The 132,741-nt window shown below is 45.4% G+C and overlaps 1 protein-coding gene across 8 annotated transcripts; it reads left to right on the forward strand.

The window, feature by feature from the left end:
• Positions 1–20,790: 20,790 nt before the first annotated feature.
• SCML4 (Scm polycomb group protein like 4) lies at positions 20,791–117,577 on the forward strand. 8 transcript variants are annotated; one of them, XM_046004938.1, is made up of 10 exons: positions 20,791–21,099; positions 68,303–68,517; positions 69,459–69,557; positions 84,074–84,203; positions 86,377–86,577; positions 90,839–91,033; positions 106,544–106,834; positions 114,660–114,805; positions 115,489–115,560; positions 117,269–117,577. In XM_046004938.1, the coding sequence occupies exons 1-10, from the start codon at positions 21,042–21,044 to the stop codon at positions 117,392–117,394; spliced, it is 1,533 nt and encodes a 510-aa protein (XP_045860894.1). In that variant the 5' UTR covers positions 20,791–21,041; the 3' UTR covers positions 117,395–117,577. The 8 variants fall into 8 exon arrangements, with proteins under 8 accessions (XP_045860894.1, XP_045860897.1, XP_045860895.1 ...); XM_046004941.1 differs by having other exon boundaries at positions 20,791–20,941; XM_046004939.1 differs by lacking the exon at positions 115,489–115,560.
• Positions 117,578–132,741: the final 15,164 nt, after the last annotated feature.

The raw sequence follows: 132,741 nt of genomic DNA on the forward strand, positions 1-132,741 counted from the left end.
ATTATCCAATCACCGAGACCAATCACCGAAGACGTTTTTCATCATCCCATTTTTTAAAGCTCAGGAAACGGGTAAAACTAAAGTACAGTATTCAGGGATGCATGCTGACGTGGTAAAACAATCAAGTCAATCAGGAAAGTGGTTTTCCTAAAAGGATGATGGTTACCTTTGGGGGCAGAGCAGGGTCAGAAGTGAGAGGGGGCTCGAGGAAGGCTTCCGTCCTCTGGCTAATGTGCTGTTTCTTGACCTGGATGGTGATAGCAAGGGAATTTGTTGTGGATAAATCATTAAGTTGTATGCTTTAGTTTTTACCCTGCACTCCACATTTTTGTCTGTGTGTCAGTTTCACAATGAATGGGCGAGCAAAAAGGACAGGATGAGAGAAATTAGGGACAGAGAGCACAGATAACTCGTTAGAGGATTGTTGCAAAAACGATCAAAGAAATGGGATAGTAGCAAAAAGAGAACTTCTAAGATTTCCAAAACAAGACTTTTTAAAAGTCTTGCATACTGCAACAACAGTATGTTTTATGCAGAAGGAAATCATCTACTGGAGAGGAAAAACTGGTAAGGCAGAAGGAGGATATTGCTGGAGCCAACCTGTGAAGTGGGTGAGCAACGGGTCTGGCCTGAGTTGGGGACACTGCGATAGTCCGAGTTCTCTAGAGATACAACCAAGAGAATGTGTCCACTCACATCTATGTCTATTAATAAACCTGTATCTCTATCTATCTTTAGATTTATTTTAAGGAGTTTATTGATAATGTATATTTTTTTAAGATTTTATTTATTTATTTGACAGACAGAGATCACAAGCAGGCAGAGAGAGAGAGAGAGAGAGAGGAGGAAGCAGGCTCCCTGCTGAGCAGGGAGCCCATGCAAGGCTCAATCCCAGGACCCTGGGATCATGACCTGAGCCAAAGGCAGAGGCTTTAACCCACTGAGCCACCCAGGCGCCCCATATCGATAGTGTATTTTAAGACTCACATGATGAAGGCTGGCGAGTCCCAAATCTCCAGGGTGGGCTGGCAGGCTTGGCAAGTCTTACACTTGAAAAGATGGGATTCCCCTAACACACACACACGCTCAAGGTGATCCCCCCCCGCCCCCCCCCCCCCACGGCTGGGGCCGGCAAAGCATTAAGCTACCGAATCCCTGCAGAGGAGACAGGCAAAGATACCCTCGGGGGGAATGAGGATCTTCCCTGGGGGACATGCAAGGGAGAGCTTAGTTCCGCCAGCAGATGTGGGTGACAAGGTAGGTCCTTTGGAGGAGTCTCAGCTGTTCCTAATCCGCGAAGACCCTGATAGAGGTGACTTTGGTGGAAATGGTCCCTTTCTTCTTCCCTGTCACGGAGGGGCAGGAGCTGCCCCAGGATTCTGCCTACCTGACCCGTCTCTCGCCACCCGCCCCATCCCGTCCTCGCCAACTCCCCAGTGCAGGTGCTCATTCCGGGCGGGCAGGACTGCGGCGGGAGCGGGCGAGCCACCTGTGGCCGCCAGGGGGCGCGAGGCGGCCGAGGAGGGCCGGGCCGGCGGGCTGGGCCGGGGATATGCGGGGCCTCTCCCTGGAGCCTTCGGGCCCCAGCGGTGTGGCTGGAGCTGTGCTGCAGGGCCCCCGCCCCCCCAGCTGCGCCGGGTCCCCTCGGCCGCGCGCCAGGCTCCAGGCCCTCCCGAACCCAGGGTGGTCCCGGGCCTCCCCTGGTTCACCGACCACGGCCCCTGTGCCCGCTGCCAGCCCTGAGCTGCTCTCGCCCTGGAGTGCCGGGCCCTCCGCCTGTCCCCAGGCCACCCTGGGGGAAGGGGACAGCTACCCACCTTCAGGCCTCAGAGATGCCCAGTGAGCTTTCGGGGCCTGTCGCTAGAGCAGGGAGGGTACAGCTTCCCTCACCCAACAGACCCCCCTCTCTTCCTTAGGACCCGCACGCCCTGCCGAGCTGCCTCCCACTTGCTGGGCGACTGGAGCAGGGGTGCCGGTGCTCCGCTCCCACGGGAAGGACCCCGGGGTCCATTTGAATTTCGGATGAACAGCAAGCTTTTTTAGCATAAGTATGTCCTCGGCAATATTTGACACGTACTTACGTATTTGAGACAATACTTACCATATATATGTATATACAGGTATCTCTCTCTATATAATAGATATATCTTATACATTAAATTATATTTAATTATATCTAATTATATATTGTATATTATTAATACAGTCAATTACTTAATGTTATATCTATAATTGTGTTATATTTATTAATATATTATATATAATTATATGATTTATAATTATATATACTTATATATTATATATAATTATAATAAAATCTATAATATAGATATCTATATTAAGGATATATATCTAGTTTAAAAAATCCGACTTCTCTATTTCAGTTAAACACAAGTACATTTCCCCCCCAGGGCATCCGCTTTCTTAACAGATTTTTAAAAGAAGCAATTTATCCTTATAATCATGGGATTCATTCAGCTAAAGCTGCTGCCCTTTCTGTCTGTGGAATCTTGGCCTTCAAGGATCTTAACGTTTTAGTGTTAATTTATTTTTATGGGCAACTCTGTATTTTGCTGTTTTGGCATGGGTTTGCTTTCTGACTGGAGTCCCCTCTGAATAGGAACTGTTGGGTGGGACAGATTATGGAAATCGTGATAACTTCTGTACACCACCCTGGACAAGGCTGGGTGGGAGCCTCCTGGGGACCTTACTTCTGGGTAACAATTACTGGGGACCTTACTTCTGGGTAACCATTTCACACGTACTCTTCTACGGGAATGGGACACACACACACACACACACACACACACACACACAGTCTATGTGTCCATTACGTTCAGATTTTGGGCCAAGAGACCATTGTCCTGTAAGGAACCAAAGCCCTTACAATATTCCTAGTAACACTGCTTGGCCCTTGCTGAGCTCATTTCCCTCATTCCACCGTGGAATGCCATCCCAAATCCAGCTGGCTCAGATGTAGATATGCTCCCCCTTGGTCCTGACCTGCTTGTCTGGGTGGACAGGAAGCCGAGGACATCAGTTTCCTGGGACCACTGTGACAAAGTACCACAAAACTGGATGGCATGAGCAACAGAAGTTTAGTGTCTCCCAGTTCTGGAGGCTAGATTTCCAGAATCAAGGTGTCAGCAGGTGATTTCCTTCTGAGGGCTGCAAAGGAGAGCCAGGACCTCTCCTTGGTTTGTAGATGTGTCTCTGCACATTTTGTTTTCCTCTAGGTATGTATGTCTCTCTAAATTTTTCCTTTTAATAAGGATACCAGTCATATTGGATTAGGGACCATCCAAATGGACCCTATCTCAAATAAGGTCATGTTCTGAAGTCCTGGGGGTTCGGATTTCAACATGTCTTTTTGGTGGAGGGACACAATTCAACCCATACACCAAGAAAATCCTGATTGAGAGAAGGTGCAATTCATTGGTATCTGAGTATGACTCTTTGAGGGATCCTATCAACATCTCAGTAGACAAGAGTTTGGCCATCGAGCTGGAGTTTTGTTCAGAGAGCTTCTAGAAACAGGAAGTGCTGACTTCATGGGAGAGCCCACTGTTCTCATTGGACAACTAAGCTTGGTCTGAGAGGCCGGCTGAGCTCCCAATAGGAGAGATGCTTTCCTCTCTGCAGGAGCCTCAGGGAGGGGTCCTTGCCTTCACCAGCGCAGAGGCCCACTTTCCTTCTCTCACTGCAGGTGGGAACAGGACTGTGAGCAGAGCATTCTCTACAGACGTGTCCAATCCATGTGGCACCCGAGTTCAATGGGGAGCTGGGAATTGGTCCAGGAAAGAAAAACAAGGGCAGGCATTTGGAGGATTTGAGGTAAAAATTTAATAACATGTGTGGTAAATGTTCATAGCAATTTGGGTCTCATAAAACCCTGCCTTCCCACACTGTATCCCCTTACTCGGACAATAAAACTCTCATGTTTTCACACACAATTAAAAGCTGAAGATTCAAAATAATACCTTGCCTAGTTCTTTCTAAGGCAGCACAGTCACTGAAGAGTTTCAAACTCAGATTTTGGTCACCTTGTCATTCTCATAAGTTTTTTGTTTTTTTTTTTTAAGAGAGAGAGCGAGTGCGTGTGCACACAAGCAGGGGCCGGGAGGTGGAGCAGGAGAGGAAGAGAGAGAATCTTAAGCAGGTTCCACATCCAGTGGGCAGCCCAATGGGGGATTCGGATCTCACAAGCCTGAGATCATGACTGAAGCCTAAATTAAGAGTTGGATGTTTAACCAAATGAGCCACCCAGGTGCCTCTCTCATAAGATTTTATTTCTTTATTTTTAAAAGATTTTATTTATTCACTTGACAGAGAGAGAGAGAGAGCAGGCAGGGTGGTAGGCAGAGGGAGAGGGAGAAGCAAGCTCCCCTCTGAGCAGAGAGCCTAATGTAGGACTTGACCTCAGGACCCTAGGATCATGACCTAAGCTGAAGGCAGACGCTTAACGCACTGAGCCAGCCAGGTGCCCCTCTCATAAGATTTTAATATTCTTTTTTTTTTTTTTAAAGATTTTTATTTATTTATTTTACAGAGAGATAGAAAGAGCACAAGTAGGCAGAGAGGCAGGCAGAGAGGGAGAGGGAGAAGCAGACTCTCCACTGAGCAGGGAGCCCCAGGCCGGTCTCCATCCCAGGACCCTGGGATCATGACGGGAGCTGAAGGCAGCCGCTTAACCGACTGAGCCACCCAGGCGCCCCTAATATTCTATTTAGTAATAGGAAATCATGCAAGCAAGTGAGAAAATCCCAGCCCCCCTACTGATTCATGGAGAAGAAAGACTGAATCATTCTGTCATTTCCAGAGAACCATCACCTTTCCAACAGCTGCTAAGTTCAGTGTGAAAAGAGGCTAATAGCCCCTGTGATCTTTCAGCATTTCTGGCCCCATGGGAGAGAATATCCAGGCTGTGACAACACTAACCTGGCAGTCAGGGTCATCACGTCCTGCTGTGTTAGGACAGATTTTTTTGACAACCTTCACCGCCCCCCCCACCCCGGCCCCGCTGGCCCGTCCCAAGCCTAATTTCAGACGGTCTTTTTTGCCAAAGGGAGATCCCTTGAATCCCTATGTTGGGGATATGATTTCTTAACCTCTCCAAAATATATGGTGTGTTGGAGGTGCGAAGTTTGGCACGTGAGCATATGGGATGGAGAATTGAGTGCAGGGAGGGAGTCCCCCCGCTGTGACTGCCCGTGCCATTTGGGGCTTCCGAGTTAGGTGCTTGGAAAATGAATTAGATTCTGTCCTTAAAAAATAAAGTTATGTAGCAAAGTGAGGAAGCCTTGATCCAGCTGAGAGCCACGGGAGCAGCTGGGGGCTTAACACCCTTCCGCACACCTTGGAAGACATTTGAGGCTTGTGGCTGCTAGTCCGGACCTGCAAATCATTTTAATCATCAGCTTCTGGATACAGGGTGGGCCCATGAATAATTTTTTCTCAATGCCTTTAAGGGAAAAAGAGATTGCCAGGAGAAGCCTGTTTAATCGGACCACCTGCGTCCCTGGGCAACAGCGCCCTTTCCTCTGCCTTCCCTCCCTGGCAGCCTCTGGCTATGACCGATATCCATCACGCACATGTAAGCCAACCTTGGGCCACAAGGCCCGCTCGCCCTCCCGTAGCCAAGTGGTGCTTTCTTTCTGCTCTTCATTTCCTCTTCTCCTTGCACATGCTCACATCTGTTTCCCATCATTTAATTATCCTGTGTCATGGTTTACATTTTATTTTTTCAATTTTCCTCCACCATCCCACCTCCAGTTTTCCTTCAGCAAACACATACTTATTTCATTCTGACACTGTGTCCTGGTACTTTTCCCTACTTAGTTCGCTTTTGTTGTTTCTTTTCTATTTTTTTTTAATGTTTTTTATGTTTTGTTCTCTTTTCTTTTGTTTTTTCTGTTGCTTTGGGGTTTTTCTCTTTCTCAGGGCCAGGGAATCCAGGGTACAGATGCTGAAGCTGGACAAGAGGGCATCGCCAGCAGCCCAGGGTTATACCTGCCCATCTCTGTATTGGTGGTCTCTCTACTGCTTGTGAAAGCGGGGTGTCATAAAGTCCCCTTCCCCCCACTTCCAGGCTGGTTCAGGAAGTTTGGGTGGGTTTTCCCCACTCGGCAATATGTTCAGTCTCCTTCTTCCCCAAGGTTGAGTGTGCCTGTGAGTACACTGTTTTCTACAATCTCCCTCTGCAATGTCTCCTGTGCTGGGGACAACATCCCCAATGTCACTAGCAGGGTCTGCAGGCTGAGGAGGCAGGTGGATGAAGAAGTCAGTGAGTGACAGAAGGGTACTTGTGTGGAGGGAGTTGTTTTCCCATGTTTACTTTGAATAAGGTGCTTCTCTGTACTTTGAAATATCTGGTGGTCAAAGGGCCTGTTACCGAAAGTTTAAAGATTTCAGCAGAATAGGTTGTTATAAGTTTGGTGAAGTCAATTTTGGATTTCTTTTTTCTTTTGTTTTTAATTTTTGGATTGATGATCTTCTGAAAGGGCAGGAGAATGAGGTTTCTCGCGACTCTGTGAGAGTCTCTTGACTTCCTTAGGGAATGTAATATGCCTTTTCTCTTTGGCTGCCTTCAAGATTTCCTTTTAATATTTTATTTTCAGCAGTGTAAAAATGATATACCTTGGTGTGATTTTTTTTTAAAAGATTTTACTTATTCATTCATCAGAGAGAGAGCGAGAGCGAGCACAAGCAGGAGGAATGGCAAGTTGAGGGAGAAGCAGACTCCCCACTGAGCAGAGAGCCCAATGTGGGACTCAATTCCAGGACCCTGGGATCATGACCTGAGTCAAAGGCAGGTGCTTCACTGACTGAGCCACCCAGGCATCCCACATTTGTGATATTTCTATTTGTTTTCTGCTTCATGTTTTTGTGCTTCTTGGATTTGTAGTTTGGTGTCTGTCATGAACTTTGGGAAATTCTCAGCCATTAGTTCTTCCACTATTTCTTCTGCCTCATTCTCTCTTTTCTCCTTCTGGTATTCTGATTTCATGTATATTAGACCATTTGACATTGTCTTACTTAAAATATAAGAACATAGATTCATTATGGCTAAAAGGATGAAAAATAAATACCATGCAAACACCAAAGAAAGCTGGAGTAGCTGTATTATGTTAATATTTGAAAAAGTAGACTTCAGAATAAGGAGTATTTTCAAGGATAAATAGTGACATTGTGTAACGATAAAGAGTTTAATCCTCCAGAAAGACCTAACGATCCTAAATGTGTACATACCTAACAACAGTGCTTAAAAAAACACAAAGCAAAAACTGCTAGAACTGAAAGGAGAAAGAAACACATCTAATTAAAGATAGAGACGTCAATGATTCATAGAAAAAGGAGGGAAAATCAGTAGACATATAAGATCTGAATAATATCATTAACCAACTTGACCTAAGTGACATTTACAGAATACTGTACTCAACAATAGCAGAATACACATTCTTTTCAATTGCACACAGGAGAGTCACCAAGACAGACCATACCCTGGCCCATAAGAGAAACTGTGACAAGCATTTGAAACTGGACATCTCTTCTTGACTCCTGGAGGTGCAGCCTGTGGGTAGGTGGTGGGGCCTCCCAGAGAGCGTGTAGGGTGCTCCTCCTGGGTTCAAGGGCAGAGGGCAGAAAGAAAGTTTGAAAAAAAAAAAAGGAAAAAAAACTCTCAACAAAGCATGTTCTTAGAGCACAATGGAATTAAACTTGAAATCAATAACTGTGAGATATCTGGAAAATCCCCAAACAATCAGAAATTAAACAATACACTTTTATATAATCCATCAACAAAAAAAGAAGCCTCAAGACAAATTTAAAAATAGTTTGAACAATATAAATATGAAAATTTATTATAGCTAATTTGCGGGTTGCAGCTAAAGAGGAAAATGCATGGCACTAAAATATTTATATTAGAAAAGAAAGCAATGTCTCCAATCAATAGTCAAAGCTTCTACCCTAAGAAACTAGAAAAAGAAGAGCAATTAAACCCAAAACAAGCAGAAGGAAGGAAATAATTAAGAACCTAAATTAATGAAATCGAAAAAAATGGAAAATCTTCCTCCCACCCACCCACCCCCTAGAAGAGTCCTATGTCCCTATGTACATTACTGGGTGCAAACAGAGACACATGGAGGAAGAAGAATATACTCAGATCGAATTACTCAGATCAGACTATGAGTGTTAGCCCTGTCCTACCTAGGACCTCTGTGAAAACTACATATTATGAATGTCTTTTAAAAATATTATAAGTGGGGCTCCTGGGTGGCTCAGTCAGTTAAGCATCTGCCTTGGGCTCAGGTCGAGATCTCACAGGCCCTGGGATCAAGGCAAGCCCCGAGTTGGGCTCCCTGCTCAGCGGGAAGCCTGCTTCTTCCTCTCCCTCTGCCCCTACCCCTATTTGTGCTCTCTCCCTCTGTCTCAAATAAATAAATAAAATCTTTTAAAAATATTATAAGCTAGGGCACCTGAGTGGCTCAGTGGGTTAAACCTCTGTCTTCGGCTCAGGTCATGATCTCAGGGTCCTGGGATCGAGCCCCACATTAGGCTCTTTGCTCAGTGGGGAGCCTGCTTCCCCCCCTCTCTCTGCCTGCCTCTCTGCCTACTTGTGATCTCTCTCTCTCTGTCAAACAAATAAATAGAATCTTTAAAAAAATAAAAAATAGAAAAATATTATAAGCTATCTATGTTATTTTAAAAGCTAGCACCTACTGGGAACTTATGACATCCCAGGTACTCTTGTAGGCACTTGAAATGTTAGTTTACATCATCCTTACAAGTTTCCTATTTTTACTTCCATTTTACAGACGTGGAAACTGAAGGTCACAGAAGTTAAGTAATCTGGCAAAGGTTACTCACCTAATGAATGACAGAGTCAAGATCTGAATCCAAGCAGTGGGGCCGCAGAACTCAGATGTCAAGGAGTGTTTTTGCTGGTATCTGGGACTGTGAGGTCCATGATCCAAAAGGCCATCTTTGTTTCTCCCCTGTGCCTGGCATACAACAGCTCTGGGTAAGCGTCAGTTGGCTGATTTCCAGCGTGAGACCACTGTAGAATAAAAGGGAAACAGTAGTGACTTTTTAGAAAGGTAACTTCAAAATTGCTAAGAGACTAGGTCTTCAATGTTCTCACCTCAAAAAAAAAAAAAAAGGATCAGCAGCAGAAGAAGTAACTATGTGACATGACAGAGGAGGTGTTAGCTAAAGCTCTCGTGGCAATCATTTTGCAATATATAAATGTATCAGATCAAGATGTCGTATACCTTAAACTTTCCCTATGTTATAACTCAACTGTATCTCAAAAAACAAAAAAGGCAATGACTACAACTCAACGTTTTAAACTATATGTACTGATATTGATCAATACAGATGACTCTTTATTGTTTGATGCTATATAGTGGGGGACAGAAGAGAGATGGTGTGTTTGTGGATTGAGTAGATTGGTGGGGAGTTCAGTTTCTCTGATAACGTCACAAAAGTCCAGAAGAGAGCAGATAAGTTCAGTCTCGAAAATCTTCATATCCCTTCTTCAGGGTAACTTCCATTATGGCTACTCTGAGGCGCCCAGACAGAGATCAGGTAACTTACCCGGGGTTCCTCTGCCAACATGCAGTGGGCGAGGATCCCCTAGAGCGGATCCCCCTGCTCATCTTCTTTCCACTATGCATTGCGGGAGAGTTCTTTTTTTTTTTTTAATTTATTTTAAAGATTTTTATGTTTATTTATTTGTCAGAGAGAGAGAGAGAGAGAGAGAGTGAGCACAGGCAGACAGAGTGGCAGAGGGAGAAGCAGGCTCCCTGCGGAGCAAGGAGCCCGATGTGGGATTCGATCCCAGGACGCTGGGATCATGACCTGAGCTGAAGGCAGATGCTTAACCAACTGAGCCACCCAGGCGTTGCGGGAGAGTTCTTAAATCTTACTGGGCTCTGCCCCACTCCCTGCATTCAGGTTCATTACATATTTGTGGAATGAATGAATGAGTGAAGATTCCCTTTTCATTTCACCTGTAAGTTAGGAGAAGGACATTCTGAAGTCAAGACACTGTGGGCATCTGATAGGTAGGTCAAAAAGTGCCATGTTGATGAGAAAATCCCTGCTTATGACAAGGCGTGTGGTGGCACATAGTGGCTCATGTTACTTCTCTCAAATCAGGACCCACAAATAAATCTGAAGCAGCCTCTGCCTTCAAGGAACTCTCTCCCACTCATTCAGAGTTCAAGGCAGGATATTAGATGTTCACAAGTATGAAACAAATTAATATTTCTCATTCATTCATGATCATTTAACAAACATTTATTGGATGCCCTATGGCAGGCCCTGTACTAGGCACCCCGTTGTTCATTGGATATCTCCAAGAAAAAAAGTCCAACTATCGACTAGATAGCAAGTATCTTCATAAAGACTCTGTAATAACAAGGCATTTTATTATGAGTAAGAAAGCCATAAAATTAGGTTTACATTTTTAAAAATTTTGTTTACAATTTTTATTTTAATTTAGGATCAAATTTTATTAAATGTTTTTAAAAATCACAGCTCTCCTTAGGTGAAAAAAACTTCATACTCATACTTTTTGTGAACTCTTCCACTCTTGGGGTAGAGAATCCATGATTTTTTTTATGTTAATGAGCATGCTTAAAATGTTTTATTTAAAGCTTTTTACAACCAAAATTATGTGTGCATATATGTACATGTGTAACTATTGAGAAGGATTTAAAAGGGAAATATTTCTATAAGATTTATATCAAAAATAGCTGTTTCCTGTTCCCCCATCTCTTCTCTCTAATGACAACCATGGTTTTAGCTGTTGCTTCTGATATTTGCCTCTCAATTTCTAATTACCCTGCATATATTGCGATTTCTTGATTATTTTTTGGTTTAGATATAGTCTATTGATTTCTTACTTTGGAAGGGGTGGGTTTAGTTGAAAACCTCATCTCACCTTCTCCTCCCTCCATCCTCCCAAAAAAGTTATAGCATAATTTTTAGTGAAATCAATACTTAGTGATAATACTGTTCTGAAAAATGCATATTATTTAGACTTGAGCTCGTGTACTTCTGTATTGTTTTCTCCTCCTCTGAGTTCATAAGTCTCATTCTCTTTTTTATTTGTTCACTTGTTTTCCAAGTAACTTCCATAAATTTATCCCCAAATTATCCACCAGCACTACAGCACTTTCATTATGTTCAAACATTACTCTATCTCCTATTTTTACTTTTTCGCTTTGGAGACATTCCTCTAGGATGGACAATTCACGAGGTCCATTGATAACTTTCATTCTGGAATTTCTCCTCACCCTTATTCTGGAATGAAGCACTACTACCAACTGCCCTCTGATGATTTCTCCATCTTCAAATACTCTTGAACCAAGCCTTAGAGGACCCTGGGGAAGAATTAAGGATGACCCAGACCTGACATCATGTTTCTCTTACCACCCCTGGTATATGAGTTCCTTGACCACAGTCGCAGACATGGTTGAGTCAGAATGCCTGTTCTGAGCCACTGGCTTCACCTAAAACTTGTACATTCCTTGTTAAATTTTCTTTTCATTTTAGTTTTTGCTATTTCTAGCCCCTTTAGTGTTCCTATATGGATTGTACTCCTTCCTACAATCTGGGAAAATAGGGTCTCTCTTTCTGGAGAGTCCCCCAAACTCTCTGGGTTTTGTTCTTAGTCCAGAGAGGTCATTCCTGGTCTCCATTACTGGAAGGTCAGTAAAGGGCCCACTTTTAGATGGTGCTGTCTTGTCCTGTTGCTACCGGAGTCCCCTCGGTGTCCCTGGAGCCCCAAGCTGTGTGATGCTTGCCCACTAGCTCCTTCAGTGCCCCCCCAGCCCCCCACCCCCCGCCATTTTCCTAAGGCTTGCCTGTACCCCGGACATGGTCTAAGAGTCCAGAACCGACCCTCCCACAATTCCCTTCACGCAGGGCCTCGCTCTACTCCACACCACACCACACCACACCACACCACACCACACCACACCACACCACACCACACAGGCACACATGCACAGACACGCACACGCGGCCAAGGGGCTGACTGCAAAGCCAGTATTCTCTTAAATAACTCATCTGGAGAGTACCAATTCCAGTCAAGCCTTCCCCTCCAGAAGATCCCTCCCCTTCATTAAAGGACACAATATAGCTACATACACACTCCACTTACGTGGCTCTAGCCCCTTTGTCAGCTGGCTGCATTTCTGCCCTTTAAATTTCCGATTTTCCCATCCTGGAAAAGTCCAGAGTCCTCCTCGTATGGCCATCGACTCCCCCAGGCTTGATAGTTTCTAAATCCCTTTGGTCTTGGTCCCTGGCTTCTCATGAGCTATTTGGTTTCACTTGCACCCACCCAGGATGCAAAACTCAGCCTCTTCCACAGTTTCTACAAAAAATCCAACGACATTAAGCACTTCATGATTCTTGTGTTCTTTCCCGAAGATCTGTGTCTGAGAGTGCTGTAGGTAGGGGTGAGCGTCTCAGGCGCAAAGCACGACATCCTACCATCTCCTCCCCACCCCCACCCTGCGCTCTTCTCTTCTTCTAGATCTCCCCCTCCCCACCTTCTACTAGTCAGTAGCTTCTTGCTGATTTAGGTCTTTTCACATCCATTTCTCTTCCTCTTTACTAAGAGTACTGCATTTATTCAGGCATCTAGCCCTTTCTTAAACAACTCATTTTCCTGGGGGAAAGCAGAACACTTATCCTTCAGCATATCCTGGTGGCACTGGTTGGTTCTAGGATGGGGCGTCGTTCCCAGGAGATGAGAGAGATATTGGTAAGAGACTCTAGGAAGGAAACTTTCTAGCTCCTCTGCAGAAAAGTACCTGGAGAGGCTCTCCCTTGTGTTGGATGTCAGTGGGTAAGGATGCATGCCTGGAAGCAACTGGCAGCCATATTGTGACCATGAGGGAAGCTAGGCATAGGATGAGTCTGACCATTTCTTTGGTGACATCACTGAGTTGTTTGATCAGCCTCACAGTATCAGCTTACTGGATACTCTGCCAATGACTGATTTTTATTCTTAAGCCAGTTAGAGTTGTTTTACTGTTACTTGCAGTCTTCTTCTTCTTCTTTCCTCTTGGCCCAGATCCAGTTTTTTGGGTTTAGTTTCTACCCCAAGTGAGCTTATCAAAGACATGGTCCACACTAAAGTTGGTTGTCCTTAAGAATTCATCAGCCAGGGGTGCCTGGGTGGCTCAGTGGGTTAAGGCCTCTGCCTTCAGCTCAGGTCATGATCTCAGGGTCCTGGAATCGAGCCCCGCATCGGGCTCTCTGCTCAGCATGGAGCCTGCTCCCCTTCCTCTCTCTCTGCCTGCCTCTCTAACTACTTGTGATCTCTGTCTGTCAAGTAAATGAATAAAATCTTAAAAAAAAAATTCATCAGCCAGTTGCTTTTTATTCACCAACCAGCTGCTTTTTTTTATTAAAGAGAGTGAAAAATTTCAGACTGTATATCATCTGCATTCAGACTCAAGTTTTAGTAACTAAGAGGCTTATCTTGGAGATGTTCCCTCAAATAAAGGGAGACAGGGTGCCCGGGTGGCTCAGTCAGTTAAGCATCTGCCTTTGACTCAGGTCATAATCCCAGGGTTCTGGAATCAAGCCCCACATTGGGCTCTCTGCTCAGCAGGGAGCCTGCTTCTCCCTCTCCCTCTGCTTGCCACTCCCCCTGCTTATACTCTCTCTCTCTCTGTCAAATAAATAAATAAAATCTTTTACTAAAGTAAAATAAAGGGAAACTCAGCCTCAGGTGATCCAGGAGACTTTATTCTAGAAACTGGAAGTGTAGGCAACTCTAACAGAAAATATCTAAATGAAAAAGAAAAAAGTAGTCTCTCTTAGCTGTACCCCCTGCTATGTCCTTCCTACTTTCATGTGGGCGCACACACGCGTGCATGTGCGCACACACAGACACACACACACACACACACACACACACGTCTTTCTATAGAAATTTGGCCCAGGGATGCCTGGGTGGCTCAGTCAGTTGAGTGTCAGGCTCCTGATTTTGGCTCAGGTCATGATTAGGTCATGATCTCAGGGCCATGGTTTCAAGCCCCACATCAGGCTCTGCTCCCCTCCCTGACCTCCTGCTCAAGTGCTTGCCCTCATGCTCTCTCTCTCTAAAATAAATAAGTAAATATTAAAAAAAAATAATTAATTAGGGGCACCTGGGTGGTTCAGACAGTTAAGTGTCTGTTTTCGGCTCAGGTCGTGATCCCAGGCTCCTGGGATCAAGTCCCACATCTGGCTCCCTGCTTTGTGGAGAGCCTGCTTCTCCCTCTCCCTCTGCCTGCCGCTTCCCTTGCTTGTGCGTTCTCCTTCTGTCAAATAAATAAAATCTTAAAAAAAATTTTTTTTAATTAAAAAAAAGTTAACTTGTTTCAAACAAACATGGCTCAGAGCAGAAGTGATCTGAAGGAAGTAACATTTTAAAAGTATAAAGGAGGAAGAAGACAGGAACTAGAGATCATCCTTTCAATTTTAACAAATTAAGATTTTTCTCCCTTTGACAGACATCCAAAGCCAATCACTTTTATCAGGGAAAAGGACTAGTGTCTAAAAGCTTATACTAAAATTGATTAAGATTAGGTTACTGTCGGGGCGCCTGGGTGGCTCAGTGGATTAAGCCGCTGCCTTCGGCTCGGGTCATGATCTCAGGGTCCTGGGATCGAGCCCCGCATCGGGCTCTCTGCCCTGCAGGGAGCCTGCTTCCTCCTCTCTCTCTGCCTGCCTCTCTGCCTACTTGTGATCTCTCTCTCTGTCAAATAAATAAATAAAATCTTTAAAAAAAAAAAAAGATTAGGTTACTGTCTTTAACCCCTAGTTTCTTTTATTCATCAGCAGTAATCCTCTGTTGACTTCCTCCTCTAGAACAGACACGTGTTACAAGCTCCAGACATAGTGGAGTGCAGGACTGGTGCCCTGCCATCTTGGAATTTACGGCCTGGTGACCAAAGAAAAAGCCCCTGCTGTCGTCCTCCTCAGATCTCCCAGCTGTCAACACATGCGCTCACCACACCACCCCTGTTAACAGACGCTGCCCCTGGGATGAGGGTCTCTGGGCTTTGCTGCTACCCGCACCGCCAGACCTTGAGACAAATATTTCCACTAAGTCAAGCCCTGAATACCAGCCAGGGCCACAGGCCCAGAGCCACAAAGAGAGGAGGCCCCACCTGAACGGAACCATGTTTTAGGCCGGGGAGAACTTGAATGAGTCACTTTTTCCTTGGGCAGGAGTGATTTTCACTTTATTCCATCACCTTCCCCGCTCCCCGACCTCTGGCGTCTTTAGCACGTGGCTTCACTCTACAAGACTGAGTATTACCAGCCTGGAGAGGACCCCACAGACCGTGGGAGCCCTTGGGTGGGGAAGGGTAGGGATCCCGTCCCTGATTTTGTATAGGCTGTGCTGAGTACCCGGTGTGGCTTAAAGGTGCGAGGAGGTGGTAAGGCCCAGCGTGGAGGATAGCAAGGACAGCTTAGCCAGGTGGGGGGAGGGTCTCCATGATTGAAACACCACCTGAAGGCCATGGCTGAATGTAGCCCACAACCAAGCATGCAACAAAAATTTTATTTTGATTCATCACCTAAAAGAAAAAGAAATTTGAGATTTAAGATTCATGAGAATTATAAGCAAATACGTTTGTAAAGGTGATAGGAAAAATTCCGTTGCTAATCCATTGATTCACATACCTTTTTATTATCACCAAAATGTAGGTCTTCTGTTGTAGAAAATGTAAAAAAGAAAGATTAAGGGCACCTGAGTGGCTTATTTGGTTAAGCAACTGCCTTCGGCTCAGGTCAGGATTCTGGAGTCCCGGGATCGAGTCCCACATCCACTTCCCTGCTCCGCGGGCAGTCTGCTTCTCCCTCTGACCTTTCCACTCTCATGCTCTCTCTCTCTCTAAAATAAAATAAAATAAATCTTAAAAAAGAGGAAAGATTAAGAAGGTACAAAGTACTCATAATCCAATCACCAAGAGAACATGACTGTTAATATATCTCCAACATTTTGCAAATTATTATTTTTTTCTAAGTGAAATTCCATTCTGCATATTACTTTGTAACCTACATTTTTTTTTTAGCGATTGTATATCAAGAACACTTTTTCATTAAATTTCATTAAATTGCCTTCTATGAGGTCTTTGTTGGTAGTTACATTGTATAATCTATGGTGTGGATACAGGATACACTTACTTAAATACTCTCTCTTTTTTAAAGATTTTCTTTTTAAGTAATTGTTATACTCAACGTGGGTTTGAACTCACAACCCTGAGACTGAATCACATGCCCTACCGACTGAGTTAGCCACGTGCTCCATGAAGTAATCTCTTTTCATTGGACATTGAGGTTATTTCCCGTTTACCTTCACTCCGAAGAATAATTCTGTTTTTAATTTTGAAAGATCCCTGCTTGCATTGTTTAGACTAAAATCTGGCCCTGTGGCAGGTGGGGCTTTGGGTTGAAAGAGACTCAGATTGGAGGAGCCAAGGAGTCTGGTGTCCACTTTTTGTTCTGCCTCTCCTGGTCTGACTCATCAAGTTAATCATTTGCTGCCTTGATTTCCCCTTTGGCGAAATGGTCACATAATCCTCGTGACTTCCATAACCCTGAAACTCGTGAACCATGTTGAATGATGGGAAGCCAAGTCTTGAGGCCACTGAATGTGGGAGACTGGTCTCCCTTTGCTGATTCAGGAATGGAATCTCAGCCTTTACAACTCCCCTGTTTTTTCTCCATGCTCTCTCCCTCTCCCTCCATCCCAAACTGGCATTCCAAAGCAACAGTTTGCTGGGTCTTATTCTATTGAGAGATAGGGCGCATTTTGTCCCATACTCCTCATGGCCATAGCCACAAGCACAACTGAGTTCTCCTCCAACCCAAAGCACTGGTCTGTCCCTGCAGATAAAGCAGTTCATCAGACTGTAGAAGGCCAGCACCATCAGGAACCACAAAGATGATAGTCACCTATGTAAGGACCTATTTAGCCAGAGTGACACCATCTTGGTTAAAAGCCATTTTGTTGTTTGGGCAGTAAAACTTAAACTGACCCTGCTGCGCCCCCCCACCCCACCCCACGCTGAGAAACTTACTTAAAAACAAGTCTGGGAAACCAGCAGAATGTGGCCAGCCAGTTCCTAATAACAGAGCCCAGAATACAAGGCCAGGTCGGCCAGTTCCTGATAACAGAGCCCAGAATACAAGGACAAGTCAGGCCACGTGGAGACATCCAATTAGTGAAAAGTACACATATTGTCACCCTAACCACCAAAGAATGTAAACTCCGCCTTTTGGGTGCCAACCTTGAGCGCCAATTCTGACCAGAGTAATAGGTTAGTTCAAACAGTTGTTATAGGGTAAATTGTAATTCAATTGGCCACCTGCATGTGACCTAACATGGCTACAGTCTCATTGGCCGCCTATGTGTGGCCAAACTTCTGCTCTATAAAAGGTAGTCTGTAAGATGGGGAGGGGTCGCCGTCTTCCGAGAGGACCCTGGCCAATCAGTCTGACTTCTAATGCTTAGCATAGAACAGAACTTTGCATAAATTTAACTTTGTTTCAGTCTCTTTCCCCTGGCCAATCAGTCTGACTTCTAATGCTTCGCATAAAATAGAGCTTTGCATAACTTTCACCTTGTCTCAGTCTCGTTCCCCTGGCCGATCAGTCTAACTTCTAATATTTATCATAAAATAAAGCTTTAAATAACTTTCACTTTGTCTCAGTCTCGTTTTGTTTAATAACAGACCTAACAACCTACCCCCATACCCCTGTGCTGTGTAAGGACAGTGATTTGACCAATGTCTTTGGGCTAATGGCAGAGCTGGAACAGGGGCAGTGCCAGGAGACCACGTGGCGAAATGATTCATCATGAGTCTTTGGGGACAGACTGGCTGGGGCAATCCTCTATCCAGCACTTCTGAGCTGTGTGGGCAACTTAGCATCCCTGCCTCAGTTTCCTTATCTGTAAAATGGGGATGGTCCTCATAAGGCTTAGTTCGGAGGGCAGTTACAAAAGAGGCAACATATGAAAAAGATTCCTACACAGTATTTCCCTAGTAAATGTTAGCTATTATTATGCTAATATGGTTGGTTTTCGTGGACTCCCCTGCCCAGGACACAGCTCTCACCACCTGATGCTTGCGTTGGAACCACAGCTTTTTACCAGCAGCTGACAGGGATTACTCTTCAAATGGATACTCCTCTGAGCGGGTTTGCATTTGGGATGCCCCCAAATTCACCTGCTCCCTCTGGCCCCCTCTTGCTAACCGCCAACCCAGAAGCATTTGTGTGGAAAGAGCGGAGTGTGCTGCCTGTGGTTGGAGACAGAAATGTATCCACAGAGCCAAAGAAAATCGACAGCGTGGCACAACGAAGCGTGTTGATTGCAGCATAGGGGGTACAAGACTGGGAGGTGTGTTCGCTGGGAAGGGCCCCATTGCTGCCTAGCACACCCCTTAGCTGGTGTGCAGCCACCCCCCCCCCAAATTTCTTTTCCCTTACACGTTTAACTTAATTTTTTCTTGGAATTAAAAACATTTAGGAATTTTACAAACATGGATGTCATTTCTTAAGGCCCAAGTCCTGGTGCATAAAGAAAGAAATTCCAGGAGATATCTATCTATCAATTATCCATCATCCATCTATCAATCATCTCTATCTATCATTTTTAAGCAAGCCACCTTTGAGTTAACTTCTGTTTTAAGCCTCACTGCACCGCTGACCTGTGATGCCGATGCCTGTATTCCAGACACTCCCGACTTAAGGACAGGCCACAAAACAGCACGTCTGGGAGGAGGTGAGGAAGTGTGAACTTCAAGGATCCCAATCCCAGACTCCCACAGAGCTGGGTTGGAAAACCAGAAACTCCTTTCTTTCAGGCAGATTCTGCCCAGCTCCTCCTTCCCTCCCTTCCCCCCTCCCTTTCTCCCTCCGCCCTCCCTGTTTCCCTTCGTCCCTTCATTTTACAGGATTTGACAAATATTCTGATTATTTAAGAGAGATTTATTTTATTTGAAGAAACATTTTAAAATGAACACTGGTCTAACATCCCAGACCACTTGAGGCATTTTGCCGATCGTGCTGTGGGATCATGCTATAGGATGTGTTGTGAGCATCCCACACAGCTGCTGGGACAGAGATCCTGGCGATAGAAATCGCCCTTTGGGTCCTGTTTTCTTTCCTCCACCTCTTCCTTTTCTTCCTGCTTCCTTTAATGAAATCAACTTATATTAAATGACCAAAGTGAAAAACTACCAAACTTGCCTTCCCTCACACAAAACAAAACAACAAAATGAGAGGATTAAAAGAACTAAAGTAGCTGATTTCTTTCTTTTTGTTAATTTAAGACTTTATTTAATTAGAGAGAGAGAGCGCAAGCAAGAGAAAGAGGGCACAAGTGGGGGAAGGGGCAGAGGGAGAAGGAGAGGGAGAAGGAGAGGGAGAAGAAGAGGGAGATCCAGGACCTGATCCCAGGACTCCAGGGCCACAACCAGAGCTGAAGGCAGACCCTTGACCGACTGAGCCACCCAGGTACCCTATATCTTGATCAATAAGTACAGTGCTTTGTCTTAAAAATTTTTAAATTTTTTCCTATGTTCATAATTCGAGGAGAGAGATTTCTTATTTCTTTCTAAGGTGACTCTGTGTATATATTCAGCAAAACCTCAAACTGTAAGTTCTTTTTTGTCATTCTCACTAACTGTCCAAGTTGTGGCCTAAGCCTTTATTGGCCCAAGGTCATGGTTAGTCCTAATCATTTGCTAACTTTGCTTGTTGCTCGTCCCCAGGAGCAAGCCAGCGGGTGGCCCCATATTTGCTGAATGGATCTCTAATCTTGTAGGAAAGACTTGGGAATAATACCCCAGAACGGGCGGGATGAAATGGGTGATGTGGAGTTTTGCTCCACTTTCCTAAAAAAGAAGGGAGGGGGGAACAAGTCCCTTGGCCAGTATAAATTGGTTTGCCACAAAGAAAACAATGGGGCACAGAGGCTGAACAGTAGCCTTTCTCCTGCATGAGGTCCATTCGAGCCCAGGCACGCTCCGATCACGGTCACAAGTGGACACGGGCTTCTGCGCTTACACATGCATCTAGAGCCCAAGTCCTGGCTGTGTCCTCTGACCACGTGTGCTGCACACAGCTGTCGAGTCCATCCGTGTGACTATGGTGTGTCCACCTGCGCACACAACACTGTCTGTGACAAGCACATTCGCTCCCGCACAGTCATGTTATTAGAATATTTTTGTCGTTGTCGTTTTATTTGTTTAAAGTCAAACACTCACTCGTCCAGATCCCCACTATCTTACAAGCCCAGCGCTGGCCCACACTGCTGCAGGACTGGGACAAAGAGATGATGTTACAGTCTGGTTTCTATGGCAACAGAGGAGGGGCAATGAAAACCGAAATGTTGGAAACACCCATTCTGACAATTGTGACATAATTCAGGTTATTACAAGGACGTAACTACCAAAGAACCAGAAGTGTTATTACCTTGCAGCTCATGTCGGCGAAAAGCTACACCACACATTACTCTGAGTTGGGCTGCTAAGAGGAAGGAAACACGAAACACACACACACACATACACACATACACACGCCTCGTTTTCTGCATGTAAAATGTGTGTGTTCTTTAAAAGCCAGTGGTTGGCTGGTTTTCCGGACATGATGTGGTTGAAGCTGTCATCGTAATGGAAATTCATTGCTGTAGCTATGGTAAATCGAGTTTTCTGCCTGTGCTGAATGCATTAGTCTAATGAGATGTTTGCAGCCGGAGAGCGGGGCTGCTGGAGACTCACTGTGAGCTACTAACACACGGGTGGAAGATTAGCTTTTGTAATACTCGGTTTGCATGTACTGAAAGTCATCTGTCTTCTGAGTCAACATTCCCGGCCTGGTCAAGAATCTGATCAGGGCTCCGGTGAACCAGCCGTAGGTAAGGGAGATGCATAACTGGAGGGCGTGCCATTGACATGGGATCCTTCTCTTTCTACTGTCAGCATGACAGGTGACCTGTTCCAGTGTGTCTGGCTTGCATGCCTCCTTCCATGGCAATGCCCGAGTGTCCTGCACTCAAACAACTGAGGCCAGCAGGTAACTTCAGTTCCTCCTACTCAGAACAAAAATGTTTGATTTCTTAACCAGATTGCAGAGAGGAAGAGGTAGCCTAGAATTATATAGTTTATAAATTTGGGGTACTTACACGTTCATTACTCTTTAACTCTGCATTGAAAGACGTAGAAAGTTGTTTTTGTTTTCCCCAAATATGAATTCAAATAACTGTTCTACTTTTTTGCATGATGATTTTGCTTTGCTTTTGTTTGGTTTGGTTCTAATTCAAAAAGTGTTCTATGTCTTGGGATAAACACATTTACTAAAATTTAATTAGTAAAATTAATGTGTTGTGACTCACAAGAGTACTTTTTAAAATTGAGTTTTACTATTTCTATCCCAGGTGGAATATTTTGCAATGTCTTTGTGCTGTTTTTTCTTAATTTATCAAGATAGATGAAAATACTATTTACTGCTAGTAGCGGGTACTGGTTAGATTTGGAGGGAAAAAAGATCAGGTGTCTATGGAGCGTCAGGATCAGTTTTCCCAAGTTCAAATACAGAGTCACCTTCTTCCCAGGTGGGGTGTGTGTGACTATGACCCGGTGCACAAAGCTTCCTCTCCAGGGTGCTTGCTGAGTAGGACAGGACAGTGGACGAGGGCGGTGTCAGCTGTGTGGAAATCATTTGACCCATAATTGAGGCACTAAGTCCAAGTTCTTTCCACTACCCCTAACAGTAATGGAGAGGCGCCTCATGGTGTTGTCTTGGGATCCCTCTTGAGATGGTCAGACAATCAGTAGCTTTCTGGAAAGTGGCTTTTGGTTGGTCTCAGACGCTGTGGTACTTGAGAAGTGATCCCGGCGACACGTCAGAATCGAGACGTTGTATACGCTCGTGTTTTTCTTTCTTTTCAACCAGAGGAACCATTTTTGAAGAGTGGGAGACATAGTTTAGTTGTTGTTGTTGTTGTTTTTTCTCAAGACTTAAAAAAAACACAGAATATTTGGAGTGAAAGCACAAAAATAACTACGAAAGAATTTACAGTGTGGTAAAGTAAACTACCTAGGGGCACAATATTTATGTGGAGCATTTGTGTGTGTGTGTGTTGCTTGGTAGAACCAGACTGAGGAAATAAGGGGGGCACTTACCAAGCAGTCGCAGTTGGGTGAAGATTACCTAGAAAGACAGTAGTGATCAGCTCAACTCAAACAAAACCTTAACGTGGAAACTTCGGTTTTAGGGAAGTTGTTTGATGGCTTCAGATCTTTACCTTTTAAATCTGTGCGTTTACGCAAAATTTTTTTTTTAAAATGTGTCTATGTTTTCTTCAGCTCTTTAAATTGTGTATGTGGACAGTCTCTGTGATATTTTGGCAAATCTCTCAGTCGGTTCGCTTTGTCGAATCACAAGAGCATTACCCAAAACCCCAGTTCTTCCGTGCTTAACACGTTTACATTTCCTTGTGGCACCAAAATGACTTTTATATTGCCGCAAAGGAAAAAAAAAAAAAAAAGTAAAGGAATGATAATAGAAAGAAAACAATAAGAGAAACAGGAGTAAATCGCTTTCGGTCACTTATTTGCTTTTGGTGGTGTGTTTTCAAGGCAAGTGAAACCAGCAGAAGCAGTTTCGCTTTCTGGTTCTCGGCTCCGGGGGGCTGGGGTCGCGCGGGGTGCTCGCCCGCAGCAGGTAGGACTCGCGGACCAGCTGCTGGGAAGCCAGCCAGCCCCACGTGCTGTCGTCCCGCCGCGGGAACTTTTCTATTGAAAATTCAAGAAAGTCATGACTTTTTCAACGTGGAGTCGTTCGTATTGGCTTATTCTAAAGATCCGAGCGATGCCCCAATGCACAAAGATCGAATTTAAACATTCTTTTTTTTTTTTTTAACTTGCAATGATGTGAAAATCACAAGCAGATGGCATCCAGCCTCTCTTAACTTGGTGGATGTATTGATGTCTCCATCTCAATCGTGGAGCTCACACACTTTCCACCCATTGAAGGCAACATCCCTGAAGTTCCCCGAAATCCGAAGGAGGCACGCTCGGAGAGGAATACCCGTTCGTACGGTTGGGGGAGTTCCGTTTCAGGCAGTTTTGCAGATCGGGGGCGCATCACACGCACACAGACCCCGACACGCTTGGGTCCAGGCAGGGGTGAGGCGGGCGGAAGCCGGGAGCGGGCTCCCGGGGGCTCCCAGGCGGGGCTCGGCGGGGCGTCGTCCCTCCCCGGCCCGGTGCCCGCCGGCAGCCTCGGCCGCGCGCGGACGCCCGGGAGCCCGGGGCGCGCCCGCCGCAGCCCGCGCGTCCTCAGCCGAGCGGGAGGCGACGCTGGCCGGCCCCGGCCTGAGGCTTCCCCTGCCAAGACCCCTCCAGGTTCAGCCTGCGCCGCTCCTCTTCCACCCAGCCACCTGCTTTGACTCGGGGATGGCGAGGGAGAGAAGAGAAACGAGGGGGCATCTCACTCCATCTCACCACCCAAGGGCGTAAAATTCGGTCTCATATTTTGGAGCCGAAGTTTGCGAAGGGACAAGCAGTCCCTTTGGGTACGTGCTTCGTCGTGGGGGTGGGAGCCCTGCACCTATCTAGGACGGAGCTTTGTTTAAGCGCCTCCTTGGACATCTTAATTCAGCCAGCTCCCCAAAGGCTGGTTTGAGATTTACGCGTTTTTAATGTTTTTTGTTGCCTCCGAAGGCAGATAGGTGAGGAGAGATGAGGGGGATTAATAACAGCCCCTGGGAGAACAATCAAATTGGTGTGTGTGTGTGTGTGTGTATGTATATATATATATATATATAGTAAAGAAGCCACCACTGTGTCTGGTAAACGACTCTAAATTTTAATTAATGAGTCACAAAAGCCACACCATAAGCTTTAAAAATTACCCCTTTATCAATAAGGTGATAATTAACTTTCTCTGGAATTAGCAATTCTCTCAGCCCCGGGCAGTATGCAGCCTAGTAAGTTCTCTGGAATGCTGCCAATTTTAAACAATCGGTCTTTTGGCAAATCTACTGGATTTTAATTCAAACATCTATTGTGACATTTTCCAATGAGGTTTGAAGACCATTTGGATCGCCCCAATCACGGTAACATCTCTGAGATTGAAAGGAGTGGCTCAGACTGTTTAGATTGGGTGGGAATTTGTCACTTTCTCTTTTTTCATTGTCCTTTTCTACCTCCACTCCCGGCAACCCTCTGCATTTGCAAGAGTACCACACTCTAGTCTCTGCTATAAATCTCTGTGAGCATCTCTGCTATAAATCGCTGTGGCGAAGCCTGCATTTGTTTGGTAGTCACATGCTAGGTTCCAGGGCTCTGGCTGCAAGCCCAGGAGGTTCCCAGTGCTTTTCATTGTTGATTTCATCTCGGTTTCAGTTCTGGCAAGGGTTCTTCCCTAATATTTCTGCAAACTCTCACCCGCGGCTTGTCAGACGTTGAGATTTAGGTTGAGATTCAGAGAAGAGGAGCTGTGGGCAGAAGGGCCATTTCGGCTATGCTCGAGGCCGATTGAAATTTGGCTTCTTCTGACCTACACATGTTAGTGTCTGAAGAGGTACAGGAGCACTGGGCAGACAGAGCAGCTGGTTCCACAGTGAACACTTCCCCCCAACGCACACAAGTACTCCTCAGTGCTAGTCACTGCTGGGTGACGGTCAGGGGAAGCCCGATGAGGGACGCAGCTATGTGGCCACAGTGGCCAGAAGGCAAGCGGCAATGAGTGCAAATCACTCCTCCGGAAGTCAGACCTCCCTCTCCTCCTTCTGGGTCCTTCAAATGTTAGCATGGGTGGTCTTTTGCTTCTCTCAGCCAAGAGTCCGGTGAGGAAGGCATGCTGGTGATAAAGTTTGCTGCTGGGTTCAGCTAGCAGTGTTGACGCGGTCAAGAACATCCTTCAGGAGGGTGGGATGGAGATGAGCAGCGGGCAGGAATAGTGCATTTTGGGATAAATCAGCACTTTTCAAACAAAAGAGGCTCTTTGCCACCACCGAGGAGATAAAACACCTCTCGCTTCTTGCAATGATGACCTCATGGACTACTATTTTAGGACAGAAAGAAATTTATTACCCGGTGGCAGTTCTCACTCTGTATTAAGCTGAAAAGCATTCCACTGGGTCTATGGGATGCCCTGGACCAAGGGGGATATATTCGGAGATCCACACTGTAGGCTTCCCTGCGATGGCTGTTGTTATCCTTGGACCAGGTGTGTTTTAGAGAGAATCTGGTGGCACAGAACCATGGGAAACCCTCTTGACTCTCCCACCCACGCAGGCAGGTTCCACCTAAATTTTCATTTGTGGGGAAGCACGTGTGCATTTCTTTTTCAGCAGCTGCCTTGATTGTTGGGATAAACGGAACCTGGTCCTGGTGTTGCTAATTTTCAAGAATGATTGTGTACTCCTGCCGGCAGGCTGTGCCAGACCTTTGAGGGAGGGGCTTGGCTGAGGAGTGCTGTCTTTACTTTCTCCAGAAGGCATCCAATACAGAAAGAGTGGAGTTGGCTGTTAGGAGAAAATTGACGTGCCAGGGAAAAATAGTGTCAATGCTGTGTTTTGCAAGGTGGTGACATCTATTTAGCCCATGATAGTGACTCAACTTTTGGGAGCTCAGTATTTGGTAACAAAAGCCTTTGCCCTTTTTCTCTCTGTGTGCTGATCGTGACAGAGCAAAAGCCTCTGAGTTTCAATACAGAAACATACGGCTTGAAATTAATCCTAAAGAAACACGGAAACTTTCATGAGGATGGTACTAAACTTGGGGACAAACACTGGGCAGGCAGAGCAAAGAATTACCCTCACTGGGTCCCAGTCCAGCCATCGGAAAATGACCTTTAACAAAGAAGTAGTGAGATAAAACCCAAAGGAGAGAGCCTGTTCCGTGGCCCTTCCAACGAGTACTTGGCCATTCCTGCCCACCGACCCTCCCATCCCCGGTACCCGCTGGTGCAGTTCAGACCAGACTCAGTAATGGCCAACAGGGAGCACAGGACTATCGGCTTTTATAGGGTTATTTCCTTTCAGATAGAGGGAAAGGATTTTTTCTTTTTCCTTTCACATTTGTCCACAAGTCATCCTGGGACATCATCGTTCTGATGAGAAAACCAGGGTCAAACACCAAGGCGTCTGCTTTTCCCTGGTGTGCGGAGCTGGGCCTGAGCCCTGCCTCTAGACCAAGGTTAAGATCACAGAGGCCATATCTGAGGGTCTGCCCTGGATGCAGACTTCGAGCTGGCTGGGGGGCCTGGTGGCAGGATTCTCATCCTGTCTAATAGGCAACTTAGAACAAGGAAAGGAAGAACTGGAGAGGAAACCACAGGCAAAACATAGCTTTGGCACATTTGTGCTTTTTGCTTTGGAGACAGAATTTGGAGGTCACGTAAGGAACAATTCCTTTGGGCCTAGCCATTTCTACACTATCACAAGCCCACAGGAATTATTCTCTTTCTTTGCGGCCTTTTGAGAAAGAGCCTGACTACTTTTCCTCACAGCCCTTTGGGATTTGGTATCCTCACTTTGGGGGAAATTATGGTGATATCAAGACTTCATCTAACAATTAGCTATTAAGCTATCTGTTCATCCCAAAGGGAATAACTCAAAAATGTTGTGGGAGGCACTGGGCTTATTGATCAGTAAAGAATGCTACTCTGGGAATAGATTTCGGTCATTTTTCAGTCTTGAGAAATGTGCGTCATTGGTTCATGTTGTTGTCATTGTTGCCTATGCTAGGGGAGTTTGCCATGAGATTTGGGGGTCAGTACAGTACATGCCCAGCTGTGCATTTCCCCTTATGTTGGGAATATAATATAATAATATAATATAATCCCATTCAGATGCCGTGAGATGCTCCAGCATATTTGATTGTATCCCTCTTAAGAACTCATTTGTAAAAATGCTTCAAGAGGATAGCTGTAGATAATTGACATTTGGGTGCACAAATTACAAAGCACAGAAAGAGTGGGAGAAAAAAACCCCAACTAGTTCTAGTGTCTGAAATCACTACCCACAGTATGAAAATACAGCGTTTGTTTTGAGTGTTTGTAACATAATTAACATTAAGTACTTGACATAAAGAAGGAGAGCAAATTGCACGGTGTGGTTATGTTGGTGCCTGATAGGGAAATAGTTAATTGGTCCCAGAGTGGGACCTTTACAGTTGTGTGCTGCCTTAATGAGACCAGGTGAATAGAAACTCTCTCCAGGGAACTGAAGTTATAAAGTCAAGTTCGGTGTGATGTATGTGCCAATGTATGGGGCCAGTGATCGGACATAGTATGGAGGACTGGTCTTTTCTTTCTATCGCCCTCCCTTTCAGTTAGAAGTCATTTGTCACAAACCTGGTAACAAATAAAGGGACTGACGTTCTCTGTTAGCAGAGTAAGGGAAAAGGACGTTCAGAAAAGTTTGTCTCACAGATGTTTCCAAATCAGCCCCAGTCTCTGCTAAGGTCAAGTGCTGAGTTTCAACTAATTGGATCGAGACCAGAGCGATATGGAATAAACTGGAAATATAATCACTTAAAAATATATTTCTGGGGACGCCTGAGTGGCTCAGTGGGTTAAAGCCTCTGCCTTCAGCTCAGGTCATGATCTCAGGGTCCTGGGATCGAGCCCCGCATCTGCTCAGCCGGGAACCTGCTTCCCTTCCTCTCTCTCTGCCTGCCTCTCTGCCTACCTGTGATCTCTGTCTTTCAAAAAAATAAATAAAATCTTTAAAAAAATATATTTCTGGGCACAGGTTAGGTCACTGTTTTTATGGACTATATTTCATGTTTTCATGCCTGAAGAAAAAAAAAATTCCATGGGACCAAAGACCTGGCTGGTCCTTATAGATTTCTAACAGTGGATAGAGTGGGTTACACAGCTTCCTGGACAAAATCAAGCAAACCCAAGGCCTCTTTCAGCCAAGGTTTCCTGTATTCTGCTTGTGTACTTGGTAGATGATCAGTTTCCAGGGGGCTTTCTTTCTCTTCCCTGAGAATACAGATTTAGGGCAGGTTAAGAAGAATCTACATTGGGACCATGCAATTACTTAAGTTCCAGATCATGTTCAAGTCCATTCACCCCTCTTTGGAAGTTGGAAGGTTAAAATGTAACCCAACTAATGAAGTCGAGGGAAAAAACATTTATCTGACATTTGGAGGGATAAATTAAAAGCAAAAACCTATACTCTAAGAAGTGGTCTCGAAGTGATTCTTAGATTGAATGGATTATAAAGGCCTCCCCCTCCCCAGGGCAAGCCTCAGACTCTTCCCCAGGGTCTGCAAAGGATGCAGCCGGCACAGACTCCATTCTCAAGAGGCCGCCCCCTCTGCCATTGTTGGAAACTTCGATTTTTCAGCATGGACATTTTCCCCTCCAGAACTTCCCCTAGCTTTCTCATTCAGGAACTTCCTCCTGGGGGTACTTTTGTCCTCAGAGAGGTAGAGAATAAATATCCATGGAGCAGCATGGAGTCTGAGTGGGAAAAGCCAGGTGAATGGTCACCAGTGTGACCCGGGGCCAATATGGTGGCCACCCTGGGCCTCTCTTCCTCCCTGGGGATGGTATTCCCTGTCCGCCCCCACTGCTGAGCCCCAGTGGTTTGAATGTGGCAAGTCCTCAGTAAATACTTCTGGCGTGAGGGATGGCGTGAATGATAACGCCAGCATGGGTGAAGACAGCACGGTGTTGTGGAAAGAACATGCGCCATTTTTGGTGTCACCCCGAGTTGATCAGATCATGGGATACAGTGGTCCGGAAGTTGTTGGGAAGGCCCTTTGGGTTAATGCATATAAAGTATATGGAAAAGGTCTTTGTAAACTGTCAAGTGCTGGAGAAATGGGAATAAATACGTGTTCTGTTTATTGAGCCGCGTATGCTCGGGGATGTCGAGAGAAGCACTTACCACGCTTTATCTCATTTGTCTGACTTAAACCACACAGGAAGTCACTATGAGGCTATTTTTTTTTTTTAAATCTCCATTACACAGGTAGGGAAATTGAGGCTCACATTAAATAATTTTTGGAGGGTCACATGGCCATGTGAGGCCTGCTGAGTCTTTCCTTCAGTGTTGAAAAGCCAGTGGGGCGTCCATGTCTTTTCACCTGTGAGGGCTGAAGAGAAAGAGCTCTTTCATGCCCCAGAGCCAGCTGCTGCTGCTCAGCCTGGCTGGGCTGCTCCCAGGTCCAGCAGGTTCCAGAAAGGAAATGATTCCCTGGTGTTTCCACTTGGAAAGGCATTTTGGATCCACAGCAAACTTCTTTTAAAGCAGTAGGCTCTCAGTCCTGTCAGACTCAACCCTCACTTTCATTACAAATGTTTGTAATGCCCTATTTACAATCCCAGAGTGACGTTCCCAGATAATACAGCCCTCCCGCATCCCTTATCGGAGAAAACCCAGTGTAATGTCATACCTGAACTATAAAGAGGAGTAAAAGCAAAGTAATTTATAATTACTTCCGGTGCAGGCGCCCTGCTCTGGGCGCCATAATGAAGCGGTTCGGTGCTTGACGCCCGCTGTCTACACTGAGGCCTCAAACAGGGCTGTCAGCGACTCGGTTAACACACGCTGGTCCTCCTGCCAGTGACGTGGTTTTCCCAAATTGTAAACAACCCTTGAAATCCTAAACAAAATAGAGAACAGGCTTCCCTTGATCTATGTATTATTTGCATACCTGGAAAATACAGTATATATTAGAGCTAAGTAAAAATATATTTGTATGTAGAATGAGGTGAACTCTAGGCTCACCAAAATGAGGTTTTCTCTCGTGTGACCCTATGGTGAGACAGTGCTCCATTGTGTGGGCGGCTCCATTTGTCCAGCATCCTTGGTCTCTGCCCTTAAAGGTCAGGAGTGCTCACAGCACCCCAACAAGGTACCAGGTAAAACCATATCCAACACATTTCCAAAATGCCCCTCTTCAGGGAGTGTTCCCACCACCACTGAGCACCTGTGGGTCAGAACATGCCAACCTGTCATGAATTTCACTTTCTCCTACCTCCCCAAATGCCTGATTAATGGTAGTTTCAGAAAGATGGTGCTGTTCTGCCAGTTTTGTACGTGATTGCTAAGTAGAGGTGTTTCGAATCATGGCAGAAATTCAGGGGTAACTTGCACATTCCATGAAGATGCTTGTAGTGGATCTCCTCTAAAAACTGTAGCTTTGAGGGGCACCTGGGTGGCTTAGTGGGTTAAAGCCTCTTTCTTCGGCTCAGGTCATGATCCCAGGGTCCTGGGATCGAGCCCCGCATCGGGCTCTCTGCTCAGCAGAGAGCCTGCTTCCCTTCCTCTCTCTGTATTTTCAGGGGGACAAAGGCTGTACCTAAGGGATCTGAAGTTTGATTAAGCACTGCTTTGAGCCCTAGGCTGTCTGGGTCTCCAGTCCAGGGGTTTAGAACTAAAATCCCAGGTGGTATAGCTCCTTCACCCATAGGGACATGGTCCTCTGAGTCCTTCCCATAAAGTCTCTTGAAGTTATCCTTTGGTTTGCAGAGTAGCTTTTAGAGAATGTCCCTGGAGGTGACTCTAATTCTGAGGAAGTTTGAGCTATCCTTTAGATTTCTGGCCGCCCTCTCAGGAGTGGCCGTTTCCCAGCATCCCACAGCTGGCCACCATGTTTACTGTCAGTGCCTCGGGCTGCCCACAGTTCTACAGCTGCAGCTCAGGCTCCCTGCAGGCTCCCACGCAGGATTGTATGTCACAGCAGACTCAGTCCTCTAGTGAGAGAATGTCTGCCCTGAAAGTCCAGGTCACTGATACCCTGTCTCACAACTTAGTGTTAAGTCCGGCTCAGTGGTGACAAGGAGCTCAGATGTGATGTATACAATATGACATCATAGGACCTGTGATAGGTCTATGTCTCATGGCCATGAAGGCAGCTGGATATTTTCATGTCCCCCTCTGGCCCATGCTTGTTTAGATGATGCTATGTAGCACCATCAATTTCACTTACCTTCCGTCCTATCTCTGTGGATCTGTGTCCAAACTGCCCCCAGAACGGGATAAAAATCTTAAGGTCAACAATTTCATCTCTGGCTTCTTTGACGTAAAGTGTTATTGCAGAACAGAAAATCAGTGAGTCCTGCACCGGTAGGTAGTCAAGCTTCATGGCAAGGAGACTGAGGTGCTCTAGTTCAATGTCTTGCTCCAGGATCAATGACAGTAACTGGATTGGGACAAAAATCTTGCATTCTTGAATCGTCCGCCACAGTCATCGCCAACTGGCTCTGACTGTTTTCCTAAAACAGTTATGAGCAACGCATGGTATCTGAGCATGGGGAAGCTTGAAAATATTTGCTTTTAAAATTCCAACACTCTGGGTGCCTGGGTGGCTCAGTGGTTAAAGCCTCTGCCTTTGGCTCAGGTCATGATCCCAGGGTCCCGGGATGGAGCCCCATATCCGGCTCTTCGCCCTCGTCTCTCTCCCTGCCTCTCTGCCTACTTGTGATCTCTGTCTGTCAAATAAACAAGTAAAATCTTAAAAAAAAAAAAAAACTTAAAAAATATAAAAAATAAAATTCCAACACTCTCCTCACTCACATTTGGTGATGATCCAAGTGTTGAGAGAAAGCACAAATGAGAACTGCCTTGCCTAGGGGCCAATGGATTTCCTCGGGGCTTGGTTGGCAACTTTCTTTATCCATATGCCAGTGCTCCCCACCTGAAGATTTCCAGTGGATTCTGGGTCCTGATGTGGCAGGCAGTATGGGGAGGACTGTAGTGAGAGGGTGAGAATGAGTGCCCTTGCCTTTGGGTTCCTCGCCTGATAGAAGTGATGGCATCAAGATCATTGTGTGAGGCTCCAGGACAGAGGCCAATGGCCAAGTAGCTAGTGCCAGGGATCAGCTTTATCAGCCCAGAAATGGCCTCTGCTTGCTAACAGCCCTTGCCTGCTGACATGTGAGAATGGGGCCTCGCACAGAGAGGCACTCCTTGTGTTTTCTAGACGGATTGAAGGACACAGGGGCAGAAAAGGAGATGGGTCCCCACGTAAGGGGGTTATGTACTCAAAGTCTTACTTGGCTAGTTCCTTGGGTTCCAGGCTGGAATTCCAACTGTTTCAACAGCCACCTCGACCCACAAGTTTTATAGGCACCCTAAACTCAACGCTTCCAAAGCTGGACTTCTCATTTGCCCTCTTTCCCACAGCTTCTCCTTTATTCTGTCTTCACAAAAGCTATCACTGCTCCTCTGAAAGTAACAGTTTCAGAATCCCAAACTTTCCTAACCCTGTGCCTTCCAACTGGAAGTCCTACCTGATGCTACTTTTCCAAAAGTTTCCTGTACTTACTCCTTTCCCCCCGCCCCATCCTCTCTGTTGGCCTTGTCCAGGTTCTCACCAGCACCCTCCATCTGGACCATAGCCATGGCCTCCAGCTCCACTTCTCTGCCTGAAGTCACCCTCCCATCCCCCACCTCATGCCTCACACAAGGTTACTTTTATAAGACACCCATATGCTCTAGCCACTCAGTTGCTTAGAAATCTCAGATAGATTCCCTTAGGTCAATGGTTGCCAAATATTTGGCTCGTGTTCCCTATTATCAATAATTCCTCGAGTGTACATCTCCAATATATGTATTGTAGATTATAAACATACTAATACCTTAATGTGTTATACATAGTGTAAAACATGCAAAAATAGAAATGAAAAAGGCCATGTGAGCCTTTTGCCCTTCCCCATTGATTCTCGAAGCCTCTGTGTTTCTCCACTTTCTATTCTCGTCCCTCGCTTCTCCAGGTGATGAAATTCTTTGTGTCTTTCAAGACATTGCTAACACATGACTCCCCTGCCCTTGATTCTCCACACAGACTGCCACCGTGCCCCCTTTTTATATAATATTTACATTCGGCCTCTTCTCCTGCGGCATGACTTGAGAACATTTTTCTAGTGGGCAAGAAGAAAGAAGGAAGGTATCAGGATATATGTCCCTGTTGTTGCCAAGAACAAAACTGTAATGGTACATACCTTTCCTTCCTTGTCAGACATTCCAAAGAGGTGGAATGTCTTCCCCCCTTTTTAACCTTCTTGTTACTCGGGGTAAAATACTTCTCCCCCAGAAGAGCGCAGACGCAGGCAGCCAGACAGACACAGAACGGGAGGGGGAGGAATTGAGGGAGACGTGCAAAAGCAAACTTAATTCTGCATATCAAGCAATTAGGCTAATGCGATTTAGAACAACGTGATGGGTGAAGTTTGTGCTTGTTTTCCCCTCAGTGTGTAATTAATTCATGGTAGTGTTGTAGGTTGGTACATTTTGGTAAACGAATAAAGAACTGTTCTTTGACGTAAAAGCGGTGAACAGCCTAGTCCTTTCACACTAGCGTGAGTGGAAGATAATTACAGTTTGAGGGACCGTCCCCATCCAGCGTGAGAACACTGCCGGCTTGTCCTGGGTGGAGGGGGGTGTTGCTGCGAGCTCGAGTGCAGGGTTGACTCAATTTTTCGGGGGCTTAGCTCAATTTTTCGATATTCCGCCAGGGTCCTACAGGGAACAATGCTAATAAATATGACAATAACGCTGTAATGGGACAAGAAAGGCTGACACAGCATTTTGTTAATTTGTGTTCAGCATTAGCAGGGAGTTTGGCAACCCCTGGGCAATGAAACAGGAACGTTTCTACCGTTTCTACCGGTCGACTGCAGGCATTTTAATTAGAGGTCTTGGGAATATCCGTGCGCTATGCCCGCAGAGTGAGACGTGGCCCGGCAAAGTTTAGCCAAAGCGAGCTTTCCTTCCTTGCCCTCGGCAGCCATTAAAAGGTCTTCAGGTGGCAGGGGCTGGGGAATGGCAAGAAACAGTTTCTGAGAAGGGGAGGACTACTTGGCTGTCAGCGCCCACAGTCCTTGTTTTAACAGAGTGGTGGCAGAGATCGAGAGAAATGGCTTGACCCAGTGATGGATCCCAAAGCGTTTTTAAAAGGCTCTTTTTACTCTTGTTACCTTTTCACAGTTTGGCTTAAATACAATGCAAGGGGGCACCTGGGTGGCTCAGTGGGTTAAAGCCTCTGCTTTCGGCTCAGGTCATGATCCCGGGGTCCAGGGGTCGAGCCCTGCATGGGCTCTCTGCTCAGCAGGGAGCCTGCTTCCACCTCTCTCTCTCTTGCCTGCCTCTCTGCCTACTTGTGATCTCTGCCTGTCAAATAAATAAAATCTTTTAAAAAAAATACAATGCAAGAATAAAAACATTGTAAGTCAAAAGCTGTTACTGTATGTGACTCCTGAAATTTATGGGTATTAAGCAGAAAAAACTTAGGAGCGAATCACCAAATAATTTTTCAATCGCCTAAGACTCCTTTAAACTTACCTCCTCTCCACCCACTGTTGCTGAAGTATATTTACTCCAGGGAAGCCTCTGAGCGCCAGTGGGAGAAGCCCAGAGTGGGAGGAGCCCGGAGTGGGAGGAGCCCGGAGTGGGAGGGACCATCTAACACTGGCACCAGAGGGGCAAAGAGCCAGGAAGCATGAGAAAGAAATGGCAAATGCCCTCGGTCAGTGATGCTGCTCTCCTTCCCATTTCTTTCACCTTCAGTCCTGTCACTGGTGGGCGGGGGAGCTTCGGTGGGAGATGATGGGAATAATTGGAGGTAAAAGGCCCACTGCCAGGCTAGGATGGGGACTTGGACGGAAAGCCGCCACTTCTGTGACCGTTCAAGGGTTGGAGGCCCAGTGCTAAGGTCAGGAAGGCAAGGTGCACAGCCGTGGGCCACCGGACGCCAACACGAAGGGGCAAAACCACCAGGTTACGCCCTGGATGGTGGTTACCGTGTCTCACTGTGTTCGTGGAGAAGTAGACACCCATTGGTGGCGTTACTTAAAATTGTTGGTCAACTTAACAAATAATCCTTGAGCCCCTCTGATGGGCAAGTCACTGCCTCTGGCCAAGCCCACAAAGTCAGGTGAGTAGCCCCTAGGGCCAGAAGTGGATCTCCCGCCCTCCAAGGATCACTTCTTCCAGAAAGTCTCCTAGCCTTCCTCCAGCCCCTGTGTTTACTCTTGGAGGGCCATTCAGGTCTGCACCTCAATCCTGCTTCCTTATGTTGGGGTTTCACTGGGATATGTGTGTGTGTGTGTGCGTGTGTGTGTGTGTGATTGTGTTTTCTTCTCAAGGCAAACTCTGAGGACAGCTGCTGCCTTGCACACGAGGCTCTGTGGTTCACCATTGATGTCAGGGCAGCCGAGGCTCTGTCCCCCAGTCATTGCCTTATGGTCACGTGGCCTCTTTTCACCTCTCTGAGCCTCAACCTTCCCACAGTGAAAATGCAAGACATCAACACCTGAATCACAGGTTGCCATTAGGAGCAAATGAACTGGATCCAACACTTTGTATATTGCCTGGCCCATAGGGAATACACAGTAAATTGAAGCTAATAGCATTATGTCATTGAGTACATGGAGTGTCGACTGCGCCTCTCTGTTCATTGTCTAATAGGAACAAGATCTCATTTGACTGTCCTTCCTTCTCGAGATGAGAAGGGGCCCTCTAAGTTAAAAGCTGTCTAGGAAAAGTAGAGAAGGTGGTGGGCATAAGACTCCGTTGTGTCACTTGGCCCTGTGACAAATCCTATTCTATTCCACAAGGAAAGGAAGAAAAAGGAGCCCATCCTTCGACATTTTTCTGAGGCTGGTGAGAATATACATGGTTATTTACCAAATAACCTTGGCCTTTTCTATGTGAATCCCTGGGCCCTCATGCTCTCCGATCCCCCCATGAGTCCTGGTTCTCCCCGGAGATAACGTCTGTCCATTCCAATACCATTGTTCTTCTTATAATTAGGAATATGGTATTTCAGAACTGGGCTGATTTCTCATAGTTCTCGTGGCCAACATTAGAGCCGCCATGTGCTCTTAGATCAGAGGGCCTATAAAACAGCCCACCATATATGTGAAACTTTATGTCATTCTTCCCTGAGCTGAGTTGGAAAATTTATAGTTAGAAGAACAGAGTCAAGTTGAAAATGTGGCTTTGGCCACATTTCTCTGGGTATAATTGGAGTTTTCAGGTATAGTTAAAATCAGTCTGATTTTAACTGAGTGTATCAAAATGGCAGGATACACTGCTTTTAAAAGGCCACAATCCCCATCTGCCTCATGATGAGTGAGAACAGCATGCTGTTGAAAAAGGTGCTGCCTGATGTTTTCCTATTTATTCACCTTTTCTTGATATCTATTGACCTCCCTGCATTTTAGGCAATTTCCTGTAATAGAAAAAAGAGTAGGAGTTGTCCGAGTCCTCAGGCATCTGAGGGAGTACTAGAGGGGTCAGCAAACATTTTCTGTAAAGGGCCACATAGCATCTATTTTATCTTGGGGGCCATGTGGTTTGGATGGCAATACCCACCCCAGAAACTCCAGGCGTTTCCCACAGCCCTCCGCTCTCCATTCCTCGTGCTCTCCCTCATGCCTGCTGAGCTCTCTCTTCTGTGCTGATACCTGTTGCCTCGACACCTGGAAGAGAGACCCTAAGGCTTACAGCAAAAGCTGATTGTGAGGACAAACTGAGCTGACGTGTGCAAAGCCCTTGCTCAGGCTCTAGCTGTCACTGACAAATGTTAGTCTGCCTCCCTCCTGTCCTTCCAGAAGAATCTGAGAAAACAAAATCCCTCTCGCCTCTTCCAGGTTAAGTCATCTACTCAGGTCCCAACTTGAACCCAGACATCTTCTCCAAGACCTTAATCTACTCTGCTCTTTCTCTCAAACACCCAAGCCACCTCTCTGTCTTGTTCTGCTTTGCCTGCAACACACTTAGTTATCTTCTATATAAAAGCCAGTTTTAAAGGAGAAGGAGAAGGAAGAGGAGGAAGAAGTAGAGGAAGAGGCAGGAGGGAGGAGAAGAAGGTGAGGGGGAAGAGGAAAACTCTCTCTGACCTTATCACCTCCTCCAGCTACCATTCCTTGTCTCTTATCCCAGGGGTCTCCAACTGCCTTCCCTTTCCCATTATTTCTCTTTGTTCATTTCTCATCCTTCCTTATGTTTTTCCTTCCCAGAGGCATACTGGGCTGTGGAAAAGGAGTGCTCTAGGGTCACGCACACATCTCCACGGTTCTGTTTGTGGTGTCACAGACCCCTGGGTAGCTTACACAGCACCAAGGTCCTCGTCTGTGAAATGGGAACAGTGAGGCCACCCCCAGGAGGGGATTATGAGAGATCAGGGAGGTAATCGGTGAAAGGCACCTTGTCAGTGGTTGGCATGTGGCAGGTGCCACTCAATGAATTCTGTTCTCTTTCTCTTCTACAAGCTGTTTAAGGACAGGCAGGGACCTCTATCCTGAGGAGGGAGTAGATTGAGACTATTTTTTTGTTCCAAAAAGTACCCGCTGCAGTCCTTTGAGTTGGGAAAACTTGCCTACACGTCTTCTTTTCCTTTTTCTTCATCTTTGATAAGACTGGCAAAAACGTAATGTGGGATTCTAGTCACGTAAGGGTGGGCAAGTGCCCAGGTTGATTTCATTTGTTAATTAATCACTTTACTCAACATATATTTACTCAGCGTCAGCTGTATGCTCACCCCTATGAGAGGCCTGGTGGTTCCTGCCTCAGAGAAGCTCTAAATCTGACTGGGGTACAGAGAAGTGAGCCAAGCCAGTCACATAGGATTCCCATGCTTTGGGGGGTGAGCTATGGGAGTGCTCACAGGGTGCCATGGGAAGGCAGGCAGGGAGAAGCCCTCTCTGCTGGACGAGGCAGGGAGTCTCATGAGGCAATGAGCCACGTGAAAGGATGTGGCAGGGCAGAGATGACTGATGGCTGATGGATCCTAAGAGGCTGGACAGCTCTATCTGTAGATCAGTGACAGCCGGTCCTCAGGCTGGACCAGAGAGAAGTGAGGTGAGAAAGGCAGGCTGAAGGTGTGAGTCTTGTCTTGATCCTCCTCTAGAAACGTAGAGACTTCTTCCATAGGAAGGGAAGAATGGACTTTCCCATCCAGCGGGTAAGAGGTAAGGCCTGAGGAGAGTAGTTTCTGGGAGGCAGAGTTCAACTCAGGATTAGAAAGAATTTGCGATCAGTCATCTCCAGCAATGGGGCAGGCATGTGCAAGCAGGAACCAAGGCATATGGGGGCAAGAAATGTGGGGAATCTCGTAATGGGACGGTCAGGAAAGATGAACTTGATTCGCAGCTCATGCCTGGGCCATGTCCACCCTACCCCATCCCATGCAGAGAGCTGCTGCTGGCTCTCACCCCACAGGTCTCCTCCCAGGAGAGGGCTCTGGGTCTAGCTCAGCTCGTGGCGGCCTCAAGAACTCCAGCTTTGCCACACGTTTTCCCCTTAAGGGATAAGAAAAAGAAAGGGACAATTGGATAATACCTTCTGGTAGCAGGAGTTTACAGAGCTAGCCAATTTTTAAAATTAAATGGATGTGTATGTGCATATGTGTGTGTACAGACACACACATATACACATTTCCATAGACATTGTGTAAAATATACGATTTGATTCCAAATACTGTTAATCCAATAATACCAATCATTATCATAATAGCATAATTATTTATTTTTACATATTTATTGTTTTTACATTTCATTATATAAGAATAATGATTATTATTGATATTATTCCAAATTTTAAGTCTGTTTAGAATGTTTAAACAAATCACGATTTGCATCTGGCCCATATTGTCTCCTATCTCCTCTGGACTCCCCTTTGTGTACACTGAATCTAAAAGGAAATTAACATGGAGAAATGGAACCCCAGATCCTATCTTGTCTTCCTGTGGGGCCTGGCCTCACGCAACTGTGAGCGTTCTGCCAGGACTTAATTTCGTAGCAGGCTGCTAGGGTTATTTATTTATTTTAAAATGATTTTTTCAAGTTATACAAGTTGTACGCACACATATTCTTGTTTCCAAAGAAAATTAGTAAATTAGGACAGAACCTCCAAAATTGTGCTCTACTCCCTGCCACGAAAGTAAGTTTTAAAAAATGTGAGTCAGATCATTTCTCTGCCAGGCTCGGAGAAAGAAGCAGTGATCCTAAGTGGCCTATAAGGCCCTCCATGCTCTGCCGCCCCCCCCCCCCCCCCGCTTATCTCATTTTTCTCCCTCCCCTGCTCTGTCACGCTCTGTCCTATATCCTTAACTGTCTTGTCACACAGCTGTAGTTAAAATCAGTCACACACCCACCACAGGACTCCTGTAGTTGCTTTCTTCTCTGCCTGGAACATCCTTCTGCTCACCCTCCAAGCTCCTTGACGACTCTGCTCAAATACTCTTTAATGAGAGAGGTCTTCAGACCATCATTATGGAATAAGACCATCACTACCATCACGCTTTAGCTCCCTTAACCTGATTTTGTCTTATAACATTTATCATCACTTGGCATATTATATATTTGATTACTTATATTCTGCCTCTTCCTACTAGAACATAAGTTCTGAGAGAATGTAAGTTCATGATTTTATGTTGTTGTTTCTACTATATTCTTGTGCCTGAAACAGTGGCACGCAGTAGGTGCTCAATAAATATTTATTGACTAAATGAATGAATTCGTGAAGACTATAGTAAAAGGTAAGAATTTCTCTTTCTTATGTGCTCATCCCTTTCCACATTTCTCAGTTCTTAGCACTGTAACAGTGTATCCTTCTAGAAATTGTCTTTGCATGTGAAGCATACCTAGAGGTATCTGCTTCTAGTCAGGATGTGGAAGGATGTGAAAAACTTCTGGTCATGGGAAGAAGCAGTGTTTTTCAGTGGGACTAACAAAAAGTGGTGGGTGCAAGGAAATCCTGATGAATCATATCTAGAGAGAAATGACCCCTTCCCAGGTATAGCAGGAAACTCTAGCTTCCATGTCTGGGGAACGGGCAGATACAGGTAGATGTAGAAGTGGGGAGTTTTCCCAGATGCAAATACCCATCTGGAAGGAGGACTCTGAGTGAGTGAGGGAAGTGGGGAAGGGATTTCAAGAGTTGGGGATAGTGCTGCCTTGGGACCATTGAAGGTGTGACCTGGGTCTGGAGTGGAGGAGTGGACCTGCAAAAGGCAGAGAACCGACAAGGAGAGATCAATTAGGCTTCATATACAGTGTGAGCTGGTAGGAGGGATTAGAATCTGAAAGACCCTTGGGTTCAGTCGGAAGACATTAGACAAGGAAGATTTTTTTTTTTAAGATTTTATTTATTTGACAGACAGAGATCACAGGTAGGCAGAGAGGCAGGCAGAGAGAAAGGAGGAAGCAGGCTCCCTGCTGAGCAGAGAGCTTGATGCAGGACTCGATCCCAGGACCCTAGGATCATGACCTGAGCTGAAGGCAGAGGCTTTAACCCACTGAGCCACCCAGGTGCCCCAAACAAGGAAGATTTAATGTAAAGAATTGCTAACTACATGAAAGGCAGTTAACTACTGAAAGAGATAAAGGAGAACTCTAAAGTAGTAGCTACAGGGGTGCCAGAGTGGCTTAGTGGGCTAAGCCTCTGCCTTTGGCCCAGGTCATGATCCCAGCGTCCTGGGATCAAGCCCCACATGCAGCTCCCTGCTCAGCAGGGATCCTGCTCCCCCCCTCCCCCGCCTGCCTCTGCCTACTTGTGATCTTGAGCTCTCTCTCCCTGTCAAATAAATGGTAAAACCTTTAAAAATATTTTAAAAAATGAAGTAGTAACTACAGAAAGCAGTAACCAGCCCTAAAACTGACAGAAAAGTTAATAATCAAGAAACTTAGACTGGGAACCACTGCCAGGGCCCTGGCACGCCTATCAATTTGCCACCAAGTAGAAAGACAAAACAGTCTTTTTTTTTCATTTTTCTTTCTCTTTCAGATTTGCGATGTCTCGCCAATGCTTTCTGTTGTCGGGGCCTAACATCAACCCAACTGTCAAGGGAGAAATGTAGTCTGCAAAATCACCCCAGGATCCCAGAGTAGGGCAAAGAAAGATGGACAAAGAAAGGGCAAAGAAAGATGTATTGCTGAGAAGCAATACATTAATAAATGGCACAAAAATACATATGTAAAAAAGACATAAAACCACCACAAATTCATCTCCTTTCTGATCTTTGCTGAGACAGTACCAGTGAAGGAAGGGCTGGTGGGCAGAGAAAAATCATGTAGTTTCCAACATTCTCTTGGTTTTTGGATTCTGGGGGCCCTGTAAGAGTTGAATTCAAAGATAAACAAAGAATAGAGGACACTGGCTAGGAGCTGGGCAAATCAGCAGTTATTGGTCTGCATAAAGGTACTGCTCAGCACCAGGCCAATTCAACTCTGGGTACATGGATTCCATTTGCTACTGTTTTTCTATACACAATTCCTGGAGTACGGTTTTATTCTATTTTTTTTTTAAAGATTTATGTATTTGAGAGAGAGAGACTGCACGTGTGCCCGTGTGTGCACAATTGGGGGCAGAGGGAGAGAATATCCAAGCAGAAGACCCATGAGATCACGACCTGAGCTGAAACCAAAAATTGGCTGCTTAACTGACTGAGCCACCCAGGTGCTCCTGGAGTACAATTTTTAAAAAGACCCATATGTAAATAAACAGAGAAATGTTACTCATGATTGAGAAAAAATGCAGACGATAGGAACATATCCACAGGTGGCCCAGGCATTGGAATTATCAGCTAAGTACTTGAAATTAACTATTATAAACATGTTAAATAATTTAAGGAAAATAGATGGATATTAAGGAAGAGAAATGGAAACTCTAAAAATAAAAACAAGTGGAAACTGAAATTCTAGAACTGAAAAATAAAATACAAGACATAAAAAAAAAAAATCCACTGGATAGGCGTAATAACAGAGTAGCCATTGGGGAACAATGGATAAGAGAACTTGAACACAACCAACAGCAAGAAGCCGAGAAGACAAAAGCAGAGATAAAAATGGAATTCTTAAAAAAAAAAAAAAAATCCACTCAGTTAATACAAAAGAAGGCAGGAAAAGAGAAATAAAAGACAAGTAGTGAGCAAATAGCTCAGTGGTAGGCTCAAAGTCAACTCTTTCAATAATTACATTAAATACAAATGGCCCAGGTTGCCTGGGTGGTTCAGTCGGTCAAGCAGCTGGCTTGGGTCCTGGGATGGAGTTTGGAGTCAGGCTGTCTACTCAGCAGGGAGCCTGCTTCTCTCTTTCCCTCTGCTGCTCCCCCTGCTTGTGCGCACGAGCTCTCTCTCTCTCTGTCAAATAAACAAATCAAATCTTAATAAATAAATAAATACAAATGGACCAAATACTTCAACTTACAGGCACAGATTTACAGACTGCATAACAACAACAAAAAACTTCACTCTGCTGGCTACAAGAGACGCATTTTAAGTATAAAAATTAAACATAGGTCACAAGTAACAGATCAATAAAAGAAACCATGCAAGCAGTAATTAAAAGATGGAGTGACTATATTAATGTCATTGAAATAAACTTAAAGACAAGTAGTTTTAACATAAATATAGAGAGTCACTCTTTTTTTTTTTTAAAGATTTTATTTAAATAAAAGAGAGGGAACACAAGCAAGGGGAGTGGGAGAGGAAGAAGCAGGAGCCCCATAGAGCAGGGCTCCATCCGGAGATCATGACCTGAGCTGAAGGCAGATGCTTAAGGACTGAACCATCCAGGCGCCCCAGGAGAGTCATTCTCAATGATAAAAGAGTCAAATCATCAAGAAAGTATTCAAATATTAAATTTATTTGTACCACAATAACAAAGCTCAAAATACATGCAACAACAGCCATTGGAACTAAAGGGACAGATAGACAAATTCACAATTTTATAGTTAGAGTCACAATTAGAGTTGCAGATTTTAATATTACACATTCAGTAATTGATAGAACAACTAGAAAAAAATTTATAAAGATATAGAGAATGTAAACAGCACTATCAACCAACTTAACCTAGCTAGTATTTCTAGAACATTACATCCAACAACTGTGGAATACTCATTCTTTCCAAATATACGTGGAACATTCACTAAGATAGAACAAACCTTGTCCATAAAACAAGTCTCAATAAATTTCAAAGGATTGAGAGCATACAGAATGTTCTAAAAGTCAATAACAAACATATCAGGAAAATGTCAAATATGTGAAAATTAAAAACAAGCCAGCAAATAACCCTTGGATTAAAGAAGAAATTACAAGGGGAATTAGAAAATACTTTAAACTGACGGAAAATGAAAAGAAGAAACCTAACATACTCAAAATTGTTAGATGTGGCTAAAGGAGTGCTTAGACAGGAATTTATGTTTTTTAATATTCATACTTGAAAAAGAAGAAAGGTCTAAAATCATTAATTAAACCTCTACCTTAAGAAGCCAGAATAAGAAAAACAAATTAAACCCATAGTAAGTAGAATGAAGGAAGCAATCAAGTTAAAAGCAAAAATCAGTAGACTAAAAATCAGACAGTGGAGAAATATTAGCAAAACTAAAAGTTGGTCCTTCAAAAAGATTAATGCAGGGGTGCCTGGGTGGCTCAGTGGGTTAAAGCCTCTGCCTTCGGCTCAGGTCATGATCCCAGGGTCCTGGGATCGAGTCCCGCATCGGGCTCTCTGCTCGGCAGGGAGCCTGCCTCCCCCTCTCTCTGTGCCTGCCTCTCTGCCTACTTGTGATCTCTCTCTGTCAAATTAAAAAAAAAAAAGATTAATGCAATTGATGCTCTCTAACAGGATTGATTAAGAAAAAGAAAGAAAAGTGAAAATTATCAGTAGAGGAATGCAGAGAGGACATCTCTACAGATATTAAAAATATTAAAATTATAATACAGAAGTATTATGAATAATTTATGCTAATAGATTCAACAAACTCTTCAAAAAACACAACTAACAAATCTAATGTGAGATGAAATAGAAAACCAAAATAGTTCTCTTTTAAATAAATTGAATTTGTAATTAACAACCTTAGAACTTCCCACTTAGGGGTGCCTGGGTGGTTCAGTGGGTTAAAGCCTCTGCCTTTGGCTCAGCGGCTCAGGTCATGGTCTCAGGGTCCTGGGATCGAGCCCCACATCAGGCTCTCTGCTCAGTGGGGAGCCTGCTTCCTCCTCTCTCTCTGCCTGCCTCTCTGCCTACTGTGATCTGTCAAATAAATAAAATCTTAAAAAAAAAAAAAAGAACTTCCCACTTAGATGACTTTACTGGTGAATTCTATCGAATATTTAATTAAGAAATAACACCAGTCTCACCCAAGTTCTTTGAGAAAAAAGAAGAGGAGAGATGACTTTGCATCTTGTTTTTTGAAGCCATTCACCATACCTGTTTCCAACCTTGACAAAGATATTATAGGAAAAGAACATTATAAATCAATATTCCTCACAAGAACAGAATAAAAGAAATTTTATGATCATCTCAATAGATGGAGACAAAGCATTTTACAAAATTTCATGCCCATTCATGACAACAAAACAAAACAACAACTGCTAGGAAACTAAAAATAGAAGAAACGTTTCCAATCTCGTGTAAATACCTAAAGATAATACCACACTTAAAGATAAAATATTGGGACATTTCCCCCTAGGGAATTATTTTATTTATTTATTTATTTATTTATTTAATATATCATTGTTTATGTTCAGCATTATCCCATAGATTCAAGCCACTGTAGCAAGGCAAGAAGAAGAAATTAAAATAATTAAAAGGCAAAAAGATTGGAAAGAAATATAATTTTTAATTCACAGATCAAATTGTGTATATAGAAAATCTACATGTGTGCACAAAAAGCCTCAAGAGGTCTGGTCGTTTAGAAGTAGTTTCATAGGAGAAGACAAAGTCGATGTACACATGTATTTCTATGTAAAAGCAACAATTGGAAAATAGAGTTAAAGTACCTTTCCAATAGCATCAAAAAACAAAATATACTTATAATAAATTTAATAAGACATGTGCATGATATCTACACCAAAAGCTACAAAATGTTTCTGACAAAAAAAGTCATAAGTAAATAAAGAGATACACTACATCTATGGATTCTAAGACTCAGATTTCAATTCTCCCAAGTTGACTGTCAGCAGGTTCTTGGCACTTATGTGGAAATTCAAATTGTAGATTATGAAGTAATCATGAAAAAGGAAAATAAAGTTGGAGGACTCACATTACCTGATTTTGAGACTTACTCTAAAGTTATAGTAACTACAGGAGTTTGATATTGACATAAAGATAGACAAATACATCAATGAAATAGAATAAATAGTCCAGATATAAACTAAAATTCCTCTGGTTAATTGGTTTTGACAAAGGCACCAAAGTAATTAAATGGAGAGAGAAAAGTCTTTTCAACAAATTGTACTGGGTGACTGGATATCTGTGTGTAGGACTTTCTCACACCAAACACAACAGTTAATTTGAGATAAATCATAGGGTTTTTTTTTTCTGATTTTTACATGGTGGGATTTAATTTAATTTAATTTAATTTTAATTCAAGTTAACAAATAATGTAGTATTGGTTTCAGGAGTAGAATTTAGTGATACATCACTTACATACAATACCCAGTGCTCATTACAAGTGCCCTGCTTAATGCCCATGGCTCATTTTCCCCATCCCCCACCCACCTCCCTCCACCAACCCTCCATTTGTTCTCTATAGTTAAGAGTCTTTTATGGTTTGCCTCCTTCTCAGTTTTTATCTTATTTTTCCTTCTCTAGCCCTATGTTCAACTGGTTCTTTTGTTTGTTTTGTTTTGTTTTTAAAGATTTTATTTATTTATTTGTCAGGGAGAGAGAGAGAGACAGAGAACACAAGCTGGGGGAGTGGCAGAGGGAAAAGCAGGCTCCCACTGGGCAGAGAGCCCAAAGTGGGACTTGATCCCGGGAACCTGGGATCATGACCTGAGCTGAATGGCAGATGTCCAACCAACTGAGCCACGTAGGCATCCCTGTTCATCTGTATTTTTCTTAAATTCCACATATGAGTGAAATTATATGGTATTTATCTTTCTCTGATTGACTTATTTTGCTTAACATAGTACACTCTGGCTCCATCCATGTTGTTGCAAATGGCAGGATTTCATTCTTTTTGATGGTAGAGTAATATTCCATTATATATGTATATCACATCTTCTTTAGCCATTCATCAATCAATGGACAAATATTTGGACTCTTTCCATAATTTGGCTATTGTTGATAGTACTGCCATAAACCTTAGGGTGTATGTGTCCCTTCACATCGACATTTTTGTATCCTTTGGATAAATGCTTAGCAGTACAATTTATGGGTCATAGAGTAGTTCTATTTTTAACTTTTTGAGGAAGCTCCATACTGTTTTCCAGAGAGGTTGCACCAGTTTGCCTTCTCAGCAACAGTGCAAGAGAGTTCCCCTTTCTCCGCATCCTCACCAACACCTGTTGTTTCCTGAGTTGTTGATTTTAGCCATTCTGACTGGTATGAGGTGGTATCTCACTGTGGTTTTGATTTGTATTTCCCTGATGCTGAGTGATATTGTGCATTTTTCATGTGTCTTTTAACCATCTGGATGTCTTCTTTGGAGAAATGTCTGTTCATGTCTTTTTCACATTTCTTAACTGGATCATTTATTTTGGGGTGTTGAGTTTGAGTTCTTTATAGATTCTGGACACCAGCCCTTTATCTGATATGTCATTTGCAAATATCTTCTCCCATTCCTTAGGTTGCCTCTTAGTTTTGTTGATTATTTCCTTTGCTGTGAAGAAACTTTTTATCTTTATGAGGGCCCAATGGTTCATTTTTGCTTTTGTTTCCCTTGCCTCCAGAGATGTGTTAGTAGGAAGTTGCTGCGGCCGGGGTCAAAGAGGTTGCTGCCTATGTTCTCCTCTAGGATTTTGATGGTTTCCTATCTTACATTTATGTCTTTTATCCATTTTCAATTTATTTTTATGTATGGTGTAAGAAAGCAGCCCAGTTTCATTCTTCTGCATGTTGCTGTCCAGTGTTCCCTGCACCATTTGTTGAAGAGACTGTCTTTATTCCATTGGCTATTCTTTCCTGCTTTGTCGAAGATTAGTTGATCATATAGTTTTGTGCCCATTTCTGGGTTCTCTATTCTGTTCCGTTGATCCATGTGTCTGTTTCTGTGCCAGTACCATACTGTCTTGATGACTACAGTAATACAGCTCGAAGTCTGGTATTGAGATGTCTCCTGCTTTGGTTTTCTTTTTCAATATTACTTTAGCTACTCAGTGTCTTCTCTGGTTCCATACCAATTTTTAGGATTATGTGTTCTAGTTCTGTGAAAAATGCTGGTGTTATTTTTATTGGGATTGCATTGAATGTGTGGATTGTTTTGGGTAGGATAGACATTTTCACAATATTTGTTCTTCCAATCCATGAGCATGGAATGTTTTTCCATTTCTTTGTGTCTTCTTCAATTTCTTTCATAAGTGTTCTACAGTTTTCAGAGTACAGGAATAAACCTCTGTGGTTAGGTTTATTCCTAGGTATCTTATGAGTTTTGCTACACTTGTAAATGGGATGGATTCCTTGATTTTTCTTTCAGCTGCTTCATTATTAGTGTATAGAAATGCAACAGATTTCTGTACGTTGATTTTATATCCTGTACTTTGCTGAATCCCGATAACAGTCCTAGCAATTTTTTTGGTGGAGTCTTTTGAAAAACCTTTGCTTATTAGCAGACACTACTTAGAGAGTGAATGAGCACACCATGGACTGGGGAAGAAGTTTTGTAGTACATATATTTAACAAAGGAATTGGATCCAGATAAATAGATAAAGAACTTCTATAGCTCAATAATAAAAAAGGTTAACAACCCAATAATAAATATTCGGGCAAAGGACTTGAACAGGCACTTTCAACAGAAGATATGCAAATGGCCAGTATACACATAAGAAGTTGTTCAATGTCTTTAATCATCTAGGAAATGCAAATTAAATTCCACCTGGTAGAATAGCTAAAATGAAAGACTGACAGCACCAATGTTGTGACGATATAGAGCCCCCTGGCCCCCTTCTATGCTGCTGGTGCAGCAAAGACGGTACAACCATCGGGAAATTTTTAGGCAGTTCCTTACAAAGTTAGACTGAAACCTATCCTATGACCCAACATCTCCAGAAAATGAAAATATATGTCTGTAAAGGACTCATAATGAATGTTCCTAGTGGGCTTATTCAAAATATCTTAAAACTAGAAACAATCCAAATGGCTATCAACAGGTGAATGAATGAACAGACTGTGGTGTAGTTATCCGATGGGATACTACTCAGCGATAAAAAGAAATAAACTTCTGGTATATGCAAAAATAGGTTTATAAACTAATGAAGCCAGTTGTAAAAGAGTAGAAATTGTATGATCCCATTATGAGGCTCAAGAACAGAGAAAACTAATGTATGGTGATAGAAATCAGAACAGTGGTTTCCTTTGAAGGAGTGGGGTTGACTAGAAAGGGGTCTAAGGAAATTTTCTAGGGTGATGAAAATAATCTATATTTGATAGGTGTATGAATTACATTAGTGTATACATGTATCAAAACTCATTTAACTGTACCCATAAGACCCGTGTATTTCACTGTATGTAAATTATGCCCCAATTAAAACAAATATTTTTATTTGGACAATGTAGATTTAAATGGAAAACTTTATCTGCACAAATTAGTCTGGGGATAAAAAACTTAGAGCAGTATTACAAGAAAAGGCTATCACATTTTCTTCATTTTCCCAGGGGATACAGGAAGAAAAATGCCTTTATTATATTACTATTTTTTAAAGATTTATTTATTTTTATTTGAGAGAGAGAGAGAGAGTACACATGCGTGCAAGCTGGGAGAGGGGCAAGGAGCTAAGGGAGAAGGAGAAAGAATCCTCAAGCAGACTCCCTGCCGAGCAGGGAGCCTGACATCAGGCTCCATCCACAGATCCTGAGATCATGACCTGAACTGAAACCAAGAGTCTGATGCTTTACCAACTGCGCCATCTAGGTGCCCTGCAAAATGCCTTTAAATGATAGCAAAAGATTCCTGTAAAATTCATATTTGAGTTAACACAACCACCATAGCTGATAAGGTGAAAGACAGTATTCCCCCTAATTGAAAAGGTATTCTTGGGTGGCTCAGTCAGTTAAGCATCTGCCTTCGGCTCAGGTCATGATCTCAGGGTCCTAGGATTGAGCCCCGCATCAGGCTCCCAGCAGCATGGAGCCTGCTTCTCCTTCTCCCTCTGCCCCCTGGCTTGTGCTCTCTCTTTTGCTCACTCTCTTTCTCTCTAATAAATAAGTAAAATTAAAAAAAAAAAAAAAAGAAAGGTTGATGCATACTACTTGTACTAGGTTGAATAGTGTCCCCCCCACACACACACACAAATTCATGTCCATCTGGAACTCCAGAATGTGACTTTATTTGGAATTGGGATTTTTGTACATGGAATTAGTTAAGGGGAGGTCGTCCTGGATTAGGGTGGGCCCCAAAGCCGATGACTAGAGTCATTATGAGGAGGCCACGTAGAGATGCAGAGACCACAGAGTGGGAGGAAGGCCATGTGACAACGGGGGAAGGATCTGGGGAGATGTTGGATTGCTAGCTAGGGAATGCCAAGGATTTCTGGCAACCACCAGAACCTAGAAAGAGGCATGCAACAGATTCTCAGAGTCTCCCTCGTGGCCCCAAGAAGGAATCAACCTTGCTTGAAATCTTGACTTCAGACCTCTAGCCTCCTGAATGGTGCAAGAATAAATTTCTGTTGTTCTCATCCACCGCGTTTGTGGTAATTAATTATGATAACACTAGGAAACGACTGTGCTGCACATTAAGTTATCAAAGAATAAAGCTTGAAGTATTCAGCCATCTGTTTGGTATGCTCAAGTAGACTTTAGTCAATAAACTGAAAATATGCTCTGAAAAATATATGCTTTTTTTTAGTAGACATTCGATGACACACACCTGAGATAACTGTACCTATTTTTTGGCTACTTCATATCGTTGTTTTCTAATGCAACAATAAATCCTGAAGGCCTGTCCCTGTTAGCACAAAGAGAGAAGCCTGACGGTGCCCCTCTCGCCTGCCCTGGGACCAGGGAATTCGTCTTTCTAAAGACTGAGCTGTATTCCAGGATGCAGATTTGCCATGATTTACTTTACTCCTCCTGAGATCTTCAATTTAAATCTGTTCGATTCACTCCAATCCCATGCAAACCAATTCAATAAGCATCCAAAGAGCAGCCTCTCCGTGCCAACCACTCTGCTACGATCCCATTCTGGTTTCATCTTGATTGAATACCTCTACCCTTCAGGTTTCATAGCAAAGAAACTTCTTGAAAATCTATTACGAAATATAACACGAGACTGATAATATGACCACAGTAGGGACACCTGGGTGGCTCAGCTAGTTGAGCATCTGCCTTTGGCTCCGGTAATGATCCCGGGGTCCTAGATCGAGTCCCACATCAGGATCCTTGCTCAGTGGGGAGTCCGCTTCTCCCTCTGCTTGCCACTCACCCCTGCTTGTGTGCTGTCTCTGGCAAATAAATAAATAAAATCTTTTAAAAAATCCTAAAAAAATAAGACCATAGTAAAAGGGATTGATGGTTGGGATGGATAAAATATTTTTCTCTTCCTCTACCGACTTCCTTATTTTAATAGGCTCTGATGTCCTTACTTAATTGGGCTTCTTGGGATTTGGAATTTGTCCCAGATAGCAAGGTGCTCTTCGGCCAGGAAGAAGTGACAGAACTGCGGAAACCACAAAGAATGGGATCCGATCGGACTCACCTGAGAAAGACACAACCCTCGGAGCCGTGAGGACAAACCCAGATGATCTGCAGTTGCCCAGCATGTACTGATTCCAGGTGCAGGCACGGGCTTCCTGGCCTGTGCAATACACAGCCACTGGCTGTAATGGAGTATCTCATTCAGTTCTTGCTGCTGATGTCAGGAAGCACCTTAACTATTGCTTTCCTGCTTTTGAGTTAGACTGGCCCTTACATAGTGAGCATTCGGAGTCATCATTCCTTTAATTAACAATTTAAATTCTTTTTAAAAGATCTATGCGATCTATATTCCCGTGAGTTTCTTGCTAAAATGGGCCTCCCCAGCATCTGTAAAAGACTCATTAGTAACAAACATTCCTAGATGTTTTTCACATGGGAAACGTTTCCTATCTAATCTGTGAATGAGGTGTTAGCTATTTATCTTTTGAAGCTTTCATTTGTCTGATTTGGTCCTTCCAATGAAAACATTTTGAACCTCAGTTCTATAATCTGTGGGCATTAGCTGTCCCTCCCAGACTCATGTCATCTGCTCACTCGCTAAGCCTGTCCTCTAACTCTTCAGCCATGTCACCAGGGAGAGTATAACGGAGACTAGAGACCTGGGGTGACCATTAGAGACAACCCACAGATGGCTGCTATACTATTAGTCATGCAACTTGGAACCTTGCTTATGATTTTCCCCCCAAAGTATTATCCCTCTGCTCATGTGAACTATTTGATCCATGACATAATATCTTGGGACATTGTGTCAAAGAGTTTATGGTAATCAACATGGGCCATGGTGATGGCATTCCTCTGATTTCCAACCTAATTTCCACCCCCTCTCACATCTAGCTAGGGTAACACTTACGTGTAAGGGGAATTTGCTCTCAGAAAGCCAGTGTTCCAGTATTACTGATGACCACTTCCTTTGATAAGAGCATATTAATTTCCACATCCAGAATCTAACGTGCTCCGAAAACCGGGATAAAATAGGCACCTGTGTTCCTCTAGAGCTTCTCGCCTGCCCATGATTCTTGGAAATTTCCAACCGCAGCTCTGAGACCCTCTGTGTAAACTCCTGTTGCATCCAAGTGGGTGTTTTGTCTGAGCCTGGGGAGATCTGAGCTCATTGAAGCAATACGCGTCTTGTCCATTTCCCTGTCTCCCCTCTCTCTCCTCTGTTCGTGGCTTCCAGTTTGAGATCCTTCGCATTTTGGTGCTAAACACATAGAAACAAATTGTTCCTGGCATCTCACTGCCACTTGTGAACTCCCCAGTCTATTTTGAGCCATGGGTTAATTCTCTCCTTCTTCTCACTTCTAAAAAGAAAAATTAACCCAACAACAACTCTTCACATTCTTTCATGCTTTTTGTGACTGTCAGCCCCTTCTGTGTTTTGACTTCTGCTGAGACTTTTCTTCCTGCCTCCTCCAGTTAAGTATGAAAGGTTGTCCCTAGATTAGGCATGCTTGGCGGCTGCAAGCATCCTTCTATTTGCACGCTTCTCCCGATGCCCCCTTTCTATCTCCAGGGGCTGGCACAAATGTCTTGCACCTAGTAAGTGTTTAATAAATATTCATATATACAGACTTTCAAAAGGTAAACTTGGAAAGCTAATTAAGAATTGATTTCACTGTTGCTCCATGGCCGCAGGAAACCTTTGGAGAGGGGATGGGGTTTGGGAGATGATGCTGATGGCTAAGCCCCTGGAGAGGAGCAGGACAAAAGAAGGGTTAGTGTTTCCTTTTTTGACCTTTCCTTTAGCAACCAAGAAGTGGAAGACCGCAAGTGCATTGTTTCTAATGCACCCCTCCCTTTCTTTTTTATCAACCAAATTGTATTTGCTGAGGATTTTCTGTGTGCAAGGCCCCTAAGAGGTCACAGAAGCTTTAATCTAGCCCAGACACAGCGCTAACAACCTCATCCCCCCATCTCAGGATGTACGCATGTCTTCTGGCCTGGAGGAGCGCGCTTTTAACCCACTAAGCCACTCAGGCGCCCCAGGAGTGCGCTTTTAAAATGCAGCATCTCCCAGCCAGAAACAAAAGCCTTGGGAGATGATGCTCCTTGGGTCTCCGCAGCTAACATCTTGCTAACAGGCTGGCCTGGCCTTAGCTGTGTGGGAATTCTGAGCCCTCATCCTTGTAGATCTGACAGACTCGTCATCTGTATAATGGGGTACCTGATGATATTTGCCTTAAGGGCTTGTAGTGAGAATCTAACAAAACAATGTCTGCATGGGTATATGCTTTATTAGCTCATTTGTTTATTCATTTACTATTCGTTGCCTTGTTGGTCCTGTCAGCAGGGCCCTCTGCCTAACGGTGTCCACCAGAGAGAGCCCCGGAAGCAAGGGGGTGCGGGTGTGAGGCAAGTAGCCCACGCGGGCTGGAGCGATTGGGAAGCCTGTGTGTCCAAGTGTGCGGTGCTCCGGGGGGAGAAGGGGTTGCCCAAGGGAGACCTGAAAGATACACTTGGCTGTTTTGCCATGGGCTGGTAGGCCTCCAACAGAGGCTCTGTCTTCGTAGTCATTGCCCAGCCCTCCTTGTCTGGACTGAGCGTGTGCTGTGACAGCTCGACCTTTTCGGGTGACCTGCCAGCATCACCAGGCTCAGAGCTAACCTGGGGGAGACTGAGACCGAGAAGCTCTGTGTTGGCAACACAGGCACGGAGGACTCAGCTGTGGGGTTCTCCTGGAAGGGGACATGTGGACATGCGCATGCCCATGGAGGTGGGGGCGCTGCGCCTGGGGAAGGCTGGAAGAAAGAAGGCAGGGTGACCTAGGTTCTCTGCTTCCCTTCCCCCCTCCGGAGAGTGTCCGCAGAAGGCGTCATTCTGGGCTCAACTTCACGTCCCCAGTGGGCTCTGCACAGGGCCTGGCACACAACAGGTGCTCAGGAAATATTTGCCAAATGATTGAAGGGATGAGACAGGTGGGAAGAGTCCGTTTCTGGCCAGTGGGTCCTTTTTTTTTTTTTTTTTTAAAGATTATTTATTTACTTGACAGACAGAGATCACAAGTAGGCAGAGAGGCAGGCAGAGAGAGAGAGGGGGGGAAGCAGGCTCCCTTCTGAGCAGAGAGCCCGATGTGGGGCTCGATCCCAGGACCCTGAGATCATGACCTGAGCCGAAGGCAGAGGCTTTAACCCACTGAGCCACCCAGGTGCCCCCAGTGGTTCCTTTTTTGAGGGCCTCAGAAGTTGCTGTGGGGCCCCGGGCTTCTAGTGCCGTGAAGCATGTGGGGGCCACCAGGGGACACTGGTCAGAGAAACAGCGACTTGTGCCTGCCGTATCCATGATGGGATGATGCTGTGACCACACATCCCAGCATAACTGAGAAGACTCTGTAACCCTTGGTGGTCAGACACAGATTAGCACCGCAGTTCGTTGTCCTTCCTTTGAGAGAGACCAAAAAAACCGGAGGGGGCTGAGTTTTCCGGTACTCCTAGTTCCAGCCCTCCCCTCCCTTTATCCTTCTCTTCACAGGCCTGGTGATAGTTGGCACTCCTAATGTTTGAAGCCCCTGGGATTTTATTTTGTGAAATAAAGGGGGAGAGTGAGACAGCGGGCAGGGACCGCGTGTGCAGGGAAAGGATGGTGCCCACCCTGCCTCTCTGCCTCCTGGCTTTCCAGAGAGATGTGGAAACTCCCCAGTGGCAATGGCGGCAGCTGCACCCTCACGGCGGGGAGGATCTAATCTAGAGGGGAGGCAGCCCTCTGTGACGCCCTACAGGAAGCAACCAGGAGCATGGCGTTCTCCAGTGCCTTTGGGATATTTCTTCAGTGCAGTAGATCAAAACGTGGACTTTTGTTGTGGGTGGTCTTTGGGGACCCTGCAAGCAAGTGGTTGGGAAACAGAGTTCCTACTGACAACCTGTTCTTTGCAGAAGGAACAAAAAAAAAAAAAAAAAGAATTATTTGTCTGGCAACAGCCATAATTTATGTCACGTAGGGCTTTGCAGATTATGATGGATTCTCGTGGCCATTTTTTCTTCAGATCCTCATGGCAGCCTGGTGGTTGGCAAGAACCCGGTGAGTCCTGGTGTCTCCATTGGCCGGGTCAGGACACTGAGGACCAGGAGTCAACCTGCTGCTCTAATTCCTTCCCACCATGACGCAAAGGCGGTTCCCCTCATCCTTGCTGGCTGGTCCCTAACCACCCGCTCCCCTCACTGACCCCTCAATGGTGGGAACCTGCTCCTTCCTACTGGGGAAGCCAGGCTCTCAGTTACCAAGCACAGAGGACTAAAACCGGCCTCGGGATAATCTGCTCTTGCTCTTGCCTTTCACGTCGGAAAGGTGTCTCTCTTGGACTTGCACCAGCGGTGAGGGTGTTAGTTCCGGGGTTGTTTTCATGTTTGTTCTCTGCTGACCACTGCAGCTTGCATACGTGGGTCCAGAGTGCACAATGTTCTTAGACGGTGCGTTCTTCGAGGGCAAATGCTAAGTCGCTGCACTCATCGCATGGCATTAACCCTGGGTCTAGGAATATCAAAGTTTTGCAGAGAGTATCCCAATGAACATATCATAGTTACATGTTTCTGTGCTTCAGTATGAACGACCTTGTGCCTGGAAATCTGTGTGAAAATGTTTGGGCTTGGAAAGGTGACTGTGCTAAGAAGCCCTGGGGAATTCACTAATCCCCAAGGCTGGTGGTGAATGGATTCCCGTTCCCCGAGGCATTGACTCGGAAAGATGAGACTTGTGCTGTTTGAATCTTCCTGTTTTATTGTTAAAACTTGAAGAAGAATTCTTCTTAGCAAAGCCTATGAAAAGAATCTAGGTCTACTGTTGGTTTACATTACAGAAAGTTATTTCAAAAAGAGAGTCGGCTTTGTAGATAAAGACCGAACTAGAAACAACCAAAACATCAAACCACCAGTGCTTTCTCAAAACTAAATGTAAAGTATAAATAGAGAACAAAACAGGAAATAGTGGTTTGCCAAAAAAAAAAAAAAAAAAAGAGAGAGAGAGAGAGAAAGAAATATTTGTAGTTGCCCTAAAAAGTGCCTTTCCTTCCACTGTAGGACCTGAGTTCGGAGAAAGCCGCTGGTTGTAGCTCTGGCTCATAGTAGAGACAAGAACCTTCCAGCAAGCACTGCCCTCCTTTACCTGCGACTACTCTTTAACAAGCCCTTAGAAATACCTGGGTCGGTCTCTATGTCACAGGTGCTGATTCAGTAAATGTGCTCTCTCCATCCGATCATCGCGGACTGGGCAGCTTGATTGGGTTGTCTCACCCACTTAGGCTTTCACTTTGGATCCGTGCCTTCTCTTGAAGTCCTAGAAGACGTGGAGGTGTGGCTTGAGGGTCAGGTTTCCCTCCTGTCCCCCTAACCAGCCCCATGGCCATCTTTTTATAGGCTCCCCAGGGCTGACCCTGGGAGGCAGCTGAAGGGATTTGGGCAAGGAGCCCGGGGCTGGGATCTGAGTTCTGCCCACTAATGAGCCATCTCATGCCACCTCTCTGGGCCTCAGAGCCTCATCTGTGCACGAAGGACAGTAATGCTTGTCTTAATAGAGATGATGGAGCTGAAAGTCCGTTTTGGCAGCACGTGGTGCCCTGTGTCTTGCTGGAGTGGCCTCGTTGGAAAGTGGCCAGTGGGCTGAGCCTGGGGGAGGCAAGTGCCCTGGGCTGGATCCTGCTGCCTCAGTGCTGGGGAATGAGAGGAGTCTGGGAAGAGGGGTTGAGTTGCTGATCATTCATTCATTCATTCATTCATTCTTCATTTATCTGATAAACACATGTTAAGTCCCTAAGATGTTCCAGACACTGAAAAGGTGGATTATGTTGATCAAGACATAGCGTCTCCTTCAAGGAGCTCGAGTATCTTGGGAGAGATAGACAAGTATACGAATAAGTGGGATGCCATGTTATAGGTGTTGTGGTAGAAAATTATTCAGTCACAGCCACAGGGGAGGATGTAGAACAGAAGCATTCACTCCAGGCAGAGCAGTGGGGAGGGACCCTTTGCGAAGCCACCTCCTTGAGGCACACAAGTCTTTGAAGGGGATTCCTTTCCATCTTGCCAAGGGGAAAGGCTTCACGTTTCAGGTAGAAGTTGATGCTTTTGGAAGAGAGGATAGAGATAGAGCTCTCTTGAAGAGCTGAGCAGAGTTCAGGTAACACCTCTTTCCTGACTCCAGCCTTGGAGAAAACTGTGAGTGGAGGCACCAAAGTAGGGGTGTCTGAGGAGAACCTTCATGACTGACTTACCTTGAGTTCTCCTTCATTCTACCTCTCCTTCCGATAGGAAGCAGGCCACTTTCATTATCAAGTTCAAGCCCTTGAAAGCCTTCTGGAGTGGGGTAGATAATGGATGGTAATCTCCAGGGGCTGCACACAGGGGAGCACTTCTGCTTCTTCTAGGGTCTGGAGCAGATGGGGAGGAGGGCGTACAAGACCCTTCAGGGAGTGCCAGGCTGCAAGGACCTGGTGAGGGTGGGGTGGAGAGGAGCCGGCAGGCCCCACACTCTGGCTTCCCCTTCGTCATTCTGCGGCCCCAAGAACCTCAGGCCCAAAGGACCTCTCCTCTCCAAACGTTCTGGGCTCTTGGGTCCTCACCCTGAGGATATGCACTGTTTCAGAGCTGTCCTCCTGGCAGATCACGTTCAGCTGTCTCTTCTCCCCTTCTAAAGGGTAAGCTTCTCAAAGCCGGAGGGGAACGCAGAGGGCCGGGGTCCACCGTGCTCCTCGGAGACAGGCCACTCAGGCAAGGCTTGACAGCAGCTGATCTAAGTCTTGGCCGAATCCCTGTCCCTCCCAGAGCAGGACAGCATGGGAGGCTGGTGAGGAGCTGCTTCCAGATCACCTGCCCGTGACCGCACCTGCCTGGGATGCATGTTGTAGGACAAATTCTCATTGCCTCCAGGGTGCTGATAGGGGCCCTCGCTTGGCTCTCAGGGCATGGCTGCAGACTCTAAGACTGCTTCTCTGCAGCCCGGTGGGAAGAGTGGTGCTAGTGGCTGCTCTGCAGGGGCCGTACCTCTCCCAGTGCAGTCATCTTGCCCCTTTTGTTTCTGTGTTGTCCTGTGGGAACAAGGGGCGCCGGGGAGCTGGTACTCCTCTTGCTTTTGCTGTCTATGTAAGCATCTGAACAAGGGCTTGTCCCTTTACTGATTGAATCTGTCAGTTTCCCTCCACAGGAAGGTTAGCGATCTAAACCTGTGCAGGGGCCCAGAGAGGTGGAGAGATTCGTCTCCTTCGCTCAGCTGATAAGGAGCAGAGCCAGGACCGGAGACCAGCCTTCTAAGTCTGCAGTCATCTCCACCAGCGCCCAATACTATGCTTTATGTCCTATGAACACCCACTCAAGTGGTTGCGGATTTGATCAGTCAAGTCTTCAGGGTTATGGGGTGTTGCAGTGCCCAGGGCAAATGCACACAACCGTGGCCCTGTAAGGAGGGACACGCCCATGTGTTGGAGCACCGGCCCCTCCCACCTCCTCCCTCCTGGTGCAGCTGGTCGGGGCTGATCAGGGTCTGCAGGTGACAGGACCACCCTCTCCTTTCTCTAGAGTAAGAGGTTGTAGATGGAGTTTATTTGTTTGTGTTTCTATTTCTGAATACGCACCAGATACAAAACCAGAAACCGGCATGCAGAGCACAGTCCCTTTCCCTCTCCAGTCCCTGGACCCCAGCCCTCCCGCACCCCACCACTGAGAGATGACTGCTACATCGTTAAACTTTTCCAGAGATATTTGATGCATGTGGAAGGGTGTATGCCTGCCTCCGTGGGTATATACTTATGTGTCTTCCTCAGCCTCCATGTGATAGTGTGCTGTACATGCGACTGTGTAAAATTCAAGCTTTACCTTGAAGATCATTGACTCTCACCTTATACAGCCACGAGTCTGCTGACCATGGCAAGAGCATCCCCTCTCCTGCCTCCCCCCGGCTTCTTCTCACAGCCCTGGGGTCTGCAAGTAGGCATGGCCCTAGGTGTGCCCACTCCATTCTCTGAGAGAACAGACACGAGAGGCAATTCTCAAAGGAGGCTTTTCACAAAGTTTTCATTCTTTCTGGTCATTAACTGACCTTCTTCCAGGGCAGGCAGATGCCATCCTTTCCCACATGTGTCTGTCAGGATCTAACTAGGAAATCTTTTTCATATTTAAGACACTGAGTATTTAATGCAGGGAAATGGGGATGGAAGAACCAAAACAGGAGACCAGACAATTAGCCCCAGTCCCCATGGTTGCCACCACCCTTGGGCTGGAGGGGCAGAGGGAAGGGCTGCTGTTGCCAAAGGCTAACTAGGTTACCCAGCTGGAGCCAGAACCACAGGGGAGAGGTTCCTGGCAGAGACGCAGTGGAGCAAAGTGAGAGGGTATTAGATTCCCTTGACCTTACCCCTGCCAACACCACCCTTCAAACTCAGACAAGCGCCTTCCATCGGGCAATCCAGCCAGCAGCCAGCTGTCAGGAAGCCTTGGAAAACTGCTGGCGTGGGGGTGGGGGTCACATAGAGAATTGCAGGGGCAGGGTGGGGGATGGGGCTGAGGAAGACAGGCCCAGGCCAGCCCCCAGGGTCTCCAGAGCGTTGTCTTCTGGAAGGACGGCACCTGAAGGGGGAAGGCCTGTCAGTGTGCGGGACTTGATTAAAGGAAAGACACGGGCATCTGGACCAAGGAGGTGATGACTAGTCCCTCCCAGCCCCTGCTTTCCCCTGTGTTCCATGTTCCCCTTCTGAGGAGCCACTCCAGGTCCAGGTCCGTGGGCCCAGAGGGGGGTGCTGGAGTTAAAAGCAGCCTCTCTCTTCTCCTGCCTGCTGAGAAATGGGTCCCAGGAAATGGGCAGATTCAGGCTCCAGCTGAACAGCTACCCCGCCGGTGAATTATTTATACTTCTGGGGTGTCCATCTCTCATGTTTCAAATGCCCCAAAGTTTTTCCAAATCCTGCAGATCGGAATGGTGTTTTCCCCACTTCCCTGTGCATTTTCTGGGCTCCTGCTTGATGCAGCTTTCCTCCCTCCCCTTAAATATGCGAATCTTGGCTCTAGGTCACCTTGGCAGCTGCACCCTTCCTGGATGCGGGCGAAGGTTCCAGTGCGATGGAAGGGAGGGGCTTTTGTAAGGTCAGCCAAGGATGGAACGGATTTGATAGACTTCTAGAGTCAGCCCTCACCGCAGATGGCTGCCTACAGGGAACAGGAAGACCTCCCGCCCCACCCCACCTAACCCCACACCACCCCACCCCAGCACCTCACATCCCTCTCAGCGACCCCCACCACCGCACCTTTCCCTACAGCAGAGTTGGGAGACACCCATGTCCTGAAGTCTCCCTCTATGTGCTAGGGAGTTCCCTTCTCTATCTAGAAGCTTGTTTTCCGGGGGTTGATGGAACAAGTCTGCACATCACAACTACTCTTAAGACATTTAACAAACTTATCACTTTTGAACATTCTGTTGAACTTGCTTTCTACCTGGTTATTCTGTGGGACAACTGGGACTAACCAGTCCCTTTTGTTCCTGGGCCAGTTCCTATTTTTCCAGGACAAGTTGGCTTATTTACAGTTTCTTTGTACTCACCCTTGTCTATTTCAACAGGTAGAGAAAAGGACATATCAGTATATAATGAATGGAATAAAATACCTATGGAAAAGCTCTCCCATATTTTAAAAAATCAACAAAAATTCATTATATGTTATTCTATTCACACTTCTATTGCAGTGAAACGATTGCTGGTAGAGTTTGGGCCACCTCAAAGGATGGCTGAATTTTAGAGAGATGCCAAGGCACATCCTTCTCCCTGGAAACGACCTCACGTAGAGGAGCTGCCTCACCTAGGCTGCCTGTAAAGCCGTGGGGATGAGGGCGTGTATGAGGCTGTTTTTTACCTTGATGAAGCCCCGTTAGCCAGGACCTAGGTTTATATGTTTTGGATTTGCAAAGCTGACAGGTAAAATGCCCTTCCCAAGTTCATGGACCAGATTTCAGTTTCTCTTGGTTAAGTTGTAATATTTCCAGCCAGGCCTTGTTTTGATAAGAAGAGGGAGATTTAGGAAACCAGCAGTAAATCAGTTGATTTAATATGTCAAACCAGGATTTGACAACTGCTGAAAGGTTTATAACTTGAAGATTTATAGATTTGAGGATGAGGCTGTTCTAGGGACAGAATCTTTTATGTTCACTAAAGCTCTTTGTTCCAAGATGGCTTCCAAATCTGACCTGAACTAGGCTGTCTGTATTCGCTGAAGTCTGCAGTCAAAAGCAGAGAAATTCAGAGGTATCTTATAATACCTCCAGGATTTTGAGGGTTCTCAAGTGATGTACATGTTGGTTGTATCAGTTCATGAGTCCATGGAAAGGATGCCTTTGGACCACATTTGAGGTCTTTAAAGGTCTTTGGAGATGAGGGAAGTCATTGAGAGGGACCAGTAACCCGACTGCCACCTGGTCCCTCAGTGGAAGGGGCTAGAAGGAGGTGGAATCAAGGAGGGGGCAGGCAGTGAGCTGTTTATCTCTTGAGAGCTGGTTCTCTCTCCCTGTCTACCATCTGTTTATGACATTCAAAGTAATCTCTACACCCAATGAGGGGTTCAAACTCACAACCCAGACATCGAGGGCTGCATGTTCTACTGAATGAGCCGGCCAGGTGCCCCTTATTTACAGCATTCTTGTTAGCTCTGAAATAACTTTTTCCATTATTTTCAGTGATAAAGTCCTTTTTTTGGGGGGGGGTCACAATTTGTTAGGATGTTAAAGCAGTAGCCACTGGGGTGTCTGGGTGGCTCTGTTGATTAAGTGGTTGCCTTTGGCTCGGGTCATGATCTCAGGGTTCTGGGATCGAACCCCACATCACACTCCCTGCTCAGCAGGGAGTCTGCTTCTCCTTCTTCCTCTCCTGTTCCCCTTGCTTGTGCTCTCTTACTGTCTCTCAAATAAATAAATAAACTCTTTAAAAAAAAGTAAGACAGTGGCCACTAACGTTCTATAGCTCAGGTACCAAAACCATGAGAAAACAAGAAAACAAAAGGCCATCTAAAGAAACAAAGATTTCAAAAAAAAAACAAAAACCCAACAACTACAACAAAACAACAACAACAACAACACCAGAAAGCCTTCCAGACAATGAGAATTATTCGTTCATTGTTTATTTTTCTATTTATAGTGTTTTCTGCCTATGGTTTTAAAAATTCAAACGATGCAGAATGGTACAAAGACAGCAAAAACATCTTTCAATATCTTTCCGCCCAGAGACAACTACAATCAGCCTTTTGGTGATTATCTTTCCAAGACCTCTTTCTGTGCCTAATGCATGCAGATTTATCTATATCCATATACATAAAGAAGATAGGAATAGAATCATACTACATATGCTAGGAGCATATGTATACATATACACATACACATATTTAAATTTAGAACTTATGAATGTGAAATATCTTATTCATAAAATATCCATTTTATGAATGTGAAATAATTTACTTAACTAGAATGTTTCGAGAGACATTTTGATTAATTTCAGTATTTCACTATTACAAACAACGTGCAAAGAACATCCTTGGTCATGTATCTTGGTGCTCATCTCAGATTATCTTCTGATAAAGCCTTATCAGCTTTATCCTAATACAGCTGGATTAGGAAGTGTGTATGTGAGAGTTTTTAAGTGACTTTCAATTGTTCCCCCCAATTTAGCAATCCGATCAGCGATAAATGATGTATCAGTGTACTTTTGGGGGAGGTTATCAGTAAAGTTTAGATTCCTTTCTTTTGATAATTAACCATTTATTTCCCTTCCATCCCTCCCCCCCTTCCTTGCTTCCTTTCTCTCTCTCTCTCTGAATTATCTGTGTCTTTTCTCATTTTTTTCTATTTCAGTGTTTATTTGTATTTTAATAATTTGAAGGAGTTTATTTTTAAGATTTTATTTATTTATTTTAGATACAGGGGGGGGTGGTGGGTAGATAGGAGCAGAAGAAGAGAGACAAGCAGATTGCACGGAGCTCGGAGCCCGATTTGGGGCCTGAGTCCAGAACTGAGATCACGACCTGAGCAGAAACCAAGAGTCTGATGCTTAACCAACTGCACCCCCCAGGTGCCTCTTAAAGGAGTTTTTTGTAGTTACCTTTCATTGGTCCCATATGTAAAAAATAGTGTCTTCAGATTTTCATTTGTTTTTACCCTTCTTCATGATTTTACTTTCACTGTATGAAAGCATTTGAGTTTTATATAGTCCTGTGTATCAACCTTTCTTTCCATTTCTGCTTCCTGAGTTTTTCAATGTACTAGAAAGTCCATCCTTGTCTCAAGAGTATTGAAATGTTTACCTTTGAGGTACCTGGTCATTGCAGTTGGTTAAGTCTCTGACTCTGATTTAGGCTCAGGTCAGGAGCTCAGGGTCCTGGGATCTGGCTCTCTGCTTGGTGCAGAGTCTGCTTGTCCCTCTCCCTCTGCCCGTCCCCTCACTCTCTTTCCCTCTCTCTCAAATAAATAAATAAATAAAATCTTTTTAATAAATAAGTAAATAGGGACACCTGGGTGGCTCAATCAGTTAAGTGTCTGCATTCTGCTCAGGTCATGAACTCAAAGTTCTGGGATCTAGCCCCTCGATGGGCTCCCTGCTCAGCAGGGAGCCTGTTTCTCCCTCTGCCCCTACTATCCCACTCTCAGTCTCAAATAAAAAATAAAATCTTTAACAATAACTACATAACTAAATAATTAATTAAATAAATATGGACCCTTATTGTCTTCTTGTTTTTTTTTTAAGGTATATTTTAGTCTTAGATATCTCTAGAATTAAGTTTGCTCAGATACAGCTGAGATTTTATTTCCAAGTGTCTGTTTTCCACAACTCATTTATTGAGCTGTCCTGTACTGCTATGACACGTGTTCCTAGATTTCAAACAAATGGAAACTTAATATATGTTTAATTTCCGGACTAACCTTTCCATTGATGTGATTGCTTGTCTCTACCATACTGCTGCAATTGTTATAGTTTTATAATACATTTTAGAAACCAGGAGGAAGAGCTCCTCCCCCCTTCCCCCCCGCCATGGGACTTTGTTTTTTCCTTCATTTCCTTAAGTCCGTTTGTATTTTTAATGTGATCATACTCAATTTATAGAATGTTTTAGGTGACAGTTTTATTTTAGAAGTATCCATCTGCCTAATAACAGAATAATCTTTATTAATTTATTTGAGTCTTATTTTAGGGCATAAGTAGAATTTTAAAAAATATTATTTTCTTCATGTAAGCCCTACTTCTTATTGAATTTCATGAAGAACTGTGAAGGGTCTGGAGCTTTATCCTCTGCAAGCAAACAGGTCTGCCTGCTACCATGTCGTGGATACGTGGGTAGAAGGAAGGGGCTCCTAGGCCAGAGGCACAGCTGGTGGTGTTGTCTTCCTGTTCCCACCTGCTTCCCTTGTCCAAGTTTCATGGTGGATGCTGTATATGCGAAGGGTTCATGTGATAGCTGAGGAACTCTAGGCTTAGGAAATCAAATGAGAAGTCAGGACAAGTTTCTGTGACCTAATTAATGAAGAATGAGAGGAGTAAAACAAGAGAGAAGAAAGAGAGCATTCCAGGCAAAGGGAACCACATATGCAAAGGCCCTGTGGTGGAAGGAATTATGGCAAATATAAACACTGGAAAAAAAATTAGTCACTATGGTGGCTCCATTGTTTTTTGGACTAAGGGTGCTATAGAGAGCTAGCTTGTTTATTTTCCCCATTATAAATGATCTATTTGTTCTGCCGAAGTGCATAGAGATATTTTTCCTTTGCTTTTGAGCATATCATTTTCATTAGGATTTGTTGCTGTTGTCCATTCTTAAAGAACTTTTCTTAAGATACAGAGAACCTGGGGCGCCTGGGTGGTTCAGTGGGTTAAAGCCTCTGCCTTCGGCTCAGGTCATGATCTCAGGGTCCTGGGATCGAGCCCCGCATCGGGCTCTCTGCTCCGCAGGGAGCCTGCTTCCTCCTCTCTCTCTGCCTGCCTCTCTGCCTGCCTCTCTGCCTGCTTGTGATTTCTGTCTGTCAAAAAAAAAAAAAAAAAAAAAAAAAAAAAGATACAGAGAACCTCTTCAGTATGGAAGACAGCCTCTTAGCATATTTTTGAGTATTTTCCTCTTCTATTAGTTTTGATCTTTTCATAAAACATGTGATAAACGGTCGTTGTCTATCTTCCATGGTTATGTTCTCCCTAAGAAAATCCCATTTCTTCTTTCCACTGTATTCCAAGACTGGGACCCTTCCTTATTTTTAGTATTAATGTTTGCTATTACTTTTTTTTGAGGTTCGTGTCTTGGCTTTGGAAAGGGAAATTTTGGGGGACTTTGAACTTTTGTCACAATTTATCATAATTCCAAAGTGTCTGGGTCTGTTATTAAAATACCACTTTGTAAGCATTTCCCTCCAACTCTTTAAAATTATTCCAAGGAGACTTTTGGAGAATCCCCCCATAATTAAAATAATCTCTTTAGTTTTTAAAAGTCTCTGTCTTGTTACTTAACAAGACATTTACTTGCATTTACTTCTATATTAAAATTGTATTGATGTGTGAGAAGGAATGGGAAAATAGTAACTTCTTGATCAATGAATGAGCTATGTCCGTGTCCCCCCAGTTACTGTGTGCTCCGAAGGCACCGATAATAGCTCATTGTTGCTCCACCAGCATGAAATTCATTAATCATATTTAGTTTTGGGGAAAGTTCCTTTATACCCTAAGATAGATGTACTTCTCTGGAAGTGACGTAGAAAGTAGCCCCAGTCCTGTTCCTCCCTCACAGTAGAGAAAGAGAAGCAGAACAACAGAAAAGTCCAGTTTAAAAGATGAATGGTTTTCCAGGAAGTATTTTTTCCTAATGCACTGAGAAATTTGGGGATAGTTCAGTATAATTTTGAGTGATACAAATTCCTGGGATAATATGCTAATTAATTTGTTACCTCTCCTTTACTCCCCAAAACCTATTCAACAAGAAGACTTTTGTGAGGGAGAATCTAGGTTAGCAGAGAATCACAATTCACCAGGGAAGGTCAGCAACCAAATAAACCTTCACCTGCCGGAAACAGATTCAATGCCTTACTCTGGTCCTGGGTTTTCTCTTACTGACTTTTGATCTTCATGTTAGATATGGTGCTGACCTCCTCACTAGCAGCAAAGTAGAAAGGTAGAGAAACAGAAAAAGGTAGAGAAAAGCTAGACTAGAAAAAAGTCTTATTTCCCAGATTGCTAATAATACTAATTACTACTAATTAGTATTAGTATACTACTAATACTAAAGATAACTAAACCTGCAGAAGCAGGGATGTGATCGTGATCATGATAGTTCATGATAGTTCAGAATCTCAGATCAAGTTCTGCACAGCAAAAATAGTAACGAATAAGTGTTCATGGGTTTTCAATGTTTTGCAAAGCCTTTTTTTTTTTCTTTTGAAAATGAGGGTTTGGGGTAGTGGAGTCTGGACACCATGTCTAGAAATGGAATGATAGCTCTGTTCACATGTTGATGGGCCTATCTTCATTGATCATGATTCATTGACTGTTTCATGTACCATAAGAAAGAAAAATTGCTCCTTATGGAATTCTTATGTGCTTACAGTGCTTTACGGTGCATTGTGATTTCAGAGATGTTAATGAGTGACAAAGGATGCATCTTAGAATCAATGAGATGTGGTATCTTTCTTACATAAAAAACAGGGAAAATTGACATCCCCAACAGCTTGTCTATCTACCTGAAATATTTAACAATAAATTCATGCTTTAAAACTCTGTGTAAGAGGTATAATATTTCCAAGAGTGATCAAGATTATTGAGAGAATACTGTTAACTATTCAGAGAATTAACAAAGTGAACTTTTGTAAAAGATGCCCCCAATTTTCCCTGTCATGTTTTCAGATCTTAAGTATCCACTATTCGATATTTTCCTTCTTGTGCAAAGCAATGTGGTTCCTGTAGTGTTGCCTAGACTGGAGGGTAGGGATGATTCCCATCACCTTTCCCAACTCTTTCTGTAGCATTTTGGGCAAAACTTCTCATTTCCACTGTTGGCTACCACTTGGGCTCAGAAATAAATTCTATCACTTAACATCCCTCCCGCATTAGAGTCTAATGTTCTGTCCCACTTGTCACAATTCTGAATGTTCAAGGAAATCTGACCCCTGAGCTCATGATACCATTGTGTTCTCTGGGCTGGAGACGATCGACTACCTCTTGCTGCAAGATTTAGGCATCTCTTCCTGAAGAAGCTCATTATTAGTATTTTAAAAAATATTTTATTTATTTACTTGAGAGAGAGAGAAAGAGTGAGAGAGAAAGTATGAAAGGGCAGAGGGTCAGATAGAAAAGCAGACTCACCGCTGAGCAGGGAGCCCAATGCGGGACTCAATCCCAGGACTCCAGGATCATGACCTGAGCCAAAGGCAGTTGCTTAACCAACTGAGCCACCCAGGCGTCCCTCATTATTAATATTTTTAATGCTATAAATGTTATCATATGTGGGGTATCTGTGGGGGGGAAAGGATGTGTTCATAGTGAACAATTACCCACAGTCCCACTGTCTTGGCCATTGGTGGCATTTTAGCATGTCTCCTTTCACTTTTTCACCACAGAAACTTTTGTGTAGTCGTGATAATTTTTATGTGTAATTTATGAGATGCTTTTTCACTCAAACTCATGTTATTGAAATAGTATTTTTTTCTTAAGATTTTATTTATTTATTTGACAGAGTGAGAGAGAGAGAGCGAGAGATGGAACACAGCAGGGGGAGTAAAAGAGGGAGAAGCAGGCTCTCCACTGAGCAGGGAGCCCAATGTTGGGCTCTATCCCAGGACCCTGGGATCATCACCTGAGCCGAAGGCAGATGCTTAATGACTGAGCCACGTAGGCGGCCCTAGAAATAGTATTGTTAAAGGCTTTTAACTAGTTGATTGTTTTATTCTGTAGATATATGAACTATTCCCTTATTGCTTATTATTTGGGCTCTACCCATCTTATTTTTGCAATTCTAAATCATGTTAAAATGAACATCTCTATATATTAATCTCTCTCCATATTTTGATCAAGGGACATAAAATTTTTTCTTTTAGACAGGGAGAGAGATTGAGGCAGGAAGGGGCACAAGGAGAGAGAGAGAGAGCGTGTGCGCCTTAAAGTGGGCTCCACGCCCTGAGATCATGACCCATGCCAAAATCAAGAGTTGGACGCTTAGCCGACTGAGCCACCCTGGCACCCCAAGGGACAGAACTAATACAACTGATTTGTATTGTTAAATACCTTTCACGGGAAACATAAAGGTCACAACCATTTACAACCCAGCCAAAGGGACAGGAGTGAATGTGGGAGGAGGGCTGTATTTATTTAATACTATTATTCCATTACTTCAAAGTTAAATTAACTGGGGAAACTTGAGACACACACTGATGAAGTCATCTCATGCTGGTGACCCTTTCAGTTGTGTCTGGAGCTGGGAAGCTATTGTCCTCTCCCTCCTAGCCAGTATCCTCCCTACTTCATCACAGCGCTGTGGAAATTCGTTCTCCTGGAAATTATTAAACCAGAAGCCCAACAGCCCTGTAAAAACTCGAGGTGCCTGGTTCTCTCCTATTTGGTTCCCCACCCCAACCCCCAGTGAAGGGCAGGTAAGGCTCCAAACGCCTAACTGGATACATGCTTGCCTTGAAAACCCAAACAAACCCTTCTGTTTTTGTTTTGCTTTGTGTCTGGACTAATTCTTAGCACCTCTTCTGCCTGTGAGCGATTTGTCACTTCCTTCTGTAAGACTGGCACCGGCAGACATGCAGTCTCAGAGGATCCCGGGGAGAAAGCGAGGCCGACCCCCACTTCACTCAACACCTATGAAGATGGCGGTTCATAACCTTTATTCCGCTTCAGCTGGCCCTTTGCCAGCAGTGAAGATCCCCAAGAAAAGAGGGCGGAAGCCTGGGTACAAGGTACGGCTCCATCATCTCCTTTCTCCTCAGGGACGTTGGGCTGGGGCACGGGGGCTTGGGCAGAGCGGCCGCTGCTCCCTGTGAGGAAAGGCATGGAGCTGGGGGACGACGGGCGCCGAAACAAGTTTCTCTCAGGGAAGCGCGTCACGGACAGGGCCTCATTGTCACACCGCGGCCCACAATGCATGCTGTCCCTGTCGTGTGTGTTTTTACAAGTGAGAAAGCAAATTGCACCAGATGGAGAAAGCTGTGAGGCGAGCAGATTTTAGGGTCAGAGCTAAACACGCAATCTGAAGGCTCGCATCTAAATTAGCGTTTCAGGCACCGAGTTTTCCCCTAACCGTGCCTGCTTGGGCGGCGCTCGAAGCCACTTTCCAGAACTCCTTCGTCACTTATTTTAGTAGAAGCAGATGATGTTCCTGAGACTTTTGAATTAATAATAAGGGCAGGCTAGTGTCAAAGGACCCAGGAGCGTTTTCCAAACAGAGACCCAACAAGGGGACTCCTCAGGAAAACTCAGGGTGTTAATTCATAGATTCCTGCTTATTAAAGTGCTGATGTCAAGTTTGGCTCCAAGGAGGCATAGCAGGCAGAATTCAAATCCCGTGACCCTTTGAAGACTTAACAGTTTGGAGTGGCAGAGGGGGTGGAAAAGAAATTCTCTGATGTAATTGCAATCACATAAAGCAATCTGAACTGGGAGGAGGGAGAGCTTCTCCTCCAAGAGGTTTCTGAAGAGGCTTCTAGAGAAGAAAGACTATTGAGTCTGTTCTCCACGAGCCTTTTGGGCATTAGAAAATGAGCTTCAGAAGTTTTCCTTCAGTTATTTTTCTTGAAATAAAGAGCTTATGTTTCCATCTTGAGACCTGAATACTCGAACCAAAATGCAAATTGGCAATTAACTCCCATATATTTAGGAAAATATATGGAAATTATTTCAGGTCAGCAGAAAGACAGAGCTTCCGGAAGAATTGATAATGAATTCAACCTTTATCCCTTTGGTTCTCTGCAGTTCCTCCAACTGCTGGAAAATAAAAACGGTAGGGGGGGGGTGACTCCGAGTTATTTGGGGGTCACGGGCTTTAGTAAAAGAGGCTTTTACTCGGCCATCTCCTGAAGTAAAGTCTTCTGTCACTGGTTATTTTTCTAGCAAAGAGAGCCTATTTTTTCTCATGGGCACGTCAGCTTTAGAACCGTGTCTCTGAAGCAGGCACAAGGTGGGTCTTCTCAGCATGGCTACCTGCGCCATTGCTGAGGTGTGGGAGTTGCTTCTGGAAGGCTGGATCAGGACAGCCTTCTATCAACAGAGAGTTGATGGAGCCAGGGCTCCATGAGGAAACACACTGAAAATTCCTCTCTCTCCTAGTTGGCTTTTCTCCTACTCCCCTGGGAGCTGTGACCCAGGAATGAAAATTACCAACAGACATAGCATTTCTGGGGCCAGGAAAAATGGAAATTCAGTCCATGGAATGAGCCCGACTTGGCAATTGTCCTGTGTCCTAAAAGGGGCAGTTTTCAGGGCTCCTAACACGGGGCAGGAAGAAAGCTTTTTGGCGTGGTTAGCTGACAATCTGGGTCTTACAACATGGTAGGCAGGCCTCATGCCCACGTCTCACAGGGGCAACAGGCCCCAGCTCTTGCTCAGGTCCACCTTCCATGTATTTGGGGAAATGTGTGGCAATTATCTCAGGCCTGCAGCTCCCAGACTGATTTCCCACGCCATGGGTTTGGTGTTCGGGAATGGCTCCAAACCAGGTGTTGTCTGCTGGAACGGCTGACTCCCTTGTGGTGACGTAAGAAAAATAAGAACCAGGTGAAAATCTTCATAAAGCTAAAATGGTTCTGCCCAGAGGATCATCCTTTATTCTGAAATATCTGCTTCCTACTGTTTTGGTGTTAAAATTTATTTAATTTAAGTATCATACGTGGTCAGGAACTTGGGAATTCTAAAAGCATTTTATTAAATGTTGTATGTTGTCAGGATTTGGTAATTCAAAAAATGTCCTTACTTGGCAAAATCCATTTGGCAACCTGTTAGGTTTCTTCAGTTTTATTCTGATGATTTCTGAGACGCAGAAGCCCCATTTTACCATTAATGAAAAGATTTTAATTGTGGGGAGGCCAGCAAGGAAAGTGTAGAGTTTCATTTCATTTACCAAATGGCCACTAATTTGGCAATTTTAACTATCTGAGATACAGTTGGGGAGACAGAAGTTGTTAAAAAAGAAATCCTGAGCAAGCAAAATAAGGTATTTCTATTTCTAATATAATTCTATATTTCTACATAATAAGAATTTTTTGTAACTAAATGGTATTTTATTAATCATATAGAATAAAAAATACAATAACATGATCAATATCATACAATAGTAACAATTGTTCTATCAATAATAGCATCACTATGGTATATTTATGCTAACAATATTGTCACAATAGAATAATCAGTATTTGAGTGTTCAGAAGGCTCTTTTCCAGGAGATTCTGAGGATGCCTGGTGGTGCTGACTATGTCAAGGTCTATGGTGGTGGCCATTTGTTGCTTCTTGCCTGGTGCTCTCCCACACTGCACTGCCCATCACCTCTGTGTCAATCACATGTGGAAACTCTCCCTGGTCCAAATATGGGCACAAAGCTCTCCGTTTAAGACAGCTAACCCGGGGTGTGATATTTAACCCCTTCTCTGGGTCTTGAGAATAATATGAGTGAATTACAAGCAGAAAAGGAAGAATTCAACTGGTAGTCAGATGTCAGCCCAGAGTTCATAGGTCATGCCTCCTCCCGGGGCCCATCTGCCCATGTCTCTTGGCCCAGGCCAGTGACCTCACTACCGGGTCATGCTCACTGCTGTGAGAACGCCATCTGATGGCCTTACGACCCCTTCTCACCCCAGCTGATGGAAGCAGAAACCTCTTCACATCATATTTTCTCTGAAGAGCCATACGCTGACTGCCATGAAAACAGCCTTCTTCATCCTGGAACAGAATTTGCATCTTGGTTTGAAGCCTCTGCTATTGGTTTAGTTCAGCGACAACGCAAGGTCAACAGATAGATTTTCCTTATGTCTCATGACTAAAAAGACCATTAAGTTCATTTTAAAGAGATAAAGAGAGAGAGTTTACATCAAAGAGAAACTCTAGCTTCCATTCTGTAGCTTCGGTTGATTATAATGTCACCGAACAGTGGGATTTCCAGCCCCTGTGTCTTTATGGTTGGGATTATGATTGAAGCGGGAAGAAAAAAGTTTTGGGCTTTGAAAATAGCTGTCTGTTCCCTCTACATAATTGTAATAATAATACTAACAACAACAACAACTATAATAATGACAATAACAGTCACATAGAACATTCATTGACAACTTCTGTATTTGAGGATCTGAGCCAAAATATTGTGTATCTTTTCTTATTTGATCCCTGATAGCGAGGGGAGTCAGAAAAACGGCAGGAATTAGGTATGAATGAACCAAGTCCCACAGCCTGAGGCCACTTACTGATGGGCCAGCAGCCCCCTAGACCTTGGCAATCTCTTTGTACTATTGTTCAGAATAGTAATTATGCTTTCCCATTTAGTCTTTCCAAAAAAGAGTAAATTATGTTCTGTCTGCTCTGTTTCATGAGCCTAGAAAATTATAACATGTTTAGAAAGAATATTATCCCTAAAATACTAAAAACAAATGGTTAACATGTTCTAACATGTTGGTAATTATATTACTCAGAATACGAAGCCAGCTGCTGTAACAAAGGCCGACAACAGTGGCCTAAAGAAGGTAGAAGCTCATCTGAGGATGATATGATGGCTCCATGGTTTTGGGACCCAGGCTCCCTTTCTGTTGCTCCGCTACTCTATCTTTTTTTTTTAATTTATTTTTTAAATTTGTTTTTATTATTATGTTCACTTAGCCAGGATATAGTACATCATTAGTGTTCTGCTATTCTTAACACCAAGTCTCTACCTCATACTCTAAAATCGCCTTCCAGTTTCCACTACGGCACTAGTCTAGGCAGCGGAATGGGGACAGAGGTAGTGGAGGCCTGTCTTTCCCCTTTAAGGACTCAACCCTCAAAGCTGCACACACCCCTTACACTTGGATCTCACTGGCCAGAAACTAGTCCATTGGCTACAGCCTAGTCCCTTGGCCATACTTAGTGCCAAAGGAGATGGGGAAATGCAATGCTAGGGGATTAGGGGGATCAGGTGGCCAGCTAAAAGTCAAGGAATCCCACTGATAAAGAAAGAAGGGAGCATGGAAATTTGGGAATAACCAGCAGCCTCTACAAGTTCTTAAAGAACAGTCCTTTTTTTTTTTTCCCCTTAAGATTTTATTTATTTATTTGTCAAAGAGAGAGACTACAAGCAGGGGGAGTGGCAGGCAAAGGGAGAAGACTCCCCACTGAGCAAGGAGCCCAACCTGGGACTTGATCCCAGGACCCAGGGATCATGAGCTGAGCCGAAGGCAGAGGCTTAACCAACTGAACCACCCGGCGTCGTAAAGAGCAGTCTTCTTTTAACTAGAAGATTCACTCTATAAAGAGAGTGATTTTCTAATAAACATAAGTAATGCCACATTATGTTTTATTTCCTCTTTTTAATTGCCATCCTTTTCTTGCCGCCACCACCCCCCACAAAGTATGTGTCCTTGGCATTGTGTAACAAGGAAGTCAAATTCACAGAATCTCAATTAAGAGAATGTTGGAACTTAAGTAGAAAGGGTTTTATTTGTTCCAACACTTGCTCAAAGCCTCTTTCTAAAATGTGTTTTCACTAGAACTGTTGAATTGGCTTCCACAATTCTTTGATTATCCAGACCTTGTATTGTCTTAGAGTCCTATTTACAAACGCCAAATGTAGCATGATATTGTATGCAAGGGAAGAGTAGCTATCTAATGAGCCTTCCTGTGCTGATCTTCGAGGTACCCCCCCCTTGCTGATGGTGGGCATGGCATGCCCCTTGCATCCCCATTTTCCCATGGGGAAAATCATTGCCCAGGCACAAGTTGGCAGGAGCCATTCCCTTAGGATGAACGGTGTGCAGAACTCAGGGTGGGGACTGTCTCTCCTGTGGTTTTCTGTGACACTCCCACACCCAGGGCTGGAGCAAGGGCCAAGGTTGAGGCTCAGTGGTGGGTGGGAGGTGGAGGTATGCTGGCTAATGTCCCCCTACCAGCTGAGTGTGAGTCCAACATGAATGCTAGTTGATATTTTCAATTATGTTAAGAAGTAAGAAAGAAAGAAAGGTAAACAGTGAAATTGTATGTTGGAAGTTTGCTTGTTTGTTCAACATGTGATGAGCTTCTTTGCTGAACTGGGTGATAGTTTGTGAAAACCAAAAATAGTTCCGTTTTTTGTGCTATTCATGGTGTAACAGTCACAGACAAGGCCCACTTTTAAGTTCAATTAATGGAGTTTTTTTGTTTGTTTGTTTGTTTGTTTGTTTTATTTGACAAAGAGAGAGAGAGATCGCAAGTAGGCAGAGAGGCAGGCAGAGAGAGAGGAAGGGAAGCAGGCTCCCCGCTGAGCAGAGAGCCTATGCGGGGCTCGATCCCAGGACCCTGGGACCATGACCTGAGCTGAAGGCAGAGGCTTTAACCCACTGAACCACCCAGGCACCCCTAGGCATAGTTTAATTTGTGTTTTTAACATTTTCTTCATCACTTTCTCAAGTCTGTGAGTCAATCAAAGAGTAAATTTGGCCCTAATTTGTAGCATTCAACAATTTCCAAGGCATATATTCCCCACATGTCCAGTTCCAAGATACCAAAATGGCAGCCCCGAGCGTGGAGTTGCTCAGACACACTCCTGCGTCTCTACTTCCCTAAGGGCATGATAACAAAATAATTAGAATAATTAGAAAGTGATGAGTTTTTGACTATCAATTACCTTTGTTTTTAATGTATTTTAAATTAATGCTCTGTAAATATATAATTCAATGTTCAACAATCACTGTATTTAACGAACAACTTGCAATATTCCTGAAAATCTAAGTCATCCTTTATGGCCCAGTTTAAGCCAGCTCCAGCTTCCCACTGCTCTGAGTTCTGCTAAGCACACAGTCCCGTTCCTGGATGCACCCTGTTTCCTCTCCATCTGTAGGGTCGACCCCATGCAGGCTGATGCAGAGAACTTGGCCTCCTCCCTAGTTTCTGTAAGAAACCCAATCACACCACACATTGCTTGAAATATGTGGTCTCTACTAAAGATTGTCGGGGGCACAGGGCATCGTGAACAGTATTTCATTAAGTAATTCTCACAAGTAGATCCATTTATCTGAATTTCACTTTATCCAGTGATGGTTTTTTTGTGTTTTCCCTTTTCTTTCTTCTCTCTCCTGGTACCCTTAAGTACTGGATTCATCATCTCCTCTCTCAGCTTCCCTCTGTCTAGAAGGAAACTAAGCCATTCTTCCCTGCCCTCAGCAAAGCGGCAGCCCCCCTCCTCTCACCGCCAGCCACTCTTCACGGGTCTCGGGTTCTCTGGGTCCAGAGGAAAATCTGAACCAAGCACAGAGATGGTGGGAGAAAGCTCCAGCATCCCCACCGTATCCCCACTCTGTCCGCACCTCTGAAAGGCATTAGAGAGCCGGCCCATTTCCATCCTAGCTTCAAGCATCCCCTTCTGTCTTCATTGTCATGTAGGCAGTTTGTTGTATTGGGGTAGTATTATTTTCCTAAAGAAGTTTTAGTTCAAAGAAAGCTTAGCTAGCATCTCAGATTTAACCGAGGGGCCTGTTGCCAAAGAAGGCCTCAAGGCTGAAGGATAGTGGCCCCTCCATCCCTTAGGTGTTTCATCTCTCCTCCAAGTGCAGGGAGAAAAAGGTATGGGTGGACCCAGAAACAAGCTGATGCCTAGGAATGGAATTAGGTCATTGGCTACAAACGTCTTGTTGTTGGAGCTGATATGCATTTCCAACAGGCAAGTTTTTAGACTGAAGTCTGAGGTTAAACACAGTGAGGTATTCAATTTTCCCAAACTCTACTCCCCACAGTATCTCCTCAGAACCCGGAGGAAGTTTTGTGTGGAGAAAGAGTGTGAGTCTAAGGAGGAATGTGCCCCCAAGAAAAGCTATTGCAGGGACATGAGCAAAACTATCCTCAAATACAGGTGGCGAGAGGAAGGAAGGGAGGGTGAACATGATTTAAAAAAAAAAAAAAAAAATCAAGGCATATTAGGTTCCTAGGGCTGCTGTAGCAAACAAACTGGGTGGCTTAGACAACAGAAATTTATTGTCTCACAGTTCTGGAGGCTCGAAGTCCAAGATCAAGGTGTATGCCTTGGCTTGTCAATGTTGTCCTTCCTGTGTCTTCATATTGTCTTTCCTCTGTACTTGTCTGTCTCTGTCTAAATTTCTCCTTTTATAAGGATATATAGTCATATTGGATTAGGGCCCACCCTGATGACCTCATTTTAACTTGATTATCAGCAAAAAAGATCTGGTTTCCAAATAAGGTCATATTCACAGGTCTTGGGGGTTAGGGCTTCAACATCATTTTGGGAGATACATTTCAACCCCTAATGTCCAATATAATAATAATCTTTGTCTTTCAACCAGGCATTTAGTCCATTTATGTTTAAAGAAATTACTGATAAATTTGTTTTTTTAAATTTTTTTAAAAAATCTTATTTATTTATTTGACAGAGAGAGATCACAAGTAGGCAGAAAGGCAGGCAGAGAGAGAGGGGGAAGCAGGCTCACCGCCAAGCAGAGAGCCCAAAGCGGGGCTCTATCCCAGGACCCTGGGATCATGACCCAAGCCAAAGGCAACCACTTAACTGACTGAGCCACCCAGATGCCCCTAAATTTGGGTTTAAATACATATCTTATTTTGTGTATTCTATTTGTCCCACTCATTCTGTTCATTTTACCCATCTCTCCTGCCTTCTTTTGGAATTTTTTTTTTTAGTATTTAATTTTTTTTACTCCTTGAAATTTAAGCACTCTGTTTTCTGTTGTATTACTATCTGGCTTGTGGCAGTATCTTTTCAGAGACCTGCAGTCTCTCCTACCCCAACACTAGGGCAGCTTTCCTTATTGTCAGGGGTGGGTGGGGGTCAGGTGGGACAAGTTTTCAACTCGCTCACCCTTCCTGGGGTTATAGTCCTTTGGATGAGCCCTGACCTCCATACCAATTCCCAAGGCCTAGATTTCACTTATATTTTGGCCTGATTTTTTTTCAGATTTTATTTATTTATCTGAGAGAGGGATTTTATTTATTTGAGAGAGAGGGGAAGAGGGAGAAGGACAAGCAGACACCGCACTGAGCGTGAAGCCTGATGAAGGGCTCAATTCCACAACTCCAAGGCCATGACCTGAGATGAAATCAAGAGTCGGGGAGCGCCTGGGTGGCTCAGTGGGTTAAGCCGCTGCCTTCGGCTCAGGTCATGATCTCAGGGTCCTGGGATCGAGTCCCGCATCGGGCTCTCTGCTCAGCAGGGAGCCTGCTTCCCTCTCTCTCTCTCTCTCTCTGCCTGCCTCTCTGCCTAGTTGTGATTTCTCTCTGTCAAATAAATAAATAAAATCTTTAAAAAAAAAAAAAAGAAATCAAGAGTCGGGCCCTTAACTGATGGAGCCACCCTGGGAACCCCTGGCCTGATAATTCTTTATATATTGTCAGCTCCTCTATACTTTCATTGATCTTACATTTGTTGTTTGTGGCTCTTTTCAATTGATCCAAAGAACCTAGTTTTCTATATTTCCAGAAATAGAATTCCAAAGAAATTCAGGATGGCACGTTTCTTGTAATCAACATTCAAAATACAGCACTGACAGTGGTTCTGTTTCAAATGCTTTCATGTTTTCAGACGGAGTCCAATACAGGGTATATACATATTATGGCTTGGAAGAGAATTTAGAAACCCACAATCTACCCAATCTCATGGCTTTGGAAGATGAAGCCTAGAAGCACTGAATGAGCTGCTCAGGGTCCCATGTGAACTGGTGGCAGACCCAGGATTCAAACCCCAGCCCTGCCTCCAAGCCCTGTGTTCCAGCCCCTCCCCTGTGGGGCGTCAGCGATATATAGTTGATGACTGAAGTCATGCAAGTTCTCAGTGTCCATCTCCCGGGGGAAGAAATATGGGTCCATCTCTTCTTCTTGTCATGCCCTCCCCCAATACTATCAGCAAGAGTGATAATGACCATTTCCTGAGTCCTCACTTTGCACTAGCCCTATGTTAGATGTTTACATTTAAATCTTGCCACATCCCTGTGAGGGGATATTATTATCTTCACACAGGTAAAGAAAGGCAGGCTCCAAAATCCTAAGCTATAAGAGCTCCTCACGCTGAGTGGCTGAGCTAGACTTTGAGCCCACATCCAAAAGCTAGTGTTCCAACGTATGTACCCACTAGCACCCCGAACTTATTTTTAAATTTTGCTTTGTTGCTTCATCTCTGCTGATGTGTAGGTCGTCTCTACACATCATACTTCCTCAACAACATTCTCCATCCTCAGATGATCAACTTCTTGCTACCAGTGCATAGTTAGTACTTTTGTTCTTGCCATACTTGAAAATTTCTAGAATAATACTTCAATTTTTAGAGCGATTAACCCCTTCTCCATTAGTGGCCCCTTGCCACACATCTCAGTTTGCAAACAGACCCTCCCCATCCCCAACTCTTTCCAGTGGTTGTTTAGCAAATGTCTTAGAGAAGGTCTTCCCTGCAAGACAGCTGGAGCGAGAAACTCTCCAGGCCTATCTGAAATTGGAAAGAAAGATGAGCTGCTCCCACATTCTCCAACCCCCTTTGGTGGAGACGCCAGCTGGCAGGGACCTACTCTCTACTCTTCTGCTTCACCCATCACGATGCTCTACCCCAGCAAAGCATAGCCCCTTGGGCAGCTGCTGGCAACCACGCCCTGGTGGAGGGGGTCACCACATCCTTTTGATTGAAATTTTGAATTTCAGGTGAAGGTGCCAACTTTGCCAGCATCTGTAGAGGGATGTTGGCTTTGAAGGCCAAGGATTAGCTCCAGTATATGTCAGAGCACAGTGTCTCAGGCACCTAATCTCTCTCTAGACTTCGCTTCCAAGAAAGAAGCTTGCCTCCCTTCTTCCTTTCCATTTTATCCAGTTTATTCTGCCAGATCCTGTTTTTAATACTTCAAAAATAATTGATATTTTAGAATAGATTTAGATTTACTGGAGAGTTGCGAGGGTAAAACAGAGAATTCTCATATACCCCATGCCTACTTTCCTCTATTGTTAACACTTTATATTACTATGATACATTTGTCTCAACTAGCAAACCAATAATAACACATCAGTATTAAATCATGTCCGTATTTTATTCAGATTCATTAGTTTTTCCATATTCTGTTCCAGGATCTAGCCAGGCTATCATATTAACATTCAGTCATCTTGTCTCCTTAGACTTCTCTGGGCTGTGAAAGTTTCTCAGTGTTCCCTTGTTTTTGATGACATTGGCAGTTTTGAGGAGTTTGGGTCAAGTGTTTTGTAAAACGTTCATAACTTGGGCTTGTCTGATGTTTTTCTAATGATTAGACTGGGGTTATGGGCTTTGGGGAAGAAGATTCCAGAGGTAGGGTGTCATTCCCATCATGCCATGTCAAGGGTACGTACTATCAATGTGGATTATCACTGTGGATAATGACCTTCATCATCTGTCTGAGGTGGTGTTTGATGGGTTTCTCCATGGTAAAGCCACTTTCCCCACATTTCCATGCTGTCCTTTTTGGAAGTCACTATGTGGAACTCACACTTAAGGAGTGGGAGGTTATGCTCCACAATAACTATTTGGAATATTTATGCATAAGAAGTTTGTCCGTTCTCCTCCATGTATTTAGTCAGTCATCATTTATATCAGTAGGGAATCATGGATACTCATGGTATACTTTGAATCAGAATCCATTACTCATGATTTGTTGCTCATATTGTTCCAGATTTGGACACTGGAAGCTCTTTCCATTGACTCCAGTGTTCCTATGGCCCACAGTCATCATCGTGTATGTGTGTGTTTAGTACTCTCTTACGTTCTGGGACAAGATGTCGCAGGCTCATTTGAATGTTTCCTGCCCGTGTCCTTGAATCAGCCATTTCTCCAAAGAGCCTTTGTTTCTTTTATTGAAGAATGGTATTAGATACCAAGATTGGACCCTTCTGTTGTATTTTGTGCATTTAAAAAACAAAAGGCAACAAAAAAGCAATTTAAAAAAACAGCACTTTTTTATTTTGTCCATTTAAAAAACAAATGCAGGGGCGCCTGGGTGGCTCAGTGGGTTGGGGCCTCTGCCTTCGGCTCGGGTCATGATCCCAGTGTCCTGGGATCGAGCCCCGCGTCGGCTCTCTGCTGGGCAGGGAGCCTGCTTCCTCCTCTCTCTGCCTGCCTCTCTCCCTACTTGTGATCTCTGTCTATCAAATAAATAAATAAAATCTTTAAAAAAAAAAGTATAAAAAACAAATGCAACAACAACAAAAACAAACAAACAAACAAAAACACACAAAAAGCCAACAATGGTGAAGGCAAATGCCCTGCCAGAGAATAGCATCCCTGTATGTTGGGGCATACAGGGAGTTCCTCATTCCACATGCAGGAGAGGCACTGACAGAGGGGCCCCACATCACACCAAAGTACATTCCTAGCCACTGGACTCATTTCTATTTTAGGAGCCCTCTAAAATCGGATGTGAATCCCTTTCCTAGGCCAAGTTTTTTCCTTTATTTTAAGTGATGAGATAGAAATTTCAGCATGCTAGGTCAAAGGTATGCTTCCTGATGGTCTATTCTCTTACCAAGAAGAATTTTTAAAAAGTCATGGACCACCCACAGGTGCATGAGATTTCTTCTTTTTTCAAAAGTCCCAGCAGTTGTTTGAGGGGTAGGATGAATGCCCGTGGTTTGCCCTGCAACCAGCTGACTTATTCTAATTCCTTCAGTTGCTTTATCTGATCAGAAATGATGGAGAGTGGTAAGAGCCAACTCTATTTTTAGTACTTCTTCAGACGTGGAGTCAACAAACAGACCCCTTTCTAATAAATATTAAAATTGCGAGCAAGCATTAGATCTTAGGGTTATTATACACTCATACAAACAGGAGACTCTCCGCCATCACTATCCTCACCATCATCACCATGTCACATCACCATCCTTCTAGGGAAGGGGCACTAGGATCTTTGTGCGATTTGCTTAAAGACACAGAAGGAACATTGGTGACTTGCCAAATCTTACTTTCCCCCCACTAACATCATTATCTGTATGTTGGTTGGAGGGCTTTAAGCCTGTAATGGAGAATTTAGCCAAGGTCCTTCTAAAGACCACTGTCCACAGTTGTTGGGGACTGCTACTGCCAGCCTCTCCATCACAGGCCATGCAACGCAGCATATCATTCCTAGAAGGACTGTCAGGGGGACGCCTGGAAGGACAGTCAGGGTAACATGTAGCCCTTGTTACACTCGGCAGGTGAGGGAACCGTGCCAAAGTCATGGTCACTGAGTCACAGCTGGTTTCTGGTCCGCTCCTTTCCACCTTGAGTTGTCTTTGAGATTATTTCTATAGTTTAGCAGAGCATAACTAATTTTTCAAATGCTAAACACAGAATAAGATGATATCTCTATTTACTGTAGCTTCTGACTAACATTGGGTCTCTTGCCAGAACCCTAGATTCTGCATCCAGATAGCCCTAGGAAACCAGGATGCTCACTTTTGACTGATTTCATTGTAAATTCATTTCAGTGAATTTAAATTCATTTCCACACGTCCCACTGCACCCTCAATGCCACTCAGCAGCCACACCTCAGTTCATGAACACTCCCTCCTCTATCCTTACACTCAGGCTTCTGGCATCAAGAAGAAATTAGAAGCCATCAGAAGAGACCTTTTGTAAGTTCCCATCTCCACATCCATCCCCCACCCCACACACACACACCAGATCTGGGCCATTATACTCTGCTTTGCAATAAAATAGATGAAAGGTCTGAGTTTCCCTGCAGCCTTGACCCAGCCCTCCCACCCACCCGCCTCCATTCACTAAATTCATCCCCTCTCACCTTCTAAAGTCCTGAGGCTGCCAGCTCTCCAAGCACTCCCCTGAATCATCCTTCTTTCCCTCTCTGCTGGATTATTTCCCTCAGCATTAAAGTATGTATCTCTTGTCTCAAAATATATATGTGTGTGAGTGTGTGTGTATGTGTATGTGTGTGTGTATATATATATATTTATACATATATATAATATATAAAATAATATAAAATATATATAAAAGTATTTATATATATATAAATACTTTTTTAAAAGCTTTAATTGTGGTAAGACACATGGCATAAAATGTACCATCATACCCACTTCTAAGTGTACAGCCCGGTAGCAAGTATATTCACATTGCTATGCATTCCATCTCTAGAACTTCACCTTGCAAAACAGAAACTCTGTCCCCATTAAACAACTCCCCATTCCCTCCTCCCTCCAACCCTCGGAGAACACTATTCTTCCTTCTGTTTCAGTGATCTTGTGATCCTCTTCTAGGTACTTTAAATGAGTGGAATCATGCAATACTTGTCTTTTGGTGACTGGCTAATCTCACTTAGCAAATATGTTCAAGACTCCTCCATGTTGTAGCATGGGTCAGAATTCCCTTCCTCTTCAAGGCTGAGTAATATTCCCTTGTGTGTACATATCACCTTATGTTTATCTATTCATCTGTCAGTGGACCCTGGTAGTTGCTTCCTTGTGGACTATTGTGAATTGTGCTGTTATGAGCATGAGTGGACAAATACCTCTTGGAGATCTTGCTTTCAATTCTTTTGGATATAGACCCAGAAGCAGAATTGCTGGACAATTCTATTTTAAATTTCTTGAGGAACTGCTCTACTGCACCTTTTTACATTCCTGCCAGTGGTGCACAAGAGCTCTGATTTCTCCACATCCTCGCCACACATATTATTTTTTTCATTTGTTTTTGGTAGTAGCTATCCTGTTGGGTGTGAGGTGATCTTCCATTGTGGGGCAAAAACTACTTGATTTGACTTTTCCTTCTTACTATGGCTAATTTTGGGCTCCCCTTCCAGACAAGCCTCCTTGAAAGAGTTGACTTTAACTCCTGATCCCAGTGCTTCACCTCCCATTATTTCTTGAGCTAATTCTAATCAGGTTCTCATCCCACCCACTGTACTACCCCCTCTATGTTGAGAAGTTGCTACATCTAAAGGCCACTTCTAGTCTTCCTTGTGATCAGAGCTTTTGACATGGCTGACCACTCTCTTCTTCATGAAATACTTTCTCTGGCTCCCACAAGGACCCACTGGCTCAGTTTTCTTTCTACTCCACTGGATGTCTTTCCTGGTTTCTTTTGAAGGTTCCTCCTGGTCTCTCCAAGACTCTACATGTTGGAGTCTTGCAGAGCTCTGTGCTTGAATTTTTCTCTTCTCCATCTGTACTCCTTCTGTTCTTCTCTGATGAGCTTACCCATTATCATGGCCTTAAATATCAACTCCATACTGATGATTCAATATGGGGGGGGTCTGCATATATGGGTGGGGTCTGCAAATATATTAACAATAGAATACACACCCTTGCTACTAAAAATATGGCCAATGGACTAGCAACTAGAAGCTTGTAAGAAATGCAGAGTCTTGGGCCCCACCCAGACTTCCTGAATCAGAATCAATATTTTAATCGGATCCTCCAGGTGAGTGATTGCACCTTAAATTTGAAAAACAGTGGAGCAGTGGCCTCAACCTTGATTATGTACTAGAATCATCTGAGTACCTTTTAAAACTCCTGATGCCTTGGTCCCACTCCCAGAGAATGATTTAATTGGTCTGGTGTAGAAAACAGCCACAGGTCAGTGGTGAAGAGGTGAAGTGACTGTTATTCATTATTTTTTGGTGGATTAGACAATTTTCTGTCAAACCTTGCTATGGAGAGTGACTTGTTGGCATTGACATAATCAACTGACCAGTCATCCCATTTTATTCCATATCAACAAATTTCAGCTCCTCATTTTTTATTTCAAACAATTCCTTCAAGGCGGCTGCTTCTCACCACCAGAGAATACACTCATGTCCACACTTGGACTGCCCTTGACAGTTTCTGCTGTAGGAAATAAATGCTGAGTAGTATGGCAGCCCCTTGGAGGAATGGTTTCTGGTCTCTTCCAGCAGGATCCAGTGATCTTTGTGAACTGATAGCTCAGCAGAGAGTGAGGAGATCTTCCAAATTGGTCCCTGGGTAGCTGTTGGGAAAGCTCTGTCTATAGGATTCTAGGGATTTGCAGCATGGGTACCATCCCTTCCCCTAAATTCTGCACTCAGATGGCTCACAGGCTTCAATGATCATACCTCTTGTGTTCCCACACTCACTGACTGACACCAGCCATTTCCTGGGTAGATCCACTGTAAGGGTAAGGTGCAGAGCTGATCTCTGAATTTGACCCCAGACATGAATCTCGATCATAAACTTGAATCTGAAGTTCAACCCCTTAGCTGCACAGTAGAAAGTTGTGGAAACATGATAGACTAGCAATGGGTAACCTGATGTCCATGAAAAATTGGGGGCAAGTGTAGAGTGTATTTCTAGATTTTCCTTGACCAAATGGGCTCTGTCTTGCAGCTCAAGTCTCGGGTTCTTATGACTCCTTTAGCCCTCTCACCTCCGCGGAGCACACCGGAGCCCGACCTCAGCTCCATCCCTCAGGATGCAGCCACCATACCCAGCTTGACGGCCCCACAGGCTCTCACAGGTAGGTCAGTTGAATGACCTCCAAGGCTGTGATGGCCAGCTCGCCGTCTAGCAGATGCTTTGTGAACTGGAGAGCTGCCATTGAGATCGCTCTAATGAAGGATTTAGTCCTTAGCTAGACAGCAGGGAGGATGACCAAATTCTCTGAGAACATTAGCTTAAGTGTCTCACAGATAGGATTACTTGAAACTTGGTTTTCAAGGCACCTCAAATTCAGCCGGTTGCACTGGGATGGGACTGGAAAGGATGGTTTGGTGGCCCAATATTTTCTTTTCAGAGCCACGTTTACTTTTCACCAAGAGTGAACCTGCTTACCTTGAAGAGTTTCCAACCCTGTGTTTGTGATTCCAGATATCCTAAGGACCCTAATCTCCCTTAGTCCCACCTGGTGTCTCCAATCCAGTCAGAGTAGAATTCAGTCCAGTCTTTCTTATGGGGTGTCCACCAACAAACATTTCTATTGTAAGAGTACCAGCAGTAGGATAGCATCTCTCTCTCTCTCACACACACACACACTGTCCCTCTCATCACAAGCCACCCAACTACCAACCCACTTGATCCCCCTCAGTTTCCCTCCCTTGCTTTAGGTAAAAACCAAACTTGTTTATGTGGTCAACAGACCCCTGCATTCATTGCTCTCCTCTCAGTCCCTGGAGCGCCCCATAGGATTTCAGCATGTCGCCTTCCCTCTATCTGGAATGATCTCCTCTCTGGTCATCCTTCTCATCCCTTACATCTCAGTTCAGGCATACCTTGCTCCAGAAGGTCCTCACTGACTTTCCTGCTAGGGTCCCCACGATGGGCCCTCTTAACATCTCCTCAGTGTGTATTGAAGTGGCAGTCTCGCATGGATTCCTGGAGTGCTCTGAGTAGCTCCACCTTCCCAGAGGGGTCCCCAGCTCTGTGAAGCCAGGGACCCCCAGAATCTATAGGGCAGGCCTAGCATAGTGCCTGGCATGAAGGTCCCTTATTGATTAGACTTCCTAAATCATCTGGGATGAGCACAAGAGAAGGCAACCTCGTGGAGTGGAAAGAGCACAAGCATTGACATCAGAAAGGCTTGAGTCCAAATCCTTGTTTCACCCCTAATTACAATTTAGACTTTAGAGCAAGCATCCAAACATTAAACCTCATTTCTTCATTAGTTTCTTCATTAATGAAGGAAGTAATCATACCCTACTCCCAGGCTTGTCTTGAGAATTATACAAGATAAAATATACAAAGTGCCTGGAATAGAGTAGGTGCTCAATAAAAGTGAACTTTCTTCATCATTTTTGTTACTGTTTAATACTTCCCATATCCTATTGGTCTCTTCTTCAAGTCCCTTTTGAACACCCTTTGCCCTAGTGGTAATATCTCAAGGTAAGATCCTCATAACCTGGGATTGGGGGGAGGGGGGTGGGATAGAAGAAAAGTCATTGCCATGGGGAAGAAAATGTGACACCTGCCATTAATATTTATTTTTATCTCATCCTTTAAAATTTTCTATTTCTTGGTTATGTTTTAAGATGCATGCAATATATTAAAACGGTCCAGAATGTATATATCCTACGAATAAATAAGCATATTTTGGGCATGTGTTCAAATATACAGATGGGGTCTATGACTTTTAAAATTGTGGGGACCATTGGTTGGGCTCACCTAAATGGGCAGCTGCATATTTAATATCTCTGAGATTGTAAATAGCACTCTCTTTAGAACTTCTTTGAGTATATAGTCTTTGGGGTAATCAGCATCATTTGAAATTTTTTTTTCAATGCAAGTTAACAAAAAAATAAATCAGCAAACATTATGTGTAGCTTAACAGCTCCTTTGGAGGCGGGGGGAAGATTTTGTATGTGTACATGCCCAGTATGGAAATACATTTATACACATGGTCCACACTGACCTCCATAATTGTTTGCAATCCCGATTTGAGTACATCGGAGGGGACCCTCTGGCCTGTCTGTTTCCAACCAAGAGGTTCTCTTGATAGTGAGCCCCGGAAGTTGGGGTTGATGGGCTCTTTTGCCTCTTGTTCATCTCAAGTTGGGAAGAATCAGTCCCAAATTTGTTTTTTCCAGCTTTCCCAAGGGCCAAGAGGGCACAGCTGAGGCATCCCTCATGCACACAGAAACAGCCCCCTGGCCTGACACAACCGATGCTGAGGGCTTTGTGGGTCTCTGTTTCCACAGTCTGCCTCTACATCAATAAGCAAGCCAATGCAGGGCCATACTTGGAGAGGAGGAAGCTGCAGCAGCTCCCGGAGCACTTCGGGCCTGAGAGGCCATCGGCGGTCTTGCAGCAGGCCGTGCAAGCATGCATCGACTGTGCCCACCAGCAGAAGTTGGTCTTCTCCCTGGTCAAACAGGGCTATGGCGGTGAGATGGTGTCAGGTAAGGCCCTGGGGCAGGTTGTGTGAGGAGGATGTGGGTGTCTCTCTGAAGAGGGAAGAAGTCATAATCAGGCTTGGGGGACAGTGGTTGTAGCCAGGGTCTGTCTTCCATCTGCTGGGCTCTGGGGGCCTTACAATAAGCCTGTGTGCTGGAGGTCTCTCTCTGGGCTCAAGGAGAAGATGCTTCCAGATCTGGACAAGAAGACTAAGCATCTGAATCCTCTTTCACTACCCCCTACTTCCGGCTCATCAGTAAGTCCTATTTCTCTTACTTCAAAATGTATCCAGAATCCAGGCACGTTTCACCACTCATAGCAGCCACTCTGGTTCTTTAAAAGTCAAAGTCAGATCATGGCCCTCCTCTGCCCTACACCTTCCGTGGTTCTCATGTCACTCCAAGAGAAGCCCACGTCCTTACGAGGACCCAGAGGTCCTAAGTGACCTGGCTCTGGCTACCTCTTCGATCTCCTAGTCAATTCTCCTGAGTCCCCACTCTGCTGCAGCGACAATGGCTTCCTTGCTGCTCCCTCTGCTATCTCCAGCCACGCTCCTGCCTCAGAGTGTTTTCCCTGTTGATCTATCAGGAATGCTCTTCCATCGGCTGTCCACGTGTGCCTTGCTCCCGGAATTTCTTCAGGTTTCTAATGGCACCTTATCCAAGAGCCTTATTCTGACCACTCTGTCTAAAATATCAGCCCTTGTCACTATCTGTTCTGCTTTACTCTACCTCATTCTTTCTTCCTGGCATGTATCACCACGCAGAGCAGTGGGGAAGCTCATGGTTCCAAGCACCTCTCAAGGGCTGGGTTGTTGGTTTTTTTAAAAGATGCTTCAAGGTCATTCTCTTCTCCCATTGTCATCACTGTCCGCCATTTTCAGCCCCACCCAAGGCTCTCTACACAACTGTTGTCACCACCTGCCATTAAGCCCTAGAACACCAGGTCTTTGCAAGATGTCTTGATTCCAAGGGGACAGACTGGTGTTGTCTTTGGCCCAGCCTCAAGGTCATGGCCTCCCTATCACCAGGAAATAGGGAGAAGATTCCCCAGCAATTGAGGTGGTGCAGGTGACCGTGCCAACTGTCTAACGGAAGGGGGGGAGGGATGACTTTAATGTCTCTGGGAATTTTATTTAACCCTAGATCCCCAGGACTTTGGGGGCATGGAGGTTGTCCAACACAACTTCCCCAGCTGTGATTGGTTCCGCCCACCTTCTGGAGCTCCCTCTGAGCAGGAAGCTGGGTCTGACTTGCTGGTAACTGATTAAAATAGAACTTGGCAAGGTTCAGGTGCCATGTGTCTTACCCAGGGTGACTTTTAAGAAACTTTAGCAGAAGCAGAGACAAGAGGAAGAAGTACTGCACTGGGAGAGGCCAGGAAGAGGGTCTTGTTGTCAGCCTTCTGAGAACCCACTGGCCATTCTTCTCCAGATTCTTGTCTGAGAGCCAGGTTCACAAACCCAGGCTGCCCTCTGAGGTTGAAGGCCTTGTTCTTTTCCTTGCTGAGTAGCAAGTGTCAAGACACAGACATGGTGCTAAGAGAAAGCTGCTCCTGTACCGTGTGCCCATCCTCTTGAGCAAATCCCATCTAACTGAACTCTTTGTGGCTCCTCTCCCTAAGCCGGGAGAGCCAACCCCATCTTCCCTGCTCTCCTGCTCAGTCTTTCTGTGACCTCAGGGGCCTTGGCACTGGGGGGCCCTGTGCCAACACAAGCCTGGACAGAGCCCTGCTGCTGACTTTCCCTTAGCTGAGGGATTCCCAGGGTCCAGAGCTCAGCACGTGGTCTTGGCGTCTTGGAGAATGTAGTAGCCCTGGGGGACTCCTCATGCTGCCTCCTTGAGATTGCAAAGTGGCAAGGTGGTCTTTCACATTACCAATGGTGGTATGGAAGCTCAGAGAGCCTATGATAGCCCCAAGATGGCTTAGGGGGGTGCTCAAGGAGAAATAGTTAGACTCTCCCACTTTGTACTTAGAACCTAATCCTTAGGGCACTGCTTTCCCAACGTTCCCATGGCACAACACAGGAAATGGTGATGTTGGTGCTGGCACAGTGGGCAAAAGGAACCAGACTGCCATGGGTGGGCCTAGGTCCATCCCAAAGGCTAAAGGAGCAGTATTGCAGCTCTCCACAGGCCTCGTGCTCTGCCCAAACCACACTATCCCAGAGGGGTTGACCTCATGGTGTCATAAATGCCACATCTGCTTTCAGCAGGTGGCCCTTCCAGGCACCTCTGGGGGTGTATGCACACTGATCTATGGGACAGACCCGATGACCCCAGTCTTTCCTTCTGTGGGTTCAGTTTCCATCATGCTTGGTCTTCTAAAATATTGGAGGCCAAAAGCAATGCTCACACTAAGAAGGAATTTCCAGAGTGTCTGAGTGGCTAGGATAAACCGGTTGGGTGGGCACATGGCAGCTCTTTGCTGGCTCTCCCAAATAGAGTCACCCAGAGTGTTAATGTGCCAGGCAAGTGCCACTTAGAGGCCATATGAACCGGAAAAACCACTCTACGCCCACTGCTCAATCTCCTCACCTGTAACATGGGGTAATAACCTCTCGTCTACTGTCCTCACAGGGTAGTCAGGAGCGTCGAATGAGGGGATGAATATGAAGGCTCTTGTCAAACTATAAAGAGCTATACACACACACACAAATGGATTCTTTTGATTTCCTAATTAAAATGGGTTGTTTTGTTTTAGTTCTAAAATCAAAACTAGTCCTAGTGTTGCCCCTGCCCCAGCCCCTGTCATGCTCCTGCCTTTGGGAAATAAAACATGAAAAACAGGGCTGCCCTCTAGGTGTTGGCAATGAGTGGTCGAGGACTGGCTGGGAGCAGAGTGTCCTCTTAGGGTCTGCTCTAGTGTTCCTCACCGTGGAGCTGGTACACAAGCTTCATGGGGTGAGAGAGACTGTGAGGACAATTACAGAAAGGAACATGCTGGAATTTAACATATTTCTTCTAAATTCCAGTAACCCTGTCGACATCAAATTTCATCTGGAATCACCATGGAAAGACTATTGTTCTTTTTGGAGACACCTTCCCAGAAGAGCAGAAAGAACCCTGAATTCTGTGTTGCTGGGTTAGATCTAGAGACCTCAGCATGAACTCAGGTTTACTTGGATATCTATCTACCTAGATCTAGACCTATGTATCAGTCTACTGACTGACCTAGCTCTATCCATCTCTCTCTCTCTGTAAACATATATATAGAGAGAGAGACAAATCAGGATTGTATACATGCATATATTTCTTAGCTCTCTTCACTGAAAAGACCCCAGAGTTAATGATACTCCAGTAACAATGAGCGTATCCAGTGCCCAAATCTTGATTTCTAGATATCACACTTTAGTAACAAGGAATCAGAACCATTAGAGAAATGGCTGGTTTTAGGGCAGGGGCAGGGAAATTGAAGATGAATCTGAAACATATTGAAGTTTCAGTAACCAAGAAGTTGTTAAAAAAAAAAAAATGGGGGCATATCATAGGGATGCAGGGCACTGGAAGTCCCAAAGACAAAAGATGGAACAATTTGAGCAACAAAATAAATAACCTAGTATTGTATAACCCACAGTACAAAATAAATATATGTGTCTATACTGATATCAATAAATGATTGAATAAATGAATGAATGAATGAATGAATGGAGGAAAATGGACAGTTCTTTCTTATAGAAGAATCCTAAATGATAGAGAGACTCTTCCCTCCTCAGGAGGTAGAGCTTAATCCTCCACTACCCTTGAGTGTGTGCACAACCTTTTGCTGTTTGGAATGGAATATGGAGAGTACAGTGGAGAAGTACAGCAAACCCCATCTGGCCAGGCGATGAAGGCTGACATCCCAGGGATGTCATGTGGACATCACGTATCTCTGATCTGATGCAATGAGAGGGGCACTTCCTGTCTTCCCCCAAAACATTAACCCCAGTCAGATCATGAAAAAACATCAGATAAACCCCAACTGAGGGACATTTTACTAAATACCTGACTGATACTCTTCAAAACTGTCAAGGTAATTCGAAACAAGCAAAGACTGGGAACCAGTGCCAAACCAGAGGAGACTCAGGAGACAGGACAACTAAATGTGGGGTAGGCTCCTGGATGAGATCCTGGAACACAAACAGGGCAGTGAGTGAAGAAACAGGTGAAATCCGAATAAAGCTTAGTTAAAACCAAGGCACAACTGCGAAAACAAAAACCTCCTCCCATGGCCCTGTGACTTTCTTGTGCCCCACTCTGAGTGGCTGTCTCTGTGGCTTTCCAGTCTCAGCATCTTTCGATGGGAAACAGCACCTGAGGAGCCTGCCTGTGGTGAACAGTGTTGGGTATGTCCTTCGCTTCCTTGCCAAGCTGTGCCGAAGCCTCCTGTGTGATGACCTCTTCAGCCACCAGCCCTTCTCCAGGGGCTCCAGTGGCTCTGAGGAAGCCCAGGAGAAGAAGGAAGGCAGGATGGAGTCAGGTAGGCTTTGTTTGTCTGTCTTCCCTATCCCTGAGGTGGTCCCAGGTGTCCCTGCCTTCCTGGGAGCTGAAGGCTCTCAGGCTGCCTCGCTGCCATCCCCCACCCTGGGAGAGCTCAGGCATGGCCAGGACCCAGGGTATCCAGACAGTTCTCACCCAGGCTGCAGTGGGAAGAGATTGCCCCAGCTACTGAAAGCTGACGTTATAGCTTTCAGACTTATGTTGCTAGAATTTAGATAATGAGACCACATCATACATAATGAATTATTTTCTTCACTCTCCTCTAATTTAGATTCTTGGGCACTTATCCATCACTTTTGAGTCATGGAAAGACTATGACACTAAGGAACTCAGAAATCCTGAAAAAACTAGGGCTAAGAAATACATTACTTGGGTCTTGCCTGGGGGCCTCAGATACCCACTCATGTCAATAAATAGAGTGTCTGTTGCTGCAGGCATTGGACCAGGCCATGAATCAAATATGTTTTTCAGTAAGAGTTAGTGTTTCTCTCTCATCACAGGATGAAAAGTGATCCAGGGGCTGAGTGCTTTTTGTTGCAGAGTAGCTTAGCATGGGGAAGTTGGTGGAAAGGATAATAAGGGCACATAGGGGCCACATATTGTGTGCTCAAGGGGCTAGATACCTCCACTTAGCAGCCCTGAGTTATGGGTTTGTAAAAAGTTGAACATGACTCTAGGCTCTGGATTCCGGTTTACCAAGAATGAGCTGAAATGTTGCCTTTTTTCTTTCTCTGGAAGCAGTATTGTTGATATATAAAGAACACATAGCCAGTGAAACTGGAATCTAGTCATTATGTCATTCTACAAACATTTGCTGAACACTCTTCTGTTCCATGCACCTTCTGTTCCAAGATCTCTACATGAGACCTTGTATTGTGTTAAGACAAATACATGAGCTAGGGAACGTTTTTGAGGTATAGAGTGGCCACTACAGATAATGAAAAATGAATACATTTGCAGGTATGTGCTCACAGAGGCTTAGAGCCTTCAACAGAAAGATGCTTATAATAAGCGTGGCTATATTTTGAGCTTAAGAGGACAGCAGGGAAGGACAAATCTAGATTCTTGGCATAGATTTTTTTTAAGATACCGTCAAGAACTCCATTTACAATTTTACATTAATCTGTCTGAGATCTGGGAAACAGGAAGAAATTTGGCCTTTGCAATGAAAGCTGGCTAATTGAATATAGTCTGTGTGAGCCAATACTATATGCATTTGTGGGGTTTTTTTGTTTTGTTTGTTTGTTTGATATCTCTATATGTGCAAACTTGGGAAAATCTTTTCTTCTCTCTGGGCCTCCATTTCCTAAATGAGGTGTTGGGGTTGCTTGTGTGCAGTTTTCCTTCTAGTTCTGACAGTATGAATCTGGCCTCTCCTGTAAGTCTTAGCTGACTCAGGAACATATCCTAAAGCTAATGTATTTTCTAGTGAATCTTGTAATGAGAATAGCAGAATGGTCTGATTTCACTGTGCAATCCATTAAATCACTGTTACATTGAATAAGCAATGACCCATAAGATGTAATCATAAAGCCATGTCTCTCATTCTTTAAATATATCCTGTGGGACCACTTTATTCCTATCCATGGATGAAATTTTGGACAAATCTTATAACCTTTCTTGCTCCTCCAAGTAACAAAAATTCTCTAATCAATAACTCTAAATTAGAGATTCTCTAACTTCTCTAATTAAAATTCTCTAATTCTCTAAAATTAGAGAATAAAAATTCTCTAGTCAATAACTGATATATCTAGGTCAGTGTAATAATCAAACTTAATATTTCGCACAAAGATATAGCTACTCGCCCTCCTCAGTTCAGACCTGCTTCAGGACAATTGGCTTCTCTCTCCACCTCACACCTAACCTTGTGTTTTTGCCCCCTCCCACATCTAGCTAATAATGATTTTGAATCCTTCATGACCAGAGGAAGGGAAGGAAGAGAGGCAAGAGGTAGGAGAGTTTTTACTTGACTAATCCTGCTGTGAGTTGGCATCATACTCCCAAGTTCTGGCAGGTGTTGAAAGCTGATTCTTCATCCTATGGGCTCTTACATGGACATTTTGGTGATCCTACCATCTCTCACCTGAACTTTCCCAGACATGGACAAATATAATTCTTCTCTGGCCGGCTACCTGCTCGCTTACAATTCCTTCCACAGCTCCAAATCTGCAGGTAGATCTCTAGCTTCTTTCTGAAGAAGCCCCCTTGTGCCACCAGACAGTCCCACAGAAAGAATCTAAGATGATCTTACTTTTTTTAGAAAAAGGGGAGGGGGGAAGGAAAAGGCAGAGGAAGAGGGAGTGAGCGAATCCCAAACAGGCTCCACACCCAGTGCAGAGTCCCACATGGGGCTCAATCTACAACCCTGAGATCATGCCTGAGCCAAAATGAAGAGTCAGATGCTTAACCAACTGAGCCACCCAGGTGCCCCAGAGATCTTACTTTAGATCTCTCTTCTGATGGCCGACATCTGGCCCCTGAAAAACACTACACATACTTTGGCCAAACAAATTCTGGGCATGCCGACTGCCATCAGAGTAGCCAGACTTTTGGATTTCTCATGGGAATCAAACAGTAATCCACTGTGTCTCTCAAGCTCCAGGGTCAGAAATCAAGCTAGTCACATGGCCACACTGAAGCCCTTGGGAATACACTAGACAGTTCTCTCTATAATTCATCTCCTAGTTAACATGTTTCTCAACCTCTACATTTCTTTTGCAGGCTGGGTGTAGGTGGTCACCTATAGGTATAAAACTGGCTTTCCACCATCTTTTTTTTTTTTTTTTTCAAGATCTGCACACTTCACTCTACCTTGGGGTGTCTGTTGTCTCGTAGCCTCAGCCAAAATTGAAACTAAAATGGTTTCATTTCAACATCCTGTCTCAGGAGCCCCCCTTCAACTTTCCCTACATGATTACTGAGGAAACTCTTGTCTTGGTTTCTACTATAGTCTCTCCCAAGTTCACCATGCTGGAGGAAGTTCCAGAGCTTTCCCCAGAGCAGTGTTGCTGCCTCACTTCCTCCCTTGATTGAAACAGTTATTTCTACCCAAAAGCCACTTTCCTTCCTAATTGGTCTGGCTTTGAAAGCAATGACTCGAATTGTCTTCATGAGCTCTTCCCCAGCCCATGGCTGATTTGAAAAAAATAAATTGCTCCAAACCAGCCAACCTTGTGGACATTGTTTCTCATGCCCTACATGCTGCAGAACTGAGTGCAGTGTGTCTCACGTGTCTGGGAGCCTCAGGGAAAGTGGAAGAAGAAGCTATGTCACTATAGGCTCTAAATGACCCCCTTTCCACATGTCTTTTCCACCAGAGAGCCTCAAATGACACCAGTAGAGAGTTTGCCTTTAGATTAAGACATTGCCTCTTTAGGACTGCCTTGTCCAATTTCCTTTAAAGGGTAACACATCAAATTATTATCACTTCAGATGAAGAATTAGCATCTCCACCCCCCCCCCCCCCGTTCCCACTATTGTGGCAAGAAGGGCACATATAAAGGGGAAGGATGGAGGCCTTAGTTGATTTTAGGCTCCAGATCCCTCCAAAGGACCACATTGTTCCTAAACACGACTGCCCAGTCTTGAGCTCATTTGAATCAGGTTGTTCTCTGCCCCAGTGCGGTTCAGTTAGAGCTGTAACCTATCAGGGTTTGTCCACGCTCATTAGAGCACTTCCAGAAGACAGTTAATCAGACAATAAGAAAAGGAAAAACCATGGCAGCTAAGGAACTATCAAAGAAACAAGGTCTGTGGCCAAAAAAATGGACAATTTGGTGGAAGCCATGATTTTCCGATCCACTGTATGACAGCAGGTCATGCAGAGCTGTTCTCGGTGGTTCTGGTGGTAGATTTAATCAAGTCTAAGGTCTTGCCACTCAAACTCTGGTCAGGACCATCCTCATCACCTGAGAAAGGCAAAAGCTCAGAGGTCCTCCTACACTCTTGAACAAGAGACCCCAGGTGTTTTGAAGACACATGATAGTTTGAGAAGCAAGGATTTAGGGTAATACTCTCCCAGCTAGAGAACTTGGCAGCTGAAGAGCCAGGTGGAACTCTTACCAGATGGCGCCCTAGGGGTCAGGTGGGGTTGTATTCGTAAGGAACTTGGCAACGTCAAAGCCATTGAAGTAGAGATCTACTATTCTAGAGATCACTACCATTCAGTGAATGCTTGAATGGTAGTGATCTCCCCATTACTGGTGACAAGGGCAGAGGCCCACTTTTTAGGGCCATGAGGGGGAACGCTGGCAACCCAAAACAGAAGTAGGAGCAAGATGTCACAGCTGGAGTGTTACAAGCTAGCTTTGGGCAACAGGGGCCCTACGAGCACCAGTGAGGGACCCCCTAGAGGTGAAAGAGAGGATACCAAGACAGAGCAGCTCACATTGGAAGAGATAGAGGCCATCTTCCACATCTCTTTCTCAGAGCATTCAAATAGAAACTTTGTCCTGTGATCTTTTTCCTGTGTCTGAGGAAAAACCAGACTACCTACTAGGCAGCCTGAATCCAGTCTGGAAGGTGTCAAGTTCTTGGCTTGAAATCAGGAACTTGGGTCATTTCCCTTAATTCTATTACCTGACAGCCACACGTGGTGTGTGTTTTAGGAAGTAGAGCAGCTTTCTGGGGCTTTAGGAGAAGGGAGGCACAAACGCGGATTCGATAGCACTGTGGTTCTGTCAAAAGCCGTGGGATGATCACAGGGAAATTTTACCTTACCTTTGAATCCTGAAAAGAAAAGCCCACAATTATAAATGCACGTTTGCCAGTGTTTTCCAAACTTAGTGTGCTCAGGAACCACCTGGTGTTTTGTTAAAGTGTGGATTCTAGCCTCGGTGGGGCTGGCCTGGGGCCCGAGAGTCTGCGTATGTAACAGGTGCGCCCGTGGACTGGTGTTGCCGCCAGTCGGCGACCACACTTGGAATGATAAAGCGTGGGTTGGTGGAGTTCTGGTCACCTGGGGAAATGTATCATTTATTTCAGGTTTTTAGTAAAATAAGTCTATTTGCACTAGGACAATGACCACGCACACACTGTACAGGTGTTGCCACTGAAGATGAACTAATGCCCATGGAGGGGAGAGGGACAGGGTGGTCAGGCCAGATGGCAGGGGTACAAATGCAGGTGAGAAAGAGGAGGTTTCTCACTGCTGAGAAGGGTGAAAAGAGCTAAGAATCATGGCAGGCAAAGTCCTCGGTAGGGCCTGGCCACCTTCCACAGCAGGGTCCCTGCCCTCCTCTAGACTTCCCCGAATCCTGAAAAGATGTCCACCTGTTCTCCCAGCCTTTGTTTACACGTCCTCCATGGCACTTAATTTTGCCTTATATTGCAAGCATCTGGGTCCAGATCTCTATCTCCCTGCTGGATAGATTGGGGGGCAGAGCCTGAGACGGAACGAGTCTGCGACAAATATTTACGACTTGAATTCTGTGCAGCACAATGGAATAAATCGTCCGCTCACCAAGAGTAGAGGAGATCTCTGGAAACCACAGATGTGGTAGCTGAACTCTTCTGCAAGATCTCATTTAGTGATTGGTTTCCTGCCTTTTGAAGTTCGAACGCGATGGGAACAAACTGTTTACTTTTTCTCGAGAAGCTTTCTCGATACACAGATGGTAGGGGTGGGAGATAAGGAAGGACATTTGTTCTTGAAGGTTGGTGTTTTGGGCCTTGGCTGGTGGTCTTGGAGCCAGGCATCGGGCAACTAGCGGCGGAACAGGCATTCATTCCCAGTGTGCTCCATTATGGTTGAACCTACGTACCCAGGCCTTCGAAATCAAATCAGCTTCCTTGTTAAGCTACAAATTCATCTAATACGATAGCTCTACAGAGAAAGACTATACACGGAATACCTATCTTTCCAACAGTTTATTTCTAAAAGGAAAGAGAGTTTATCAAGAGCCACGAGTTAGATGACATAGAAACAGCCATTTAGTCAGTCAGCACACATTTAGTGAGCTCTCCCATTTGGGATGCACTGAGGCTCGCAAGATCAAGGCCACTTGCTCAGAGCCACAGAGAAAGGCCACAGCGGGGAGGAGATTGTGCCCAGGTCTTCCCTTCCCCGACCCTTTGCTTTCGTCCCAAGCCAGTTGTCGGTTGGGTCCTATTACCCCACACTTGCCAGGGAGGGGCCCCCAGCCCAGAAGCCCGACTGCACACACTGGTGCTCACACATGGTTTGGGGTACACCTGTGTCACTTCATCCCACAAAGATAGAACAAAACAAACCCCAACTGCCATTTAGCAAAATCCAGGCAGAAACTGGACTCCAAGTGTATCAATTCGCTTTTCTCCTTCTGGGTTTCCTATCTTGGTCCCAAGGAGTGTTTCCTCCTTGTCCCCGGGCTCTGGGCACACCCTTGCTGGAGGACATCCACAGGACAGGCAGAGCCCATCACTCCAGACACCAGGAGAGCTCTCTCATCTTCACAAAACCCACACGGAATGGCCTCCTCCACCAGACATTAGGCATCGTTTGACCTGGCACTTTATTTTAAAGATTTATTCATTTATTTTGAGATAGAGAACACACGAGTGAGCGAGTGGGGGGGGCAGAGGGCGAAAGAGAGAGAATCTCAAGCAGGCTTGCCACTGACCCTGGCGCCAGACACGGGACCCGATCTCATGACCCTGAGATCACGACCTGAGCCAAAATCAAGAGTTGGAAACTTACCTGACTTAGCCACCCAGGCACCCCTTGACCTGTTATTTTAAATAATATGTGGAATGATGGAGGCAAACAAACCAACCAACCAAACAACAACAACAAAAAACGAAGGAAGTTGTGTTACACCAGATTCCCTTGTAGCTGCTTATCTCCCAGTGGAGGGCAGTGACTGGAGCTATGTTCACCCTGTCCCAGATGGGGGGCCACATGAGCAAAGCGAGCTGTTCTCTTCTCAAGCTCAGTGTTGGAAAGAGGGTCATTTGGGAGGAGAACAAAGTATCAGTACCAAGCTCAGGTGTTAAGAATCCTCTGAGAAAGTTTTGATGGAAAGGTTCGAAGAGGAGTGTCCACAGGTCTGCGGCAAATACAAAGGCCTTCCTATATTTTCAGACAGCTAGATCCCGGGGAAGCCTGGCCAGCGCTCCCACAACAAAAGATGGGGAGTGTGTGTCAGAGAAGGACTCCTAATCTTAGCTCTGGCCCTGGGTGTCAGTGTGAGTTCATTTAGGAAAATTTATGTATTGCACTTCCAATTATATCATTCATTAAATAATGTCTGTACACATTTTTAAAAACCACACTAGGGACTCCTGGCCGGCTCAGTCAGTAGAGCGTGTGACTCTCGATCTCAGAGTTGGAAGTTCGAGCCCCACATGGGGTGCGAGATCGCTTAAAAGAAAAAAATCTTAAAAAAAAAGTTGAGCTAAAGGGGAAAAAATAGAACCTCATGAAAAAGGCCTGAGTTCTGTGGAGTTTAAAATCGATTTTTTCAATGTCCAGTAACTTACTGAACCTCTTTGCACTGCAAGCCTTATGTTCTCTTTTGAGTCCTGTAGATACTGAGGAAGCACAAGATAAGTATTCAATAATTATTGTTAAATGCACAAATGTTCCATTTTTTTTAAAGATTTTATTTATTTATTTGACAGAGAGAGAGATCACAAGTAGGCAGAGAGGCAGGCAGAGAGAGAGAGGAGGAAGCAGGCTCCCCACGGAGCAGAGAGCCCGATGCGGGGCTCGATCCCAGGACCCGAGCCGAAGGCAGCGGCTTAATCCACTGAGCCACCCAGGCGCCCCACAAATGTTCCATTTAAGCCAGGATATAACCCTCTGAGATAAACTTCATGATCTCTCTCCTACTACTGGGTAGCGTGTTGGTCTCATACATAAGCAATAAACCGTTGGCTGAAAAAAATCCCATAAACTTTCTGACAGAGAACTGAGCAAGCATTCCGAGGCAGGTACATCATAGCTGTGATTGAATTAATCATTATAATTTCCAAACTGACATGCAGAGTCAAGAGAAATGAAGCAAGTGCCCTTTTCCCATCCGTATTAATTATCTATTGGTGTGAGACAAATTACCCCAAAACTTAGTGGCGAAGAATAACATTTACTATCTCAGTTTCCATGAATCAAGAGTTCAGGTGCAGCTTAACGGGGTCCCCTGGCTCTGGGTCTCCCACCAGGCCATATCTCATAGCTCGACCAGGAAAAGTTCCGCTTCCCAGCTTATTCCTGTGGTTGCTGATTTCCTATGAGCTGCTGGTTTCTTGCCGTAAGGACCTTTCCACAGAGCATTCCACAATGCAGCGGCTTGCTTTACTAGCGTTAGGAATACTGAAAAGTGTCATGAGCCATCCTGAAAGTCAGGATGTCTATTCAGAACCCAAACTTGCAAGGTGTCCTGTATTCTGCTGACTCCAACCTTTTCCTGATCGAGGACCATTTTTAATTTCCTGAAAGTTCTAGAAAGACCAAAAAGTGTGAGGGTGTTGAGGAAACAGAAGGTGACTGTGGAGGGTGCCCCCCCCCACCTGTTCGCCCTCCCCCACCTGTTAGGAGTTGCCCTAAGAACTTGGTGTGCAGGTGTGGCAAAGCTGCAAAACCGTAGGGAAAATATTCTGGAATCTGCTCTCCTCTTGAGACCGGAAGGGCATTCATTATCCCGCATGGCTGACGGTAGGCAAAACTGCCTTTGGGCAAAATTTCCACAGGAGGAAATCAACCCACAGACTTAGAACAAAGTCTGAGGCACACAAGAAACATTTGAGAGGACTGTTGAAGTGCAGGTGTCAGGCATTAAAATTATGGCTGGTTTCTGTGCGTCTCGTTAGGGGAGAATAAATAAATGTACTTAAATGGACCAGAGGGGAGTCATAAGGTTGATTCTGAGGGCTGAGTGATTTGAACTTAGAGACAAGCTTAAAGGGGAAAATCTATACTGGCCAGAGACCAAGTTAATGGAAAATTTAATTGAAGGGAATGAAACGCTAAGCCTCCGAGGTGGCGTGGCCTGGTGCCCTTTGAACCGGGAAGGCTGGGACAGGAGGCCGCAGAGGGCCCGGAGCTTATCTGAGCAAGAACAAGGGCGGGACTGAGCCTGAGCAAAGAAAGTCCTCAGACCTCCACCGGAGCGTCGGTGAAAGGCAGCCTTGAGGTCTGGGAGGAAATCTGCTGATTTCTGCCACCGAGAAGTCCTCCCAGGGCCTCTGCCTCCCACAGCAGCACGGGCCCGGAGGAGCTGCCAGCCCGCCTGAGGTAGGAAACAACGGCCCCTCAGTTGGGAAAGGGCAGCCCTTCTGGGGACCTACTATTGTTTTCCAGGGTCTCCTCCCTCCTGCCCACTTCTGCTCCCCGCTTCTCTCCTGGCAGCTCTTTCTCGGCGGCCCAGAGCTCCCTGGCTGCACCCCCGGGGCAGGGGAGGGGTGGTGTCTGGTCCACCCCCCAGCTCTTGGGGCAGCAGTCTACGGGGCCCACAGTGCCACTTCCTTTTCGAATGTGGGTATCAGAGCTGGGATCTGGGGAGCTGCCCTCTCTTCTAGCCACCGAGCCAAGCTGCTCACGTGTGGAGCCCTCTAGACCCTGCTGCAGAGAGGGGTTGGCCTTTCGTGCCAACCTGGGCAGAGGTGCGTGGTGGCTGGCCTGCACAGTCACTCCCGAGCAAGGCAGCGGCTCCCAGCCCCCGGGAAGGGGGCGGCGATGATAATAGGAAGGGTTCACTGTGTGCAGCAGGTGCCGCTTCAATGGAGAAGTTATGACTGATGTGGGGAAACAAGGCGGGAGTGGAGGGTGTGTGTGGGTGCGTGTGGGTGCGTGTGCGCGCAAGAGGGAGCGGGTGGAAAGAACTGTTTGTACTGAAAAAGAATCGTTTCTAAGACTCTGGGATTTGGGGGTTATTATTGCATGAATAGGTATTATTTGAGACTAATTTTGCAGACGGCGGTATTGTGGCTTTGCAGGGGCTTCGTTTGGGTAAAGAATCCAAGTAAAGTGCCGGCTTCACTTTTTTGGGAAAATAAAGAGGCACGTTCCCTTAACTAGGAGCAGTTCCGGGCTTGGCTCCTAACCGACAAGGAGTCAACCCCAGCCTGAACTAGAAGTCCTCAGGAGTGTCTGCACGTTTATACGCGTGAGCCCCTTTTTCCTCTCTGTGCTGCTCCTGCTGCTTTGGGACTTTGTTTTATTATTGTTATTATTATTATGCTCAGTTAGCCATGGTATGGTACATCATTAGTTTTTGATGTGGTATCCAATGATTCATCTCTCCAGCTCTTGGCTTTCTTCTTCCTGCTTCTGTATCTCTTCCTGCTTTTCTTTGGACATTCTCTGCCTTCTGGGTGCCCTTCCCTGACCCTCCAGGAATGGGGTTGCATCGGGCGGACGATCTGGAAGGCTCTGCAGGGGTGAGGGAGGAGGGAGGTGCCCACACACGCCTGGCCCTCGGGTTTGTTTCCTGGACAGCGAGGCTTAGACACAGTTCAAACTCAGAAGCAAATGGCCATCCCTTGAGGCTCGAGTGGGGTTGAACTCTTCCAGAGTGTTCTTTGGCTTCAGTAATGGACGGGCTTTCTATACAGCAGTGTGGGGGGGGGGGGGTACAACGTAGTTCACAGATCATGTTGGTGAAAAAGGAACACTGGGCTCTCCCGAGTTCCCGAGACATGAAACCCTGAACATGCGGCAGATGTCTTTGATGGCGTTATTGGTGTGTTTGCCTTTCTGTGTAAGACTGGCAAGAGCGGATTATTCCTTTTCCTGGAGGAAAGATGTAATGATTTTCCAAGCAGCGTCCTTTGTCTCTTGGATAGAGCCAGGGAGGTTCAGAAGAAAGTACAGGAGACACCTCTCCCTCATCCCTCTTTGCTGAGTTGATGTTCTCCACAGAGATCTCTGCCTTGCCAGGGAGACAAGCTCATTGCAGATGAGAAGGGATTTTCTAAGAAACCAGGGAGAAAAGGACCGGGGAACATCTTAACCTGTCAGCTCCCTGGTTGGCCACAGGTCTCTGCGCCGGAGCTGGGTCTGCGCGGGGCCAATCCCAGGACTGGTGGCCCCATCTGGTGTTCACTCACCAGTCAGCCACAAAAACCGCTAAAAAGTGTCATTCTCTCCACAGGATCTAGTCCTTCTTTTTACCGGCTTTAAAGAGCGGTTTTAGGTAACCAATAATCCATGCATCCCACAAGGAAAGTCTTAGTTACTGAGAGTTCGGCATACCCACAGTTTCTCTCTCTGTATGTTGATGACTTTGTGGTTTTGAGTCGTAGAGAGGTGCTGTATCCAGTAGCCATCTTTTCAAAGAAAGCAAGATGAAGGGGGGTAAGATGTAAGGAGGAACTTTTAGGCCATGAGATTTGCAGTACAATGAGCTGATTGTGAGGGAGATTGTAAAATCTCTTGCAGGAAGCTTTTAAATAAGAAGCTCATTTGTTTTCTTTATTTACCACCAGCCCGAAAAGAGGGCTTGGTACTAACTCAGCGCGTTCTACTGTTAACACACCACCTTTCACAATTTCTGCATGTCCATACAACCGTGGTGCAAGTGTTTACTCAAGATATTCCTTTAAACGGATTCATTTCCTTTCACTGTAGCTCTCTTAGTCTCTTTAAGCAATGATACTGTATCAGTGAAATCATGGCTTGATGGACTAATTCTATTTTATTGCTGTACACTCAAATACATGACTGTAAGAAAACAATGTCCACCTGTTGCTGTGTCTTCCAAAAAGATACAGGTTCAAGTCCTACCTTTCAGTGCCTGTGAATAGAAATGTTCTTTAGAAATAGGATTTGGGGGGCATCTGGGTGCCTTAGTCGGTTCAGCATCGGACTCTTGATCTCTGCTCAGGTCGTGATCTCAGTGTCGTGAGATAGAGCCTTGTCTCTGGCTCTGCACCCGACATGGAGCCTGCTTGAGATTTTCTCTCTCCCTCTGCTCCCCGCCCCTCCCACCACTCTCTCTCTAAATAAAAAGAAAAAAAGAAATAGGGTTTTTGCAGATGTAATCAAGATGAGGTTATACTGGATTATAGGTCCTAATCCATTGACTGATGTCTTCCTAAGACATTCGGACACAGACACGGAGACACAGGAAAGATGCCACGTGACAAGGGAGGCGGATAGGAGGGATATATCTATAGTGGAAGACTGTTGGCTACCACCAGCAACTAGGTGGGCAAGTAGGGATACTACCCTTGAACCTTAAGAAAGAACATGGGCTCTGGGGCACCTGGGTGGTGCAGTCAGTAAGCATCCCGCTCTTGGTTTCAGCTGAGGTCGTGATCTCAGGGTCATGAGATCGAGTCCCACATCAGGTTCCACGCTCAGCATGGAATTTGCTTGAGTTTCTTTCTTCCTCTGCTTCCCCCCCCGCCCCCGCCACACACTCCTCTGCTCTCCAAAATAAAAAATAAATCTTAAAAAGAAGAAGAAGAAGAAAGAAAGAACGTGTCCCTGCCAACACCTCGATTTCATACCTCTCGTCTCCAGAATTATGAGACAATGCATTTCTGCTGTTTTAGGCCACTAAGCTTACATTTTTTTTTCTATAGCCATAGGAAACAAATATACCAAAGTCCCACCTAAAATCATGCCCTGTCCTGCCAGTGGGACACACCTAACACTTGTGGAAATGCTGGGCTAGTTGCTTTGTGCAGCCCCTTTTCAGTCCTGGGGGTGAATGATGAGGGCCTGCCTGGTATCAGTTATTTTCACACTTCGCTATGATGTAAGTGTCAGCAACCCTATTTACAAAGGTGAGGAAAAGGCTGTTTTAACCAGGTTTGAGCAGATGTGACTCATCAATTCTGAACGGCACCCTCGTGTGTGCACCTGAACGTACTGCTCACTCCCAGGCTGCCTGGGAGCTACAGGCTAGGCAGAGCTGCGGTGGGGGGGTTGTGGAGCTATCTCCATGGCCGTTCACCCGCTGTCTCCGGGATAACTGGTATACCCTGTGCCGGCTGGAGGGCTATTGCCTAAGGATCTCTCAAGTCGGTTTTACTTTTTGATGAACTCATTTGGATCCTAGCCCAGAAGCTGGCTTTTATTACCTTTGATCTCACCCATGGTCGTCAGCAGTTTTTTCAACCAATAAAGTCCATGTTCCCTTGTTCCCCATTTCTGCACGTCGTCGCAGGGGGACAATCTTTCATGTGCATCTGTATTTTCCAGTGGAAAATATGGATATAGATTGGAGAATTGTCTGCGTTCTCTACCTTATCACTATCAGAACTACATAGATATATTTAGTCTCGATTTAAAATATTGAATAAACAGAATAAATGTTTTAGTTCAGTCTTTTTTATCGTTGTCTATCATGCATCCACATGAAGAATTTATATATAGACCTTTGAATCTGTATGGTAACGTGTGTTCTGTGTTATGGCTGCCTCACTGCTAACAGTGGCCCAAATGTCTAGTCACTAAATATTTCTTGAGTGCCTTCTGTAAATATTTCTCGAGTGCCTTCTGTAGGCCAGACACCACGAGTAGCTTCCTCACATATAACAAGGCACCTGCCACTAGGGACACAGAGAGGATTAGTAGCTCAGATACAGAGAACATTCCAATGAAAGGAATACAATGACAGCTTTCCTGCTAATTGGCTTGAATTGGTGCTAGCCCATAGTAGGTGCTCAGTGTTTGTCTTCCTCTTCCTCACTCCATTCAGGAGGCAGCCTCGTACATAGCTCTGTAGCCTGGTCCTTTTTAGAATCTTCCTACTGCTGTCTTCTGATTCAGGCGGAAGAAATGCAATAGAGGTCATCCACGTGAAGGTGTGGAGTTCCGGCTTCCTGAAGACATCTGGCAGCCTTCCACTGGTCACGAAGCAGAAAGCACAGAGCATGTGTACTGTACATTGAGGCTGCCCAGCTGCGGGGGTGGCCAGAGCCGTGGTGGCCAGGCTTGCTTGTGTAACAACACTCTCGAGATGTGTTCACACCTAACACCAGACTTTGGCAATGAATTGTTTAAATAGCTTTACTGAGGTGTATGATTCATAGATGGTACAAGAGTGCAACATAGTGGCTTTTAGTGTATTCACATAAATGTGCAGCCACAATGGCAGAACACTTTCAACACCTCAAAAAGCCCATACCCTTTAGCTAGCACTCTCTCCCCACCCCCACCACCTCCCCTGCCCTCAGCAACCACTAATCTACTTTTGGTCTCTATAGAGTTGCCTATCCCGGACATTTCATAGAAGTGGAATCACTTCATCTGTGGCCTTTTGTGATTGGATTCTTTCACTTAGCAGAATATTTCAAGGCTCATTCACACTGTAGCAGTATCAGTATTCATTTCTTTTTATGTCTGAATAATAGTCCATTGTGTGGATATGCCTCGTTTGGGGGATCCATTCATCAGTTGATCGCCTTCTGGGTTAGTTCCACCTTTGCGCTATTATGAATAGTGCTTCTGTAAATATTCATGTGCCAATTTTTGTGTGGATGTATGTTCTTATTTCTCTCGGGTAAATACCTTGGAGTGGAATTGCTGGAATTGCTGGGTTGTAGAGTGACTCTAGTTTGAACTATCTGAGGAAGAGGCAGACTGCACCAGTTTACATTTGTACCAGCTGTGTATGAGGGTTCCACTCTCTCTACAGATCATTGACACTTGTTATTATCTGACTTTTTATTGTAATCATCCTAGTGAGTAGGAAGTTCTACTTCTTTGTGGTTTTGATTTGCATTCCCCAATGACTAATGTTGGGGAACATGTTTTTGTGTGTTTATTGGCCATTTGTATATCTTCTTTGGAGAATGGTCTCGTCAAGTTCTTTGTCCATCTTCAAATTGGGTTGTCTTTTTATTGACATTTATTGAGTTACTCTGGAAACAAGTCCCTGATGAGATACACAATTTGTAAGTATCTTCTCCCATTCTGTGGGTAATCTCTTCACTTTTTTGATGCTATCTTTCAAAGCACGGAAGTTTTACGTTTATGGAAGACCGTAGGGCTGACCAGATCAGCATTGGTTTCCCCAGTTTGTTAGCTTTGGAGGAAGGGCAGTACCCTCACGTGTTTTGAGACTGAAGATGGGGAAGAAGTCCCATTGCCCTTGTGTCACCATCCAGATCAGATTGTTAACTCAGGGACATTGTGACTCCTGTTTGAGCTCTCAAGCATCCCGGGCTAGGTAAGGAGGTCGGTGTTGGTGGGCAAAGAGAAAATAGAGCAGGGAGATTCAGACAAGCTGGCAGAGACTATTGGAGGGGCAACACCATGAAAGGAGAAAGACCTTTGAATTTTACTTTCAAGTCATCAATAGCCAAAATAATCACTTTTTCCTCTGAACAGAGAGGGGCACATCTCTCATCCCTACCATAATATGCTTTGTTGATGAGGCAAGTGTCTCAATCTGTTGAGAGGTGAACTATTGGGGATTATGACGTGGGGTCCGTTCTTCCTCATCTCTCATCCCCACCGATAGAGGCACTGGTTCTGCAGGGGAAACGTTTGCCAAGACTGTCAGGTGGCCTCTTGGCTTGCTCTCTGATCTCTGCTTCTCTGTCCTGCCTTCTTGCTTAGCAAAAACAGCCACCACTGAGGAGTGCCTGGTGAACCCTGTAGGCATGAACCGCTACAGCGTGGACCCCTCCACTTCCGCCTTTGGCCACAGGGGCTCCTTCCCCACCTCCTCCTCGCTGTACTGCAAGAGGCAGAACTCTGGAGATGGCCATCTTGGGGGAGGCCTGGCCACCACTGCCAATGGTCCCCGTTCCAGCCCCATGTCCTCTGGAGGCCCCTTGGCACCTGGGCTGAGGCCCCCAGGCTCCAGCCCCAAGAGAAACGGGACCTCTCTCGAAGGAAACAGATGTGGTAATGTAATGCATGTTCTGGCTTCCCCGTGTTTTAACCTCCTCGGCCATTGTTCTGGGATCACTGCATGTAGGGGGATGGGAGTAGGGAGGGGAGGGAAACCATGCTGTCTGAACCTGGGAACACTGGGAAATCAGAAGCCCTTTCATGGGTTTTTGTTGTTCTTAAAGGCAGCTAACTTCAACCTTTGGCCACAGTATTTTTTTTTTAAGAAAGTGGTATGTTAGAGTAGGCTAGGCTGTAGGAGTAAGTAGACTCCAAAATGTACAGTGGTTCAGATGCAATAGAAATTCATTTCCTGTTCAAGAGTCCAAGGTGGGTGCTCTCAGTTGGCAGAGGCACCCCAATTCAGGGACTCAGGCTTTGTCCATTTTGTGGCCCAGCTATCCCCTGTGGTCTCCGTGCCCCCAGCACCCAGTGAGTTGAAAGGGAAAGAGTAAGCACAGAAGGCACACACTTCCCTGGAGCCTGTAAACGATGCAAGTCACTTCCACTCACATTTCATTGGCAAGAACTGGCCATTTTGCCACACTTAACTCTAAGGGAATCTGAAAGGTGTAGATCAACACTATGCCAGGAAAAAGAAGAACGAGATGTCAGTAAAGCATCGTCTCTTGTTTAGTGGGTGACCTTTGCAGGATACAAAGGAGCCAGAGTTACACATTTCTACAGTGCTGGTTTCATTAGACAGAATGAGCTTCAGTCTCTTCCGTTAAAGATCCCTCGTTGGGATGCGGTGCACAAAAGGGCTCTCACAAAAGGGATAGCTTGGTATCCCTTATGGATTATGGTTTTTTAAAACTCATTTTCAAACTTCAGTATTGCATTAATGAACAAAGGCTGTAGAGCATAGTAGATAATCACGTGGACTGTGGAACCAGATGCACTGGGCTGGAATCCTGGACCCACCACTTCCCGACCTTATGACCTTCTGCACGTCTGAACTGCTCTGTGCCTCAGTTTCCTCACCTGTAGAATTGGAATGGTAACAATAGCATCTACCTCATAGGTTTGTTGGGAGGATTAAATAAGTTCATATGTGTATTTAATGCAAGACCTAAGACATGGTAAGAGCTCAATAAACATTAGCAGTCACAGATCATGTGAACACATCTCTCAAGAGACCACAGCCCAGCAGCTCTGCACCTGAAAACTGCCAAAGAGAGGAGGCCCCAGGCCAAGGAGGAGTCAGGGAGTCTCCATCTTGCCTTCTGGAACCTCCAAGTGGGTTGGCTGTCTTCTCTGGCGAGCCACAGCTTTATTCTGAGTCGCAGCTCTCTCTACCAGTAGCCCTGAGAAGCCACAGTGATGAGCTGTTTTGTTGGTCCAACATCCTCCACATGCTCCCTTCAAATTCCTCCCCCGTCCTGCACAAGCCTTTCCCGGCTGAGGTAGAAAGGTGTGCAGGAAATGCTGGAGGGAAAGGCAGTTCTGGGGGGCAGAGCGCAGAATCTCTCAGCCATGGGGGCTCTTGGCAAATGTAGAGGCGTCCTGCGGACTACTTCCCAACGTTATCAGGTAGAGCCATCAGCCAGGCAAAAGATTTGAATGGACAGAGCCCATTTTCCAAAGAGGAGAGACACTTTCCACCTGATTTTTAAGAACAAGAGAAGAGAACAAGATCCAGCACAAACCAACATTGTAATGTAAAGGGGGGACCCCAGCTGTTTCCTAGGCTTGTCCCCAGAGTTTGTAACATCTGGTATAGAGTAGTTCAGTAAACGTTCATTATCCCTATGCCCCTGTCATGATGCCAGTGCCCTCACGGTTTGCCCCTGGTTGTCAAAACCCTCGTCTTGGTGTCCCTCTGCCCTTCACGTGTCTCTTCCGCGCCACCTCTTCTCAACCCAGTTCCCATTTTCTCAGGGCAGTGATCATAGGACATCACCTGATTGAATTGACTCATAATCCTAAGAGTGTTAACACTTTCTCAAAAGGAGATATTTACTGTCTCTTCCATTCAAGTTGGTGGAGTATCAAGCCATAGGTCCTACATGTAGGATTCAAGCAGTAAGAAGAAGGCATAATTTCAATGAAGAGAACTTCTGTCACTAGCTGAATAATTGTCTGCTCCATCCCGGTCTATCTGGTACCCCCAGATGAGGGGAATCTTGGACCCCCTGAAAGGATCTCAAGGTAGTTTCCCTCCCATCCCAGCTTCAACAACCCTCTTGTCTTTCATATTCATCCCAACCTCAGCCCTTTGTTCTCCTGGAATGACACCCAGGTTAGCTATCTGAGGAGTCTGCCTTGAGGAGAGGCCCAGACCCTCTCCAGGAACCAGCTCTGAGAGAGAGCTCTTTCTGTTGGAGCTCGGGTTGCTCCCTGGGAAAGCCCCACTCACTCAGGGCTCAGGTAAAATCAGAGAGATGGAGTCCACCTGCTACTTTCCACGCCAAGCAAATCACTAACTCTATCCTGAAAACTGGCCGTCTCTTAAACAACTTAGAGATATTAGTGAGAACTTTGATACCCAGCAAATCAGAGTGGTTCATAATTAGCAGGACCCCTCTGGGCTGTGGGATATTAAAAAATCACAGCTTCCTCAGAGTAAAGCAGCTGCAGATTATAGCAGCTGAAGTCCATTGTTGAGCCTCTGTGTTACACTGAAGAAAAATAAAAGTATTCACCCTTTGTAGGTACACTAACTCTCAAATGCTCCAAAGATTCCTTTAACCAGTATGTTAAATGGAACCGCAGATACCAGAGAGAATAAGGGGACGGAGGGCAGTGCCGACCTCTCTGAAACAGGGTTCCACTCTGCTTACATCTCATTGGCCAGAACATAGTCACATGACCACCAGCTGCAAGGGAAACTGGGAAATATGGTTTTATTCTAAGCAACATGATCCCAGCTGGAAATCGGGGATTCTGTTACAAAAGAAGTGGAAAAAAGATATTGGGGAGACAATCGACAGTCTCAACCACACCTTCCAATGAAAAATGTTCATTCCGTCGATTTCCTTCTGTAGCACTTTGTTCCCTTATCTCTAGCACGTCCTCCTTCTTGTCCCACAGTAGGAACCAGACCCTCAGCTTCGTGAGGTCCCTTGCTCATCTCTCAGTCCTCCACAGTCCCAGAAAAGGGGACTGCTTGTTTGAGGCATTTACTAAATAGCTATATAGTAAATATGAGCCAGACACTTTCCATACATTATTTATGACTTCCTATAAGTTATATTTTACAATTTATTATTATAGTATGTATATATTATTATAGTGGGTATCATATACAGTACAGATAAAGAAAGTGAAGATCAAGATAAGATTCAAGTGTTAAGCCAGGATTTTACTTTAACTGGCTCCAAAGACTGCATCTTTCAAAATTACCCCAGGGATTTTCAAACTATGTTCAGTGGGCTTCAGGGAGTCCCTCTGAGGCTTTAGGGGCTAGGGAAGGGGGGATGGGAACAGAGAGGATTCCAACACTCCTCTCTCCCCCCTCCCAACCAGGGCCTCTTCACATTTGCAGAGTGGGGTTCTACATACGCTTTGCTTGAACCAAGTTTGCACAGTTAAACACATTGGAAGCCATAGAGATGAGCTGTGCTGAATTGAGTCATTGGCCTCCTTGCCCATTTGTCACCTATCAGGCTGGGTCCTTGCTGTGGGCCCTCTGGAGGCTTATAAGTTTTCCCTCCGCCCAAGGAACTGCTCCATTTTTGCTCTGGAATTTCATCCCAGGTGTAAATAGTTGGTGGTAAGAAACCATACCTCTTCAGGAGGGTTTGACCCGAGTCATAAGTCCTAGAAGGGACCTAAAAATGGATTTTTTCCCCCTGTGGTGGTAATCAGAATGGTTTAAAAAAGAGAAGCCAGAAAACTGCATGGGGCTTCAGGCAGAAGGGTAGGCATGGATGACATGACCAGCCATGAGGACTCACCCTGGCCTCCTGCTACCTATGGCCTCTGCCAGTGAGCTCTGAGGGGACATATTGACATCTCCCTGGTTTTTCCTGATACTTGGGTAAAAACTTGAAAGCTCTTCCCCGTCTCTCATCCTAGATATAAGCACCAAGAGCTATAAGGTTTTCAGATAACAAAAGCTTCCTAACTTTTGCATTAAATAGGCCATGTTACAGAATTCCCAACCACAATTAGTCCAAGCTTCAGAATCAAGAAAGGAAGTAAATATGATATTGTTATTGCCGCCCAAATGCTTCCCGTGGATGAGAGTTTGCTTCATTGGGGGTGAGGTGTGGGGTGATGGACAGAGAGACTGACCACCCAGTCAGAAAAAGGAGAGTGGGGCCCACACTCTATGTGAAGGGGCTGAAGTGAGCACAGGCTTGGCAAGGGCTCCTTCATCCTGGGGGAAGAACTTTTCTTTGAATGATGAAAGAGCAAAAGGAGATTATGTATGTGGTTGTGGGCATGCGTGAGACACAGAGACTCAACAGACAGCAGTGCGAGGACCTGGGCTGTGACAATGCCAGGGTGGCTCTAAGCACTGACGCACAGGCATTCCGTCCCTGGTGCATGTGGAACAACTTTAGAAACAACTGCCGCCATCTTTAATTATACACCCAGTCACAACTGGGTTTCCTTCTTCACTGTCTCCGGCAGCTCCAGAGAAGACACATGACACACACAGAGTGCCCTGAGCTGGAGAATGCTGCCTTCCCAGAAAGGCCTCTGGTGAGCACTCTGCATGCCCTGGGCCTTTAGGAGCGAGATTTTTTTCACATTCTTTTCATTGCTGTCCAGTCTCCTCCGCCTGGCCCGGCTATGTCAGGCCAGACCCATCTGTCTTCCTGACACCTTCACATGTGGAAGTGGGGGGCTAGTGTATTTATTATCTATGTGAGCAAAGACCACTGCAAAGGCTTTACAAACCTGCGCTGGAAAGTTCCATTTCTCTTCCTTCTACAGCGACCTTATGTGCTTTGGATCTTGAGCGACTCTCAAGGTGTGACAGGCTTCCTGCTGCTGTATGACTAAGAGGCCCCCTCGGCCAGGCTCCCAAGCCAGGCCCGCCTGCTGCCATTCCATCCTGGAAAAGTGAAAAACGCCCACAGCAAACACCAGGCACCAGGAGTGGAGCCACTTTCCAACTGGTCTGCTCCCTCCACAGACAGCACCTGGAGAGCCTCCTCAGTAAAGACAAGCCCCCATCCCCCCCTCCCTTGCTCAGCATCCCTCTGCCCCCACCGGGGCCCCTGGCAAAGGAGGGCCCTGACCTTGCTGGAGGAGCTTAGGCTCCCCGGGACGATGCCCTGAATCGGTCTGGGGTTCTCCCTTTTCCTATCAGATACAGGAAACTCGATTTGACCTCTGCTCTGATCACTTTAAAATCATTCTTGGCACCGAAAGACTTCCAGCCTTTGTAATCAGAACATCTATTATCACCGCAATTAACGCCAAAGCCCCAATGGGGCGGATTTCCGTGATTCCTCGTCTCCATGTTGCGTGCAGATGTCTTTAAATGCAGTGAAATCAACTCTAATAAGCATGCATCAGCATTCAGATGGCCCCAGGGTGCCTTAGCAGTTTCCCGGCAAAATGCCCCGTGCCAACCCACCTTAGGGGACCCTTCCAGGTCCAGCAAGGAAAAGGCCGGGGAAATCCCAAAGTAAATCCAATCCTCGAGCAAACCATTATGATTTTAGGGCAGACTTGGAAATGCGATGCCGTACTTCGCTCAGCACTGATGGAGAACCGGGCCCTTCTCGAGCGCACTAAAAAGAGGAGCAAGAAAGAGTCCCCCCACCCTGGGACTGGAGGAGGGAAATGGAAGCCGAGGCGTCTGGACGTGGAATTATTCTGTAGGGAAACCACTTCATTGTTCAGAGCTTCCGCTTTCTTCTGGTCTGAAAATAGGATTAAGAATTACCTGCTCAAGGCTTTTGAATCAGTTATTTAGACTGTTTCCACAAAGTATATCGAGCCCTTATTTACAAGCACATTTACCTAGAATTGGGGAGGAGTCAGGGATTACAAACCCTGTAATGAGAGGATCCTGTTTTTCACCAAACATTTTGCCCCAGACCTAGCAGAGAAGAGACACTCAGTAGATGTTTCTGGAATGAATGGGGCAGGAATGGGGTTGGGGAAGAGGAAAATGATCATCCTCAAGAAACTTGAACCTAACTGGAGGTTACAGACATGCATACTTGCAGTATAAGGCAATTGTGGAAAGCATCGTAGAACAAAGGTGTGGGGGTTGGGAGCAGAGGAAGGGCACATCCAGGTGGCAGGACACAGACATACTGCCTGGGAAGGGTCTGCCTGGGCTTTGATGCCTGGTGGAACGTCTGTGGAAAAGGGGGGAGTGTAAATGCTTCTAGAGGGAAGCAAAAAGCACCAGCTGAAGATGGAGAAGGGAAGCTGGGTAGACACGTGGTGGGCGTGCCCGACAGGAGGGTGCATGAGGGCGGCGGAGGCACACCGGGCGCCTCCTTCCCTTTGGGGAGCACGTGATGCACAAGAGCTCTAGGACCATGCCTGATCCCATTCCAGCCCTGACACTTGCCCTTCCTGGAGGACAGCGTTGCCACTTTACAGTTAATGAGCTGAGTCATGGTCAAATTGCTAGCAATGGGCGCTCCAGCATTTGTCCCTAGGTCTCTCTGGCACCAAAGCTCTTCCCCTCTGTCTCAGAAGGAAAGAAATTATTAAGACCAAAGAGAGTCCTTGACCTTGAGCTAGAGTGTGCACTCAGGAGTCAGCACGTAGGCAAGGGACATTCATAAGGGGGCACAGAGAGAGCCGGGTCTGGGGAAGGCGTTGAGGCAGTATACAGGTGTGCTCTAGAAGAAAGAGATCCCAGGGCAAGGATACCCACAGGAAACGGTTGCAGGGGTTTGGTAAGAGGTTCCCAGCCAGGGGAAGCAGGATATAAGAGAGGATCTGGGGTGAGAGGCATCCTTCTAAGAGCTTTAGAATAATTCACTGTGGGGACTGAATTAGGGATGCTAGAGACAGAGGTAGCCGTAGAGACGTCACTATGGTTCCAGAAACCTGAGGGGCTGGAGGAGAAGCTGGTGTGGAGGAAGGAGGATGAGTTAGTCTGGGACATACCAGAAAGAGTCAACCCCTAAATAGTGCCAGGCATCTGTTTTACTCCACTCCACTCATCCTGCACCTTTTAACCTGCCATCTGGGAGATGCATTGTCCCATTGGTGCAGCTCACGCAGTCATCGTTTATCGAGGACCAGGAGTAGGCCCTGTGCTGTCGAGGGGTTCCCCCAGCTGGTGGAGTAGATCACAGCAAGCACTCTGAAGAGCAGGGGGCTGTGAAGGCACGCGGGGCACACCCGGAGTGGTAAGACCACGTCTCCTTTCTGCTCGTGGCCCTCGCAGACAGGGGGTCCAAGCTTTGGTTGCAGAGACCCCGAACAGGCACCCAAATGCACCTCAGTTCTGCCATGTCTCTATTGTCTCGGTGTCCCCAGTGGAGGCAGAGGGGATCTGCATTCATTTTGGGCCCCCCAACACTATAGGGCCCAGCGGGATGTTGATCTTGGCAAGCTTTCTCTGGTCACCAAGGGACCCGGCTGCAGGAGGTCCAGGGCTCCCTGAGATAGGGCTAAGCAGGAGGGGTTTTTAAAAACTCGAACGTGGCTCAGAATCTCAGCCTGCTGAAGGAGATCTGTTTTCTAGCATGTTACTCCCTGGGAGGACAGAGGGCTTTTGCCCGGATGGAGCCTTGGCTTCTAGAAGCAACCTCCCGGTGTTGAAGGCTCCCCACGAGCCGCTCTCAACCTTTCTCTGTCGCAGAAGGTCACTCAGGCCAGGATGGGTGGGGGGCGCAGGCAGGCCACCCAGGGAGGCAGGGAGGCCCTTGTCCCCCTGTCTCATACTCTTCTCTGTTCACCCATCCAGCCTCCAGCCCTCCCCCCGATGGGCCGGACGCCAGGCGGCCACGGAGCAGGAACCCTTCCACCTGGACTGTGGAGGACGTGGTCTGGTTCGTGAAAGACGCTGACCCGCAGGCTCTGGGTCCACACGTAGAGCTCTTCAGAAAGCACGTAGGTGCGGGGCGGGCAGGGTGAGGGGGTATGGTCGGGGGCTGGCCCCAGAAGGAGGGGAGGGCTGGGGGAGGAACGAAGGAGCGGGGAGGGTCAGGGAGACAGGGCTGCAGGAGCTGGTGGGCTAAACCCAGCACCCGGGCTGAGGGAGGCCAGATGGAGCCACAGGCTTCTCCGAGCAGAACAACCACTTAGTTTTGTTTTTAAGAAGGGATATTTGTCCCATCTGTTCCCTCCTTTTGGCCTTTATTAAGTATGCCTGTTTTCCTGCCCATCCATCCGTCTGTCTGTGCATTCGACAAACATTTATAGCACACCTACAACGTGCCCGGGCGCCGCTGGGAGGATTCGATGAGAAAATGCACGTCAGGGCTTGAGCATGGTGCCCAGCTTGTAGTTAGCCTTCAGTTGGCATGGACTCTTAAAACTCGGAGAGTCTGAAATATATAAAGATGGTAAATTGGGGGGGGGGACCAGGTAATAATTACTGCTGCATGAGCCGTCTTAATACGCTCCCGATGTCAGCCCTCTATTGCTGCTCTCCCCAGGTACCGCAAACATCTAGCTTAGAACAACACAGGTTTATTATCTACTGGCTCAGAGGGTCACAAGTCTGACCAGGCTCTCAGTGGGCTGAGGTCAAGGCGTCTGCAGGGCTGACAGTTCCTTTCTGGAAACTCTAGGGAGAATTCGCTTCCCTGCCTTTTCCAGCATCTGGATGGCTCGGCCCTCGTCCTCCAATGCAGCAGCATCAGGCGAGTCCTTCTCCGGCGGCCAGCTCCCGTGCTCTCTTCTGATTTCTTCTTCCACTTTTAGGGATCCTGGTGATTACAACTGGCTCTCCCACCCAGCAATTCAGGATACCCCCCCCCCCCATTTTTCAAGTTAGCTCTTTAGCAACCTTAATTCCCTTTTGCTAGTTAACCTAACATCCTCCCAGTTTCAGGGGGCAGGCTGTAGACATCTTGGGTGGGGAGGAGAGGGAGCATCATCTCTGGCCAAGCCCAGTTACCATGATATTCTCCCCCTGTCTCTCGCTTTTATTTGGTGATTCTGTCATAGAACCATATTCTCAGATCTGGGGAGACTTCTCCTCTCACCCGACACTCACATTTCATGAGGGATGTATTTGAGTTCACTGGACAGCCAGGCCTTGAGAGCAAGGATCCCAGAGTGGTTTATGGTGAGCGGGATCTGAGTGAGAGGAGTTTGGCTCTCTTCCAGAGTTGTAGGGCATGGTAGTAGGCCAGGAGGTGGGGTAAAAGAGAAGATTAGGCCCGCAGATGAGAACTTGTCCACTCTGCCATTTTGCCAGCGACAGAGAGTGAGTGATCTGGAGTGGATGCTTCTTGTTGGCTGGCTGGATGCACGAGAAGGGAGGGGGGTCCTCAGTTGTATGACTCATGTAACTGCCTCTTTCTCCAGTCTGAGCACTCAAACTCTCTTTGTCTTTTGTGACCTGAAAATAACAATGTAGCTGAGCAAGGAAACTGAGCATTACTAGGTTCATGAATTCTACAAGCATTCTGGAGGGTTACCATTTTCAGAGACAAATGGGAAACAATACCATGACCTCACCCTTGAGGTTGGCATCCCCTTGGTAGTCCTTTTTGCTAAATCCTGAGATGAAGCAGGTGCATTATTTACTTGTGTGCTCCCTGGTATTGTTAATAGCGCCAAACACCTAAAATCCCTTGTCAAGTGTAATTAGCAATTTGGTAATCAGCTCAAGGTCGGTGGGCTTACTACCAAGGAAGGAAGCAAGAGATTAGGGTGATGGACAGAATACCAGGGCCTCATACCAGCACCTGAAATGGAAGGGTAACTGCTAGTTTCTGGGTCTGATGGACCATACCTTGTCTTAGTCTCTTCAGGCTGCTGTAACAAAATGCAGAGCAATGTATTCCTCAGCTCAGGAGGTTGTAAGTCCAAGGTCAGGGTGAGAAGCCCCCTTCCCAGTTGCAGACTGCCACCTTGCTTTAGAAGAATACTGATCCTATTCCTGAGGGCTCCACCGTCATGACCTCGTTGCCTCCCAAAGTCCTCACCTCCAAATACCATCACATCGGTGGGTTAGGATTTCAACGTTTGAATTTGGGTGGGGGACACAAACTTTAAGTCCACTGCAAACTTTTTGCTCCTTTAGCCCTAGAGCAGATAAGGAGATAAATATCACATGGGGGCTATTAGGAACTGGGTTTATGTTTGGCTCCTTCAATCAGTGGAGTAGGAATATGAAAGACTCAGTGTCATATGACCTCAGGGAGAGTATGGGAAGAGGAACAAATAGTATCTTTTTGCTTTATTTTTAAAAAGAAGATATTGCCTTGGGACTAAGAGAATATATGCCTGAGTGAACCCATATTCCCTTACCTCATACCCTGACCCCGTCTTAACTGTAGCCACTGCCTGATCGATCTCACCATCATCTGGATTTTCTTGTTTCTGATCCTGTCCCACCAGGAGATTGACGGCAATGCTCTCTTGTTGCTGAAGAGTGATATGATCATGAAGTACTTAGGTCTGAAACTGGGACCTGCCCTGAAACTCTGCTACCATATCGATAAACTGAAGCAAGCCAAATTCTGAAGGTTTCTCAGAAGATGGAAGCAAAGTCCGGACAGCAGGTCTCAGGATCATCTTCTGCCTTACCAACATCCAGCCGCCATCACAAAATGGCTTCTCTCCTGAAAAATAACATCCACAAAGACTGGGTCTTTTTCTAAAACTTGTGCATCTCTGCCTTTTAAAAAAATTCAACATGGCCCTTTTGAAAGGCTCCTCTGTGTTAATGATTTGCCAAAAATTAATGGAAAAGCCTATTATTTTAGCATTCCTGGTAGGTCGGTGGCTGTAAGTAGGGGTCCTGTCTTTATGACGAGAGATCAGGGACCCCAATGCTACTGGCCAAGGAGAACCCTGGAGGGTTCCATGGATGTGAGAAGAAAGACCTTTGTCTCTACGGGAACTCCACCATAGCACCACCCGTTTCAAACGTTTTTAACTCTGCCCCAGGGGACCTGTCATTGTGAGCCTTGCTTAATTCAGCTCTGGAAGCTGTCTTCTGAGGAAACATGCCTCCTCACCTTGCACTATCTGGAAAACTTGAATTCTTTTGCTCTCTGAAAGAGAAGAAAAAAAATCTTTTCTATTCCGAGTTAATTGAAGTACTGTGTTGTCCCACTAGAGGGCAGACTGCTAATGAAGTTTCAAGACCCTCCCAGCCGGAGCCTGCTGATTTAGTACTCAGTGGGCGGGTTAGGGTCTCTGTGGACTAGATCTAGCCTACACAGATACGGGGAATTTCTTCCACAGTCAGCACCACAGATCGCAACATGGGGAAGAAACTGTCTTCTAGAACGTTCTAGTTCACATCCAGTCATTATTGACTGACTGAGATGCACAAGCAGCAAAGGCAAAAATTTAGAAGTATGTTCCTCCCAGATGGGGCTTTGGAGTTCCCTCCCTTTCAGAGTCCTCACAGGGGTGTTGACGTGTTGGCGCGCTGAAGAGTCTTACTGACATTTAGCCATGGGTGTTTCTTTAAAAAAGGAGAAAAATGTCTCAGATAAGCTTTGAAATGGGAGAGTGTTGATTTCTCGTTACGTGCTGGATTATGTAGTTGTACCGCTGGCTAATTTTTCTAGCTCTCAACAAATACACAGACATGCTATCATTGGATTTAATTCCATTTACAAATAGGTTTTCCCTCCTCACTGTGGAGTAATAGGAAAAAATTGATTTTTTACCCCTTTGCAGCTGTGTCCAAGGAAGGACGATGATGAGTCCCCGATTTACGAGGCAGAGGGCAACCTCATCTCCATTCTTCTTTTTATCCTTCTCCTTTCTCTCTTTCCCTCTCTCTTTTATTCGTCCTCCCACGCTGAAGAGGAAACATATTTACAAAATGAATTCACCCCTGCCATGGGTATATCCTCTCCCTTAAAAACATCTACAGTGTCCAGTTGGAGGTGAGGAGATGAAGACTAGATTCCACAGTCTCTGGGAGGGTGAGGATCAAGGAAAACTCAGGGCCTCCCTGGGCCCAAGTGCAAATTAGAAAAAGCACACCTTTCTCTGGGGATGCAGGAGGCGGCGGGGGGTGGTCTCAGGCGATGAACAGAGAAGGGGGGATTTCCTCCCCTCCCCCCTCACCCAGGAGCCCTTGCACAGGACAGATGTACACCCTTGGGGCCAGCCAGGCTAGATTTGCATATTGATCTTCTATAAATCAGTTAGAACTTAGAGGAGGACAACCCACTTTGATGAGAAGAGAAAAAAGAAAAAATCCTAGCGAAATCTTTTTTTAGACACACAAACGGTGGCTGGACTGAAAGCAAGACAGAGACAGGAAGGAGGACGATGTCCTAAACCTGCCCACAGACTGAGTCTGGGTCATCAGGTTGTGGAGGGGCTTAGTGTGGGTTGCTTTGGGCACCTGACGGTACTACCCTGAATCGGGCCTCGGGATGGGGTCTTCCAAGATTCTAACATGATCGATGACTCTGCCCCTCCAAGTTTGTTCATTGCAAGTATTTGTGGCTGGTCTGGAGTTAGCTAAGTCCCCTCAAAACGCCATGGCTAGTTTATGTACTCAGAACTGCCCTCTGAAAACGGTGAGATACAGAAAGTCCCCCAACAACCCAGATGAGCTGTTTTTTGGCTCAGTCCTCTGAAACTTGTCCTGCCTCTTCCATCAACATACATATACCTCGTGGAGAGACTTTCACAGCTTCCCACCCACCCCCACCGGTGCCTCCCTCACTACAAAAGCATGAACGTAGGTGCCCCCAGATTCAAGTCATCCCCAAACAATGTCAAAGAGATCCTTTGAGTAGGTTTCCGGGGGGAGAGAGATTTTAATCATCTCAAGCCTCGGAGCAAACTGGATCTGTGTTCACGTGTAACTGCTCTCACGGAGGTGCGATCTCATTTTGCATTAAACTTTAAGCAGGACAGATTGCTGAAGCCATGATATTTAAGGTTTGACTTTTTAAAAATCTCATTACTCTTAAAATGAATGCTGCCATATCAGAAAATAACCCAGGGAGGAAATTCCTCCTTGCCTGTTTTTGCACTGAAATGCAATTAGCCAACCAAATTATTGTAGCAATACTGCAATTATAATTAATTTTCACCCCTTTCAAAAATCTTGTCAAACCAAGCAGCTAAATAGCTCAGCAAATGTAAAACATGCCAGGCCATTTCCTCCAAATGGACCTTAAAGAGTCAGGCCATGTGTGTCACTCTCGTCCAAATGGGAGCTTATTTCGGGAGCCTCACACTTGTACAGACACAATCCTTGTTATTCCATTGCCGTAGCTTTGCTTCAGGTTGTGGTGAATAATGACATAGTTTCGCATAATTCCAAATTAGAGTGTGTGTGTGTGTGTGTGTGTGTTCATGTCCAGACATTTCCAATCACCTGTGTCTGTTAAACACTTTTTAAAAATCTAGGGACCATTCTATTGCCTAACTCATTTTAATTATTTCCCAAGTGCATGGATCCCTTTGTGAAGATGTCAGGTAAAAAATGTAGCGTGTGTGTGTGTGTGTGTGTGTGTGTGTGTGTGTGTGTCCTAACACAGTGGTTGAAAGAGCCTAAGGAAGAGGCTGAGAGCGTGTTTGCTATTCCGTTCGTTCGCTTGGTGTAAAATGCACCCCCCCCCCCGCCCCCAGCTTTGGGAACTTGGAGGCAGAACCTTCTCTCTGCCTTAGGGACGAAGTATCCCCCCTACTGCCAGCAGGGGGCGCCCTGAAGGCAGCTGGGGACGGTGCCGGGTTCTGGTCAGCTTCCCTCAGGCTCTGACCAGCCCAGTGGAGCCAGCCAGCCAAGGCTCCCTGGGACTGAGGCAAGGCACCTAGCCGGGGACCTCGCAGGGAGGGGACAGACATCTCAAGGGCCTTGTTTAGTGCTCACCAGAGCGTTCACCCGGCTCCCCCCATTGCTCTTCAGCAGGGCTGCCAAGGTTTTCTCCTTTCATCAGGAAGAAAGAATGAAGAGCTCCTCAGAACCAAATACATTATTTAAATCTATTGGGAAGGAGTCCTGAGCTGGGGTTGGTTTGCTTGAGAAGGAAACCAGCGAGCGAGAGAGAAGACGCCGCTCTAAATTTCTTAAGAAAATGATAAAAGAGCACCTCCTCTCACAGTCCTAACCCCTGAAGCCGCAATATATTTTTGTATTTATGTGCTGTGTGGAATCTTTCCTTTCTAACTTTTTCCCATTAAAATCATTTTTAAATTATTTTTTGAGATTGCTTGAGGAGAATTTTGTCATATTTCTGAAGATAATCAGAAAAGCCCAGAGGGGACCAAGGACTTGAGTTTAGTCATTGTCAGAAGGTCTTGAAAGTTGGAAATATTCTGCTTTATTTCTGCCTAGCCAGGTTTTCATTAAGTGTGAGCAAGTGACAAAACGTTCTGACGGGGCACTTCTTCAGCTCTTCCCTAGCAGGGTTACAGGGTGAAGAGACTGGACTCACCTTTTTTTTTTAACCTCAGACAACAGACATGGGATTATGAGGGAGTAGATGACCTTTGTAAAGCTGCAATGTTCTGTTAAGGAGAGGGGTGAAAACCTGTTGGTGGATTATTTTTTGTCATAAACACTCCAAGAACTGAGTGGTTGCCTAGCCCTGCTGTGGTCTTGCCATGTCCTCTATCCCTGATGGCAGGAGAAGGCCACTTGAGAACCCCAGAGGAGAATCCGGCGGATGGTCAGACGTCTAGAGATGCTGTCATTCCTGTTTCCATCTTGGGATGTTACCTCAGGGCCGACGCCCCGCTGCACTCACACGCGGCCACTCGGCTTCCAGAACCACTGCGGGCTGTGCTATCGAGGGAAGAGCACTGGGAGCTTCATGCTTCCAAGGAGTCCTTCCCTCCAGTGGTTACCCTAATCGAAGATGATTCCTTCATGGACAATTGGAAGCTGGATTTTTGAAAATCTAACATTTACTTGAAAGAGAATCTCTCTTATTTATTGCCACCAGTTAAATATTATGGAAACATGTCTGCTAACAATTTGCTTTGTGTAATTTGTTCTAATGCTAATAAGCAACAGCTGGGATACTTCCTGTGGTAAATTCCTTTGTGGTTACAGTGGTATTATATCACACATGGACTTCACCAAAACGCTGAACTTAAGAAGAACGTTCACTCCGGCTCTCTCAGACTTCAGGAAATTCCCCTGACTTAGAAGCAGTTCTGGGCAAAAGCCCATTTTTAGAGGAAGGTTTGCTCTTCTTCCCTCCCTGCTCTCTCCAGCAGGGCCCAGACCTGTGCTTTTCAATCCTATGTACAGAGCCTGAGGGCGGTTCTCCTCCCTTAGCACTGAGTTTGAGTTCCTCCAGAGGAAAAGACACGAAGTAGAACTGAAGAATGACACCTTCCTCCAGGTGAGGATGCCGTACCCAGAGCCCATATGAAGAGGATGTGGACAGGCGAGGAGGGGAGACCCATCCAAAGGGGAAGAGGTGGCTCAGAAATTGAGCGAATAATGATGTCACCCAGTGGGGGCACAGCAGGATCTTTCTGTCCAAAGGGTCTCAGGAGACCACTCGGACTTGCTCTGGGCTGCCAGCCCGCCATGCTCAGCTCTGTTGCTCCACCGTCTCACCTGAGCCTTCTAGTCAGTTCCATGCACTGATGCTTGATTCAAAAGGCCAACACAAACGTCTTCTATTAGTTCCTACTTTGGAACACATCCGGCGCCTCGCTTTTCCAAACAGCTCACTGTGGAAGCACAGACCCGAATGGAATGCCCTTGCACTGTCACCCGTGTGACTGGACGCCGCCGCCATCATAAACGTAGCATCCTCAAATTTCGGGAAGGTTCTGCCTCCCCAGCCAGCGCTGGATCGCCTTCCCCACAGCCCTGAGAAACGGCTGTGCCCGACTACTTCCCATTAGGGGGAGTTCACTCCCATAGGAAGTGGCTTGTTTCTCCGTTGGACAGCTCTGGTGGTGAAAAAGTTATTTCTCAGGGAGACACAGATGTCTGTGAATCACACACAGACGTTGGAGATGAAGCCAACTCTGCAATCTTTCTCTTTTTAACAGAGCTCGTCCATGCAGTCACCGCACCTCTAATACAAATCGACATTGGCAAGGAGATCCCAGCTCTGCTACCTCTATTTCAGGATAGAGGAGCAGACGTTTTATATAAATGTAGAACTTAGCTAGGTCATGGCCATCAGATTCAGCAGACCCGTCATGAAGAACTAGCAAAATTCTTGTGACCTCACACACACACAAAGGAGTGTCCTGGGGGAATCTTCTATGTAGCTATGAGTCTGGCCGTGGTCAGAGAAGCACGTGAGCCTTGTGTGAATGGATCTGTAAGTCCGTGCTCTTCGTTAACTCTGAAAAAATGCTATGGGATGCTGAGGGCCTATCTCTTAATTGTACTCATTAGTAGTATAATGAACTAACAAGGTTTTCGTTTAGATAAAAAGAAGATATAATCGATAATAGAAAAGTAAATATGGTCTGTTGTGACCATGTTTGTGACCCCAGGCCCAAGTCACACTTTGTGCTTATGTGTGCATGCATGAGTGAGTGTGCATTTGTGAGTTCATGCAACAAGAAGTGGGCATTGGGGGATAGTAGAAGGGATCGCAAAGGGAGATTTTGCTTTCTAGAGCATTCTGTCTTAATCAGAACAACTATCGAGCAATGATTTAGAAATCAGACCCCAAACTAAATAAAACATGTAGCTTATGTAGCTTACTTGGGTACAATTCTGGATGATGGAGCAGATTCTCTATGAAAATATTTAAATCTTGGTGCTTGGCAAATGTAGATACTAGCTAGCACCCTGCATGGCACTTGCCACGTAAAAGGCACCTTGTCAATGCACTGAATGAACACATGCGTGACCAGTTTTCATATTTTTGTCGAAAAGCCACTAGTTTCTCTTTGAACCCCATTATCTTTATTGAAAAGAGCATTGCCAAAGCAGAGCACGCAGCCTCTTACTTCCAGGCTCTCCCAACCTCCAGAGTCAGCGACCTGCATTTCACCTGCCTCCCTTTGTCTTAAGATCTCACATTCCGATTGGCCTTGTGGTCTACTGCAAGCGTTAGGAATAGTATTTACAGCTTTACTTCTGAACATCTTTTCTTTCTCCTTCATAATCGGTGACTCCTCTCACAAATGAGTGGAGTTTCCATCTATGGATAAACTACATAGGGAGGTAAACATCTCTCTGGGAGGGTCAGGGAGTTCTTTCCATGACCCCTGCACTCCCAGGACCTCACTCACGTTGGAGAGGGCAGGCCCACCAAACTGGGCCCCCCGCACAAGCCACTCTGTCATACGTGCGGATGGCAGCAAGCCTGTTCAAGAAGACACAGTCTGTAGGAGATGGATAGAAGAGAACCTTCCCCTGTCCTCTGCCATTCTTTACCCATCTCTGTCCTTGAGAACAGATTCAGAAATATCTGGGGCTTCTCTCTCTCTCTTTTTTAAAGGTTTTATTTATTTATTTGTGAGAGAGAGAGAGTACATGCACCTAAGCAGGGGAAGCAGCAGTCAAAGGAAGAAGTAGGCTCTCCACCAAGCAAGGAGCCCAGCATGGGGCTCAGTCCCAGGACCCTGGAATCATGACCTGAGCCGAAGGCAGACTCTTAACCGACTGAGCCACCCAGGCGTCCCTGGGGCTTCTCTCTTTTCCCTAGTGGTCACATAGAACAGAATCATAGGATTCTGATTTTTTTTTTTTTCATAACCACACCAAAACTTAAGAGTGTTCTGCCTTCAAGAATATCGCCTTTAAAAGCCTGGGCACGTGTTCCAAGGATGTTGTCATTGCCCAGATATTTTTTAGTTCATCTCTTCTGGGTTCATCTTTAGAAGCCAGAACACTTTCCTTTCAAAGTGTGGTTGGAAGTGTACCATCATCCCTTGGGAGTGGTTTTTTTTTTTTTTTCTTTTTGGAACAAGCCAAAGCCACTGGGGTGGTGTCTGGTGAAAATACAGGTAATCAATCCATTTGAGATGATTCTAAGTGATGTGTGTCCATACTCATTAGTTGGTCTTGTCCTTGTGTGTTTCCTCAGTTGGACCAAAACGTCAAGGAAGAACAGTCACAATTCGTTTCTTAACTGAAATCTATCAGGCAGGCGTTAGTAGAAGGAGCCGCGGTGCATAGAGAGCTTGGAAGGGCAGCATCATCTGGATGTATACCATCCACCACGGTTCATATTAAAGTAATATGCTCACTGTATCTTTGGACATGGTAAGCTCAAGATACCCTGAGTGTTCTCAAATACATAGACCCTGATGTCATACCTAGTGCCCCCAAATCCTGGACGAATTGGAAGGAAGAAGCTTTAGGGGTACCTGGACAGCTTATCTCCAGTGTAGAACCTTCTCTGCATCATCTCCTGTGGGTCCCACCCAACTCTGTGGGCGCAGATGATGGGGCAGTGCAAAAGAAACCCGCTTTCGCAGTTATCCACCCGACACCCCCATCCCTCAACTGGAAAAGGAAGGGGCATCTAGGTGACTTTAAAATCAGTGACAGTAGTGACTCCCAGCAAAGACCAGGGCAGCTACTGGTTCCTCACTCTCTGTTTTATGGCTTGTAGCTTCTGCTTCTCCCAGTGACCTCGTCTAGATATTTTCTTATCCTCTTTTCTCGTGGGCCCATACCTTTTCCTCAAAGCCCCTTAAGCATGGTTTTGCCATCCTTCCTCATTTGTTTCTACCCTTTCTTTTTTCCTTTCTTTCTTTCCCCTTAAGTCCTTTTCTCCCTCCTCTCCTTCCTTCCGTCCTTCCTTCTTTCCTTCCTTCCTTCCTGTCTCTGTGATTCTTCATTTCCCCCTTTCTGTTTTCCTCCATTCCACTAGCTCAAGCAAGTGCTTTTTGGGAAGGAGACAGGTGTTGAGACAGAGATAAAGAACAGGTATTCTCCTCCCTCCCTAACCCCACAGTCCTGACCCATGCCTGCCTTCCACTGTCCTCTCATCACTGGCCCACAGCATTCCTCTGCTCTGTCATGTTCCCGGCCTGACCTCCACTTGCTCTTTCCATTTCTCAAGGTCTAGCCTTCTTGGTCGGTCCTTGAGTTTGGGAACAAGCATCCTGTTCCTTTTACTTTTAATTTTATTTGAGTCCTATCCTTTTTAAATGCTTCATTCTGTGAGTCACCTGGATGTCTCCCTAATACAACTCATCAGCCTTCCTCAAGCATAGGCCCAAATGCCCATCCCTCTAGGGATTCCTTCTCATTCAGTCCTGAAGGTCAAGAGCCAAGTGACCTGGAGACAATCTGCCATACCTCTTGAGAAGCAGGAGTTGTTTTCTCCCAGCTGCGCGGCCTCCTGCCGTCTGCATGGAGTCACTCTGACATCCGGTAGCAATTCCGATCGTTCCACAGTTCTTTATGGAACATGTAGCTTTGTCCAGACCCACTTAACTCTGACTGCACCCCCTGTGGCCAAAGCCAGGCCAGTGCCTCAGTGTAAATGAGAGGGGCCAGCCCAGATCAAAGACGAGGCACGATGACCTATCTCAGAAGCATTCTGGGGTAAGGTTGTGTTTTCAGACGTTCACAAGTCTGCTGAGAAGTGTGCAATAGCAAGTCTGGATAGGGAAAGACAATGATATATTTCTCAAATGAAAATGTGGTTTAAAAGAGAGAGAAAGGCAGCAAAACTCTAGAAGGGGGATGTTCTATTCCTGGACTTTAGCCAGCACAATTACATGCCCTCAAGTTCTTTCTAGAAGTCAAATTTGTTTCCACCACAGGATCTGAAAGTGTTTCTGCATAGGTGTGAGAATTTGGAGGACTTAGTTTCTGAAACCACAATATTTAATTTGCTATCATCTTCCAGCCATACCTTTGATCACTTGAGGATTAAAAACAAAAACAAGGGGCGCCTGGGTGGCTCAGTGGATTAAGCCGCTGCCTTCGGCTCAGGTCATGATCTCAGGGTCCTGGGATCGAGCCCCGATCAGGCTCTCTGCTCCACAGGGAGCCTGCTTCCTCCTCTCTCTCTGCCTGCCTCTCTGCCTGCTTGTGATCTCTCTCTCCGTCAAATAAATAAATAAAATCTTTAAAAAAAAACAAAACAAAACAATAACAAAAACAAAAACCAAAAAATGAGCTCCTCTCATCTCATCCTCCAGAAATTCAGTTGCTTTATAAAGCAAATATTTCCATTTTATAGACATTGGTTGGTTACAGCTTTTCTCTCCGGCATATACCTAGATGTAATTTTATTAATATAAAGATTTTCTCCTCTAAGTACGTTTGCAGATAAACTCTCTCTTTATTCTATACACATACAATAAAACTAAATAAAAATGGGAGAAACAAAATCATTTCATGGTAATTGTCTTCTGTTGCTATTTTTTCTTTACACTAACAGCAAAAATTTTTGTTACAATTAAGTGCCATTGTAATATCACAAAGCATCACTGGGCCAAAAGGTTTGTGTTTTCCTAGCTAGGCCAGGCTGTAATTATCTGACAAGGCTCTTGCTAAGTAACAAGGGCAAGTGGAAATCCATGTTCTCTAAGCTTGTGAGATTGAATGATGATGATTGAAATATTATGCCTTTTGTTTTGTAAGTTGAGGTGTTTATTGTCAGATTCTTTCTTTCAACTCAAGCTCAATTGATCTCGTGTTTCCACCTCTTTATTGTGCTTCTCTACCCCGCTATGCGCTATGCCTACGCAGGAGGCTTTCTGATCTCTCTCCACCTGGGAGAGTGGCAGCCAAACCCTTTTCCTGGTAAACCTTCTGTCCATAACCATGCACTGCATGGAAGAGCCAGAAACCAAGGGTACGAACAGGTCGTCTCCCCATTTCTGTGAAAGAAAAATAGGGTTGATTGCATTGCCTTTTCTCTACCTAGATGGTCTTCCTCCCTTCTAATTAAAGGTTTTAAAAGGGTGTGTGTATGCATATTCATGTGTGTATTTACGATTGCGTTTGGCAATTTGAGATAAAGGTCATCTACTTGTGCAAGGAGGACATGGTACACGCACTGGAGATACTCTAAATACTTGAAAATTCATTGTACTTTCACTTTTTTGTGGACATAATGGAATTCTGGAACATTATTTCAATTCCATGCTTTATTTAGAAGTACTTGGAGAATATGGAGCTTTGAGTTGAAGAAATGGTGTAGTTTTAGGGCCTAGATTTTTTTTCTCCTTTCTTTCTTTTTTTAAAAATTTCAATGGACCTAATTTTGCACACCAGAAATCAATGAACAAAATGCATTGTAATGGGGAACAGCATTTACACTGGAGAGAAAGAGCAGTAAACTCTGTCACCTGGTAAAGAGCCTCTCCTTAATTTTTGCTCATTGTGAGCATGATGTAATCAGTGTTTCCTAATATCGGGACAATCCTCTCCCTTTAAAGTGTTCCTATGTAATTGTGTCACATAATGGTACATTGTAATAGGCAATTTAGTTCTGTAATTCAGTTTGCAAAGCATGCAAACATAAGATAACTAGGTTAAATGCAAATAAGCATTACACTAAGGTACAAAAACAGGGAGGAGAAAAGATGCTGCGTCCATAACTTAGAAAGAACATGAATTTTATTCCTCATGTGCCTCAAAATGTAGTTTATTAAAGTTATTTATCCTCTAGTTTAATTGCATCACATGCCGTCCATACAAGATAATTATCTGTGTATAAACATATATGTATTCTTACCGCATATATTTATAGACCTCTCTTTTGCAATAAGCAGGCTCCAAGCAATCATGTTATTTAGGAGTGAGTCGATGTGCTCATTTTTTACAATGTATAGTGTTTTAACAAATAGACGATTATATATAAGCACCATATCAAAATGTGCTTTTAATTTTTCAAAGCCTTTTGTTATTGTATGTGAGCTTTATCCTTTGGGTCAATTCTTTCATTATTTAGAGACCTATTTTTAATATGTTCCTTTAAATGGTGACCGGTAGGTACACCATAGTCAGATATGTAGTTTCATTAAGTAAACATTACTGGCCTTAATGATTTTAATATTGTGGGGTGCTTTTGCTTTCATTTTTGAGGCTGTATTTTTTTTCTAGTACAGTGTATTATGGGCCTGAGAGTGATTCAATAAAATTTCTAAATCTGAAGATTCCAAGGCAATGCAGTATTTTCTGTTCACACTGTAAAAAGTATTTCTGTATTTTAATAAAGAATGGAATTTACGCGAGGCTGTGTATCTTTTCTCTGATCAGCTTCCCTACATTCATTACTATTTCATTAGACCTAATTCCCATAGGTGGATAGCAAGGAAAAGCCTTTCAAAGGGGGTCTTTTGACAGCCAAGGCCAAAAAGTCCTGACTCACAGCTGCCTGCAACGCCTCAGTTGGGAGCACCGAGCTGGCTGGGAGTGACTTGTTTCAGGTGCCCAGGGTTCTCTATTGACTATACTTCCTGTCTCCCTGACCTTCCTATTCTGGCCAGTGAGTACAAGGGGGCAGCCGAAGGCAGGGAAGGAACGTGAAATTTGATCAGAGCGCTGGGTACCTGGTGTCTGCCCAGGGTCATCTTGGACCAGTCTCTCCTCTAGGATTTCTTTCCTGGTAATGAAGGACCAGAGGAGGGCTGCCTCCAGTGGTCCTCAGGAACATCGAAATAATTACAGTCCTTGTAAAACCCTCCCGAACAGTGTCCGTTGAATCTTGAAACCTATTCCAGCTGTTTACTCCAGTTGGTTGGTTGTGACTCTGGCTGTTTGGGGGTCATGATAGTTCCCGCGTTTTGATCTGCTCTCACCCTGACCTGCCAATTCCCTCTCAGAGGCCACCATCCTGTCCTGATGCTTTGTAATGATGCTTCACAGAGGCAGCAAGGTGCTCAGTGAAACAATCCAGGGGCAAGGAGGGGTCCTCCCATTCCAGAACTCTCTGCAGCTGGGTAAGGTCAGAGGAAGACCTGGAGATAGCTCTTGGAAAGGGTTGGGGGCACAGACCCCCAAAGCCTTCTCTCACGATTTGCCCTTGGTTTGCTTAAAACTTAATCGATTCTGAAAATATTAACCTTGCTACTTGCCCTGCCTCAAACAAAACCATTCCCAAATTCATCTCCCACACCCCCTGCTGCACAGATCCAAACTTTCTCCTATGCCTGTGAAGTCCCTAAGCCACCCCAAAAAACCCATCTACCCATGTCCTCACACAGTTGGTCCTAAGGGCCCCTTCTCTGAGCCTGCTTTCCTCTAATAGTTGGACACAAGCTCTGAGAACCCAGCTTCTGTTACTAACTTTTTCTTGCGGTGATTGTACCAACTGTAGTATGCAAATTATAAAAGGTCCAACTGGGGAAGAAATCCCCAAGTGAATGTGGTAGACTTTTGTGTCAAATCTGAATATAGGATTGGCAACGTGAACACTTACAGACCTGGAAAGGAAGGAAGGAGGGAACACCATGATGAAGGGAGGCATCTCGCCCTGGATTAAAGTAATTGCATGGTGTGAACCAACCATCACTGAAGGGCAGAAATAGTACAGCTGTTGGGCATGGTGAGCTTTGAAGCTGACATGCAGGTGTGTGCGCAACTCAACGTGTGTATGTACATGCACTGCCCCTGCCTTATTCCCTCTGTCTTTTTTTTCCCCCCTGCGTCTTAAGAAACAATACAGATTGGACCAGTAGCCACATTTAGGGTTTAGCCTTGGCTTTCCCACTGACCGACTGAGGCCACTGGACAAGCTTTCCTCTTCCAGACACCAGAGAGTCGGACTAGCTGAGGTCCATGTTCCCCCATGCCCACTCTGGCTCTCTCCAAGAGCCCGTGGGTCTGTCCCTTAGCAGTAGAAAACCCCATTTACACTAGACTCTCTTTTCGTGGTCTTGAGAGCACTGAGCTTAGATGGCAGAGACTTAGATGACCGCCTACGTCATGGGCTTCTCCTAAGAATCCATGAGGAAGAGTAGTCTTTAAGAGCAGAGTGGAGTTGATTTTCTCAGGCAAGTACCAGAAAAGAGAATTTCCACTGTAGTCATTTAAAGCACCATCACACACATTGAGCATGGACGGATCTTGCCTTCTGATCTCTGACTAAGAACTTCCTTTCATTTTAGTGCTCAATGAGCTTGCATGTTTTCCCATTACCCCTTTCATAAAAAAATCATTTTTAAAGCAGAATTGCTTTTCTCCTTGAACTCTTCACCAAGGTTGATTCGATATCCCTCTAGGAGTGGCTCCTAACTTATTGCTAACCTGTTAGTGGAAGCAATAAAAACACTGAAAGGCAAAGTCTATTTAAATGAGAAATATTTCTGTAAAATCCCCTGGGATTGGGAGGTGGCGCAGTGGCTCCAAATGGTAGCTCCGTTGCCGTTTTAAGACGAACAGGTTTGGCAATGATGTTTTGTTAGCAGCAGTTAATCAGCGAATCCCATTACTTAATAAGGCTATCGCTCTTAGCAAAAGCTGCAAATTACAGTTTCTTTGTCTCCAGGCTGAAGATCACATCCTTAAAATTTTGCATTGACAAGTAGTTTCTTGTTAACAGAAACCAGGTAAACAGAAGCACTCTGAAAATGCCATTTGTGTGCAATCCGGGCTGCTGTTTTGATCCAAATATTTCAGTCATGTTAGCCAGCCGCCTCCCTTCTCCCCCATCCTTTGGTGCCCGAGTGGACTGTGAAGGACAGAGAGGTGGGAAACGGTTTCTTTGTTCATCCGAAGCTGCAGGAAACCCACTCGAGTGTCCGCCGAGAATACATTCACAGGCTTGGAAAAGCTTTGCTAAGTCACTGCCATCCCCAGGTCTGTCGGCTCCTCAGCCTTGAAAGAGGCTTTCCAGTGATTTCGTGATCCAGGAGAGCAACTCCTCTCAACAAAACCGCTTCCATTAACCCCCCAGGACTCTTGCTTGGCACCTCAGCGCAGGGCACTTGGAGCAGCCCAGGAGCCCATCCCTTGGCTCCTGCTGTGTGTAAATCACCCACAGCCTCCTTGGCCAAACGTCCTCGGTGCAAGTTCACACAATCCACCCATCCCTCTTCCTCAGAGAAGTGCTGAGCCGGGCTAAACACGCGGGCCTCGGCCTCCACGTCCTGCCAAGATGGCGCCGTGTCCCATGGGGAAGGGGAGTGGGCGGTGTGGGAAGTGTGTCACGCAGCAGACTGGAAGCGCTGCGGAAGCCCCTCAGGATGGGGGGCGGGGGAAGCTCTTCCCTCCGTGCACAACACAGCGCCAGAGGTGCTGTGGGGAGAGGCGTCTAGGAGGCAGGAGAACCTGCAGCGGTCACTTTCCTGCCCTACCGCCTCCATGGCGGGAAGGCTGCATCCGAGCACCACTCCTCCGCTCTGGGATATGCACCCAGCAGCCCTGCTAGTCCATCCCCACAGGGCTGCACTTCACGGTTGAGTTGTTTTGTGTTGTTTGCGGCTCCCTCCCCCGCTTTTGCCTCAGAAAGCTCAGAGGGGACGGATTTGAAGACCTTCCTGGGAGGTGTGTGTTGTGCGCCTGCGCCTAGCGTCCCTACCTCCTTCCGGTGGGTGATTCCCGTCTTTTCTCTTCCCGCCCTTTGCCCTTTCTCTCGCACCCATTCCCAGGCATCCGCCTGGCCCCAGCGTTTCTTAGAGATGCATATCATTCCTCCCAGGAGGGACTTTGTGTTTTCTGCCTGAATTATTCTTTAGACATTTCCAGTACTTTCCCCTTTTGGTTGCACCTCTGCATCCTTCCCATACTTGGCTATTGAAGCATTTTTCCCCCTTGGGGTTTTATTTCCTCCTCTAGCCTCCTCTACCCCCACCCCAGTGAGAACATCTCTGTGCATGTCTCTCAGTCTTATATTTTCCACCAGTAAACACACTTCCAGGGGCCTTAGTGACTTGTGAAAATTCCTTCCAAACTTGTCTCCTGGAAACAGAATGGCAGATGAAAGATTTCTTCATTAAAATTAGACACTTTAGGGGGCACTCGGTAAAAGCTCCAAGAATCCCCAGTG

The sequence above is a fragment of the Meles meles genome, chromosome 5, assembly GCF_922984935.1.
Source record: "Meles meles chromosome 5, mMelMel3.1 paternal haplotype, whole genome shotgun sequence".
Taxonomy (NCBI): Eukaryota; Metazoa; Chordata; class Mammalia; order Carnivora; family Mustelidae; genus Meles; species Meles meles.

What these genes read in the sequence shown, in the direction of transcription:
- SCML4 (XM_046004938.1), top strand. Translation starts at nt 21,042, where the DNA reads ATGCCTCCTTCCATGGCAATGCCCGAGTGTCCTGCACTCAAACAACTG. An exon ending in TGGCGGTGAGATGGTGTCAG is followed by an intron (nt 86,578 to 90,838) that starts GTAAGGCCCTGG and finishes GTGGCTTTCCAG; the next exon opens with TCTCAGCATCTTTCGATGGG. An exon ending in TCTCGAAGGAAACAGATGTG is followed by an intron (nt 106,835 to 114,659) that starts GTAATGTAATGC and finishes TCACCCATCCAG; the next exon opens with CCTCCAGCCCTCCCCCCGAT.